The following is a 144,179-nucleotide window of genomic DNA, read 5'->3' as shown; positions in this document are numbered from 1 at the left end:
TTTATGATGAGGTGCTAAACAGCCTCAGGGGAACTCAGATAGGCAGGTCAGCCACTGCAGAAAAGTGACTTAGACTTAAGGAAAATACATGTTTAATTATTACACAGCAACCCTAAATATCTAGTAAGACCAAGTCTTATCCCCACGGAAGCTCTTCCCTCTGCTGCCTCAAGAGGAACCAAACAAGAGAGAACAACTGCTCAGGCTGGCCTTTGGTAATGAATATATATTTGAAAAGAATGGTGTTTTTGTTGTTATTGTTGTTTTTTAAGACTTTTACAATGTGGGTAGCTCAACACTTGTTCCTTGACTTTACAGAAAAAACCCAATCAGTGTAGGTAATTTAATCAGTAGTTCTGGTAGTTACCCCACATAAGAGGGCTGAAGAATCCAGGTTCTAATGTCAGAGGCTAATGGTAGCAACAGTGGCAACAGCAAGAATATTGTAAATGAGTGTATAGCAAGATGTGGACAGGGCAGATTAACCCAGAGCAATGTGTAAACAGGGCAGAGGAATCCACAAGATCTGAACAGGGTGAGTGAACACCACAAGAAAATGTGAATAGGGTAGATGAACTCATAGCAAGATGTGAACACATTAAGTGAACTTGGAGAAAAATGTGAACAGGGTAAATGAATCCACAGCAAGATGTGGACAAAGTAGATGACCCAAGAGCAGGATGTGAAGAAGAGAGATGAACTCAAAGTGAGATGTGAACTACAAAGAAGAATCCAGAATGAGATATTAACAGGGTTGATAGGAATCTAGAGTGAAATGTGAGCAGTTTATATGAACCAAGATCAAGATGTGAAGAAGGTAGATAAATGTGGGAACTAAAAAGGGGGCCAGGGGAAGAGGGGGGAGGGAGGACCCATGTCCTGCCAGAGTCCCACCTATGCTCTGGACAGGCAGACATGGGAGGGTTGCCAGACACTTTCCACTCATCCCTGGGTGGGCATCCAAGCCTCTAATCCACTCAACAGGGGACTGGGGTGGACAAGGGGCAGCCTTGGGGTCCCAGTGGCAGCCACCACACCCTGTAGCCCCAGGGTTATGGGAGAGAGGGATGTGGAAAGAGAGGTTCCCATGCATGCGAGAGTGAGTGCAGCCTTGATGAGCAGAGACTGTCTATGGTTTTAGAGCTTTATTATAGAAAGGCAAGGGGGAAAGAGAGAAAGTAAAAGAGAGAGGCCAGTCATAGCCAAGAGGAGACAAAGGGGGAAAGGAGAGAGAGAGAGAGAGAGAGAGAGAGAGAGAGAGAGAGAGAGAGAGAGAGAGAGAGAGAGAGAGAGAGAGAAGGCTAGAGAGAAAGAGAGAGTAAGAGGGAGAGAATGAGAGGAGAGGAGAGTAAGAGCAAGAGAACAAAGGAGTGAGAGAGGTGAGAGAGCAAGGAGGGGTCTAACAGCCCATTTTAAAGTATGCTGCTATCTTTTCTGTTGCTAAGTAACTGGGGAGGAGTGTAGCCTGAAGGTCAGAAGCTTGGGACATTACCTAGGTGACTTCTAGCCTTGCTTCTCTTGTGGGGGCTGAGGGGGCCGTAACTTAGGCAGGAGCTCTAGTTCCAGGAGCATGAGGGGAACGCCTTCCTTGTCATGTAGGTGAAATATGACCAATCTGGGGTTCAGACCTCAGCTCGACTGGAGACCAGCCTGTCTGTGCATAACCCAGTGCCCCACAGATAAACTCACAGCAAAATGTGTACTGCATAGATGAACCCTCAACAAAATGTGAAAAGAGTACTGTACAGCAATATGTTACCAGGGTAGATGAACTTACCAGCATTATGGGAAGGTAATACAGAGCAAAACAGACCAAAATGTATTTGGTTTTTTATTTTACTTTTTTATTTTTATTTTATTTTATTTTATTTTATTTTATTTTATTTTTTGGAACCTCTGTTTAGTTGTCTAAAAATGAAGGGGAGAGTATCTTATAATTTACAGTGGGTTTGCTCATTTATTATATGGTGATTAAAAGAAACCCCTTATAAGTATTGTGTAGATAATCTTCTAGGTGATTGCAATTAGATCCCATTTGACAATCACGATGAACTGTCCTAGAAATCAAAAAGTCTGTGTTCCTTGGTTACACTGAAGAGTGTAGATTCAACAAAGTAATGAGTACCTGTTTACCACTCTTGAGGTGGGAGAATGTGCAAGAGTGGAGCTCAAGAAACAGCCAGCTTTAATCAGAGCATCAGACAATGTAAACTCTGAAGGCCAGGAAGAGTCACATCAAGACCGATACAATCAAAATGAGAAACTACCTGTGGCCGACAAGCTGCATACAGCAGAAAAACCACATGCAGCAAAACCTTATATTTTCATTGAACCATATAAACAATACCAATGCTCAGCTGTAATGAATAGTCTGATGTAAACTTACTCCTATCGGCTACACTTATGAAGGACACAAAAGCATGATCCAAAAACATTTCCATAGTTTTGAAGAAACAGGTCACAAGGCACTTGCATCCGTACTAAGAGATTTTTTCCATAATAACTCAGAATTCTCCCATGATTCCATTCTTGGACCATGTTCCAATAGGTAGTTATTAAATTTTATCAATCATTAAAGCAACAGTTCCCTTTTAAAACTGTAATTTGTATTAAATACAAAAGATATCGTGAATGAGCCAAGTATAAATGCATCAATGTTTATAATATATGGAAAAAACGGCTACTAACTAGGTATTATATATATATATATATATATGTATATATATACATATACATATACATATACATATACATATACATATACATATACATATACATATACATATACATATACATATACATATACATATACATATACATATACATATACATATACATATACATATACATATACATATACATATACATATACATATACATATAAATATGTATGAGAGAGAGAGAGTGAGTGTGTGTAAGAGTAGAACAAATAAATGAAATACACTAAAGTCTCAAGCAACAGCCAACTTTATTGAGAGTATCATACAATTATGGAATATATATAAATATATATATTTATATATGTGTGGTGTATATCTATATCTATGTCTATGTCTATGTCTATGTCTATGTCTATGTCTATGTCTATGTCTATGTCTATGTCTATGTCTATGTCTATGTCTATGTCTATGTCTATGTCTATGTCTATGTCTATGTCTATCTATCCATACATACATACATACATACATACATACATACATAATGGTTCGAGTTCTCTGGGCTCTATGACACCATCAACATTGGATCCTCACTGAGACTCTTCATGATTTCAAGGCTCTTTCCCACTTTCTCTTCTATTAAATTGAGTGTATTTGGTTTTATGTTGAGGTCCTTGATCTGCTTAGACTTGAGCTTTGTGTAAAGTGACAAATAGGGGTCTGTTTTCATTTTTCTACATACTGCCAGTTAGATCAGCCTCATTTATTGAAGATGCTTTCTTTTTTCCATTGTACATTTTTGGCTTCTTTGTCAAAGATCAATTGTCCATAAGTGTGGGGTTTTTATTTCTGGATCTTCAATTCTATTCCATTGTTCAACTTGTCTGCCTCTGTACCTGTAACATGCCATTTTTATCACTATTGCTCTATACTGTAGCTTGAGGTCTGGTAGTGATTCCCCCCAAAATTCTTTTACTGTTAAGAATGAATTTTTTTTTGCTATCCTGGGTTTTTACTTTTTCCATAAGAAATTGAGAATTGCTCTTTCCATGTCTTTGAAGAATGGTGTTAGAATTTTGATAGGGATTGCACTGAACCTGTAGATTTCTTTTGGTAGGGTGGCCACTTTTACTATGTTAATCCTACCAGTCTATGAGCATAGGAGATCTCTCTATTTTCTGAGGTTTTCTTTGATTTCTTTCTTGAAAGACTTGAAGTTCTTGTCATACAGATCTTACACTTGTTTAGTTAGAATTACCCCACGATATTTTGTTTTATTTGTGACTATCGAGAAGGGTGTTGCTTTCCTATTTTCTTTCTAATCTCGTTTATCATTTGAATAAAGGAAAGATACTGATTTATTTGAGTTAATTTTATATCTAGTCACTTTGCTAAAGTTGTTTTTTCAGTTGTAGATATTCTCTGGTAGAATTTTTTTGGGTTGCTTATGTATACTATCTTATCATCTGCAAATAGTGATACCTTCACCTCTTTGACAAATAGATCAACCTGAAGACCCAGCTATACTAATCCTGGGCATATATCCAAAAGATGTCCCACTATGCCACAAGAACACCTGCTCCACTATGTTTATAGCAACCTTATTTGTAATAGCCGGAAGCTAGAAACAACCCAGATGTCCCAAAATGGAATAATGGATACAGAAAATGTGGTTCATTTACACAATGGAATACTATTCAGCTTTTAAGAACAAGAACATAATGAGTTTTGAAGGCAAATGAATGGAACAAGAAAATATCATCCTGAGTGAGGTATCTCTGACCCAAAATGATATTCAGGGTATGTACTCACTAATAAGAGGATATTAACCAAAGAAGTACAGAATACCCAGGATATGATCCACAGAACTCAAGAAGGTTAACAAGACAAAGGCCCTAAGTGCCAATGCTTCAATACCACTTTGGACTGAGAAGAAAGTAGAGGGCAGAGGAACTTGGTGAGGAACTTGGTGAGAGAGGAAAGGGGAAGGAACAGGAGAAAAGGGGATCATGATCAGGTATTGGTGGCAGGGGTTGGGGGGGTGGAGACCAGAAGTGAATGGAAATATATAACCTGGAGAGGTGGGAAGAGGTGCGACCCTCTAGAATCTACCAGAGACCCAGGAGGTGAAAGAATCCCAAGACTCAAAGGGATAGACCTTAGATGAAATGCCTAATAGTGGGGAGAGGTAACTTGAAGAATTCAATGCCAATAGAAAGATAGAGCATCAAATGGAGGGGTGGGGTTGCCATCCACAGTCAAAAACTCTAACCCAGAACTGTTCCTTTACCTGATCTACAGGGACAAAAATGGAGAAGAGACTTATGGAAAGGAAGTCCAGTGATCAGACCAAAGTGGGACCCAACTCAAGGGGATGCTTCAAGGCCTGACACTATTACTGATGCTATGATGTACTTACATAAAGAAGCCTTGCATTGCTGTCCTCTAAGAGGTCCTCCAACAATCAGCTGGCTGAGATAAAAGCAGTATTCACACCCAACTAATGGACTGAAGTCGGGGTGTGGTTGAATTAGGGAAAAGCTGGAAGAAGTTGATGAGGAGGGTGATCCCATAGGAACACCAGCAGTCATGATAAACCTGGACCCCCAATGACCTCTCAGACACTGACCCACCAACCAAGTAGTACATGAGGCCCCTGATACATATACAACAGAGGCCTGCCTGGTCTGGCCTCAGTGAAAGAAGATACACCTAACTCTTGAACAACTTGAGACCCCAGAGAATGGGGAGGCCTGGTGGTGTGTGTGTGAGGGGGTTGTAGGGTTGTAGGGGTATGGGAACATCCTCTTGGACACAATGGAGAAGTAAAGAGATGAGAAACTGTCAGAGGGCAGAACAGGAGGGGGATAACAACTACACTGTAAAAAAAATGGAGAAGATTAAATAAAATAATAATTAAAAATATAGACAATGGCAGTGTTTAGCAGGACTCTGTATTAAAGAAGTTATTTTCTTTTGATAGAAGGATTCAGTTAGTCCTTGAAATCTCTTCAGCAAGTAAACCTAAATGCAAAAATGATCTTTTTTGCACTTCTAGCTTGAATACACAAGGACCCTCTGTCACGGTCTGAATGTGGTAGCCTCCGAAGACATAGACAGATAAACACACCAAGAAACTATAAAAAATATGTCTGTTAAAACCACAGTATTAAATATGACCTCTAGTTGTAGAATCTATACAGTTATCACACGAGTTATTCAAGCTCATGACAAGCATATGTTCACAATGTCTCACGTGACCAAAAGTTAATAAACATTCGATGGTTAGAGAATAAAGGAAGGCAATGCAAAAACAGGAAATAGAAATGCATATAAATCTGTTCTCTTACTTCATTACTAAATCACACTGGTGACTAAAATAAAAATAAATAAATTCACATTCAAATTATAATATTAAAATTTATAAATTCAAATACATATGTAACAACTGTCAAATTTAGTAATACAAATGATAATTAGACCGGAATTTTCTTAAATTGTTAGATTCTTAATTTATAACTTGAATAGTTCACTTAGCAACCTACCAATTTTATGGACCTTTGTTTTGTGGTTCTTAGAACGGAAAGCAAGCCCTTAAGCATTCTAAGCAAGTGCTCCACTCCTGAGGCAAATCATGACCGCAAAGCATGTTTTGAAAATGTTCCATGAAGATATATTCCTTTCATCCATGAAGATTTGTCCTTAGGTCATTGTTCTTCAAGGAATCAGTTTAAAGCATTCTGTAAATGACTACTAACAATAAACACTTGTCCACTGCAAATGGACTGATACTAAATGTGATCAAAAGCCACAAAAATTGAAGAACTGCATAGAAAGGAATATGAATTGTAGTGAGTTTAAATGAAATGTAAAAAGCCATTAAGTTTAATAACAAAAGAAAGAAAATTGTTGTTGAAGACTCTAAATTATAGATAACAAATATGACTGTCATCTATAAATTAATAATTATGGTATGCTTTGAATATAATCATGGGTCCGAATTTTGTATATTATACATGAGGTGTAAGGTGATGTTAATAATATTTGATCTTTGCGGAAAGACAGTAAATGATAAGGATTCAGTTCTTATAGTTGGATTAGCTGCAGAAAGTTGCTAATCATTCTCCTTATTCTGTTAAGACAAAATATTTGCCCCATTTCTTCCATATGTTTGAAGTTGTGACAATAGCTTTCCTTCCAGAGAACAGAGAGATGTTCTCACCTGAACCACCTCTGCCTATGTTTTGATGTTGTAATTCTGAGCATCTAGAATGTGAGCATACAATATCTGTTCTTCAGAAACCACTAAATCTGCAGCACTTTTTTTTTTATAACAGAAAGGGAATCCAACACAGTGGAATTCTTGGTGATTCTATTCACTTTCTATTATAATCTGTATTTTCCCAACCTCTTATAAGAATCAGAATTCATTTGAGAAATATATAAAGTACTGAGGTAAGGCAAAATTCATTCAAATATATTTAATCTTTCCACAATGGTGCCTTGGAGTCTAGTAGCCTAAGTCATGAATGAATATTTCCATATATTCTCATGAAGACTGAGTAAAACTTAATATTTTGTTTAGTACAAGCTAAGTACATCTCTTATATTATATCCTCCAGCCTTTGTAATGAAATTTACCCTACCTCAGTCTTCCTCCTACTCTTCTTTTTCCTTCTATGTAGTATTAAAAACTGAGCAAAATAGTGGGAGATTTCTTTTGAAATTGTGCATCATATATATGCATTTAAACTTGTAGGTATCCTTTCATGCTTTCTGTTGGAGAGGGTCTTGTGCTGGCTATTCAGATGCTGATTTCTGTGCTTTCAGATCTAATCACAGTCCAGACATGGGCATTGTCATGAATATTGTATAATCTCTGTATCAAGTGTGTAACGAATGCTATTTAATTATCTCTGATTGGTTAATAAAAGGCTGAACAGCCAATGACTGAGCAGAGGAGATAGAAAGGCAGGACTTCCATTTCCAGTGAGGAATCCCAGAGTAAGAAGAGCCAAGGGAAGGGTTTACCATGAGGCAGGTGAGGGTCTAGAAGGGCCATGAGGTAGGTGAGGGTCTATTAGAAGAAAGTTCATGAGGCAAGTAGAGGAAGAAGAAAGCAGACAGCCATGAGGTCGGGCATGAAGAGGAGTCATCAAGGGAATGCTCCAGAAAGACATATATGGAGCAAAGCAAGCCAGGGATAGACTCAGACTGTAAGTACCATGGGACATGTCACTGGGGAAGTAGCTAAATTACATAAGGAGCTAGAAATACCTGCTCAATTATTGTGCTTAAAGCTTGTTGAATAAACTTAATAGTTCTCTGTCCCAATTATTTGGGAGCTAACTGGATTAAACCACCAACCAAAGAGTACACATGACTCCAGCCTCATATATAGCAAAGGATGACCTCGTGGATCATGAATGAGAGGAGAGGCCCTTGGTCTACTGGAGGATCCGTACCCCAGTGTAGGGGAATGCCAGGACAAGGAAGCAGGAGTGGGTGGGTTTTTGAGCAGGGGAAGGAGGGATGAAATAGGGGGATTTTTGGAGGGGAAATGAGGAAAGGGGATAAAATTTGAAATGTAAATGAAGAAAATATCCAATAATTATGTTTAAAACAGAAAGAAAAGCTGCCACCTTTAAAACTCATTCTATAGCTTTCTCTATAAGGAAGTTCATGACACATGATAAATGAAAATTTTTCTGTAGGCCATTTTGAAAGTTCTCAGGATTATTATTTATCAAATTAAATGTCACAATCAAAGACATTCATACTATCAAGCAATAAAACAGAGAAGCAATGAAAGCACTGAAATATTTCTGTGTTAAAATTGTCACATCAAAGTCTATTATAAACTCAAATCCCATAAGGTCACAGTTGCATCATATCAAGCCTGTTTAATGAATAAGAATGAGTGAGAAGCTATTTTTTTCCTTCTGGACAGCTACTTACCTGTCAAATTGGCCATCAGCTAAGGGGAGTCTCTGCCTATGCTTATTCTTTAATTCTTATGTGTAATTCTCTTGGATTATTTGCAGGGCAAAGGTTCTTTTTTATTTCTTTACTTATTAGATTTATAGATGGGATAGAAATTATAGTTACATACAAGATTGAATATTTTTATCATCAAATAATTTGGAAGTATAACAAAAACATCTATTAACTTTATTGGCACATATGATTTGGTTTGATGCTCTTTAAAATATATTTTATTTATGTTCTGAAATTTTCACACATATATAATATATCTTGGTCATATGCACTCCTCAGTCTTTTAAGCAACTCTCCTTATAATCCAACAACAATCTTTCTCCTAAGTGTATATGTCCTTTTTTATTGCATTTTAATTTGGAACCAGTCAGTTTACATTTCTTATATGCCAATGTAAGCTCATGTATGTTTAGTATTAGAGTGCATATTCCAAAAGTTAGCACATAATTGTTAAATTGCTCATTTATTTTCTAAATATTTGTTATTCATAATGTTTTTGAAATTATCAATCTGTTTTACTATAAATGATTACTTTCTGCAAACCACTCTATTTGTGATCCATATTTACCTTAATATACACAAAGCAAAAATAATTGAGCTTTTCTAAAGGCCTACTGGTGTGCTGTAATTGATGTCTTAGCTCTAACACAAAGTAGTAATTTAGCATCATACTATAAATAGAAACAATATTGTGGCTGTCCTTGGATGGCTTTTGTTTTCAAATTCCTTCAGGGTAAAATATGGCATAACCTAATTATAGTGGTGGAGTTTCCACTGTAGGGGAAGCTGTTGTTGTTTCATTTGACAATCAAGTAATTACATTCTCTCCTGGATGGTTTACTAATTAAGTTAGCTAGTAGAATTATTTAAAAGTTAGTGAAGTCCTCACTCCTTGAACCATTCAAGAGTTAGTTACAATAAAATACGACTATGATGTTTTCCCATAAAAATATTCTCTTCTCTACAAAAATGTATAATATATTCGCATGGGCATAGTCTGAACCATTCCAAGACATACACACTGTGGTTAGATGATTATTTTAACTGGTAAAAGAAAAATAAAATAGCATTGATAAATGATCAAAATTAACTTTATGTTTCAGTGTAATGGAGTGAAGGTTTGTTTATATTTGAACACATGCAGTAGTAACCTATCATTCACGGTTGGTGATGTATGACAAAGAATTATTCTTGTGGTTAATTTAGTAGATGAATATAATGTAAATAATTTACATATGCTGATCTGTGAGTATGCTTTGAATGTGTACTGAATTCCTGAATGATTTGCTGCTCTGACTAGTATTGTGATATTTGGGACACTCTAGCTATGATTCCTGATGAAAACGCTACTATATCAGAACTGTAAGACACACTTCAGCTCATTATGATTATAATTCATTACTTATCTGCAAGCATGAGAGCAATAAGAAGGTAAGATAAAAATTGAGAGTGTGGCATTTTCATAATGTTATGAGGAGAGAATTGTGTCTTTTAGGGCCTTCTAGTAGGAGAGCAGAAGGATGGAGATATGTGAGGAAATGTGGTGGCCAGAAGTTCCCATTAAGATCAATTGCCTAAGTCTGCAGAAAGAAAAGATCAGGGCCATGGAGACATGTTAGATGGTTCCAGTGTGAACTCAGGAAAGATGGTGCATGCCATTCTATGACTTGCAAACTGGTCTGTGACTTTGAATGAGTCACTGAGGCTGCCTAAATAGATTGGCAATTTGATAGACACAGAGGTAGCCCAGGGATTTGTTAAGGCATAACCACTTAAAAAGCTTAGCAGCTAAGCAGATTTTTAGGTTGAACCAATGGTCACATCAGCAACTTTGTGGTTTATCATAATGTAAGGGGGAAAAAAGTTCATTAATTATATATTCATGTTAGAACACTAGATTGATGTAATTAAACCTAACTAACAGCAGTCCACAAAGAATGTGGAGATTGAGTCATTCTTTGAACTGAGTATTTAAGCTTGAAACATGAAGCTCTGGATTTATCATTAGTGCAGAGAGGGCTCTGATACTCACAGTCCTTTGCATGATGGTGTCTCTGGCTATGTCTATGTTTAATGTGCCTTTGGCTGATTGCTGCACTGTTTGCATTTAGTCAAGGGGAATTTAACCTGAACTATATATATATATATTGGCAATGTCTGGAGATATTTCATGAACTATGCTTTGATAATTGGACACACTGGTTACTTAAGTTATATGTAATTTAAGAGGATTATTTCTTGTTTCTGATAAGTTTTTTAACTTCAAGATGAAAATATGTCACACTGGCTTGCTGTTGTATGCTGGAAGACATAGAACTGTCGTGGTCAAGAAAGAAGAAGTTTCATCATCTACATTGAGCTCCGAGGACTTAAAGATCTATGGTGTAAACAAACTTAGAGTATTTTCTGTTCACCAAATTCTTACAGCTCTTCCAGAAGTAGTGCTTTGGGTCCCATTTTTTCATAGTTATTGAAGGATTATTATATAACAGAAAACTTTTCTCCCAGAAAAGATTGGCTTATTTATTTATTTATTTTTGTGATATATCAGAAAGAAAAGGCAAAACAAATATAACATTTGAAAAAGGAATGGGAAAATGTTCACTGTGGGACAAAACTCTATCCCCCGAAAATATATTTCTCTTGAAATAACTTCCTTTTATTCTTACAAGAGAGTGAATTTGCACTTAGGATACAGGGAAGAAATGTTATTAATACAAAAAACAGAAATAATTTCCATAAATGCTAAATTTGCATCTGAAGAATGTGCACATTCACTAACATGGGCCTTGGAAAAGGAGTTAAATTTATTCAATTTTCAGGTCTATGGCTGACACAAATGAGTATTTGTCCAGATGTACCTTTATATTTTTCACAAAATATGATCAAAATTATTTTGTATATTGGTTTTAAATTTCCTGGTATTAGCAAATAATGTATGCTTACCAGGAGACAAAATTTTTCTTTTCTTTTATTTATTAGGTATTTATTTCATTTACATTTTCAATACTATCCCAAAAGTGCACCACCTGCTCCCCCATTCACTCCTCCACACACCCACTCCCACTTCTTGGACCTGGCATTTCCATGTACTGAGGCAGATAAAATTTGCACGATCAATGGACATCTCTTTCCATTGATGGCCCACTAGGCCATTTTCTGATACATATGCAGCTAGAGATATGAGCGCTGAGGGGTACTGGGTAGTTCATATTGTTGTTCCACCCATAGGGTTGCAGAATCCCTTTAGCTCCTTGGTTACTTTCTCTAGCTCCTCAGTTGGGGATCCTGTGATGCATCCAATAGCTGACTGTGAGCATCCACTTCTGTGTTTGCTAGGCTCCAGCATAGTCTCACAAGAGACAGCTATATCTGGGTCCCATCAGCAAAATCTTGCTAGTATATGCAATGTGTCAGCATTTGGAGGCTGATTATGGGATGGATCCCCAGATATGACAGTCTCTAGATGGTCCATCCTTTCGTCTCAGATCCAAACTGGGTCTCTGTAACTCCTTCCATGGGTGTTTTTTTTTTTTTCCCAATTCTAAGAAGGGCAAAGTGTCCACATTTTGGTCTTCGTTCTTCTTGAGTTTCATGTGCTTAGCAAAATATATCTTATATCTTGGGTATTCTAATTTTCTGAGCTAATATCCACTTATCACTGAGTATATATTGTGTGAGTTCTTTTGTGATTGGGTTACCTCATTCAGGATGATGCCCTCCAAGTCCATCCATTTGCCTAGGAATTTCATAAATTCATTCTTTTTAATCGCTGATTAGTACTCCATTGTGTAAATGTACCATATTTTCTGTATCCATTCCTCTGTTGAGGGGCATCTGGGTTTTTTCCAGCTTCTGGCTATTATAAATAAGGCTGCTATGAATAGAGTAGAGCATGTGTCCTTCTTACCGGTTGGGACATCTTCTGGATTTATGCCAAGGAGAGGTATTGGGGGATTCTCTGGTAGTACTCTGTCCAATTTTCTGAGGAACTGCCAGACTGATTTCCAGAGTGGTTGTACAAGCTTGCAATCCCACCAACAATGAAAGAGTGTTCCTCTTTCTCCACATCATCGCTAGCATCTGCTGTCACCTGAGTTTTTGATCTTAGCCATTCTGACTGGTGTGAGGTGGAATCTCAGGGTTGTTTTGATTTGCATTTCCTTGATAATTAAGGATGTTGTACATTATTTTCAGGTGCTTCTCAGACATTCGGTATTCCTCAGGTGAGAATTTTTGTTTAGCTCTGAGCCCCATTTTTAATGGGGTTATTTGATTTTATGGAGTCCACCTTCTTGAGTTCTTTATATATATATATTGGATATTAGTCCCCTATCTGATTTAGGATAGGTAAAGATCCTTTCCCAATCTGTTGGTGGCCTTTTTGTTTTATTGACGGTGTCTTTTGCCTTGCAGAAGCTTTGCAATTTTATGAAGTCCCATTTGTTGATTCTCGATCTTACAGCACAGGCCATTGCTGTTCTATTCAGGATTTTCCCCTGCACCTATATATTTGAGGCTTTTCGCTACTTTCTCCTCTATATGTTTCAGTGTCTCTGGTTTTATGTGGAGTTCCTTAATCCACTTAGATTTGACCTTAGTACAAGGAGATAGGAATGGATCAATTGGCATTGTTCTACATGCTAAATGCCAGTTGTGCCAGCACCATTTGTTGAAAATGCTGTATTTTTTCCACTGGATTGTTTTAGCTCCTTTGTCAAAGATCAAGTGACCATAGGTGTGTGGGTTCATCTCTGGGTCTTCAATTCTGTTCCATTGGTCTACTTGTCTGTCACTATACAAGTACCATGCAGTTTTTATCACAATTGCTCTGTAGTACAGCTTTAGGTCAGGCATGGTGATTCCACCAGAAGCTCTTTTATCCTTGAGAAGAGTTTTTGCTATCCTAGATTTTTTGTTATTCCAGATGAATTAACAGATTGCTCTTTCTAATTCGTTGAAGAATTGAGTTGGAATTTTGATGGGGATTGGGTTGAATCTGTAGATTGTTTTTGGCAAGATAACCATTTTTACTATATTGATCCTGCCAATCCATGAGCATGGGTGATCTTTCCATCTTCTGAGATCTTCTTTAATTTCTTTCTTCAGAGACTTGAAGTTCTTATCATATAGATCTTTCACTTCCTTAGTTAGAGTCACACCAAGGTATTTTATATTATTGGAGACTATTGAGAAGGGTGTTTTTTCCCTAACTTCTTTCACTTCAGAACTTCAGACCAATTTCCCTTATAAATATTGATGCAAAAATCCTCAATAAAGTTCTCGCTAACAGAATCCAAGATGACATTAAAACCATCATCCATCCTGACCAAGTAGGTTTCATCCCAGGGATGCAGGGATGGTTCAATATATGGAAATCCATCAACATAATCCAGTTTATAAACAAACTCAAAGACAAAAACCACATGATCATCTCGTTAGATGCGGAGAAAGCATTTGACAAGATCCAACACCCATTCATGATAAAAGTCTTGGAAAGATCAGGAATTCAAGGCCCATACCTAAACATGATAAAAACATTCTACAGCAAACCAGTAGCCAACATCAAAGTAAATGTTGAGAAGCTGGAAGAAATCCCACTAAAATCAGGGACTAGACAAGGCTGTCCACTCTCTCCCTACGTATTCAACATTGTACTTGAAGTCCTAGCCACAGCAATTTGACAACAAAAGATCAAGGGGATACAAATTGGAAATGAAGAAGTCAAAATATCCCTTTTTGCAGATGATATGATAGTATATATAAGTGACCCTAAAAATTCCACCAGAGAACTCCTAAGCCTGATAAACAGCTGCAGTGAAGTAGCTGGATATAAACTTAACTCAAACTAGTCAATGGCCTTTCTGTACACAAAGGATAAACAGGCTGAGAAAAAATTTTCATTTTTATCATTTAATACTTACAATCAGTTACAAGTACAAAAACTCTGGTACGTCTATGTTGTCAAATAGCAATAAATTAAAACCACTTTTGAAAGGCACCTTTCTTCATATATTTTTCTTTGAATAAGTTGAGGCTAAAATTTAAGTGAAATTGAAGTGTATTTGAGGTTTTTTCAAGATGGAGATGGATACATTGCTCCTTATTGCCAAAACATACCCTCTTTCCTGTCCATCTGGGCCTCCAGTTTGGCATGGGATTATATGCCAGACATGGTGCTTGTTGATGATATGGGTCCATCTGGGTCTCTTAGTTGGCACTGAATTATATGCCAGACATAATGCTCATTGATGATACGAATTTCCCCTTCCTTGTGAGACTTTCATGAAAAGTTAGGGGAAATTATATTGATAGATATATGCAAAATGCAAATGTGAACCAGATTTCAAATATAGTGCTCAAGATGCATTTAAAATTTCAAATTCTGTGACTGCACGTATGTATGAATTTAAAGATGAAAGTAAAGTAACTGATTGGCAAGGACAGACAGACATCACCTTAATATAGAGAAAATTAAACACAGAAATTTATCTTAATGACTCATTAAGTAATATCAAGAAAAGGGAGAAGAGACATAACAAGCAAGAAAATGAAAAATATAAATGTGTATCAGGGTATAACCTCTCTTTTGAAGATAATGTAAAGTGGACATGTTAGCTAGATTCTAACCAGATTTTTATGCCAGCATATATGTGAAGAAAGATATGGTTGTTGAATTCACTCTGATTTTTCTTTAGAAGTGCCCTTTGATCTTCAAGCTTGAGTTGAACTGATAGATGAGATTGGTTTTATACTAAATATGAAAGGACATTTTCACTAAAATATTTTGGACACAAGAGAATTTTAATCAAATTCTAAAAATAATAGATATACAGGAAGATTGAGATTGAGTTAAGGGTACTAAGGAAGAGGTGTTGAGAAGAAAAATAGCCGAGGATACAGAGTAGGCATATTGGTGACATGCAAATAGCACAGTGAGCTGTCAGGAGTGCATAGCCTCACACCTGAGGGAATGGCTGTGCTGATCATACACATGGATGGACATGTGCAAACAGTTCAGATAGAAGGGGAAAATGAGAAGCCAAAAACAAAATAGGAATCAGTCATCAGTGGGTGCCTTAGGTGGGACTGTAATAAGGACAATACAGCAAATGAGAGCAGAAGCAGCTGTAGGGAAGACGAAATTCAGTACTGGCTTGGCTAAGAAACTGAGTATAGCTCCAGGAATAAAAATTGTGTTGAGTGAATTCTTAAGGAAGTTAAAATAACCCATCCATATAGTTGTTGTATAGAGGGCTCTTCATGTTCTGGGTTGTATTTTCTTTGGATTTGGGTGTGTGTTGAATTGAAATATGCATAATACACAACTACTGGTGATTAGATTTTTAAACGAATGTACCTTCACATTTGTTATGTTTTGAATTTTGGGTCCACATAAAATTCTTATATTGAAATGTAAACACCCATCATGGTGTTATTAAATATTAAATCCTGGGAGAGGTTGAATTTTTCTCATTAAATTTCTTCCCACCTTAATGGGCATAAGTCCCCTATGAAAGAAAGCAAGGGAAAGGTGATAACCTCATTTGAGGAGCACATAAGGACACAGACCTTGATATTTGTCTTAAACTCTCTAGACCTGCTGGAAACAACTACAACTCTCTCTTGTCAATGGTTATTTTATTAATAATATTTGAGTCAAATGAGTTAATGAATAGAAGACTTATACGGCAGTTATGATTGCTGTAGCTGTTGTTATCATAAGTATTTATCACCAAATTCTTTCAGATTGCCCTCTTTAAATGTTAGGAATGATTACTCCAGTATATATCACTCAGTCTCTCCAAATTTATGTGAAAAAAAGTTTCTATGGGTATCATATGGTTCATCATGTCACAACAGCGCCATTCCCATTGATACAGACAACACAGATCCCTTTTGAGAGGGGATCATGCAAACCTTGCAGCTGTTCTCTATTGTGGAGTGTTGTGTTATTATTATAAATAACACAAGAACAAAGCAAGAACCGAGCTATTGGTCATCTAGCAGTTTATTTAATGTAAAATAATGCATCTTAGTTTTGTAAGCATTGAACATTCTGAAGTTCAGTGTTCATACTTCATAGCCAGAGATGGCATATCCAAAGTACACAGAAAATTATTATTTACTTACAACTTTGCAAGTCTATATCAAAGTCCTCAATGAGACATGAAATTCACAAAAGTTAAATACGAGTAAAAATTATGTAAAGTTATTATCATATATTTTAGTGTTGGCCAGCTTAAGGAAATTACCTGGACATATCTATGAGATGAGGAGAATCCATCAGAGTGTTCTTGTCCTCATTTAAAATTCACTCTAGGACAATGGTTTCAATTTCCAAGTAAAAAATGTGAGATTTGTGCTCATGACATACCTTTGGTGAAAGCCACTGAACAGAGCAATACAGGGTTCATAAACCATGGAGAAAACATTACTGTTGTAATTTGAGGGATTCTCCCCATTTTATATTGTATTTTAATTAAACTATTATGAACATTCATATCACATAAATGATAAGCATTATCTCCTTTTTCAGTAATTTTTCAGTAATAATAATTTTTATTATTTTTCCAGGAAAATATTAATTTAATTGCAACAAGAGGATTTAGCAATTGAAAGTGTCTTTGTAAATTATTTTCAAGCCTGCACAGTTTTGTTCACCCTAAGTGATTTTGGGCACTGATGCTAAATTCCAATTGGACAGATACCCATTGATGAACACAGCTCAATACAGAGATGGATGCACTTCTAGTGTCATGGGACAGATGATAAAATTTAACATAAGAACGTATAAGAAAAAAAAAATACTTCAGCTATTAAGTCTTCTTAAATTAACTTTTGGGTTTAAAATTAAGGACCAGAAAAAGAAATATTTTATTTTGTGTTATATCATTGTTTTTAAGAAATGATCTAAGATATCCAGCTATTAGGAGGTGTGGCCTTGTTAGAGTAGGTGTGGCCTTGTTGAAGGAAGTGTGTCATTATGGGGGTTGAGAAGGTCTTGAGAACATCTTCCTAGCCACATAAGAGACAGTCTTTTCTTGACTGCCTTCCAATCAATACGTAGAACTCTCAGTTTCTCTATCTCTATGCCTGCCTGAATGCTACCATGCTTCATGCCAGGATGATAATGGATTGAAACTCAGAACCTGTAAGCTATCCCAATTAAATGTTATTCTTTATAAGATTTGCTTTGGTCATGGTGTCTCTTCACAGCAATAGAAATTCTAACTAGAATAATAGGTGTACTGATATTTTTTATTATAATGCTCATGTTTTAATTTTTATTTATAGCATTTTACTTTTTATATTTATAAAACAAAAATTATATTTATTACAAAGTCATTTTAGTGATGTTATAATATTTTTCCTCAGATATTTGTAGCATTGTAGAACCATTTTAAAATCCAGGAAGTGTGGATGTCTTGCTGTGATGACTTGGCTGTAAGTAATGTTTAATAGAATATACATATGATTTTAGCTTAATTCTTACTGAATTGTACATTATAAAATTATCTCAAAAAGTTTATTAGAAGCATATAATTAGCAGAGGATACACTGATCTTAAAGAGTATAATATATAATATCTGTAATATATAAAGATATTTGAAAAGGATATAAAACAGAAAAAATACAATGGGATGCATGCATGTATAAACTAATAACTGCAAATGAAGAGGAGATATTGATATTGACATAATCACAGGTTCTGGTTTTTATGATCAGAAGGGAGATTAAGTCACTCCTCTAGCTTTTTCATTAACTTTTTGGGTTGCTTTGAAAACAGTACTCAGATTATATTACTTTCTAAAAAATACAGGATTAAAGAAAAGTGAAATGAAGACGAAGGAAGAGGAAATGGTTAAAGAATTGCATTATACTGGCCATCAATTAATATCCAATGTACTTTATGCTTATAAGATTATTTCTAAAAAAGCATAATTATGTTCTTATTTCTGGAGAGAAAAAAAGAGAATTTAACGCTTTTGGATTTTATCTTTCACTCATCAAGGTTTACCTCTGAGATTTGATTAACTTTGCATATCTGAGATACAGCCTTTGAACAGTTCACAAGATCTCTTTCTTCACAGGATGGTTAGGACCATATGGTGTTTAGGGAATATATTAGATGAAGCACTCTTCAGTTGCACCTGCCTGTCTTTTCATAACTCGCTCCAACACAACGTCTGAGCTCAAGGGAGAGATAGGTGTCAATGAACAGAGAAGAGAGTCATATGCACGTCTGGGTCACAAGCTCATGTTATTTTCTTATGCCTTGCATCATCTATTCTGTCTAGTTTTCATATGTGTTTTCTCTTGGACAATGAATTATGCTTCTTTACCTAGAAATTTATGATTCATCGATTCTCTTAGTGTTGTTTTTAAACATAAAACTTGAGGCTTTTCAGTCATCCTGATGATCAGAATCCATGTATCTACTGGGAGCTAGAAACAGATTTAAAGTTAGCAAGCTTGACCTGAATACACAGAATAGGACTCTACATACTGTTTTCCCCAAACTAGAACTCTTTAGAGGTTCAATTCAGTCTCCTAAGTACCCTCATCCATGTAGCATGATTAGGTTGATACAGCACACTTTGAGTAACAGAAAAGCTTTCATCTGTGTCCTGATCTGATGCTGTAGGGTGCATTTTCTTTCCCTACTGCTTTGAATTCTGGCCTATTTTGGATCACACAGTAAGTGTATCAAAAAAGTATTCTGAGAAATGTTATAAGCTATCTAAAAACCTGCATGGAGGAAATGATATAACTCAATCTGGTTACTGGAGTTTGGCTCCCAAAACCTATATTGAGGAAGGAGAGAGTTGACTCCTTAAAGTTTTGTATCGACTCTTTGCCTCTATTTATGTCTGGTTGTCTGTCTGTCTTTCAGTCTGTCTGACTCTCTCTGTCTCTGTCTCTGTCTCTGTCTCTGTCTCTGTCTCTGTCTCTGTCTCTGTCTCAGTCTCTGTCTCTGTCTCTCTCTCTCTCTCTCTCTCTCTCATGTGTGATCAAAACACATAAAACAGATTATTATTAACAACAACGAGAACAGCAAAGGAGATACTCACCAATCATCCCAATCATCATTATCAGGTAATATTAAGTTTATTAAATTTTGTTTTCAAGGAAAACAATATTCTAGTCAATTTAACTACCTACAATCTTTACTAATATATCAGTATTTTTCATATATAGTTTAGTTTCCTTTCTGCTGCTGTGACGAACACCATAACAGAAAGCATTTTAGTGGATGAAAAAATTAATTTGGCTTAGATTTCCGGATCATAACCACATGAAGTACTGCTAACTGCCCTTCTTACTTTACACACAGCAGTTCTTCCAACCAAGGAACTTATTTCACATTCAAGAAGAGCAGCAGGAACCATGGAGTAAATGTTTACTGCACCTCTAGCCAGCTTATGGTCAGATTTTTTCTAAATGGTTCCAAATCACCTGCCTAGTAATGGTTCCAATGAAGGCAGGCTGGGGCCCCTGCACTAATTAGCATTCAATATGATCTGACATAGACTAGCCTACAGTACATAATCTGGGAAATATTTTCTTGATAACCCATTTCCAAGTGACTATTTGCTAATTGTCACTTATTTTCACAGAGATCATTCTTATGGAGCCCTGGATTCTTTCCTTTGTCTTATTCAGGACAACAATAACATTGAATGTTGTCCAGTAATGCCAGTTAATCAGTTAGCAAACTCTTATTTTATTTGTTTAAATCTTGTCATAATGCTTACGTTATACACCTTTCGGTTTATCTTCTAGGACGCTAGAATCATTTCTATTTTCTCTCATGTCACCTTCCTATGCAAATCATACCAACTCACAAACTTGCTATGTAACCCAGAAGAATATTTAATTTTGAATTCCTCTAGATGTTGTATGTTTTAACCTATCACTCTTTATTTCATAACTCCAGTACTGTTATTCTTTTTCCTATATAGTATGAAGTCTTGGCAGTGTTTTGTACTGCTAACTGCCCTCTAATAAAGATGCTAGTTACTATACTTCCTTTAAATGAAGGTCATTTATGACTATCCCTTTCCAGTGTTCTCCTTGGTACCCCAGGATAAGGAATGATCTGGAAAGAATATTTTGGTAGAATGCTTAAACAAAACATTCTTAAACTTCAAGTCACAGTCTATTATAACACTACAAATTATTTGAGGATTTTTTTTCCTTTTCTGTTTGGCAAGGAACTACTAAGATGCCTAACTTGTTTTCTGTAGGCTGCTGTGTTGTAGCTTCAATGGATTTCTCTCACATAGTATGAAGACTGACTATAATTGTGGAAAGAATATTGAGTGTTTAAGGATAGGAGTGGGTGGCTCAAGTTCAATATTTTAGTGTCAACTGATGTGTGATTTTAGACTGCCACTCAAGTCTGATGTATGCTAGTCCTGGTGTTGAGAGTTTGCCTTGTTACTTACCCTAAAGCATGTTTCTGAGAGCTTCTTTTGGCCAGAAAGTATTACCTCAAATGAGTTCTCCTCCTCCAAAGGTTAGTACATATTGAAAGGTTGGTCATAGGCACCAGGCATGCATGATGTATGTAGACATTCATACCAGCAAAACACCCACATCCATAAAATATTTTTAAAATATTTTTTAAAAACTGTTCACAGACCTTTGGGATTACTTCAACTGCTGCCTATTTTGAAAAGTCACTCAACTCTGTAATTCTTAGGATTGAAAGGCATGCCTGCCTTATTTCAGAGCCTTCATTTTCTCATTCCTCTCCTCCTCTGACAAGTTTATTTCCAAGATCCTTCCCTTCCAAAAGACTATAGGCATAGATCTCCACCTCAGAGTTTTTTCCCAGGCAAGCAAAAAAGTAAACTATTAAGCCTTGTAATTTACTTTCTTGCTTAAGACCTTCCAGACCTAGTGACATAATTGTTTCATATTCCCTACTCTATATACAGTAATCATTTTCCCTTTCCAACAGCTATTTAGAATAATCTCTCCTAATAAAATACAGAATGTTCTCCCTTTTGAATCATTCTGGATACATAAAAGGCTGTTTTGGCAGCTCCAGTGACAGAATACAGGCTATTCTAGGGACAGTGTCTTTCCCCTTAAAGTCTTTGTATGATCTTTTAATGGATAAATTTATCTCTCTCTGGTGAAGAAGCATCATTATTGCTTTTCTTCTTGGCATATATGGTTCAAGATTCTAAACTCTGTACACACAATGTTCTTATACTAATTATAAAAGCTATACTCTTTTCTAACTAAAATTAAGAATATGTAGTGACACTGTGGCATAGAAGGAGTGTTTCAAATTGACAGTTGATTTGTCTAAGCTTGCAATATTCCTTGTTTTCCAGTTTTAAAAAAATATTTTAAAAATATTTTATAGGTACAGGCATTTGCTGGTATGAATGTCTACATACATTATGCATGCCTGATGCATGTGGAAGCCAATAGAGCACATTAGATCCCCTATAATTGGAGTTATAAACAGATGAGATGTGGTATGGTTGCCAGTTATTGAACCCAGGTTGCTGAGAGACCAGTCAGTTGTTAACCACTGAGTCGTCTCTCCAGCCCCATGCTTGTAATTTTCAGTTTGAAGCCTTCTATCATCACTAACAAAGAAAAAAATGCCACTCAGAGTTCATATAGTCATTGTTCCTATGTTTGTAAATATATAATCACAACATACCCCCCCCCAGTCTTCTCTTCTACCTGCAACACATCTAATTAAACCAGATGAGGTAGGGAGCAGGGGAAGTTTTATTAACTTTGTTGCCATGGGATGCCAGAGTTTAATTCTATTCAAGATTCAGAAATCGATGCTTAATTTTGTGAGACTAGTCAGTAACATAGGTTGAAGTATTATCCCTGACTCTTGGAAGCCACAACTCTTTGGTTGCTCTGGCTGGGCCAGAGCCCTGCAGATCCCCCTGCAGATCCAGGTTTGCATACTTGCAGGGGCAGATGAGATGAGAGAGGAAAGTAGATCCTAAAGAGTGGGAAGGTACCCAGGTGTGTACTTCCAAGCTGACCATTTTATGGAGTAGAAGGAGTACCTCTTGGTGCTTACTACTTAATTGTTTTTCTGGATGGGCAGAGCCTGGAAAGAGTGAAGAGTGCCCAGTTTTTCCTATTGGTTGAAGATTCACCTTCAGGTTGTAGTTCTAGCTATCTTCTTAGAATTTTTGACACATATTCAGTGTTATGTGATGCCTTATATCTTTGAATCAGCATCACAGTTCGTAGTTCTGAGTCTTAAAATTAATTGTCCATTGTTTCACTTCCTGTATACTTTGTATTATTATATATAATACATATATTCTGCCAAGCCATGCCACACTTTCCAAGGTAAATGAACTCTTTTTTTTTTAATAAATATGATACTTAAGCCAAGAAGTTTCTTTCACCTATACATCTTTCATCTATACATGCTCATTTTTTGGTAAATTTGTTACATAAGCAAAAATGAGTTATAGGAAATCAGATTATAGCCATTCATAGTCAGCACTGGCCATGAGAATTTTAATAGGGACCATGAAAAGGATTAAAAGATGACTGCTGGAAGAGTCAGGGAAACAACACAGTCTATACTTGATTTTCTAGTCATTCTGATGATTATGATGTTTAGACTGTAGAAATACTGTAAGTACAAGATGGCTTCTTATCTTTATTTCATGGTTTCTATAATTTGTCCATTACATAATTAACCTTGATTTTCAGAATATCTTACCTATTTAAAGCATAAAAACCTCTCAGCATCAACTTTTGATTCTGTCATCATTATCAATTTAAATACCCACTTTACAGTTCTTGCTCTGGATAAATCATCCATTAGTGTATAACCTGAAGCTTCTCAAAATCGTCAATCCTAAAAGAAAAACAAAGATATGTAACAATCAGAAACCCTGAACATCTGATCTCCAGTCATGTACTTTGTATAATAGGAATCTTACTCAAATCGCTTTCATCTCTTATCACAGCATTTTAAAAAGACAATGATGGTCTGGTAGATTTTATATAACAGTAGGAAGGATGTAACAAAATTTCTAGAAGTCTTCATTCATGCCCAAGGCATTTCATTCAATATAAAGGAGAGTTAGGAATGTTAAGTCATATTAACAATAAAATTTTTGAAAAGAACACAATATTAAGAAACAAGCCTTATTAAAAAAATTGTTCTTTAAATTTTTTGTTTGATGTATTTTTCAGGCCTAAAAATTTTATTATTGGCTTGTGATCTCCCAATAGGCTCTGCCAGAGCCTGACAAATACAGAGGTTATATGCTCATTGAACACAGGGTCCCCAACAGAGGAGTTAGAGAAAGGAATGAAGGAGCCAAAGAAATTTTGCAGCACCATAGGAGGAACAACAATATCAACCAACCAGAGCCCCAAAGCATCCAGGGACTAAACCACGAACCTAAGGGTACACATGGAGGGACCCATGGATCTAGACATATATGTAGCAGAGCATGACCTTGTCAGGTATCATTGGTATGGGTGGCCCTTGGTCCTGTTTAGGCTTAATGCCCCAGTGTAGGGGGAAAGTGAGGGCAGGGAGGTGGTGAGTGGGTGGGTGGGTGGGGGAACACCCTCATAGAAGCAGGGGCAGAAGAAATGGGATAGGAGGTTTCCAGAGGAAAAGCTGGAAATGAGATAACATTTGAAATGTAAATAAAGGAAATATCCAACAACAACAACAACAAAAAATCTTAAAAAAGAAAAAAGAAAAAGAAAGAAAGAACTGATTGGAACTTTAATCTTTTTTTATTAAAAAATTAATAATCCCAGCAGTATGAGTAGGAGAAATGAATGAAAATGCCCTCATTGCTGATTCTATATTCTATACTCATTTAGAATCAAACAGGAAAGAGATAGAATGTTTAAAAAGTGTAGGGCTGGGCACCTATTTGCTCTGACTATTTGCCTTAGAAGTCAAATATTTCAGCTTCTAGACAAATATACTTCTGCTTGAATTGAGGTCAAATGAGTGTGTAAGTTTTCTTTGCCACCCCTTGGGGAAGCAGATCAAAACTTCTACCCAGCTCTTCTGTGATGAGACTAGAGCTTTGGCATGATTGAAAACTTGAGGAGCAATGCCTGTTTTGTGGTTTCAAAGGCCTCTTTGCCTTGTTTGCGTTCACCACAATGTGGGATCAGATCAGATGAAGACCAGGGTAATATTCCTAGTAGATGGCACTTTAGATGTTTGTGCTACAGGTAGAAGCAGCAGGTATAAAAAAATATCACTCAATGAGTAGTCTTGTGGAAAAGGCAACAGAAGTAAGAAAAAAAGGTAAAACTGTACTATATGTGCCAGGATATATTGTGAAATATTGTGAAGTAGTCGAACAGGGTTTTCCTGTAAGGTCAGAAAATCATGTTCTAACCCATTCCTCTAAGAAGAGAAAGAAAATAAAACATTGGAAGAGGTTAATGTATTGATTTTTGCATGCAAATAATTCAAGGAGAAACATTCACCCAAGTTAAAAAAGTTAATTATAAAAATATCTGAATTATTCTAAGATTATGATAGCAAAGAGTAGCCTGTACATTCTTTGCCTGGAGGAGAATGGAAAAGGAATCAGCTACAAAGGACATCTAGGTTTCCTTTGCTCTTCAGAATAAAAGGTGCCATTCTGCAACCTTGAAAAATGACTTTACTGGTTAGTTCCTATTGTTGTTCCACCTATAGGGTTGCAGATCCCTTTAGCTCCTTGGGTACATTCTCTAGATCCTACATTGGGGACTCTGTGATCCATCCAATAGCTGACTGTGAGCATCCACTTCTGTGTTTGCTAGGCCCAAGAATAGCCCCACAAGAGACAGCTATATCAGGGTCCTTTCAACAAAATATTGCTAGTGTATGCAATGATGTCAATGTTTGGAGGCTGATTATGGGACTTGTGTCTCTAGCTGCATATGTATTAGAAGATGGCCTAGTTGGCCATCATTGGAAAGAGAGGCCCATTGGTCTTGCAAACTTCATATGCCTCAGTACAGGGGAACGCCAGGGCCAAGAAGTGGGAGTGGATAGGTAGAGGAGTGGGGGGAGCGTGGGCATGGTGGACTTTCGGGATAGCATTGGAAATGTAAATGAAGAAAATACCTAATTAAAAAAATAATAATAAAAGAAAAATAACTTTACAAATTCAGACTGTGTTGCTTTTATATCGGCTAATATTTCTCAGTCTTAGGGGATTTTTCCTGTGAAATTATGGATGTAGATTTTAAATGATGGTCATATTTCATAGTAAACATTCACTTATTTTCTGTTGTTTGCTCCAAAGTTCTTCGGTATCCTTGGATAGCCAGTGTCCTCATCCTGCCCCTCACCCCATCTTCCTCTACCAGACTGACTCTCTTATGACTAAATTCAATCCAATTTATAAAATTTACTTTTCAATCTCCTTTGAAAGCATTCTTACCACCTTGGTTGATTCTCTTTTATTCTCTATAATAATACTAAGCTGTGTTATATTATTAAACCAGCTTTTCCTCATTATCTAACTGGTGCACCCAAATCTTGTGTGTATACAAACTTCTCAAAATAGCTTCTCTGTTCAAAATGGCACAGGTGGGAGATACATTCAACGGATGGAGCAACTGGTTAATTACCATGAAACATAGTGTTGTATGTTTAGAGATTTAGAAAGCCATTGGAGAGACAAGTAAGTGTGCCTGAAGGAGTAAGCATGAAAAGAATCTGGTCATGAAGAGTAAACTGAGGGAGAAATAGATGTTCCCCAAAGGCATAAGGTTGCTAATTGAAGCTTCCAGAACAAGGAGTCAGTTACTTCCCTGTGGACTTTTTGGTCAAATAGGCCCCAGGGGACCAGCAAAGATGAAAGCTGTTGCTACTGCTGTTGGTCTCATTACAGAACTGTTAAGATCCTACTGCTGAAGATGATTTACAGGTTGGTTGCAGGTCTTGGAGTGTCTTACCTGGGAACTTGCTCCTATAGTGGTAGATGTTATTGCTTAGCATGCTGAAGAGAATTAATCTCAACAGTCCAACTCAGCTGTGGATCATGCCTGATTCATGATGGAAGTGCCAGGTAAGATGTGCCAACTAGTAGTATAGTGGAATGGGTGATCTGGATAGACAACCCTCTGATTCAACATAAAGCCCACTCTAGGGTTTATCCCTCCTGTTAGGAATTTAGATAAATATCTGTAACTGGGGAAGTAATAGTGTCCACTGGGAAGGCAACATTGTTTACTTACTATTTTTGGATGATAACCCTACTTAATTTCATTTCTAAGTTTTCGTGTACATACCAGTGTCACCTCAGAACAACTGATGAAACTCCTTAGAGCATCTGACTGTAACACAGTTTCCTAATCCTTAGCCAGAAAGTGACATCTACATTTGCTCCCTACTCAGGATACTTTGTGGAAGCATGGGTCAAGAAGGAAAGAGTATAAAAGCCAGAACTACAAGTGCGGTTTCTTCCTTAAGTTGCAACATTCTCTTCCAATTGAAATGTTTGCCCTAGAAATGGAGGGGAAACCTCACCAGCCCCAGATGGCAAGAAAATGTCAGATATTTGGAAAAAAAGAAACTTGGAAGATACTTTGAGGGTACCACCAGTGGTACAAAAAAAGGAAGGAAACTGATGCTGAGCACTCAAAGAACTGAGAAAAACAGACTTTTAACTGTGGAGTTTCCTGCAAGTTGTGTAGAGAAGTCCAGGGTTGAAGGTTTTCAAGTCATACCCCTTGTTAGGGCAGAGTTTCTGGTGGTGCAGTTGCTTTGAATTATTCCTGTTGCTTGTAAATAGCGACCCACGAAAACTCCTCTTAGTAACCTAGCACCCAAAATCCTCATTGGTTCAACACGTTGAACACTGGTACAACTGCTTCTTTGGTCTTTTGTAGGTTTCTTTTGTGTGTGAGTAGAATTGTGTGTTAGATCTATGTGGGATAAGTCTGTCCCTCAACACACAAAGATCTGGCAACACAGGCTTACATGCAGGAGTCATTTAACTTATTTGACATTTAAAACGTTAGAAAAGTATTCTGTATATAGTATTATTGTATATATGTACATATGCATTTATGAATGTATGTATGTATGTATGCATGTATGTACCTATGTATCACTCCAAACTGAAACATATGTCTCAGGAGAGATTCACTATCCTTGGTAAGTTGTGAGCTGTGTGTGTGTGTGTGTGTGTTTGTGTGTTTGTACTTTAAGTATAAAGTAGATTTAAACATCTATCTTAATGGAAGGGGAATTATTGTCAATAAGCGTTCAATTCTTCAGCAACTGTAAAAGGTATGCCATTTAACATGTTTTCTCTGGAAGACATCTATTTTCAGTATGTTTGAATGAAATGTGGTTTCTTGAGATTCTCTTTTTTCCTTCTGTGTTTGTGTTGATTTCACCAATTCAAGGGATTTTCTGACAATTCAAAGTTATGCCCTCTTATGCCCTATCACCTTATTACCAAAACTGTGGGTTGATAAGACGACTGTCTTTCTGAATTCTAATAAAGGGTGGTAAATCATTGTGTTCTGGATAAGCTTTTCCCAACTTACAGATAGACTTCAATGCAAATTTCTCAGCCTGATCCCTTTTCTACATGGGAAGTCAATGCAGTCAACATCAGTGCTCATGAAATGCTACTGTTCCTTAGAACAATGGTAGTACCTGCCTTATAAGGTAGCAAAGAGCACCATCTGCTATCATTTCAGACCCAAGTTATTTTATTCTTTTTGACCCACTCATTTGTTCTTTTAAGAGTTATCAGATTCGTGTACTGTGCTGTGGCCAGGGTGTTTCTAGGCCATCCTGTAAAACCAGACACAGGAGAGTTTCCAGAATGTTAAGAAACAGAAGTGTGACTGCTGCCAACTGCCATATGCAGGAGAGATACCCTACAAAACACTCTGGGATGTAGGAAGGATGGCTAACTCCACTGTAGTCTAAAGGAGATTCTGTGATGATCTTCCAAGAACTTCCCTTATGCATGAGCTCCTCATTCTTCTTCCTGCTGGGCTGAGCCCTTTAGCTCTCTTCAGGAGTCCACATCTACTTGTTCATTCATCCTGCTCCCTATGGAAGGCAGCTGTTCAGAGGTCAGCAATGACATAATTCCAGTCTTATAGGAGGCCATCTGTGAATCTCATTTCTGGTTTCAGAATGCTAAAACTACTATTCTAGGTGCTGTTTAAGTTATATTAGAGAATCCCTTTTCCTTTTGCAAGAATTATTTATTTAATTTTGCACATGCATTGTGTCTAAAATCCATACACAAAACACGTGCTTAAAATAAATCTAATTATAGATGAAGTCCTTCCTACACTAGGCTTAAAGTAGAGAAAGGACACATGTCATTTAAGGGTGATTCCAGCAATGAGAAGGGACTACTGTATTTTGTGAAGTATTGGGTTTGAGAAGAAGTTTAAGATTAAGCTTTCAAGACCACAGTATGCTTGCATATGATGTGTAGCAAAGCTTGGGGGTAGGTAGTTCCATAGTAAGGAGACAGCCTGAGTGTCCAAATATAGAATGATGTCTTTGTTGAAGACAAATAATTCTCACTGGGATATTTCTAGAGTCTTTATACAATGGATGCATTTCTTTAGGGAGATAATTGTTGCAATCATATTGAGAGAAGACTAAAGGCAGAGAGATCTATGATGAAATGTCAGCTAGAAAGCTTTACTGTCAGACTACAGTGAAAAAAGCCAAAATGAAAGAAATATCTGCAGGATTTGATGAATACTAATTCATCAATTATCTATTAAAGGAGGCAAGAGAGGGCTGCCAAAGTAATGGAAATCTCAGTCATACCATTAGAGACTTTATTGTCAACGATGATCCATGCAGGATCAAGTACAATGATTATGACTATACTCACACATAATCACATTTTATAAAACAACCCAAGGCTAGCAATGTGAAAGCAGCAAAATTCAAAAAATTGTGAAAATGAAATAAGATAATTTATGCAAAGCCCTTAGGACAGTGCTTGGCATATAGTAAACACCCCATTCATTTATTGGAGAACTAAACAGAACTAAGTTACATTGATTTAGAAATGGTCAGGCCACATGCTCCTAATCACCCCTCATATCTGGAACAATGTAAAAATATGTAATACCTTACCAGAGGATATGCTCAATTTTAAAATTAAAGTCCAAGTAAAAATTCTTAAAAGTGATCTTGTATTTTATTTTTAAACAATTGTTACTTACACTCTTTTACAGGGTCATGTACCATGCATGGAAAATCAATAGCATGAAGCAAGTAATTTAGCAGGCAGTAAGTCAAGGACAGCCTCTAATTCTCCTCTGAAGTGTGTCTGGTGCTCCAGAGCCACTCCAACATAAAGTGCAGCCTTCATTTATAGTAAGCTAAAAATATGTGAAGTTTTAAAGTGTCATTAGCAAACTTGGGTTGTCAATATTTGATGTTGCCTTTTAACAATAACAGCTGGATTTCCCTAGCTATATCTTATGTACCAAGGACCAGGTAAAACACTTGATAACCATGTCTCTGACCCCATTAGTACCCCTACAAGATTCTTATTTTTGCCTTTAGCATCACACCCAAGCTTGGGAAGGTTAGTATCTCATGGAAGCTTAGGAAATTTAGTATCTTGCCAAAGCATTGGCTCCAGGTTGTACATATAAAATGTTACTGGATGGACTATTAGAAGCTCTAGAGCCTAAACTTGACTAAATAAGAATCTCTTCAAAAATCACCCTGCCAGTCCAAGATGGATAATGAATGAAAAATATATGTGTGCATTTTGTTTAATGAGTCACTGAATTTCACTTATGATTCATAAAAACAACAGCAATAAAATGTTGGTGAGGTAAACCTAGCAAGTGTTTAGTTCTTATAATCAACACTTCACGCTGAAGGATGATGACCATGTATAGTATGGTAGATATCTACATTTCTTGGTAAAGACTAAAAACAACAGCAAGATAATAATTAAACTTGCCTTTGAAGGAAATTAAACAGAAGAAGGCTAAATAGGACAAGAGAGAAATCATTAATGAACAGATGATTCACGATCTATTATTATAGGTGTGTCTTATCTTTTTTGTGTTTGTTTTAAAGAATTTGATACTTGCATTCCATTGTATGTCAGATTTTCAGTGTGTTGTTTTATATATCCCTCTCTCAGATCTAGAATATGATAGGACTGTCCCTCATACTTAGTTGCTCAGAACAGGGATATACAACTTTTCTTCTAGGGCTCTCTTCTCTCCTCATACTGAAACTACTTTTCAAACAAGCAAGTACAAATAAAATGAACAGAGAATGAATGCTGATTTTCAGCTTCCATGTCCTTTTGGTTTGTTAAGTCTAATAAAAGTTCATAGCTATGATGTGCTTATTTAACATGCAAGGGCAAGATCAGTGGTAATTAAAGTTTATGAGAAAAAATAATATGGTCTAAAATATATAGTAGAAACTTAAAAATGTTTGTCTAAGGTAACAGTAACATTTATCAATATAATATTGGAAATTGACTTATTTGTTAGTCAGAAAATTATTTACAAAGTGGAAAATGTATGTGGATTTTATGATTACATTTTAGCCTGTCTTTAGAACACAGTCTTATAATGTGAGCAGTTGAGCAGTGGTATTCAGTGATTTTTTATTATTATTCCATCAAGCCTGTGCATATTAATAACTTTTTTAAATAACTGAGGAAAAGTCACATTAGGGTCCAGGAGAACACAGTCATTTATGAGAGATGCTCAGAGTACTTTGCCATTTTTCACATACACTGTTATGTTCATGTCACATAATGAGGCTAGACTGCTGTAGTGTTCTGAAATTAATCACATTGTCATTAGTTATATCTTAAGCTAAAATTGGATTATTTCTGGTGAACTTGGACTGACTGCAAAGACTACATGGCATCCATTATCACTGATATTCAAATATGGGCTTGAGTTAAACTCAGAATTCTCTGTTCAAAACAAATAAACATAAATGAAAGGAAATATGTCATTACATTTCATGCATCCCGTTCTAACCTTACAAAGGAGCTAGTGCAGCAATGCTCTTTATCTAACATTTCACAGAATAAAATAAATGTTGCTACTAAAGATCTCAAAATGACAGTTGCCTCTCTGATCCATTTGCAAAATATGAAATTTAGACCTGAATGTCACTATTCCCTTCAAAACTTCACTAAGCATAATTTTAATATTGATTCTTGCACATATCTTATGTATTTTCGATTGTTCATTGGTTCCATGACAGGTTGTACTACACATCACTTATATCTTTCATCTTGATTTTTTGATATACATTTTAATATATTTTATTACATTGCCTGCCTTCTTATGGCAGGGTTGTAAATGCATTTTATATGTTAGAGAAAAAATTATAGAAGTAATGTACCAGGAGAAACAAAGTATGAAAAAACAAAAATGTTGCAAATACCCAATTTATGACCAGATACTCAAGCAAACGCTGACACCATTGCATACACCAGCAAGATTTTGCTGAAAGGACCCTGATATAGCTGTCTCTTGTGAGGCTTTCCCCGGGGCCTGGCAAGCACAGAAGTGGATGCTCACAGTCAGCTATTGGATGGAACACAGGGCCCCCAATGGAGGATCTAGAGAAAGTACCCAAGGAGCTAAAGGGGTCTGCAACCCTATAGGTGGAACAACAATATGAACTAACCAGTACCCTCCCCCACCCCCCACCCCCGCCGGGAGTTCATGTCTCTAGCTGCATATGTATCAGAAGATGACCTAGTTGGCCATCATAGGAAAGACAGGATCCTTGGTCTTGCAAACTTTATATGCCTCAGTACAGGGAAAAGCCAGGGCCAAGAAGTGGGAGTGGGTGCGTAGGGGGGTGGGGGGAGGGTCTGGGGGACTTTTGGGATAGGATTTGAAATGTAAATGAAGAAAATACCTAATTAAAAATAAATTAAAAATGGAAAACTTTAAATATGATACAGCAAGGTGATTTTAGAATGGCGGAAACTTATAGTTTGTCTTGTCAGTATTATATTACTGTGAAGAGACACCATGGCTACAGCAACTCTTGCAATTCTTTTTTTTTAAATTTAATTTAATTTAATTTAAAATTTTTACATATTCACTTTATATCCCCTCACTGATAACCTTCAGGTCATCCATTCCCAGAATCCTTTTCCATCCTCCTCCCCTTCTCTTCTGAACAGGTGGGGAAACCCCTGGATATCACCCCCACCATGGCATTTCAAATCTCTGCAAGGGAAGGTGTTTCCTCTCCCAATGAATGGAAGCCAGGCTAGTAGACTATATCCTAGGCACAGGCAAGAGCTTTGGGATAACCCCTACTCCAGTTCTTCAAGACCCAAATAAGGTCAAGTTGTCCACCTGCCTCATATGCTTGGGGAGACTAAGTACAGCCTAGATATGTTATTTTGTTGGTGGTTCAGACCCCTGAGGTTCCAGGTTAGTTGACTCTGTTGGTCTTCCTGTGGAGTTATCAGCTTCCAGACCCACAATCTTTCCCTCTATTCTTCTGTAAGTATCCCCAAGCTCCATCCTTTGTTTGGCTGTGGGTGTCTGCATCTGTCAGAGTCAGCTGGAACACAGCAACTCTTCTAAAAGATAGCATTTAATTGTTGCTTGCTTACAGTTCAGAGCTTAGGCCATTATCACCATGATGGGGAGCATGGCAGCAGGCAGGCAGACATGATACTGGAGAAATAGCAGAGAGTTCTATGTCCATATCCACAGGCAGCAAGAAGAAAGAGCTAAACCTAGCTTGGGTGTCTGAAACCACAAAGTCCATTCCCAGTGACACTTCCTCCAACAAGACAACACCTCCTAATCCTTTCAAAGAATCCCACTCTTTCTTGATCAAATATTCAAACCTATGAGTCCATGAAAGCCATGCTCATTCAAATCACTGTAAAGTTATATTGATATAAAGCTTAGAACTACTTTCAATGTCTTGGAAATTCCCACTACAAATCTGTGATAAAGAACAGAAGCTATTGCTTCCTTTGTTACTCCAAACTCTTTACTGATTAATACTTTTGAAACAATGTAGCTTGTTTAAAGTTGTGCAGTTGGGGAGTAATGTGAAGATGGGGAGGAGTGCTCAGATTTCTGGGATTATTGTTTTCGTTTGAAACTGCACTAAAGATCTGTTCTCAGTTACTAAAAATATAAAGCAAAACACATGTACCAAAGAATCTAAACCTTGGCTCACTGCCCCACCCACGGAATTTATTTGAATGCCTTGAAAGATGAGAGTAAGCAAGTCACTTTCTTCACTAATTCATTTCTGTCCTGTGTCAATCTATCCGTGTTTTGAAATGCCTCTATTTCTGTTTGTTCGACCATTGTAATCACAATGCTTTGCATAATTTAAAGTAGAATCATGACTGGTAGATGACTATTTGAGCATGCATATTTTTGTTTATTTTAAGCAGCCCATTAATGAATACTATGTGGAAATAAACTGATTATATCATATCATGGATGAGGGTTGAGATATTCACCAATCTATAGGAAAAAATAAGATCTCAGGAAACAGTTTAATGTCATTTAAAAGAATACAGCTTTTAGAGTCTCTTCTAGGACCTATGATTTATCTGGCTCTACAGGTTTTTTTTTTGTTGTTGTTTGTTTGTTTGTTTGTTTGTTCTTTGTTTTGTTTTTGCCTAATTAACCATTTCAAGCATGAGTTCCATCTCGTGCAGAAAGCTTTAAATCCAATAAGAAAGTAGTTGGTTACCCTCATAACACTCATACCATTATTACATCAGTGCATATATATTCCAGGACCACTTTTTATAATAGCTCATGAGTTTCATAGTTTTCCTAGTTTGTTATGAATGATGGTTGATTATTGTACTCCCGTGTAATATAAATAGAATCTTCTACCACTGTCAACTAACCTGAAGAAGATTTCATCTGAGTATAAACCTTATTTCTCCATGTGCTATGATTCATATATGTGATGTGTTCAGAAATGGGGTCTTGATAACAAATTTTGTAGTTTAAACAAGATCCATAGCAATATCCAGTAATATTTAGGTAGACAGTGTATAGCAACTCATTGAACATCACCTAGAAAAGTGCTATTCTGTTCCTGGCTCTGGACTTTTTATTTGATGAGCCTTTGGTGCCTGGGAAGGCAGTATCCCCATAAGGGCCAGTTTTCTTCACTCATATTTCAAAATATTCTGCAAGAATATTTTCTATTTATTATTTCCAAAGACATTAAAGTTAGTTATTTCTAACCACAGTCCTCATCTTCTATGATGCCTTCCATGTTCCATTTAACCCTTCATGTTTTATTTATTCATACTTTCACTTACATCCCCTCTACATATGATTCCCCCCTTGTTTTGAAAGCTATAGTGTAACTTCTTTTATAAACTTTGTAAGCAGTGCAATTTTAACACAGCTATCTAGAGACTCAAACATAGCATCTGTATATGAAAAGGAATATGTAGACTTTGTGTTTCAGGATTATCTCAGTCAGAATGACGATTTTCAGCCTAACCAGGAGCACTAACCTGCTAAATTCAGTATTCCTTATGGCTGAATATTTCCTTGTGTATATGTAAAACATTTGTACTACACAATCATTAGTTGATAGACATCTAGAATGCTTACATTCCTTGGTATTGGGAATATAGCAGAAACATACCTGAATGAGCAAAAATCTCTGTAGCAGGACAAATTCTTGTGGAAATATTCCCCGAAGTGACAGTATTTGAATCATATGATAAGCCTATTTTTAGCTTTTGAATAGCCTCCATAGTAAGTAATAGTGGCAGATACAGTTTGCACTCTCATTAGCAGTGAATTAGGGTTCTCCTTTCCCCACATCCAAATCAGCATTCGTTGTCATTAGATTTTTGTTTGTGAATCTTAGAGCTTCTAACTGGGGTAAGATAAAATTTCACAGTAGTTTCAATTTGCATTTCTCTGATAACTAAGAATGTTAAGCACTTGTAGTGTGAGCGTAGCCTTTAACAGCTGAACTGGAAACCAGGTTGATGTCCATGATCAGTGCTTCCACACGAAACGATATTGAAAGTCCAAGATTCAAGCTTGCAAAGGGCCTTTGCTGGTTGCTTGACAGGCTGACCCAGAAAAGAGATAAAGACGCCAGGAAGGAAAAAATGGATCAGGAATGATGGTCAGGGGAATCTTGCAGCTCTGACTGACTCAAAATCACATTCCTCTTTATTTATTCAAGTTTCACTGAACAAAGACAGACTAGTGATTATCTAAGAAGTAAAGATTATATCTTTTTTCTCTGGACATGTGTTTGATTTCTCATTATGTTTCCAGGATTACAAGTTCAGTCACAATTAGAAAGTACAAATAGAACAGATTGTATTTTTATTATTAGCCTATAACTCCAATTCAAAGACTCTAAAGAATGTCTCCGCTAAAGCAAACACATTTATTACATGACAGTCTGTTTTTAGGCTGGCAGTATTTACATTTTTAAAGCACTCCAAAGGAATAAAATATCTGAACTGGTCTTTTATGAATAGAAAATACTAATAACTAACTCATATTATTGTATCAATTCAACATCTATGCTATTAAGTAGGAAAAGTTTATTTTAGTCCATTTATCTAATTTACTAAATTCTATTCCTCCAGATATATGCCTGTAGGATTCCCTAAGGCTAAACTACATTTTAAGAGACATCTTAGCAAGTTGTAACAAGAGCTTTTACTTTGCTACTAATTCTCTTGGCCAGCCAAAGTTAGCCTGCTTATCTCTGCAACAATGATTGTTTGAATTTGCACAGGGGTAGATATCCCAAGAATATTCCTGGTTCGTGGCCTCGTTTATAAATTCCTAGTTTTATGCTTATTTATCACAATCTTCAGGGCATAAGGAAGACTTCAAATAGGACAAGATAAAATATTTCCTTAGAAGCAGAAAGGATAATAAGTTTAAGACTTTTATAAAAAAGAATCAGACATAATTTTCTAAGGAAAAGATACAAAATGAATTAAATGCAGAAAGGCCCCAAGAATGCAATACATAGAGACCAAAATGTAAAAAGTGAGAGACAGAATTGCAGTGACTGCAACATTCAGCTCAGCTTTGCTGGAATGGGGCCCAACAGCAGTACTGGCTTCATGACTTTTGCCATTTCCAGTAGATACAGTAGTTCCATATACTGCCGGTGGCTGCTATGAGTAAGAAAGCTTCTTTTGCAGTGGTTTCAATGACTGCAGACTTATAACTGAGGAGAGACATTGAATGTATCTGTGAAAAATATGCCACTACAAAAAATTGTCTAGAAAAGAAGCTATGGAAGGGAATCTTTAAAAATTATGATAAAGATGTCGAAGTGTAGTTCTTCACTGTTGATGGCTTTGGTGGTGTTTTTTTTTTTTTGAGGGGGGGACTCAATTTTCTTCAAGTGCTGGTCACTTGGAGTTTGACCTTACTCCATTGAGTATATGAACAACACTATTTGGACTTGATGCTTTTTTTCTTTACATTTTGTTGTTGTTGTTGTTGTTGTTATTGACAGTTTGAGAGGACAAGAGTAATAAGGTGGAACTTAGTGGATAGGCAAGTGAACATGACGGGGATATATCGTATCAAATTCCCAAATGATTAATAAAAGTATTATGTTCTGGAGAAGAATGTTACATAATTTAAAAAAAAATATTTATTAGCCATTTGTAATTTTATGGAAGCTCTTAAGTTTGAGGAAGTCCCATGTGTTAACTGTTGAACTTAATGCCTTCTTTATCAAAATCCTGTTAAAATAATCTGTTCCAGGTTTTTTCTTATCTATCAGATTCATGATATAAGATCATGTATGAAGACATCCTTGATCCTGTTAAATTTTGTAAAAAAATGAGATAAAACAATATACTTTCATCTTTTCATTTTTCTATGAATACTTATACTATTTGTCCGGCACTATTTATTGAAGATGCTATCTTTTACCTAATATGTATTTTTGGCCTCATTGCCATAAATAGGGTTGATATGAGCAAACATATGGGTACTAATTCTATTGTATTGGTCAATATATCTGATTTATGCAATACCATGCTAGTTTTAATCACTATTGCTCTTTAGTATAACTTTAAGTGAATTGTAAATTGATGATAATTCAAATCATTCAGAGTGTGATGGCACAGAAGGACCATTATTGCACATTTTTCACACTTGTGGATACTAGATTTTAGTGTGTGTGTGTGTGTGTGTGTGTGTGTGTTGTATTTGGAATAAGCTTATGGACTAGGAATTATGAAGAGTGAATGGAGGAGACATTTCAAGGGAAGAGAGATAGAATACAATGCAATATCATAGTTGCAGGTAGGATACCATTGTAGATCAAAGGGTTTGTGGATGTCTTGATGTTACATTTCTTTACTGGCAATATGCCAGCATGTTACAGTACCAAACGTGCTAGAATGGATAAAAACGTTGTGTAGGAACTAGCACAACTTCCAGATATCAGTTAGTTGTATAGGTATTGTCTTCTGCACTGAGACCATGCTATCAGTTTCTGGGAGCAATCTATTGACTTTAACAAATTACATCTTGTCAGAGTTGGGTTACCTCATTAAATACAATCTTTTTTAGGTTTATGATTTCCCTGAAATTCTTATTTATTGATATTTATTTTCAGTGAAGTAGTATTCCCTTGTGTGTGTGTGTGTATGTGTGTGTGTGTGTGTGTGTGTGGAGAGAGAGAGAGAGAGAGAGAGAGAGAGAGAGAGAGAGAGAGAGAGAGAGAGAGAGAGAAAGAGAGAGAGAGAAGTTTTCATTATTTATTCATTAGTTGAAGAATACTTAGGTTGTTTGCATTTTTTATATATTGTGACTGTAGCAACTGTAATTACTACTAATGAAGTTTCTATGATGTAAGATGTCAAGTCCTTTGAGAAAACATTAAGAAGTGGTATATCTGGGCCATATTACATGGAATTATTTTCTGAGAATTCTTTGTATGGATTTCCTAAATGGCTGTGTTAGTATATATTTCTACCAACAGTGAACAAATGTTACCCTTTTCCCATAGTCTCACCAGTATTTGTGAACTGTTTTGTTAATCTTAACAATTCTGAATAGTGATTTATTAAAAAAAAAAACGTATAGCTGATTTAATTTACATTTCTCTAATTTGATAAGGGTGATTAACACTTCTTGAAATGTTTATTAGCCATTTTCATTTCTTCTATTGGGAACCCTCTATTTAGATTTCTAGCTTGGTTTTAATTGTGTCACTTGTTTCCTTGGGTCTTATCAGTTTTAACACCACCATAGATGGCAAAGATTCTCTCCAATACTGTCAGTTTTGTCTTCACTTAATTACTTCATTAGTTATACAGATTGTTTGCATAATTTTTCTAACCTTCTATTAATAAGCTTAATTTCTCCTCCTGCCCACTACCCAGGATTCTTAGTGACAGAGAAAAATTATTAGGATATGGGGGAAGTTGACCTGTTTGGCAATCGTACATTTAGGGGCATGCTTGGTCTTTTCCAGCAGTTCAGTCCCATAGCAAAGACCAAATATAAACTCAGCAGCTGTACACCAGTCCTCTCAGCAGGAAGACACGAGGCATGAGTCAGCAGGTGTAATTCAATCCAGAAGAAACCACCAGGCTCACCAACCATCCTGAAGCAAGACCATCAAGCCAACATGGTGCCACAGAAATCTCACAAGCAGTTATCTGGTGAGTTTCTGTCATTGGCAGTGTTATCTATCAGAAGTGGAACTCAACAATGCTATTTAAGGCAAACCAATGCATGCATGCTGATATTGATGAACAACAAAGTGGAACAAAGCAAGCCAATGCTCTCTCTTCCACTGTCTGTATCATTGCATTTATCCTCCTTTCTCAGGAATCCCTTCATGTGTCTGCTACAGCAAAGCATCCTTTCACCTGTGTCGGCTTCACAGAAACATCCCTTCCTGCGTCTGCTTTAGCAAGACATCGTTTCACCCTCTGTGACTCAGCAAAAGCCCATTTGACCTAACTCACCTTCCAAAGGAACTAGAAGTTTCCAATTCCACTTTAGATTTCTGGGGTTCCACGTAATGATTGTTGACATTAATTCCTTGGCAAAGGCAGTCTTACTCAGAAAATCATTCCCTACACTTAAATCTTGTTGGATACTACTTAAGTTTTCTTCTAGAATTTTCAGCCTCTCAGATTGCATGTTAGGGTCTTCTATCAATTCAACATTAATTTCTTTCAGGGTGATAGACTCAGGTCTAATTTTATTCTTCTATGTAGACACCCATTTGCCCCAACAATAGAAAAAATTCCAAAATGCATATGGATCTTGAAAAGGCCCCAGAGAGCTAAAGAAATCCTGAATAAAATGAACTGTGCCAAAGGGATTACAGAAGCATAGTAATCAAGAATATGGTTCCAACATTAAAAAAAAAAAAGGCATGAAATGCAACTGAATAAAGGCCTCAACCTGACCAAATGCAATTACAGCTATATGATGCCAAAAACACACACTGAAGAATAGATTGCATCTTCAAGAAATGGTATTGGAAAACTGGAACATAAGAATTACTTTCTCTTGTGTGCATGAGTGTTTTACCAGCATGTATATTTGTGTCCAATTTCTGTGCTGTGTGCCAAGAGAAGTCAGAAAAAGGTATCAGAACTTTTGGAATTGGAGTTATCAATAGTGGAGTGAGCCACTCTGTGTGTGTGTGTGTGTGTGTGTGCGCGCGCGCACGCACACACCATAAATCAAACCTGGCTCATCTACCAGAGCAGCAAGATCTCTTACCTGCTGAGCTACCTCTCCTGAAATTCAAACTTGTAAGCCATATACTTTTGATAATCTAGATTTTTTCTATGTCTGTTATAATGTCTTCCTTTTCATTATATTTTGTTTTTACTAACTTGCTTCCCTCTTTGATCTGACTAAAGTTTTGTCATGTTGTTAGTCTTTCCAAAGAAGTAATCTTTTGTTTTTCTTATATTCTTTTGAGTCAGTCACTTTTATTATATGATCAAAAAGTTTTTGTTGATTCTTTGTGAATTTCATACTATGCACCCAAATCCCATTCAACCCCCTCCCTTATTACAAAACCTCCATCTGCTGCCCCATAAAAAAACACCAAAAACCAGAAAAGGAAAAAAATAAACAAGCAAAACTAAAACAAAACATCTTGCTGTGGAAACTACTACGTCATTGTGCTAAAGAGTATACCATTTTGCCCAAGCATCTTTACTTGAAAATCTTCATTGCAGTGAATCATTGGTCTGATTAAAGGCCTCTAGAGGACTTTTGCGACACTACCAATACTGGATTCTCACATGGTCTCTTCTCTGATATTCTGTTGATGCCCTGTGTCTGAGAGATCCTGTAGCTTTGTTTATATGGAACAGACCCTTTTATGTTCTCTAGTAATTCATAAATGGGGTATATGTTGAGGAGGACCGATTCACAGACCTGAATCTGGAGCTGGATGGTAGCAGAGTTGGTTAGGTAGCCAGCTCTTCTGCATCCTTGACACCAGGACCAACTCCTTACACCTATTTTAGTGCTAATGTTGACTTTCAAATCATATCTACACTTTGGGGTTTGTTTGTTCTTGCTTCTCCTTGGCCTTCATTTTATCCCTGCTTCATTCATTTTGTTGTTTCTCAGATAATGTGGACATTCTATTTTCTAAACTACAAAGTGACAAAATTTATCAATATTCAGTCAGAAAGTAGATAAAATAGAAATAGGAGCTAGAAAGTGAATTTTGCCAGGCAGTGTCAAAATGGTTGATTACTAAGCAACTAATAAAAACCAGTCACATGCCTACAGGAAATGATTAAAACGATCTGTTTTTCCACAGTTTATAGGTTTTTTATTGGTTTAAATTTTGTGTAATCACAAGAAAAATAATATTAAGGACAGAACATACTGTAATCTAAACTGAGCAGAGAGATGGAGGCATTTGGGAATATGGCAATGTTGAAAAAATCATAAGAAAAGCTTCAAAATTAAGTGTTTTTTTATAAAATATTTTATTTATATATATTTGTATTTATATATATTTTAATATTTTTTATTACGTATTTTCCTCAATTACATTTCCAATGCTATCCCAAAAGGCCCCCATACCCTCCCCCCCACTCCCCTACCCACCCATTCCCACTTTTTGGCCCTGGCTTTCCCCTGTCCTGGGGCATATAAAGTTTGCATGTCCAATGGGCCTCTCTCCAGTGATGGCCGACTAGGTCATCTTTTGATACATATGCAGCTAGAGTCAAGAGCTCCGGGGTACTGGTTAGTTCATAATGTTGTTGAACCTACAGGGTTGCAGATCTCTTTAGCTCCTTGGATACTTTCTCTAGCTCCTCCATTGGGGGTCCTGTGATCCATCCAATAGCTGACTGTGAGCATCCACTTATGTGTTTCCTAGGCCCCTGCCTAGTCTCACAAGAGATAGCTATATCTGGGTCTTTTCAGCAAACTCTTGCTAGTGTATGCAATGGTGTTATCATTTGGAGGCTGATTATGGGATGGATCCCTGGATATGGCAGTCTCTAGATGGTCCATCCTTTTGTCTCAGCTCCAAACTTTGTCTCTGTAACTCCTTCCATGGGTGATTGTTCCCAATTCTAAGAAGGGGCAAAGTGTCCACACTTTGGTCTTCGTTCTTCTTCAGTTTCATGTGTTTTGCAAGTTGTATCTTATATCTTGTGTATTCTAAGTTAATATCCACTTACCAGTGAGTACATATCATTTGAGTTCTTTTGTGATTGTGTTACCTCACTCAGGATGATGCACTCCAGTTCTAATCATTTGCATAGGAATTTTATAAATTCATTCCTTTTAATAGCTGAGTAGTACTCCATTGTGTAAATTTACCACATTTTTTGTATCCATTCCTCTGTTGAGGGGCATTTGGGTTCTTTCCAGCTTCTGACTGACAATATATTTTCTAAATACAAGGGAAAAAATGGAAACATGTTTAGTGAACAAAATGAGGATTGCATCATGGGTGTGTACTTTCCAGACTGTTGTAGTCTACAATCATCCAGTTACATCAGATTAGATAGGATTCTTTTTGAAAAGGTGAGGAGTATCTTTTCAATGTGAACAAGCAATGGAATACCATTTCTCTGATCATAGAGATCTGATCATCCTTGCACAATTTCCTACCTTTTCAATTTTCTGAAAACCAGAATGTACAATAAAGTTGGTAGCTTAAGATGACAGTGAACTGCTTTAGTCTATCATTTAGTAACCCAGAAATATGACCAATCTAAAAGAGATTTTCATTTTTTGTCTTAGAAGATAATTTTATTGTGTAAAAATTTTAAGCTTCCAATGTGACATTTTTAACTATTCATAGCATAGGTTTCCTAGTTAGTGAAATATGTTGACCTCAGCTAATAGATATAGTTGTTATTTGGTAAGAATGAGCAGCATGCATTTAATGAGTATTTGTTTATATAATGGATCATTGATTCTTAAACGTAAGGCAGGTAACATTTTATAAATGAGCAAACATTACATATATGCAATCAATCCTATTATTGCTTCCAATATTTCTTTGTGGGGCAAAGACAAGCTCTGGTCTTCTTCTGTGCTTTAGTGATTCTTAAAGTTGAAGTATTGGCTTCCTTTAGTAACTGATTATTTCATCTAATTTAGCCAGTGGGAACCACATATTATGTTACAGCTTGCTAGTTTACATAATTGGAATATAAAACACATCCAGGATAGTAACAGCCTATTGGCTTTTAATCATGCCTTGAAATTTGGTAATTGTATGTCTGGATGACATGGTGCTTACCCATACTGGCCCTGTGCTTGCTGCTTCAGGCTTTGTGAGCTCATCCGTGTCCTGCGTTAACTGATGCTGTGGACCACATTCTCCTAGTGTCCTCCATCATCTCTGACTTCTACAGTCTTTTCTTCCTCTCTTTCTCAGGGTTCTCAATTCTCTAAGGTGGAAAGACTTTGTAGAAAGTTCCCAGTTAGATTTATTCTCCAAATTTCGTCTACCTATGGGTATTTTAGCTTAGTGTTTTTGTGAGAGTCATAACAGTGCAAGCAGGTGTTATCTCTGACTCTTTGATCTGCTCCTTGGACTGTTTTCCTCTTGTTGTGCTGCCCATTTCGGCCTCAATATGAGGGCTTTAGTCTAGTCTTATTGTATACTGTTTTGTTCTGTTTGGCTATAGTCTTTTAAAGGCCTTCAGTTTTTCTGAAGAGGGGACCAAAGAGGAGGGCATCTTTGGGAGAGTGAAGGTTGGGAGGATTGGAATGAAGTGAATGGTGTATAGAATTCATTTCATGAAAGAAAAACCTATTTTCAATAAAATGAATTATTTAATTTTTAAAAGTAAAAGAAATTTTTTAGCAATGAAGATGCTTATTTCCCATTTGTAGTCTGTTTATCAGTGGAGGAGCTCTCACAATTCTCTTGAGATTACTAAAACTGAGAAGCATGAAACTATGACCGGATGGGATATTGTTAGAGAAGGACTTCACAATTACTACTCTGAAACAAACCGGATGGTACACTGAGTGCCTGAGAGTGGAGTTCAGTTCTTTGGCCTCAGAGTCAGTACTGCATCTGCTACACAGAAGGTTTCATTTTGGGGTCATTCCTCTGCTTAGCACTGATCATAATTATAGTTTGTTATATTTGGTATGGCAATAAATTAATTTGTTAACAATTATTTTTCTTCGTGAAATTATTTTTAAAGGAGGATTTTCAAGTTAAAATAATTCTTTCAAAATCAATTCTGCACAGTTACAAACACTGACAGTAAAAGAAAATGACTGAAAAATTGCAAAGTCCTTATTTTAGAGAATTCATTTTTCTCCTCATGGAAACCTGTGGTCTTTAATGAATCTTGTTCTTGTTTCTTTGCCACTTGGGAAATGACATTCTCTGAAGCCTGTATAATAACTGGGCAATTTGTTTCCATTTTCCATGGTAAGCATGAAGAAATGCTAATCTGTTTTACGTTCTAGGTCCGTATCCTATATTTAATAATAAACTATCCAGTAGCAAGGCTGAGAAGTGCCCTAATTATTTCCATTTATTCTTAGTACTTTCTCCACTAACTAGAAATAAGAAAATGTGGTTTTAATATGAACTAACAGTACCTCCCAGAGCTTGTGTCTCTAGTTGCATATGTAGCAGAGAATAGCCTAGTAGGCCATCAATGGGAGGAGAGGCCCTTGGTATCTGCCCCAGTACAGAGGAATGCTGTGACCAGGAAGTGGGAGTGGGTGGGTTAGGAAGCAAGGAGGGGGGAGGGCATAGGGAACTTTTGGGAAGGAAACTAGGGAAGGGGATAGTGTTTGAAATATAAATGAAGAAAATATCTAATTAAAAAATGTGGTTTTATAGATCAACCTTTCTATTCACAACATTAATACTGTTATTAATGCTGTGTTTTCTTCCACCTCACTATTAAAATATAAATGTGCCTCTCTGTTTATTTTATAGTAAACCTTTTAGAATACAAATCACATTCCCCCATTCTCTGTGAAGTAGATTTAAAACTAATTCCCTGAAATGACCACTTCTCCTCTCCATCCTGGAAAACATGATTAAATTCTTACAAGAGGAGTTAATTTATTACTCAACTAAAGTTCAAAGAGAAACAAACAAATAAATTATAATGATTGTATTTTCGTGTATACTCTGTGTTACGGCAAACATTATTATTCCCTATACTGTGACTAATTCTAGGCTAATTACTGCATAAGTTAATGAACAGTGTGCCCTGACTAATAGCACATAACAGAGAAAAGGAATTGAACAAGAGCAAGATAGGGCTGATAGAAAGTTGGGATATACATGACAAATCTACAATAACATTTTTTTAACAATTGTATCTCCTCAAATGTATTTGTCATTTTTAATAATAATTAATAAGATAGAAAATATTTAACAAAGTCAGATTTGACAATTTATATAACAGAGTTTCAAAATATTTTTACTATTTGTTCATTTATTCTCCCCATTCATATCAGAGACAAATGAGTAGTAATAATATATGCAACATTGTAGATCAGATATTATAGTAGAAAAATAGAGCAGCTCTGAAGGAAGATTTAGTTTTTCATCTCTTTTTTCATATACTTGTATTAAAGGTCTCTTAAAAATAAGATGAGGGTTTCACTGCAGTTGAGAAAGTGAGTATCAGGCACTGAGGGAACCTTGCACTTTGTAAAATATCCCATTTAGAAAACTCTTCTTTTCTATTGAATTTGGACTGGGAAGTCACAATGGCAGGTTTCACTCATTCTGAAATGGTATAGGAAACTCTGATGTTACATCTGCTCTCAAATTACTGTATTTGAAGTTCAAGTTGAAATAAATGATATCAAAAGAGCTTCAACCTTGGGAAAAGATGGGAAGTAGGCTAAGAAAACTCTGGGTTTCACTAATATGTACAGATCTATGAAGCAATCATCTTTTCTTTGCACCTCTAGTTTATATTTCTAATTTTCGGCATTCTTTGGGAATCTGTGGCTAAAGGAGGGATATAGTTTGGGAGGATTTCCAGTCTAATATATGATTTTTAACAGTGCACCTGGGGTCTGTCCACATAACTATATCAAATTCAATGCACATGGTGTAAACTAGAGAATGGTACATTATACATGAGAAGTATCCTAAGAGATGAAACGTTAATGCTCTGGAAAGTACTTCCTAGAGAGTGTGTTGGGTTCTTTTTCAGCTGGCTGCACATGAAGTCAACAGCACATGAGTGACACATTATGTATTACAAACAACTCATCCATTGGTCAGATGTGGTTTCTGGATATGCGAGTATAGATAAGACATTTTCTGTGTGTACCTGGATAGTAAAGCTGTCAGAGTGAGAAAAGGCAGAATAGGAGTGAGAATAGGTTTCTATTCAGAAAAAATATCACAGGATGCTTAAAAAGATTTAATGGGGTCAACTTAGAACAAAGTTCATTTGATTCCCTCAAGAAAAACTGTATTTAAGAAGAACATATTTTTCTTCGTTGTTGACATTTTATACATCTATGGGTGGTAGAATTGGTATTAAAATTTGCCACCACAAATTATACTTGAACCTAGCTATGATGAAGATACCACAATGGTGGTATCTTCTATTTCATCATCAGATAGCATTCAGTGGGCATTGCTTCCATTGGAAGTTCAGTTTTCTTTTCCAGTACAAATGTTTCAATAATGCTTTTGCTGTTGTAGAGCTGATTTTTTTTTTCAAGACACTCAGCTTTTTGTGTACATAGACAAAAACTGTATTTAAGAATACAAAATGTGTTCTTCATTTAACTCAATGAGCCTATAAGAAGGTACCCTGTCTTCTTAAAAGAATTGAGTATGACAAAACACAACAATTTATCTTTAGTTTTGTAGTTATTAGCTTGCTCATGTCCCTTACCAGTCAATCATTGCAGTTGACTTTATATAATCAATCGTCCTTTGATAATTGCAGTTAATCCTAGAGACTCTAGAATATCCATCTCATACAAGAAAAATAAGTCCTCTGTTTTCTCCTTCATGATCCATATAATGACATTGATATAATAAATACAAAAGATCAATTTTGCAGAATTGATAGACAGTTCAAAATTTTCTGTTGTATTATGATTTGTATTGCAAGGCAACTGTGACAGACACTTTTCTTTATTTTAGCCCAAGAAAAATCCTGCAGGTGATACTCTTTTTTAATTGAATACTAAAAACATATTTGATAAATCTACAGCTATGCATCACTTGCATGAGGTTGACTTATGGATTTTCCAGAAGACCTGTCTTTTTATAACAGCAAGAATTCAAATTACTGCTCAGTTTAGTTTTGAGAGATTCCTTCTGGTGTCTGAATGGGTCCAACTGGCGAAGTCAAGGAAGGTATGGTAAGGAACAGACTCATCACATCAAATTCCTTAGTTCACTAACACTTATTCTTGCATACTTGGAATATTTCTTTTTTTAAATTTTTTTTAACAAAAGGCATAGACCTTAAGAAATACAGGATCTGTGATGGTTTCATCCAGTTTAATCTCTTTTATCCAGAAAAGGTAGAATTTCCAACAATTAACCATAAAAATTCCCTGATCCTGTTGGAATTATATTTTAATTTGACTGTCCTAGGTTGTACTTTATCTCACAACTTTGTTTGTGTTTCTTATTCAACAGTTCATGTATACATATCAGTGAACTTTCTCTAACCTTTAAATGGTACATTAAACCATGAGTTCTCTCTATGAGAATTTCCCACACAATCTTAGTCTATTTATTTGTTCCAGATCCCTCCTACTGATGTGACTGGTTAAATCCTCCATTAGACTTTTTCTTTTATTGTTATTGAATTTAGCACAAGAATAACTTCATTACAATAAGACATCTAATTTACTAATGAAAATACTATTCTGAAGCAGCAAAATTAAATCATTGCCCAATAGTACAACTAATATTGAGAAGCAGAAGATGACAGTTATTCTGCCCTATTATGAAACAACTCTTTCCACAACTCCTCTATGTGCCTCAGTAACTCTTCTGGTGTAGTAACTGTTCCAGGTTGTTGTAGTTGCTTTGTTTGTTACTTTAAAAAGAATAGCCAACAAAAAACAGCATGAAAATAAAGGTTCAGTCCACGATGGACAGGGAACCATAGCACTATTATTTATTACGGTTTGAACAAGAGGAGCCTCTGTATGCTATGTCTGAATACATAGTCTCTAGTTGATGGAATCATTTGGAAAGATTTAGAAGGTATAGTCTTGAGAGTAGAAATCTCACTTTTAGTGGACTTTGATATTTCAAAATACTGGTGGCATACCTGTTGTTTTCTTGTCATCTTGATTGTGGATTGTGGCTTATGCTAATACCTGTTTCTTTCACCATTCCTCTACTCTGCCACCGTGGACACTAACTCTCTGAAATTCTAATGTCATACTTCTATAAATTGCCTTAATCTAGGTCACAAAGGCAACATCTGAGTAACAGAAAGGAGAGATCTATTCTGGTTTTCAATTTTTTTCTTTTCTTTTCTTTCTTTCTTTGTGTGTGTGTGTGTGTGTGTGTGTGTGTGTGTGTGTGTGTGTGTGTGCCTGTGCATGTGTTTGTGTGTGTGTGTCCTAGAACCCCAATCATGGACAGGTGTGACCCACATTTAAGGTAAGGTTTTTCTTTAATCTGTTAATCTAGTCCCAATGCTATCTAATACATGTGCCTAGAGTTTTGTATCCTATGTGGTTCGAGAACATGTGAAATTGACAATATTCACCCTGACTCAGAACAGTGAATAAAACAGCATCAATATGAAGCTTATACTCTACTAAATAGAAATACAGTAAACAAACATTTGTGTTTTCAGTATCTACAAATGAACAGTGATTGTTTTGGTAGACACTGAAACAAGTAAAGTCCACATGAGCATCCCTAGCAGAGCATCTGAAGATGCCTTAACTACACTAAATCACTAAAAAAAACCTAGTTGCTAAGATGTTTTAATTACTAAAATGGTTACAATAATAGAAAGCACTTATTAAATGGTTAGAATATAGCAGATAATTTTCATACTTTATGAATTTTAGGAGAGTGGTGTTTGTAAAATTTATGGTGAGGTTAATAAAACTAAAAAAAGTCTCAGGCTAAATTATTAGTAAATGCCAGAAACAGGATTTAAACTTGGGAAACCTGATTTTTACATTTATAATTATTACTATCACAATTTAAATCAATTTTAAAATATTGTATGCATTCTCAATTTCCAAAAGCAACATCTGTAACTGAGTAAAAATATATTTGACTGTACTATATATTAACACAAAATCCTACTATATTTAGAGAAATCAAGGGAGTAAAAACAATAATCACAACTTTTCATGGTGTAAAATGACTGTTCGTGGATCAAAAATGTACAATTTTACAAATAGATCATATGAAAAGAATATTTCTTTTTCTTCAATAAAAATTTTTAAGTGTTTGTAATGACTTCATCAGACTCCTGTCTCATACCGTTCATAATGAAATCAAGGTGGTCATCTTGGTAGAGGAGACAGAAAGAATTTAACAGTGCTAGATGACTAGAAGAGAGCTCTTCTGGACAAAGGAGGGCAGCTGCACATACAAACAAAGCCACTGCAACAGCTTATGCACAACCAATCTAATCCTATGTCTATGAAGAGATAGGAATTAGACACAAAATTTCTCTGTAAGACATGGAGTTGTTGGCAAATATTAGCTTTTGGAAGAGGGAGAGGCAGTTGTGTCTATGTGCAGGCCTTGGTAAGATGATCACTCTTAAGTAGAAGACTAGACTTTGAAAAATATTTAGTCAGCATAAAATTAGTCTTGAGAGATTAAAAGAAAAACAACACAAAGTTAAGTGGGTTGGTAAGAGAGTGAATTGGAGAAGTGTTGGATAAGTAGGTAAATATGATAAGAAGATATTGTATAAAACTCTTTGAGAACCAATAACATTTTTAAAAAATAATTTTTAAATTTCTGAAACTTCATCCATTAATCTTGAAAACTACAGTGCATGTGTTGTGTATTTGTTCAACTATGTATAAATGTAATTGTTTGTTCATTTATAGATAGGATCATATTTTGAAGTTCTTGCTACCTGGAAATTCACAAAGATCCACTTGTTTCTACCTCCCAAGTGTTGGAATTATAGACATGTGCCAGCTCATGCACCCCAAAATGAAATAGTTTATTTTGGAATACTTTGTATGTTTGATACAAACATGGTCAATGAAAATGCTTAACAGAAACTGTACTTAATACTGAACTTGCTAGTGAGCTCTAGCAGTGCCCATCCTTCATAAAATGTCTACATACTTTTAGCCCTTAAAAGGTTAGTTAGAAGATTTTCTAGTATTGAGCCTGAAACAGAAAATCTCCATTTTACTCTAAGGATTAGAAGACACACCAAGTACAGAAGAATAAATATAAAATAAACTGAAACCCCAATATACATTATTTTAATAAATTGGTAGAAACCTGGAAAAAGGCCCTTTAATATAACAAAAACAAATTACACAAAGTTTAACAAAATGTATAACTTTATTTTATTTTTCGTTCCTTTGTTTGTTTCTTAAATGTTTAACTTTAATTGTGATTTTTAAAAATTATATCTTTTTTTTCTGTGGTTTTCAGGTGCAATTGTTGACTTCAATATGATCATAATTTTTCTGATGTCTTCCTGATATAATTCTTGTTGTTGTTTTAATCTGAATTTCTATGAACTGTCTCTGAAACATAAACCACCTGAACACTTCTTTTATTTTTTTATTGGATGTCTAATAATTTTACTTAATAATTCTTAAAATAGAATCAAAGACAGAAAACATTTCAAATGAAATAGGTTTTCCTTACCCTTCCAGTGTTAATGTTTTATGAACATCATACTACAACTGTTTTTCTCATTAAAGGAATAGTTTCTTCTGTATGGATAAATTTCAAACAATATGTTAAAATAAACAATTTAATAAATTATTATTTTATGCATCATTTCTCTGATATCATTTATATAATTTAGTATTAGAACTAAGTGTCTACTATATTAAAGGAAGATTACAAAACACCATCATACATAAATATATAATAAAAACTGTAAACCTGTAAATCTATCAATAAATTAAAATTTAAAAAGGAGTTTGATTCTATATATTATATTATTTATCATATTATTAGATCAACAAGAGAAAGTTTATATAGTTGTCTGGATAAATTTAATATTTAACAATAATTCTTAAATTGAAAATTCTTTTTATTCTAGGAATGAAAAATGACTGTTCACATTACAAAATATAAATTGCTATTACATTTAACACACAAACATCCAGAGCAATTTAAATCCTATAAAATCTATAAAAAAAAAAAAAAAAAAACCCTTAGGAAACCATGAGAATAAGAGAAGAAAGGGAAAATGACTTGAATACTTCCTTAGAAAATATCCTCAAGGCTGCTTTAAGCCTTTTTTCACATGGTTCAGTGTTAAGGACATATCCATTTCACATGGGAACAAGACAAATTCACCAATGGCACCATTATTTTTTAAAAATCATTGTACACTATCCTCAAACACCGTAGAAACCGAATACCATCCTCATGCCCACTTTTAACTTAGGAATGTAAGTTAAACTTGAAAATGTAGTATGAATATTTTTTGGCATGCACATAAAAATATGCAGAAAATAATGGAGGGAGTTCTCTTTCTCAAACACTAAAATTTCATAAGCTCTATTAATAAGGGAATATAGGAAAAACTGTGAGTATCAGAATAGGTAGGCACATGTGTGATGTGTTTAACAGGGAGGGCATAATTACTTAGTTAATGAAACTCCAACTGGTGTTTTACATGAGCAGGATGACCAAGTGGATTAATCCATAAGAGGCAGTGTAATAAGAGTCTAATAAAATGCATTCCTACATCATGTTTTATTCCAAAATAAATCCCTGATGGATTAAAGACTTACGGTTATTTTCATTATATTTAATCTTTAATCCTTAGAAATTTATTTTCTAATACTGAGTGTTGGTAAGGGCATGTCAATCAAGTGGGAATTCATTCAAGAAAGCAAATTTACAATATGGACTCTGAGTTTTAAGAACATAAAAATAAATAAATAAATAACAAAAACAAAACAAAACACAACAAAAATGAGTCTCTTTCATCATCTGGGTTAGATATGACCTGAAAGCATCTTTCCTGTAGTCCCAGAAGGTACTAAACGAGCAGTCAAAGGAGTGAAGCAACCACTAGTCCTACCAGCTGTGGCACCGTTGAGACACAAGACAACTCTTATAAAGGAAAGCATTTAATTGGTTATTTTTCAGTTTTAGAGGGTTGGTTCAGTATTATTATGGCAGGGAGAATGGTGGCAGGGAGGTGTGGTGCCAGCGTAAAGAGGTGCTTCATCCTGATCTGCAAGGAGAGAGAGAAATGAGAGAGTCAGAGGCTGGCATGGGCTTTGGAAATCGTATTCCTCCAACCCTGTGATGGACTTTCTCTCCAGCAAGGCCACACATACATGATCCTGTGGGGGAAATTCTCATTCAAACAACCACAAAGCAATAGTGGCACTCTTAAATCTGAAGTAGCCAACAGTAGTATAATTGGACTTAAGGCCCATGTACCAGGAGAGAAATCAGATCTGAGATTTGAAGTCTCCTTAACTTTTCTGGGTTAGGAAGTTTATGGTTTTTCAGGAGGGCACCTGCAACCATTTTACTAAATAGGCATAATCCCTAGCTTCAGTCTAAATACTTGTTTTTAGATACAGAGGTAAGTGTGTAAGTAAACCTCTTACCCATCATCAAGGAAACTTCCCTCACAGTGGATATAGACTACCACAAAACAGAAAAATATTTTCCATCCCTCTTTGATCATAACAACTGGTCAGATCAATGAAAAACTTATCCTGAGATACTCAGAGCCAGTGAATATAACAACATAACTTCTACATCCAAGGCTCATGGAACATCACAGAAAAAGAAGCAAAAGAGCCTGTAAGGAAGTCTGTTCATTGAAAACACAGGGAAGCTACATGCTACTACCATAGAGCTGCATCTGAATACAACAAAATCTGAATACAATAACACTAGTAGAGATGATTTCTTGGCAGGGGAACTTTAATGAGGTTCCACTCCAGGACTAAGTACTGGAGACAACTAACGATCTTTGAGAAAAAGAGAATTATTCTCTTCAAGATAAGCTCCGCAGCTGGTTCTCTAATTTCAAGTAGCCTGAAATATTGTAAGTCATACTTAACAGACACATAGGCTCTATTTACATAAATGTGTGTGTGTGTATGTGTGTGTATGGAGTAGTAGTAATAGTGGTGGTGGTGGTGGTGGTGGTAGTAGTAGTACTAGTAGCAATTCAAGAAAAAGATCCAATGAGTTTGGAAGGGAATGAGTAGAGTACAGGAAATGTATGAAAGAGAGTAAATGTAAGAAAAATGATATAATCAGATTGTAATTAAGGATCAAATTGAGATTCAGCTCAAGGGGAGTCCCCAAGCCTTGACACTATTACTGAGGCTATAGTGAGCTCACAAAAGGGAGCTTATCATGAGTGCCCTCCAAAAGACCCAACCAATGCAGATATTTACACCCAACCAATGGACAGAAGCTTCTGACCCCTGTGTTTGAATTAGGGAAAAACTGGAAGAAGCTGATGAGGAGGGCAACCCTATAGGAAGACCAGCAGTCTTAACTGACCTGGACCCTCATGATCTCTTAGACATTGAGCCACCAACCAAGCAGCATACACCAGCAGATATGAGGCCCTGACACACATACAGCAGAGGACTGACTGATCTGGCTTCATTGAGAAAATATGCACCTAACCTTCAAGAGACTTGAGGAGTGGGGAAGTCTGATGGGGTGGGGTACATCCTCTTGGTGAAAGGGGTGAGGAGGAGGTATGAGACATGGAACAATCAGAGGGTGGACCGGAAGTGGGATAAAGTCTAGACTATTAAAAAAAGATTATAGAATAAAGAAAATATTAAATTAAGCATGACTATTTAATTTTGAAAAATGTTCAGTTAAAACGAAAATATAAACAATTTTTTAATATATGGCAATTTTTATCAGTATATCAGTATAATAGCCTAGTCTTGCAAACATTGAAGGCAATTATCATCAAGAGACTTGATAAATTTAAGATTTAAGCTGTACCACCAAGCATTTCACAGCTTTATATAAAACTCAGTATTGTACTGTATGATGTACAAGTAGTGTGATGTTCAGTAGATACAGTAGGTAGACTTTATTGATCTTAGTGAACACATCTAACCCTAACCAAGTGCACTAGTTCAGTCACAATGATTAACTGAAGCAGTTCAATTATCTTAAGGTGGGACTTAGTTTTCCAGAATCCCTCTGAGTTATGCTAACTTATCCTTCTCACGATCAAACCCATATAAAGTGTTATAGGGGTCACACAATAAAGTGGTACAGACAGTGACTTAAAAAGGCACTAGAATGGTATGTACTGTTTGTCTCAATATAAGAAAATGATTTTCAGTCTGTGGGTTGTGACACATTTGCGGCTGTAATAACCCTTTCACAACAGTCAAATATCAGATATGTATATCACAAATCATATTAGTAGATTTAGTAAATTAGAGCTATGAAATAGCAACAAAATCATTTTAGGGTTGGGGGAAACTACAACATGAAGAACTGTATATAAGGATCACAGCATTAGAAAAATTGGTTCACTGTTATAGGACATCACCTAAAGATGGTTGAATGTACCTCAAAATAAAGGATCACAACAAAGTTATTTGGTGGAAGAGAGGTATATCTTATTCAAGCAAGTTATGGGTAACCCCCCCCAACACACACACACCAAATAAAATAGCAAGTGTTTGAGCTGATACACAATCATTTGAAAAGAGATAAAAGCACATATTTAAAAGACATTGTGCAGGGTCCCAGATGGAGGAGTTGGAGGAGCGACTGAAGGAGCCACGGTGGTTTGCAGCTCCATGGAGGGAGCAACAGTGTCAACAGGCCAGACCCTGCCGGAGCTTCCCGGGACTGGACCACCTACCAAAAAATACACATGGAGGGACACAGGGCTCTAGCCACATATGAGCAGAGAATGGCCTTATTGGACACCAGTGGGAGGAGTTGGCCCTTGGGCCTGAGTGGGTTCAATGCCCCAGTGTAGGAGAGTATCAGGGCAGGAAAACAGGAGTGGGTGAATGGGTGGGGGAGCACCCTCACAGAGGCAGGGGAAAGAGGAATGGAATAGAGGGTTTCTGAAGGGCAGACCTGGAATGGGGAAACATTTGAAATGTAAATAAAGAATGTTTTAAAACCAATCCAATGTTTTAAAAAAAGAAAGAAAAGCCATGGCTATGACTTTGTGAAATATTTTGGATAAGATCTCGTGCATGAATGGCTTGAATAGTCCAGCATTTATATTGACTTTGTCAGGCTATGTTGACAACACTTCTGTGAATATATAATTGTAAAATTCTTCTCTCTCTAACTATAAAAAGGAAGGATGGATATGGGGGGGTAGATTAAAAAGATGGATGGAAAATATTCAGAGATGTGTACTCAAAACACCCCCTTTCATGTTTAAATTTCATGTTTTTATTTTTAAGGCCATCTCAAAAAGCATTAGCCTGGGATACTTATAGCAAGGGCCTTTTGCCAGACATTTGCATTGTTAATGATGTGGCCAGCAGGGTGGTTAAAGATTTGAGTTGTATGGAGTCAGCTAGTAATCCCAGGGGACTTAAAATTAACTGTATGATATATTTTAATATATGAATTCTTCTAAATGTGTTTTTAAAGTTCATTTGAATTGAATGTCCTTTTGTCTAATTTCTTAATGTGATTCATAAAGTATAGGGGAAAGTTTTGGTTTTGGACTTACCAGGATTTTTTTTAAACTCATACACTGAAATTTGCTGGATATTTCATGCTAAACTTTTAACCTTTTTCACACTGAATCAACCTCATCTTCATAATGAAAACATCAATGTCTCCATTTCACAGTTATTATGGAAACTAGGTAATGGTTCATGGAATATGCCAGATATGTGGTTGCCAAGTAAGAGGAGGTCTGGGGGTGCATTTTTATGACTTTTATTATGATCATCTTGAAGATAAAGAGATCATATAGAGATGGAAAGTGTACTGAGAACTGCAAAATTACAGCACAGTTTGTTATCTATTTAACAGGAAAAAGAACAGCCCTGAATGGAGGCAATAAATCGTATGAGTTATTTATAACCAGAAAAGAAGCTATCCTTCCTGGACATAGGGAGAAAGGAGAAGAAAGGACAACTCATATTATTCAGGAAGAAGATAAAATTTACAATCCTTAGGAAGCTCAGAAAGCTACAGGATTCACAGGATCTTTCTCCAAGCTTTTAAAGCAATTAATCATTTCTGGAAAAAAGGAGCCTTTTCAAGGTTAACAAGGAGCTCTGGCAATGCTACCTTAGTGGTTCCTTCATCATATTAGGTTGAGACTTTTGGTAATACAGATGCCTTGAATGCACCATTCTCCTGTCAGTAACCCCAGTATACTCACTGGAGCACCCTACTAGAGTTTTTTGCAATTGTTTCTGGTTTGTCCTTGGTGATTTTTATCAGGATTGAAAAGATCTTTGTTTATATATATTGGATATTAGTCCCCTATCTGATTTATGATAGGTAAAGACCCTTTCCCAAGCTTTTGGTGGTCTTTTTGTCTTATTGACGGTGTCTTTTGCCTTACAGAAGCTTTGCAACTTTATGAGGTCCCATTTGTCGATTCTTCATCTTACAGCACAAGCCATTGTTGTTCTATTCAGGAATTTTCCCCCTGTACCCATATCTTTGAAGCTTTTCTCTACTTTCTCCTCTATAAGTTTCAGTGTCTCTGGTTTTATGTGGAGTTCCTTAATCCACTTAGATTTGACCTTAGTACAAGAAGGTAGGAATGAATCAATTCGCATTCTTCTACATGATAACCTCCAGTTGTGCCAGCACCATTTGTTGAAAATGCTGTCTTTTTTCCACTGGATGGTTTTAACTCCCTTGTCAAAGATCAAGTGACCATAGGTGTGTGGGTTCATCTCTGGATCTTCAATTCTTTTCGATTGGTCTACTTGTCTGTCGCTATACCAGTACCATGCAGTTTTTATCACAATTGCTCTGTAATACAGCTTTAGGTCAGGCATGGTGTTTCCACCAAAGGTTCTTTTATCCTTGAGAAAAGTTTTTGCTATCAAGGCCCATACCTAAACATGAAAAAAGCAATCTACAGCAAACCAGTATCCAACATCAAAGTAAATGGTGAGAAACTGGAAGCAATCCCACTAAAATCAGGGACTAGACAAGGCTGCCCACTCTCTCCCTACCTATTCAACATTGTACTTGAAGTCCTAGCCAGAGCAATTCGACAACAAAAGGAGATCAAGGGAATTTTTGTTATTCCAGATGAATCTGCCAATTGCCCTTTCTAATTCGTTGAAGAATTGAGTAGAAATTTTGATGGGGATTGCATTGAATCTATAGATTGCTTTTGGCAAGATAGCCATTATTACAATGTTGATCCTGCCAATCCATGAGCATGGGAGATCTTTCTATCTTCTGAGATCTTCTTTAATTTCTTCAGAGACTTGAAGTTCTTATCATACAGTTCTTTCACTTCCTAAGTTAGAGTCATGCCAAGGTATTTTATATTATTTGTGACTATTGAGAACGGTGCTGTTTCCCTAATTTCATTCTCAGCCTGTTTATCCCTTGTGTATAGAAAGGCCATTGACTTGTTTGAGTTAATTTTATATCCAGCTACTTGATTGAAGCTGTTTATCAGGCTTAGGTGTTCTCTGGTGGAATTTTTAGGATCACTTATATATACTATTATATCATCTGCAAAAAGTGATATCTTGAATTCTGCCTTTCCAATTTGTATCCCCTTAATCTCCTTTTGTTGTCCAATTGCTCTGGCTAGGACTTCAAGTACAATGTTGAATAGGTAGGGAGAAAGTGGACAGTGTTGTCTAGTCCCTGATTTTAGGGGGATTGCTTCCAGCTTCTCACAATTTACTTTGAGTTGGCTACTGGTTTGCTGTAGATTTATTTTTTCATGTTTAGGTATGGGCCTTGAATTCTTGATCTTTCTAAGACTTTTATCATGAATGGGTGTTGGATTTTGTCAAATGCTTTCTCCGCATCTAAGGAGATGATCATGTGGTTTTTGTCTTTGAGTTTGTTTATATACTGGATTATGTTGATGGATTTCTGTATATTGAACCATCTCTGCATCCCTGGGATGAAACCTACTTGGTCAGGATGGATGATTGTTTTGATGTGTTCTTGGATTCGGTTAGCGAGAACTTTACTGAGGATTTTTGCATTGATATTCATAAGGGAAATTGTCTGAAGTTCTCTATCTTTGTTGGGTCTTTTTGTGGTTTAGGTATCAGAGTAATTGTGGCTTCATAGAATGAGTTGGGTAGAGTACGTTCTGTTTCCATTTTGTAGAATAGTTTGTGAAGAACTAGGCGGTTCCTCAGAAAACTGAACAGAGTACTATGGAGGATCCCGCAATACCTCTCCTGAGCAAATATCCAGAAGATGTTCCAATGAGTATGAAGGACACATGCTCTACTATGTTCATAGCAGCCTTATTTATAATAGCCAGAAGCTGGAAATAACTCAGATGCCCCTCAACAGAGGAATGGATACAGAAAATGTGGTACATTTACACAATGGAGTACTACTCAGCTATTAAAAAGAATGAATTTATGAAATTCCTAGGCAAATGGATGGACCTGAAGGGAATCATCCTGAGTGAAGTAACCCAATCACAAAGGAACTCACGCAATATGTACTCACTGATAAGTGAATATTAGCCCAGAAACTTAGGATACCCAAGATATAAGATACAATTTGCTAAACACATGAAACTCAAGAAGAACGAAGACCAAAGTGTGGACACTTTGCCCCTTCATATAATTGGGAACAAAACACCCATGGAAGGAGTTCCAAAGACAAAGTTTGGAGCTGTGACGAAAGGATGGACCATCTAGAGACTGCCATATCTGGGGATCCATCCCATAATCAGCCTCCAAAAGCTGACACCATTGCATACACTAGCAAGATTTTGCTGAAAGGACCCAGATATAGCTGTCTCTTGTGAGACTAGGCCGGGGCCTAGCAAACACAGAAGTGGATGCTCACAGTCAGCTATTGGATGGATCACAGGACCCCCAATGGAGGAGCTAGAGAAAGTACCCAAGGAGCTAAAGGAATCTGAAATCCTACAGGTGGAACATCAATATGAACTAACCAGTACCCCCTCCCCCCCTGGAGCTCTCTATCTGCATATGAATCAGAAGATGGCCTAGTGGTCCATCAGTGGAAAGAGAGGCCCATTCGTCCTGCAAACTTTATATGTCTCAGTACAGGGGAACAACAGTCCCAAGAATTGTGAGTGGGTGGGTAGGGGAGTGGGTGGGGGAGCATGTGGGGGACTTATGGGATAGCATTGGAAATGTAAATGAAATAAATACCCAATTAAAAAAAAAAAAGAAAATATCTTTGTTCCTTTGGTCCTTTCTCTAGTTCCTCCATTGATAACCTTATGCTCAGTCCAATAGTTGGCTGAAAGTGTCCACCTCTCTATTTGTCAGGCTCTGGCAGAGCCTCTCAGGAGACAGCTATATCAGGCTCTTGTCAGCAAGCACTTGTTGGCATACACAATATTGTCTGAGTTTGGTGACTGTATATGGGATGGATCCCCAGATGCTTGCAGGCCTTTATGAGGGACAACAATATGAACCAACCAGTAACCCCAGAGCTCCCTGGGACTAAGCCATCGAAGAGTAAACATGGAGGAACCCACGGCTCCAGTTGCATATGTAGCAGAGGATGGCCTTGTTGGATGTGAAGGGGAGGAGAGACCCTTGGTCCCCTTAAGGCTCTTTGCTGCCCTGTAGAGGAATGCCAGGGAGGGAAGCAGGAGTGGGTGGGTGAGTGGGTGTGTGAGCAGGGGGAGGGTGAATGGGATAAGTGGTTTTCAGAGGGGAAGTCAGGAAAGTGGATAGCATTTGAAATGTAAGTAAAGAAAATATCTAATAAAAAAATAAAAGAAAGAAAGAAAATATCTTTGTTCATATCTGCCCAAGTACATAATGAAATTCAGGAGCATATTCTAACATAAAACTATTATTAACTAATGTATTCAATTACAAATTCATTATCATAATTGGCATCACAGTCATCAAAGGCTTCTGAACCTCTAAACATTAACTGTAGCAAGTAAGTAAAAAACTCCTTAAAATTATACTGCATGAGTGAGGCGGGAATAGGTGGGTGGGTGGGGGAGCACCCTCATAGAAGCAGGAGGAGGGGGAATAGAATCGGTGGTTTTCAGAGGGACAACTGTGAAAGGGGATAATATTTGAAATATAAATAAATAAAATAAGCAATAATTTTTTTTAAAAAATTGTACTGCATGTAGCACTGTTATAATCTCTCCTCTCACATTTTCTTTTATGTATGTAACATAAAACACAGAAAATGTTTATTATCAAAGGTACTTATTCGAGAATGACATAGCATTCTGCCTGTACAGGAAAACACTGCTACCAAATTAAGAAGACATTCTCAGACCATCTGGAATATTAGTGAGGCGTGAGTACATACATACACAGAGTTCACTTTTAATAAGTAGTATCATATAATCTTGCTTTGATTTTACCTTTGTGTCTTTCTTTCCAGTAAATATATCTTGTTTTCATGTCCCTGTAACTTTCAAAATACTACATGTTATACTATTCTGTTCAATATGGTGACAGACAGGAATAGCAACTGTGAATACCATTAGAAAGAAGCTGGAATCCAGAAACTTCTAAAAGCTATTCTAATTTTATTTTATAAAACAGAACAAGATATTCTGTTTACATTTTTCACCTGATTCTAAACTCATGATATCAGTCCATTTTGAGGCCGTGGAAAACCATGGTTTCTAAAATGTTATGTGAACTTTGAAAATGCTGACTAATACTAGAATCATTTATCTTCACATACTAGAAACCCTTGACTGGAGAAGGCATTGTTTTATTTTCCTGATATAGTAAAGGAAGCTAATGTGTTTCTGGCTGTAGCTATTGCTATTAATTCTCCAACCTTTATGACCATGAACCACTGCCCTCAAATTTTTTCTCCCCATTTTCATCAATATAGCTATATATAATCTTGCTTTTGCAATGAGAAAACACAGACCAACGGTGCATTACTATTGTCAGGCTTATGCAAAATTAAACATTACCTGTTGACTTGAAGAGATCTTTATGCCAGCTCTGAATGAATACTATTTTTTTCAGTGGAACTCATTAATTTGGCTATTTAAAGACCATCAGAAAACAATAGTACTAGCACAAGTTTTCTTTTAATAACTAATTAATATTAACAATACTTCGGCTCTTTAATATTAAAAGTCTCTAAAACATATTTAAAATGTCTTTTTGAGCTAGATTCTATAGCTCCATCTATAGAGCACTGGCCCTGCATGCACAAAGCTATGGGGTAAATATGCAGTCCTCAAAATCACCAGGCATGTTGTCATGTTGCTGCTCATAGATCTCTATACTTTCAAGGTTCTCATTCTCAATCAATTTAAGTAAAGCCACACAAACTGCAAAGTAGCAAGGCAGTTGTACTAAAAACAAACGAACAAATAAACAACTAAGGGGTAGTACAGACAAGAATGAAATCACTGTCAAGACTGACAGAGGGTCAGGTGAATATGAAAGTCCCCAAGGACTTTGGTTATAACTGGGGGCTTTCAGGAAAAGAAATTTTGGTGCTTAAAAACATAGTGCTTATGATTCTCTATTTTCATTGAGTAGGTTAGATGATGTGAGCGTTTGCTCAGTGCATGTCTGGCTCTAATGTACCTAATTTTGATCGTGAGCACATCCACTTATATATAGGTTTAAGTCTTTATAAATCTGGTCATGGTATTACAAAACGTCTGAAACATGTTAAAATTTCTTTTTCTTTTCTTTTTTTTTTTTTTTTTTTTTGGTTTTTCTAGACAGGGTTTCTCTGTGTAGCCCTGGCTGTCCTGGCACTCACTTTGTAGACCAGGCTGGCCTCGAACTCAGAAATCCGCCTGCCTCTGCCTCCCGAGTGCTGGGATTAAAGGCGTGCGCCACCACGCCCGGCTAAAATTTCTTTTTAACGAGTTCTACTTATCTAAGTTTTTGAGGTTAAAATTCAGATAGCATGGCATATGCTCTGTCAAGGCCCTTGTGGGTGATAGATAGTGATGGAGAAAGTACCTGTGGGTAAAGGAACTGTGTCTCAGTAAAGAAAACAGTAGGAGAAGAGAGCAGATGCACACCCAGACTTTGTAACTGGAGTGTTAGAAGAAACATATTTATCAGTTTTAAGGATATCCATACATAACTTCCCTTTTAGCCTCTCAAAGGTTCTATCATAACCTAGATAGATAATCATCAGTTTCAAGCCACAAGCACATAGCTCTTAAGTGAGATGGAGCCTCAGAAACACCTTAAAAATGGCTATGGAGCTTAGAGGTTACACCACCCAGGGGCTGGCCCTATATCCATGCACATAAAGGAGGCACAAATTAGTCTCAAATGTGGTACTCTATGCTTGACTCATATTTAATTGTAAACCAATGTTTTGATGACGTCTCAATTTCTAAATTGTGCGTGTGTGTGTGTGTGTGTGTGTGTGTGCGCGCGTGTGTGCGTGCGTGGATGTATGTGTATGTACATGCATGTATACCCATGGCATGATCCATGTGTAGATATCAGCAGAAAAGAGTTTGTTCTCTGCTTCAACCATGTGGTTTCTGAGTCATAAACTCAGATCAAGGGCATGATGGAATTTCTGATCCAATTTTCTGGACCCAATTTCCCTTGGGAAATACCAATATGAGATTACCCATGCCTTTTTTTTTTTTACAAATTCTTGGAAAAACTATATATACTGTTTAAATCAGGCCTCACTTCCTATAATGCTTGAGGGCTAGTGGCTATATTTTTTTTTTGCAGTCAGGCTATTCATACTTTCTGGGAAATATACTAAAGTTTTACAGTTACTTCCTGTCTGTATCTTAGGCATCTCCATTTCCATTTTAAGTCATATTACCATACCATATAAGTTAAAGTCCATTGAATCTAGTGAAGAAAATAGGAGAATAAAATATTTCCAATAGAAATTGTGTCTTATTTGTGTACATCACAAAAAAAAAAACCTCCACCTAATCTAAAACTTAAAGGAAATTTCTTGACTCCCTGTGTCTCTTTCTCACTATTTCTATTCCTTTTTTTCATATTTTCTTCCCTTTCTTTCCCTCAATATGTTTCTTTTTTAATTTTATTTTCTTCCTCTTTAAGCATGCAAAAACACACACATGTGTGTTTACACACACAACATAAAGCCTGTGTGTGCGTGTTCATAGACATCTCATCCTACACACAGGCTATTTCCTTTCTTTCCTCTTTACATTCACAAATAGGGTGACACATTTTCAATAGACTTTTGTGCTAAATATCAATAAGTCAGTTATGATTATCTTCATTCTTTAGGAAATTAATACTTTTGCTTCTTAGAAAGTTACATATAAAAACCTTACATATTAGGCTCAGAAACAGTGCTGTGAAGAAGTGGCTGTGTTCAGATCACTTGCTGATCTCCCAAAAGCCTGGAATTCAGTCCTCTGAACTCATGTCACACAGCTCTCAAACACCTGTAATGCCCTTTCCTGGCATCTGTGGACCTGCATACATGTGGAAAATTCTTTTGGCTTGTAATAGTAGATATTCCTTAGAGAACCTTTAGTTAATTCCTGGTAAGTTCTGAAATTTAGCTATTCCATTTGTCCCTTGAGAATTATTTAGTGAAGCTAATATAATGGTATGGCAGACCTTTAGATCAAGGCCCATACTTTTCAATCCCTAGGGTCTGATGAACTACATTTCTAAAGGTTTTCTTACACATATGAAAGCCCCTTTTCTCCCTGCTCCCTCTCTCTTCTCCTCTTCCTGTGCTCTCTTAAGCAACATATGGTATTTCTTTTTGAGCTACACATACTCCTATTTTTGCCTTAAGGAAGACTTGTCAATCTATTTATAGAAAGCAGGGATTTTTTTTTTCCTTTTGCTCTTGTTCCCTTCTCAAGTGATACAAAACTCCCAAAATAGTTAGGTTAAAAATCTGTTGCTTAAATTTTAGAAACTGTGATGATTAAATAATCAGTTGTGATGATTAAGTAATGTCAGCCCTTTCCTGCCTTCCACTCTATCTGATGTGAGCTTTCAAATCTGTTGTGAAGCTTGTGAGTTTGCAGGATGTCTCCCTCATGGGTGTTAGGTACTTAGATGAACAATGCTCTGAAAGAAAATGTGAGAACAAAATCTTCCATCTTATCTTTCTGCAAAGGTGCTACATCAGGAACTGTAAAATAGGGTACTGAGAGAATGTGCTGCCAGCACAAGCTTTTCTGCAGCATCCAAGGCTGTCCAAATCCTAAATGATAGTCACTGACCTCAGTCTGCCCTTGAGAATCCTGAGCAAAAAGATAGAGCTGCAGTGAGAGCCCTGGCAGTGACCAGAGCCAAGTTTAAAATGAAGAATGCTGCTGTTCCCATCTCTTCCAATTCCAGCTTACAGAATTTCCAAGAGGCAGCACTGGCCTTCTAAGGCATTACTAGCATTTTGATCTCATGCTGCTTGCATACTGGGACTTCCACATTGCAGATGATGAAAAGGCTAGTGGAGTTCATAAAACTTTTTGAACAGCAGTGTAATGCTATCCCAGTGAGCCAGTCCTTACCAGCACTTGGTGAGTTTGACCAGTTTAAGGAGTTGTTCCTGGCTCATGTTCATGATGGTGGACCAGTGGGTATCATTTTGGTAGAAAGCAAATATACTTTTTTGGTTTTTTTTGTTTTTGTTTGTTTTGTTTTGTTTTGTTTTGTTTTTTTGAGACAGGGTTTTTCTATGTAGTCCTGGCTGTCCTGGCACTCACTCTGTAGACCAGGCTGACCTCCAACTCAAAAATCCTCCTGCCTCTGCCTCTCAAGTGCTGGGATTAAAGGTGTGTGCCACCACTCTGAAAATATACTTTTAATATATTATTTTGAAAATAGAATCAAGACACCAATAACCAATAATTCAAGGAATCAGGCTAACCTCCACATGCAATTTAGGTAAAACCAAACAAACTAACTAACAAACAAAAATCTCTTTTAAAATGTGTCTATACAATTAAATTTACATGAAATATTCTTTAAAAGGGTTAAACCAGCTCTTTTGGTTTTATTCTTAAGTGACAAATTAGGTGATTGGAAATGACTATGTAAGGTATACATATAGACCTGGGAATCTACATTTTAAGTAGTAAGACAGGAACTGATCAAGGTGTATATTATAGAGTGAACTCCTCAAAACTATAGTTAGTTGTTTATGGATTCAAGTATTATTGTTCAATATGTGCGAGAGCAGCATAAATTACTCTAGTGTGCAGACAGTATGAAACCACCAATTTACTTCCCCTCACCACAGCATTAAATGTCAAGGTGTCAACTTTTCCCTTCAGGTTTCATTGGCAAACATAAATTATTGCTAATAGAGTGCACCAGTGAAATTTCTGAATAACAGATGACTTTGGAAAGCGTCACTTCCAGAAGGAGCTATAGGACACTTGAGATAATTTATGATACAAATATTTTCAAAAGCTCATCTGCTCAGAAGGTTGATTTCTAAATGTAAAATAAATAACCGACGAAGTTCTGCAAACTCATCTCATATCTTGCAATTTCTGTCAAATACATCCTGTAGGAAGTCACAGGTCTGACACTGCAAATCCAAAGTCCAAAGATTTCCAGAGTGTGTGGAGGGAGACTCAGCTGCTTAGGAATCTGACCTCTCTAGGTTTATGGATTCCAATGTTATCATTCCATGTAATATTCAATATTTGCTTCACATTCTTCTATATACAGAGCTAGGGTAAAATAGAATTCCTTATATCTTGAGAGTATTTTCTTACCATTGTGTTCTCTCTTTAATTTGAAGAGTTCACAGAGGACATGAATATAGGCAGAGAAAATCAATTTGAAATTTGGCATAGATATAAGTGCGTTTATGACCCAGATATGTGGAGTATACATTAAATAAAAGTAGCCTGGAGTCTTGTCAGTGAGTTTATATTCAGATAAATGTATCAAGTAAATTAAAAATATTTCATCATCCTAAGTCTTGCAATTAGGTTATCAACCAATCAGTGTATCACTAATCTCTTTCACCAGAGTAGATTTATTTAAGAGCATTTTACACTTCTCTCTTCAAAGGCCATGGGAATGTGTTCTGCCATGCACTAGGCTCTGAGTTTGACTCACAGGACTATAAAAAAAAATCATCTTTTCTCAAACGTTTTTCTGTTCTACTCTCGAGAACTCAGCATCTCAGTTTTGCCACTCACAAGCTATGTAATATTATCTAAGTGTCCTGGTCTTTAGAACTGTTTTATATGTTGTTTTTCCAAGTGATAAAGCAACTAAAAACCACCCTAAAGCACAATTTTGAGCTGTAAAATAAGTTGTGGGTTTTAATCTGATCAGTAGAAGTTAATCACTCTAGAAAGTGTGCCATATCCATCTGTTTTCCTTAGTAGGGACCCATTATATTTGGCCATTTGATTCTACCAGCTTCCAAATCCTCTTCCTTGTGGAGGTTCATCTGACCTTGGCTTATTACTAGGTGAATTTTCTGATGTCATTCCAGACTCTGATTTTAGTCTTTTTATTATCACTCTGATTTTACTAATCCCAAACCCAGTGAGATATTTTGTTGAAATAAATTAGAAATGCATCCCTGATGCTTCCTAGGCTTAAGAGAATGCACTGCTCTGCATCTGGGTCTCCTTTGTTGTTTTTCATTGGACCTGACTTACTCTGTAACCTCAGAGATTGTACATGCATGAGGGCTAAACCCTTTTCACCTCCTCCTCACTTCCACACTCCTTAGGATAAACTTTACTTGGCTACAGTTTTCATATGTCTGCTCTCATAGAAGTCATTTGTTCTTACATGTTTTCCTCCTCTAAGTCTAGTTATGGATGATTGTGAACTGCCATTATAGTTGATGGAAATTGAGCAGGGTTCCTCTGGAAATGTTGCCAGTGCTCTTAACCACTGAGCCATCTCTCCACCCCAACAACTATATATCTTGAGAACAATCACCTGTTTAGCACAATGTAGGAGGGAGAGATCTGAATTTACTACCTAAACATGACTAAAGAAGTAAAAATGGGAATGTGAAGGCTGATGGGATATCACAAGACCAAAAAGCCTCAGATACTGCTAAAACCTACTGCATCAAGAAGATCCAGAAACCCAAACCATTAGATGGCTAATGGTCCTCAAAAAAAAAAAAAACCCAAAAAAACAAAACAAAAAAAAAAACAAACAAAACAACAACAAAAAAACAAAAACAAAAACAAACAAACAAACAAAAAAACCACAATGAAATCCAGGGCAATATGACACCTCCAAAGCACAGTCCTGGATATCTTAATGCAACTCAAACATAAGACATAGAGGACTTTTAAAGAGAAAATGAAAAATCCCTCAAGGACATAAACGGAAATACAGTCAAACAGAGGTCTTTAAAGAGGAAACAAATACATTCCTTAAATATATACAGGAAGATACAACTAATAAGGTTAATGAAATAAGTGAAACTGCAAGATCTGAAAATGGAAATAGGAACAATAAAGAAAACATAAACTGAAGAAATCTGGGAGATAGAAACCTAGGAAAGAGAACAGGAGCAACAGACACAATCATCACCAACAGAACAGATAAAAGAAAGAATATCAGGCATATAAGAAACAATAAAAGAAATTGATACAATGGTCAAAGAAAATGTTAAATCTGAAATATTCCTGACACAAAACATCAGAGAAATCTGGCATACCATGAAAAGACATAATCTAAGAATAATAGGAATAGAAGGTTAAGAGTCCCAGCTCCAAGACCCAGAAAATATTCTCAACAGAATCATAGAAGAAAAATGTACAATCCTAAACAAAGAGAAGCCTATAAACATACAAGAAGCTTGTATAAAACGAATTAGACTGGACCAGAAAAAAATCCTCCTGGCACATAATAACCAAAGCACAAAATCTTCAGAAGAATGGAAGAATATTAAAAGCTGCAAGAGAAAATGCCAGGTAATATACAAAGGCAGTCCTACGAGAATAACAACCCATTTTTCAACAGAGTCTCTAAAAGGTAGAAGCACCTGGTCAGATAGTGTAGAAACTCTAAAAAAACAACAGGTGCCAAAGGAGACTACTGTACCTAACAAAACTTTCAATTACCATTGATGAACAAAGCAAGATATTTCAAGAGAAATCCAAATTCAAATCTATTCATAAATCCAGTCCTACAGAATTTTTTAATTTATTTTTTCTTTTCTTATACTCCAGATTTTATTCCCTCCCAGTTCACCCACCGACTGTTCCACATCCCATACTTCATCCCTGTCTCCCCAACTCTGTCTTCATAAGAATGTCCCTACACTGCCACACACCACCAGACCTCTAAACTCCCTAGGGCCTCCAGTCTCTTGAGAATTAGGTGCATCTTCTCTGAACCCAGACCCAGTGGTCCTCTGCTGTATATTTGTTGGGGACCTCATATAAGCTTGTGTATGCCGTTGAATTGGTGATCCAGTGTCTGAGATATCTTGGGTGTCCAGTTTAATTGAGACTGCTGGTCCTTCTTCAGGGTCATCTTCCTTCTAAGTTACTTCCAGCTTTTCCTTAATTCAAACACAGAGGTCAGCAACTCTGTCCACTGGCTGGGTGCAAATATCTGCATCTGACTATTTCAGCTGCTTATTGTGTCTTTTAGAGGGCAGTCAAACACTTTTTGTGAGTGCTCCATAGCCTCCTTATAATGTCAGGCCTTGGGACCTCCCTTTGAGGTGGATATCACTTTGGGCCTATCACTGGACCTTCTTTTCCTCAGGCTGTTTTCCATTTTCATCCCTGCAGTTCTTTTAGACAGAAACAAGTATGGGACACAATGGAATATTGCTCAGCTATTAAGAATGAGGACATCCTTAGTTTTGCAGGCAAATGGATGGAACTGGAAATTATCATCCTGTGTGAGGTAACTCAGACCCAAAAGGACATGCATGGTATGTACTCTCTAATAAGTGGATACTAGCCAATAAATAAATAAATAAATAAATACAAGTAAAGAATACCCATGATACTGTCTACAGAACTCACAAAGGTCAACCAAGCTGAGTTACCCAACTACCCAAGTGAGGATGTCTCAGTCCAACTTGGAAGGGAGAAGAAAGCAATCATAAGGCAGATGGGAAGGAGGAATATGGGAGGGAAATGGGACAGGGGGGAGGGAGAGGGGAACAGGATTGGGTATGAGGGAAACAAAACAACTGAAGGCGTGAGTGCCAGCAGAAAGAGTAGAAACAGGCAACCTCAGAAGGTAAGAGATTGGGGAGACCCTCCAGAATGTGGCAGAGACCTGGGAGGTGAGAGACTTCCAGGACTCAAATGGAGGGACCCTAGATGAAATGCCCTACAGTGAGGCGAGGGAACATATAAAGCCCACCTCCAGCCGAAAGACAAGGCATTGAGAGAAGAATACAGTTGCTATCCTACAAAAATTAGAAGGAACACTACAACCCAAAGTAGATAACTAAGTCCAAGAAAACACAGGGAATACATAATTTCATACCATCAAATACAAGAAACACACACTAACAATACCAACATCAAAATAACATGAAATAACAACCTCTGGTCATTATATCTCTCAAGATCAATGGACTCAATTCTTCAATAAAAAGACACAGACTATCAGAATAAATGTGAAAAAAAATATTGATCATTTGGCTGCATACAACAAACACACCTCAACTATAAAGATAGATATTACCTCAGAGTAAATGGTTAGTGAAAGTTTTTCAGGCCAATGGACCCAACAAGCATGCTGAAGTAGCTATTCTAATATTGAATAAAATGGACTTTCAACCAAAATTAATCAAAAGAAACAGGGAAGAACACTTCCTATTCATCAAAGAAAAAAAAATCAACCAGGATATCTCACTTCTGAACATCTATGCCCCCAATACAAGGGCACCCATATTTGTAAAAGAAACATTGCTAAAGGTTTAATAGCACATTCTGAACCTACCCTTCTTCAACATCAGACTCTAACCAACTGACAGAACATCCAGATAAAAACTAAACAGAGAAATAGCAAAGCTATCAGACATTATAAATCAAATGGACCTAACAGACACCTATAGAATATTTCACACACACATACAAACACACACACAGCCGGGCGGTGGTGGTGCACGCCTTTAATCCCAGCACTTGGGAGGCAGAGGCAGGCGGATTTCTGAGTTCGAGGCCAGCCTGGTCTACAAAGTGAGTTCCAGGACAGCCAGGGCTATACAGAGAAACCCTGTCTCGAAAAACCAAAAAAAAAAAAAAAAAAAAAAAAACAAACAAACACACACACAGGAATATATTCCTTCCTTTGAGTACCATGTGGATTCTTCTCCAATACTGACATATAATTGGTCAAAAAACAAGCCTTAAGAGATGCAAGAAAATTGAAATAAGACCTCCTATTGTAACAGATGACCATGGATTAATGTTAGACATTAAAACCAATAGAAATACTGAAAAGCCTACACACTCATAGAAATTGAACAAGATTCTGCTCAATGAACTCTGGGTCAGGGAAGAAAAAAGAGAGAAATTAAAGACGTTATAGAATTCAATGAAAGTGAAGGCACAATGTAACTAAATTTTAGGAAACAATGGAAACAATTTTAAGATGTCATTGTACTAAGTAGCTCCATAAAGAAATTAGAAAGTTCTTATATTAACCATCTAAAAGTACACCTAAATGTTCTAGAAAAAAGAAAAAGAAGAAGAAGAAGAAGAAGAAGAAGAAGAAGAAGAAGAAGAAGAAGAAGAAGAAGAAGAAGAGGAAGAGGAAGAGGAAGAGGAAGAGGAAGAGGAAGAGGAAGAGGAAGAGGAAGAGGAAGAGGAAGAGGAAGAGGAAGAGGAAGAGGAAGAAGAAAGAAAGCAAGCAAGCATAACAAAGAGGAGTAGAAGGCAGGAATTAATCAAAATTAGGGTTAAAAATCAATCAGTTAGAAACAAAGAAAACAATATAAAAGAATCAAGAAAACTAAGACAAGAGCTGATTCTTTGAGAAAATCAACAAGAAAGACAATCCCTTCAGCCAAACTGACAAAAAGACGAAGAAAAAGTATCAATTTCTAGACTTTAAAGAAGATCTATTACTAATACTCACCACACTATTCCACAAACTAGAAACAGAAAGAACACTGCCAAGCTCATTCTATGAGACCATAGTCACCCTGATACCTACACCTCAGAAAGACCCAACAAAGAAAGAGAACGTCAGTCTGATTTCTCTTATAAGCATTGATGCAAAAATCCTCAATAAACTACAAGCAGATTGAAACCAGGCACACATTAAATACATTATCTATAAAGATCAAGTTGTCTTCATTCCAAGGATGCATGGATGATTTATATATTAAAATCCATCAAAATATTCGACCATATAAACAAACTGAAAGAAAAATCACATAAATATTTCATTACACTCCAAAAAAAGTCTTTGAAAAAACTCTAAAAGCTAATTTGCCTGAAAAACTCATGATTTTCTTGTTCTTAACAGCTGAATAGTATTCCACTGTGTAAATGAAGTACGTTTTCTTAAACCATTTTTCTGTTGTGGGACATCTGGGTTGTTTCCAGCTTCTGGCTGTCACAAATAAGGCTGGAACTAGGTCTGAGGTAACCAAGACCCAAAAGGACATGCATGGTGTGTACTCACTAACAATTAGACAAAAAAGTTCAGAATACCCAGGATATAATCCACAGAACTCAAGATAGCTAACAAGTGAGGATGCCTCAATCCCAGGTGGGAAGAAGAAGAAAGCAATCACAGGAGGGGTAGGGAGAGGGACCTGGGTGGGAAAGGAGACAGATAAGGAAGAGGGGAACATGATCAGGTATTGTGTGTTGGGGGAACAGTACTGAAGTCCTGAGGCCCAGCAGAAAGAATGGAAACAGGCAACCTTGAGAGGTAGGAGGTGTGGAGACCCTCTAGAATGTATCAGAGTCCTGGGAGGTAAGAGACTCTCAGGTTTCAAAGGGAGGGACCTTAGATTAAATACCCTACAGTGGGCAGAGGGAACTTGTAGAGTTCACCTCCAGTTGAAAGACAGGGCATCAAGTAGAGGGATGGGCTTGCCATTCCATGGTCAAAAACTCTGATCCAGAATTGTTCATGTTTTAAAGAACTGCAGGGACAAAATTGGAGATGATCCTGAGGAAAAAAAGGTCCAGGGGCAGTCCCAATTTGGGACCCAACTCAAGAGAAGGTCCAAGACCTGACACTAATACTGATGCTATAGTGTGCTTACAAACAGGGGCCTATCATGACTGCCTTCTGAAAGGTTCAACAAGCAGCTGAAAATGTCAAATGCAGATATTTATATCCAACCAATGGACAGAAGCTGGTGACTCCTGTGGTTGAAATAGGGAAAAGTTGGAAATACCTGAGAAGTCTAACCTTAGAGGAAGGCCAGCAGTCTCAACTAACTTGGACCCCTGGGATCTCTTAGACACTGAGCCGCAAAGCAGGCAGCATACACCAACTGATATGAGGCCCACAACACATATACAGAAGAGAACTGCCTGGTCTGGACTCAGAGAAGATGCATCTAACCCTCAAAGGAATTGAGGTCACAGGAAGTAGGGAGATCTGGTGGAGTGTGTGTGTGTGGAGCATCCTCTTTGATATGGGAGGGGAGGAGGTATGGGATGTGGAACAGTAGGAAGGAGGACACAGAGGGGGATAACGTCTGGACTGTAAAAAAGATTAATAAATTAAGAAATTCTAAAAACCCCTCATGTTATTAGACAAATCGGGAATACAAGGTACATACCTAAACATTATCAAAGCATTACACATTAAGCAAACAGCCAATATCAAAGTAAATGGAGAGTAACATAAACCTTTAGCACTAAAATCAGGGATAAGACAAGAATGCCCACTCTCTCCCTATCCATTCAATATAGCACTTGAAGTTCTAACCATAGCAACAAAGAGTGTTCAAGTGGATACAAATTGGAAAGGAAAAAGTCAAAGTATCATTATTTCAGATGATATGATAATAAATGTAACTGACCCCCAAAATTGTGCCAAAGAATTCATACAGCTGATATACATCTTCTGCTGAGTGGCTGGATATAAAATTAACTCAACAAAAGCAGTAGCCTTCCTCTATTCAAGTGATAATAGGCCAAGTGTGAAATTAGGGAAACAATACCCTTTAAAGTAGCCACAAATAGTATGAAGTACCTTGGTGTAACTCTAACCAAGCAAGTGAAGGATTTGTATGACAAGAGCCTCAAGTCACTGAAGAAACAAATTTAAAAAGGTATCAGAAGATGGAAAGATCTCTAATTCTCATCAATAGGTAAGATTAACATAGTGAAAATGGCCATCTTACAAAAGAAATCTAGAGATTCAATACAATTCTCATTCAAATTTCAACCCATTACTTAAGTATCTTAAAAGAGCAATTCTCTGCTTTATATGGAAAAAAATATCCAGGATAGCAGAACAATTCTGAAAAATAAAAGAATATTGGGAAGAATCAACATCCCTGACCTCAAGCTGTACTACAGAGCACTAGTGATAAAAACTACATGGTATTGGTATAGAGACAGATATGTTGATCAATCGAATTGAGTCTAAGACCCAGAAATAAACCCACACATCTATGGACACTTGATTTTTGATAAGCCAAAGCTACTCTGAGGTTCCATCTTACACTCATCAGAATGGGTAAGATCAAAACTCAAGAGAGCACATTCTGGCAAGGATATGGAGCAAGTCAAACACTCCTTATTGTTGGTGGGATTGTAATATTGTACAATAACTTTGGAAACCAACTTTGCAGATTCTCATAAAACTAGGAATAGTTCTACCTCAAGATCCCCCTATACCACTCCTGGGAATATACCCAAAAGATGCTCCACCATCCTACAAAGACAACTATGTTTATAGCAGCTTTTTTTTTTCTTTTTTTTTTCTTTTATATATATATATACATATATATATATTATTATTACATATTTTCCTCAATTACATTTCCAATGCTGTCCCAAAAGTCCCCCACACCCTTCGCCCCACTTCCCTACCCACCCATTCCCATTTTTTTTTTTTTTTTGGCCCTACCGTTCCCCTGTACTGGGGCATATAAAGTTTGCATGTCCAATGGGCCTCTCTTTCCAGTGATGGCCGACTAGGCCATCTTTTGATACATATACAGCTAGAGTCAAGAGCTCCGGGGTACTGGTTAGTTCATAATGTTGCACCTACAGGGTTGCAGATCTCTTTAGTTCCTTGGATACTTTCTCTAGCTCCTCCATTGGGGGCCCTGTGATCCATCCAATAGCTGACTGTGAGCATCCACTTATGTTGTTTGCTAGGCCCCTGGCCGCAGCTTTATTCATAATGGCCAGAAAGTGGAAACTACCTAGATGTCTCTCAACTGAAGAATGGATAAAGAAAATTCATTTACACAATGGAATGCTATTCAGCTATTTAAAACCAAGACATCTTGAATTGTGCAGGCAAATGGATGGTTCTTAACAATATCATCCTGAGTAAGGTAATCTAGTCCCAAAAGGACATGCATGGTATCATATATCAATTATTAATGGATATTAGGAATAAAATACAGGATACCCATGCTATAGTCCACAGACCCAAAGAAGCTAAACAATCAGGAATATACCAGCGAAGATGATTGAATCTCACATAGAAGGGGGAATAAAATATTCTTAAGAGGCATGTGGAGGAAGCAAATGGGAGGAAGGAGAAGAGAAATAGGAGGAGAATGGTGTGTTCAATAATATATGTGGGGAAGGACAGGAGAGATGGTTAGATGACCATGAATATGAATGGAGATCTGCAACTGACTGGGGTGAGGAAGCCTGCATCAGAGGACATGTACAGCAATAACCAGAGACCTATGATGAGGGTGGCACCAAAGAATCAATTATGGTGACTTTATTTGTGACTCTAGGTATTGATGATCTAGAACCTGAAGAAACTTCTCCTGTAGCCAGGCAGGAACCACAGGGAAGCAATAGAGACACCATCCATTCACAAAATATTCAACCCAAAATTTATCCTTCCTAAAAGAAATGCAGGCATGGGGCCTGGGGCAGAGACTGAGGGAATGGCCAAACAATAACTAGACCAACTTGAGACCCATCCCATTAGTAAGCACCAATCCCTAACACTATTGATGCTACTCTGTTGTGATTGCAGACAGGAATATGTTGTTCTCTGAGAGGCTCCACAAAGCAGCTCACTCAGACACATATAAGTCACCCATAGCTAAAGAGTGGATGGAGCATGGCGTCTTTTATGAAAGAATAGTACAAAAGATTCCTGGCCCAGAAGAGGATAGGAACTTTTCAGGACAACCAACATTGTCAATTAGCCCCGACTCTTGGGGCACTCAGCGTCTGAACCCCCAACAAAAGAGCATACATGGGCTAGACCTAGGCTTCCTTGCACACATGTAGCAGTTGTCCAGCTTGGTCTTCATGTAGATTCTGAGCAATTGGAATGTGGGCTATCCCCAAAGCTGTTGCCTGTGTGTGGGATACATTCTTCTACCTGGGCTCCCATGTCTGGCCTCAATGAAGCACTTAGCCTAGCAGAGAATTGAAGTGCCCGGGGTCGGGGGGATACCCAGGGAGGGCAACCTGCTCAGAGGAGAAAGGAAGGAGGATGAAGAAAGGATTGTGGGAGGAGGTGGCAAGGAGGGGGGCAGTGAGTGGTGTGTAAGTAAGTAAAAAAAACCTAAAAATATATATAATTTTAACATACATTCATGTAGTGAATAACATATATTCATACATACAAAAGAGAAGAGATCATTGGAAATATTCATTCTTTTATATATACTTATCATTTGTTTATGCACTTATTTTTTCCAATCAATCCATGTTAAAGTGAATAAATTCACTGGTAATGCTATTATGGTTCGTTAATATTCTATACTAATGCTCAGATTACATGATAGGTTGAAGAGAACATTTTGTAATTATTGCAACATTTTTTGAACTATAGCATTTTCCTTTTAGCTATCAAAACAGGTAAATATATTTATGACTTTATTGGACAATGAAAATAGATTAGATACTATCTGGTTTACAGTTGCTCGTGTTTATACAATTTATGTATATACTTTCCTAATAAGAAATTATGTTTTGAAGATCAGTTTCAGTGACCCACTGAAAATATGAGAGGTATTTTAATTAACAACACTTTGTGTCTATTGAAGTTGATTTAATACACTATGAGATTTGTTAAAAATTACTTCAGGCTAAAATTCATCTATTTCTATTGATTATTGTATTAATACCTGAAGGTTGATTGAATTTGTTCTTCTTATTTTAAGTGTATACATTTACAATAAATAAACATAAAAGCCTAGTAATGCAGTTATATATCTCTGCATATTAAACATTATTTTTTAAATGTAGTCATAAAGTTTTCTGCACACTCTGTTTTCTGCTTAGCCAGAGAGTGAACACACACACACACACACACACACACAAACACAGACACACAGACACATACACACACACAGACATAGACACATACACACACATGCATATATATACATATATATACACACACATACATACATATACATATATACACATATATTTATGTATATATTATTTATATATGTATATTTATGTTTATTAAATGCATACATATTTCTATATATCAAAATTTTCTTTCTTTGATTCATTTATTTACTCTCCTCCAAGTCCCCATCTCTAAACCTCCTCCCCACTTCTCTGAGAATTGAAAGGGACTCCCTCACTATCACCCCATTCTGGAACATCACTGAAGAATTAGGTGCATCTTTTCCAATTAAGGCCCTAGAGGGTGGACTATATTTTTAAACTTATAAAATGTGAAATGGGCTTTGGAATCTTCTGGAGCCAGAATTACAACCCTAGTTAGAGACCTGAAAGTTGAGCACTTGAATAGAGTGTCCCCACGACTGAAGAGACACAATCATCCTTTAACTAACCCACAATCTGGCAAGATGGAAACAACAATCTAAAATCTAAACAGCTACCTATCAAAGTTGAGACCAGGCATTAATACCAAGAAGCACCATAAACATCCTAAATCCAGATGCCCATGTGTCATCACGAAAGTACACACAACATGAATATCCAATACAATATGTCTCACCAGAACCCCAATGCAGTATTCCCTAAAGCAGCAATTCCCTCCATTGCAATACTTCCAGAAACTAGTACTGTGGGAAAAGCAGATTAGCTGAAGCATAAAACAAGAGCTTCAAGTAGCACTTTTAAAGGTGTTCAAGAAGCCTCTATATAAATGCAGGAATTAAGACCATAAAACCACAAGCTGTTCAATGAAATAATGGGAAAATACAGAAAATAGAAGTTAATAAAGAGATGGAGTCTCTGAAGAAAAGATAACTTGAAATGAAAGAAACACTGCAAGCCAAAAAGGTTTGAAAGAATCAAAAAAAAAGAAAAGAAAAAAGAAAAGAGAAGAGAGAAGAGAAGAGAAGAAAAGAAAAGAAAAGAAAAGAAAAGAAAAGAAAAGAAAAGAAAAGAAAAGAAAAGAAAAAAAAGAAAAGGCCAAGAACAAACAGTCATAAAATTTGGGTACATGAAAACAAATAAACAAACAACAAACAAATAAACAAACAACATAAAACAATCCTTTTTCATATGGATAATAGGTGTAGAAAGAGAAACCCATGCCAAAGAAACAGAGAGTATTTTCAACAAGCATAGAAAAATCTAAAGACAGAGAAGTCTATGAAGCAAAATTATCCCTCAAAATTTAAAGAGAAAGAAACATGTTTTATGATTAAAAGCCTAGGCATTTTTGTCCATTAAGACATCTCTACAGGAAGCACTAAAAGGAATATTTTAGTACAAAGGGAAGATTAAACACAAACACAGTAAACAGTTCCATAACAGCCAAAAGAGGTCTTAGAGAACAATAACACATCAAAACAACAGAAAATAATAAACAGATTTCAAATATAATCTAAATATTATTAACTCAAGTCTCAAAAAACAAACAAACAAACAAACAAAAAAACAACAACCAAGCCAGACAACAAAAACAACAAAATCCCACAGACTTATTAGCATTATGGATGAGAAAACAATCTATTTTTGAACTTCTTCCCAGATACACACAGTGGCTAGGACATATACAACATTAGGCTTAAAGGATGGAACAGGCATTCTGATATGTGTACACAGACAAAGGAAAAAAAAAACAGCACAAAAAATCAGTAAGCTAAAGATTTGGTTCTTTGAAAATTAACAAGAGGAGTAGCATTTATCCATATTAACAAAAGAAAGAAGATCCAAACTAATAAAATTAAAGAGTTGGAAAGAGAGATCTTTTCCTAATACACAGTTCTAAGTGACATATCTACAGTACAGCTCCTGCACGTAGTATTGCAGAAGATGGGAGGGAGGATATAAGAAACAGAGTAATGGAGTTTGCTGTGAGGTTCAGTCTCTTAGAAATGTCATAGCTATACCTAATGAAGTCTTACTAACATGGCTGGAAGAAGGATAAAAAACAATAGACATGCTAATATAGACAGGGCAAAGCTGACAAAACCTCAACCCTACCCAAAGCCTTACATGCAACTAAGGAATACTGAAAGCAGGAGAAATGGACCTTCCTGGACAATAGCACACCAAGTGGGTATGTATTTAAAGAGCTGTCTATAGCAGCAGTGAGAGGTCTATGAGGTGATAACATGAAGTTGGTTGGGGGAAAGGTGGGTGAGGCTCTGAGGGTAGCTGGAGGATAAGGATAAATGCAGTCAAAATATATTCTATGCAGTTCCCAAAGCCTAAATAAAATATTTTTTAAGAAGTGGTCATTTCCAGAAGCTGTCTGCCTCTGTGGTCCTCTGAACAAAGAATTCTCACCTGAAGAATACCAAATGGCAGAGAAGCACCTGAAAAAATGTTCAACATCCTTAATCATCAGGGAAATGCAAATCAAAACAACCCTGAGATTCCACCTCACACCAGTCAGAATGGCTAAGATCTAAAATTCAGATGACAGCAGATGCTGGCGAGGATGTGGAGAAAGAGGAACACTCCTCCATTGTTGGTGGGATTGCAAGCTGGTACAACCACTCTGGAAATCAGTCTGGCGGTTCCTCAGAAAATTGGACATAGTACTACTGGAGGATCCAGCAATACCTCTCCTGGGCATATATCCAGAAGATGTCCCAACCGGTAAGAAGGACACATGCTCCACTATGTTCATAGCAGCCCTATTTATAATAGCCAGAAGCTGGAAAGAACCCAGATGTCCCTCAACAGAGGAATGGATACAGAAATTATGGTACATTTACACAATGGAGTACTACTCAGCTATGAAAAAGAATGAATTTATGAAATTCCTAGCCAAATGGATGGACCTGGAGGGCATCATCTTGAGTGAGGTAACACAATCACAAAGGAATTCACACAATATGTATTCACTGATAAGTGGATATTAGCCCAAAACTTAGGATACCCAAGATATAAGATACAATTTGCTAAACGCATGAAACTCAAGAAGAATGAAGACCAAAATGTGAACACTGTGCCCTTCTTAGAATTGGGAACAAAACACCCATGGAAGGAGTTATAGAGACAAAGTTTGGAGCTGTGATGAAAGGATGGACCATCTAGAGACTGCTGTATCCAGGGATCCATCCCATAATCAGCCTCTAAACGCTGACACCATTGCATACACTAGCAAGATTTTGCTGAAAGGACCCAAAGATAGCTGTCTCTTGTGAGACTATGCAGGGGCCAAGCAAACAGAGGAGTGGATGCTCACAGTCAGCTATTGGATGTATCACAGGGCTCCCAATGGAGAAGCTAGAGAAAGTACCCAAGGAGCTAAAGGGATCTGCAACCCTATAGTTGGAACAACATGATGAACTAACCAGTACCCCGGAGCTCTTTTCTCTAGCTGCATATGTATCGAAAGATGGCCTAGTCGGTCATCACTGGAAAGAGAGGCCCATTGGACTTGCAAACTTTATATGCCCCAATATAGGGGAATGCCAGGGCCAAAAGAATGGGAATGGGTGGGTAGGGAAGTGGGGGGCACTATGGGGGACTTTTGGGGTAACATTGGAAATGTAATTGAGGAAAATATGTAATAAAAATATTAAAAAAAGAAAGATATGTTTTTCATATTAAGCTTTATTCATTTGATAATTGTGGAAAAAATTAATAAATCACATATGATTTACTGGAAAAAAAAGAAGTGGTCATTTATTTTGTTTTTTACATTTCTAAAGATATTCACTAAACACCTCTTATAGTCAAAAATATAATTGGATATAACTTTATAGCCAATAGAAGGACTACAATTAAACATAGTAGTATGCTTCTGTAGATTAAACCCCGAAGGGAGTAAGATTGTAGTAATCAGTAAGCTTTGAAGGCAACCTGAGGGCAGAATGGAGATAAGCCATGCAGTGTTCTTTCATCACACTCCAGGTTGTTGAAATAGGACCTGACAATATTGTTTGCACAGTGTTCTGGATTATTATAGAAAGCATAGAATAGTGTGTATAGATCAATAGCCATTAATCTGTACAAATACTGGGAAAATATGCATGTCTGATCTTCAAGCATAATAATCTATTGACATACTTACATAATATACAAGATATAATACTGTCAGTTACTAAAATTTGTTTCACATTTGTATCCTTTTAGCTAGACAAAAATTAACTAGTATTGTAGAGCAGATAATAAAAACATAAATGTACCATTAACTGGCTTAAATAAAAAATCAGAAAACGTGGGTCTGAAGAGGAACACTCACCTAGTAAGAGCATGTATATACTTCTCTAGCATAGGACCTAAATTAATTTCCCTCTACTCACATCAGGCTAATAAGTGCCTGAAACTGTAGAATCAGAAGAATATGACACCACTGGTCTTCTAGAGCAGCTGCACTCACATGTTTAAACCCACACACAGATGCATACATACATGTGCATAATTAAAAATAATTTTTGAAGGGGCCATGGATGTTAAAAATGTATTACCAAGGATATGTTGTTCAGTATAACTTAAAATTTGGATGCTAGCTCATGACTTTAAAGATATGGATAAGAGCAGTTTGAAGGAGTGACATAAAACATAATTTAATATCTAGAGTATTCACATTATTATTGCAGACTTGGCCAGATTTAAAAAGAATATGAGCAAAAGTGGGGAAGTAATATTTTGTTAAACATAGGAAGACACACTTATATCAGTATTGTTAAATAATAATGCATTTTGTTCTTTGTGAAGAACAGGGGTTTCTATTTATGGGCAGTCTCAAGGAAAGCTTGGGGTTTTCATAGGTGATTTATTAAGACATGACTTCATCTGGGTTGATTAGATTAACACTATTTCCTTGTGACATAGGTGTGCATTTGAATATTACTTCTGCCTGTATATTTCAGAACATGTAGCTATACTTTATCCAGAGTTTAACATGCAGTATTATTTGCATTAGGAATAAATGCCTTGATTTCAGAACAGCATGCAATTGTAAATGACAAAGCATTATCTAGGGTCAACATTCTTTCCTATGCCATTATCTCTTAAATGGATATATGAAAATAAAAATGCTTCAAAGATAAATAAAACAACATTTTCTAGGATAATTTTATCCTCTACTTATTTATGTTTGTCTGCTCAAATCCATTAAGGATATAATTTTCCTCTGGCACACTGCTTATTTGATGAGTTTAATAAAGAGGCAGCTCCTTGGTAGTAAAAGAGGCTTTGATCAAACAATCTGCACAAAACAGCCTGGAAAAGGAAAGTCTTCAAAACCAAGAGGTAAACCCCATCAAGCTTCTACTGGAAAATATCCTATCGAGAGAAAGAAGATTGTGGCCATTTATTGTAGCAATCATAAAATGCTGTAAAGACGGGAAAGTTATCGGTCCATTTTAATCAGGTTACTCAAACAGAACAGCTGCAAGCAGAGATTGCTGTTTAGGCTGAAAATGGGAAAGACTCTCTTATAAAGTACAATGCTGCGGGGTCATATGTGAAAAATAGGACCTTTCTCTGCTTTTCTTCATAACAAAGCATAAAAGCATGTTTGAACCAGTTCAGAGCCTAACTGGGTATTGACGAACATCACATATAATGGCCCAAATGTACTTGCAAGGACAAAGGTTAGTAAAAGAAATCAATTTCACCTCAAAATTTTACCCCTTTCATGCATTTATTTTCTTTGAATTATGATTCCTACATTAAGATGATGAATACTAGAAGCCTGAATGAGAGTTCATGAAAACCTCTAAAACACCAACCTGTACTTTCTAAGTTGCCTATAAACAAAAGCTATTTAGGAAACATTGGTTAGTGTTTATTCATATAAATACAGAACTGCGTAATATTCTTCCATTTTCTTTCAGGAATAGGAAACGTGAATTATACAATACTGATTTTTTTTTCCTTTGAAAGGAGTACTCAAGAAAACCAGAATAAGGTATGAGGATTACTCCGTCATGATTTAATTAGCATCACTAACGAACTGTCCTGCTACCAGTAGTTCTCCTTTACTAGAGTTGGATAATGCCTAGGCTTAACTGTGGAGGAGTTCTCAAAGTTGAAATAAAAGGCATTTCATTCACCTTCTAATCTATGTGATGCCTGGGGAAAAAAATCACATTAACAGCTGGTAGGCTGTCCTGGTGCTCATAAATATCCTGCTAACCCTCCTTTTGTTCCAGGGGGACTTTCGGGCTTCAGCCACACTCAGAGATGGGGAATTTCCAAAACATAGTAGCTTTGCCTCAAAGTTTTGCTTCATGGTCAAGAAACTGTTGGCTGGCAGCATTTGGGAGCCTTTCCTGTACATCACTAGATTCCAACTCTGACTATCGAATTTTCAGGGGTGGTCAGGGTTGACAATTTTTTCAATACTATCTTTTCATTTTATTTTCCCATTGACCATAACTCTTTGAGGAGTTCAAGCTTAAACAGCAAACATTAAAGGCAATTTTAAATAGTATTAGTATGTTACACTGAACTAGAATTACTGAGCTTTTTTAAAAGCTCCTGTATGGAGAATGCCAGTCACATGAGAGAAGACGCATACTAAGATGGTCTGGGTCAATAAGCATACACCCTATTCTGAAGTGCAGAGACAAGGATGCTGCTCAGTGTTAAGGGAAAGCAGGTGTGTACACAGTTGGCAGAAGCAGGCCCTCATCTTTTACACATATTTGCAACTAAGAAAAATCTTTTCCTTCCTCATTAAGATGCTTCTAGTCCTGTCTCATTGCACACCTGAGTATTAGCATTACCCTTTATGAGGGTGGGTGAGGAGGGTAGGGGTATTAGAGAGCACCTTCTTGGAGGCAAAAGGGAACAGGATTAGATGAAGAGGGGGAACAAGAAGGGGCGATATTTGGAATGTAAATAAATAAATCAATTTTTTTTTTTTTTGGTTTTTCGAGACAGGGTTTCTCTGTGTAGCCCTGGCTGTCCTGGCACTCACTTTGTAAACCAGGGTGGCCTCGAACTCAGAAATCTGCCTGCCTCTGCCTCCCGAGTGCTGGGATTAAAGGCATGCGCCACCACGCCCGGCTCCCACTGAACATAAATCAATTTTTAAAACAGAGTTAGCACTTTATTATTTTACAAGAGTAATACATTAAATTTACCCTTTCTTAAAAATGACTGGTGTGACACACCAGACTAAAGGAATGTGGCAAGTGAAGAACATATAAGTTCACAAACATCTGCTAAATACACTGTTGAAGTGGCTGAGAATCATGACATTCTTAATGAATCAAGTGAGAAGGCAGGCAGGAAGAGAAAACTTTAAAATGGTACAAAAATATTATTAATAACTGAAGAGAAACTCAAAATACCAGTATAAATATAATCTTTATAATATATAGGCATTTACAATAATAGATATATACCACAATGGTTTTTAATATATAATATTTAGTCATGGACAGATTAAATTACATGAACAAATAGAACAGAAGAGAAGATGCTGGCTGGTGCTGAGATAACATAATACTCCATAGATGTACCGTCAAGGATTGTGGGAAAGAACCCAGAATATCTTTAGGTTCTATATCTGAAGAACATAGGACAGGTTTTATAAATGCTTAGAACCAAAAATTTTGAATTCAGCATTATATAATTAGGTTTGACTTATTCTCTTAGACAGGATTAAAAATATTTTTTCCTATCTTATGCCAAGTAAAGATGTAAAAACAAAACAAATACCTTACACAGAGCTAAGCTTCTGTCTCAGTGGTTTCTAAAATCAATACATTGGAAACTGTACACTGCACACACTCAAGCAAAAACATGCATGCATGTACACACACACACATACACGCACACATTCATACATTATGCAGGGACACTGATGTCTATTAGGGCCATCAAGTGCACTATCTGTCTATACTTATGTAATTTTGGTACAAAAATAAAGCTTGTAGCTCAAAAGATTCATTCTGTCATAAGCCAATCCAGGCTGGCAGGCTTGAAAATCAATTACTATCTGCCCATAATAGGTAGAAATTTAAAGACATTGTAGAATAGGGAGATGCCCTAAATCTTGAATTAATATTTAATATTAAGGCATGCTGATGTAGACATTCTGGTTATGATTCTTAGCATTAAATTTTTTTCTAAGCATGTGACAATGTTGTTAAGTAAATGGTATGAAATCAATAACAGCAACAGCACATGGTAGAGACAGCATCATGAGCAGAATTGCTAGTACATGCGAATGTTCTCATTACTCAGTATCACACAATCATCTATTACTTGTGAGTATCCTTTGTGATTTTCCCATTGAAAGGACAGATTTGTGCTTCTTTTCCTCGTGGTTGGAATCCAAGGTGTCTTTGTCATTATAACAGATCTCCTTATCAATTGAACCAACACCTAGAGGTTGGCATTGAGAAAAATTTTAAATGATGTTTTAAAATGTATGTGTGTCAGAAGTGGATGCTCACAGTCAGCTATTGGATGGATCACAGGGCCCCCAATGGAGGAGCTAGAGAAAGTACCCAAGGAGCTAAAGGGATCTGCAACCCTATAGGTGGAACAACATTATGAACTAACCAGTACCCCGGAGCTCTTGACTCTAGCTGCATATGCATCAAAAGATGGCCTAGTCAGCCATCACTGGAAAGAGAGGCCCATTGGACTTGCAAACTTTATATGCCCCAGTACAGTGGAACACCAGGGCCAAAAAGTGGGAGTGGGTGGGTAGGGGAGTGGGAGGGAGGGTATGGGGGACTTTTGGGATAGCATTGGAAATGTAAATGAGGAAAATACCTAATAAAATATTTTAAAGATGTGTGCATATATATACCTTATGAATAATCTTTGCATATAAGATTTATCTCAAATAATTGTATCAGTTTCATGATTATTATGTAGATAGAAGGATGAAAATAAAGAAAAAGGGAAGAAAGGAACCAAGTAAATAAATAAATAAATACTTTCATGGTTTTAATTCTAGAGTAACTATTTGAACTGACTGTGAGATGATATGACTGAGAAATCGTGAGTGGCAAAATTTGTATAGCCTAACAAAGTTTATGAAAAGAATATGTCTGACCAAGTTATCTGTGGAGTTTATCATGTCCTTTAAGCATATGCTAAGGAGTGATATAATTGGGTCATATGGTAAATTATTTTTAGGTATTTTCCATGTAGAATTTCCCAGATTGATTTCTAGAGTGACCCTACTGATTTTCTTTCCATCAGAAGTGAATAGCATTCCTTTCTTCACAGACCACTACACTCACATTTCCAAAATCAACATCATTTCTTACTCTATTCTAAATCTTATCCAAGTACCCACAGATAGGTGCAAATATCATCCCACATCAAAGAATTCTCTTGTTGCAACTAATGGAGTCTATCACCGAAAATCACAATGGATACAATGCAGAGATCAGCAGGTTGTGGGGATCCCAGACCCAAAGAACACATCTATGCCCCAGCTACTGAATACCTATGGAACATCAAAGATGAAGGGGAGAAAGATAGTGTGAACCAGAAGAGCAGGAATTAAACTGTAAAAGAGTGACTACTAGAAATGGCTTCATAAACAAGACCAGAAAATGGCAATATCAACTGAAATGCTAAAATGGAAAAGAGGAAATTTTTGTGTGGACCTACCCCTCAAAAAAAGAACTACAGGCAACTAATGACTACAGGGAGGAAAATTATCTTCTCCCAGGTATAAGTCACCTTATTGGTTGTACAATGATGCCTTAAAACCATTTACACACCAACAATTAAAAAACAAAAGACTTACCAGATTGTATACACATGTGTCTATATGACACATGAACTTTACATAATGACAAAAAAATATATGGGCTATCAACTTGAGAGTGTGAGGACATAAGAATTCAATGGAGGGTGTCTGCGAGAGCCTGGAAGGATGAGGAAATTATGTAATTCTATTGAAATTAAAATATATATTAAAACTTCAATTATATTTTAAAGGAAGATTTAGGATTTGCAATGAATTTAACCACTCATTTAGATGAGTTAATTATGCATAGTAAAAGTCCTTTTAATACAGAATGCACTTGCCTAGATTTGAAAGCTAGTATCTTACTTCTCCTTTTATTGCAACAAAACAAAAGGTGTCCTCTGCCCAGAGAAGTTTTTTTCTGCCTTCTTTGTCACAATCCACACAGAATACCACAAGGTTAAGAGCTCAGACTGAGACCTTTTATTCCATTCTGCAAACGGTTTTTATGATTCAGTGCTAAGTTCCCCTGTTCCTTTATCCCTGTACTCTTTGCACAGTGTGTCACATGCAGTAAGCATTAAACAGAAGTAAGTATTTTGAACACAACAGTAATTTATATAATATTGTGTTTTGAGCTTAACGAGACTACATTTAAACCACAGTTTTCCTTCATCGAGAAAAAGGTCTCATGTTTACTGAAAATAAGACATTTCGGGAGTTGGATCTCTCAAGGTTTCTAAAGTGCCCAGACATTCTGCCTCTCATCCTTCCTGGAACTTCAGTTCTCACTCCTATAGAAATCCCTAGGGTGACAAGTAGATGAAGTTATCTGTATGAATTGCATTGGATGACATTGTGTTCTGCTAGATGCTCAACCTATTAGAGGGGAGACCCTGGTCCAGCCTGTTTCTCTGACTGCCCTCTCCAGACATGGGTGTCTAGCTGATACAATCTTTTGGTTAAATCTGAGTGTGGTCTGGCTTTTCAGATCTCTGAAAAGCTTGTGTTTATCAAATTAAATTAAAAAGCCATAATTGAATTCTGCAACATATATATTTTTTAGATTTTAAAAATGTATTTAATTACTTTACATCCCAATATCAGCCACTGCTCTCGTCCCAGTACCCCCTTGTAAGATCCTTCCTGCTTTCTCCCTCCTCTTCTCCTCTGAAAAGGGGACACCCAAAGTATCATGCCTCACCCCAACCCCACACTCCCCCACTTACCACATACTAACATATCTCCCAAACCCCACTCCCTTATCCCTCTAACTTCCCACATCAAGTTATTGACAAGACTAGGTGTAACCTCTTCCACTAAGGCCAGACAAAGGGGCCAAGTTAGGACAACAGAATTCACAGGCAGGGAACAGTCTCGGGAATAGCTCTGATTCCAGTTGTTCAGGCCCTTGCATGAAGATCAAGCTGCACCTCTGCCACATACGTGCAGCGGCCAAGGTTCAGAACTTAGTTGCTCTTTAGTCTCTGGAAGTTCTCAAATGTCCAGTTTAGTTGACTCTGTTGGTCTTCCTGTGGAGTCCCTGAACTCCCCAGTTCCCTCAATCTTCTTCCCTCTAAATCGTCCACAAGACTCCCTGAACTCTATTTAATGTTTGGCTGAATCTGTTTTTTATTGACTGCCGGTGTAGTTCCTCGGAGGACATTTATGCTAGGCTCCTGTTAGCAAACATAACAATATCACTAATGGTGTCAGGAAATGGTTCTTGTCTATGGGAAAGGTCTTAATTTGGGCCAGTTGGTTGGCCATCTCCTCCATCTCTATTCTATATTTGTCCCTGTATATCGTGTAGGCAGGACAGAATACCAATGGTTCAGGCTTTATAATCAAAAATTCAATTAATAGATGAGACCTCATGAAACTGGAAATCTTCTATAAGTCAAATGGCACCATCAATAGGACAAAACGACAGCCTACAGGTTGGGAAAATATTGTCACCAACCCTAGGACAGAGGGATTGTGATGGTTTGTATATCCTTGGACCAGAGAGTGGCACCATCTGAAGGTGTGGCCTTGTTGCAATTGGTGTGACCTGGTTGGAATGGGTGTGTCACTGTGGGTGTGCATATAAGATACTCACCCTAGTTGCCTGGAAGTCAGTCTTCCACTAGCAGCCTTTGGATGAAGACATAGAACTCCCAGCTCCTCCTGCGCCATGCCTGCCTGGATACTGCCATGCTCCCACCTTGATGATAATGGACTGAACCTGTAAGCCAGCCCTAATTAAATGTTGTTTTTTATAAGACTTGCCTTGGTCATGGTGTCTGTTCACAGCAGTAAAACCCTAACTAATACAGAAGTTGGTACTGGGAGTGGGGTATTGCTGTGATAGGCCTGACCACGTTTTCATTTGAAAGAATGTGGACTTTGGGACTTTGTATTTGGAAAGCAATGGAATGCTTTAAATGGGGCTTAATGGGTCATCCTAGTAGGAATATGAAAGACTTAGCTGCTGGGAGTAATTTGAACTGTGTTGACCTGGCCTAAGAGATTTCAAAGGAGAAGAATTTCAGAATGTGGCATAAAGACTGTTTTTATTTTATTTTGGTGAAGAAGGTGGCTACTTTTTGCCCTTGTATGAAAAGTTTGCCTGAGGCTAAGGTGAAGAGACTTGGATTAATTGCATTGACAAAAGAAATTTCAAAAAAGCCCAGCAGAGACTTTGTTCTCTGGTTAAGTCTTATGAAGAGAAGTTTGAACAAGCATAGCAAGCATAGAAAGGAAAAATATAAAACATATGGTTCAAGTATTAAAGGAGTACCAGGAAGTGAAATGGAGCAAAATCTTGTGTTCTAGGAGATAACAGATTAAGGGAGTGGGACCTTGGGGCAAGATTCTATGAAGCTTAATTAGATCCAGGCATGATGGTACACACCTTTAATCCCATGAGACAGGCATGCTGATGTCTGCATTCAAGGTCAATTTACAGAGCAAGAACCAGGATAGCCAAGCTTAGGCAGTGAAGAATTTAGAAAACATAAAGCTAGTGATAATGTAATAGTACAAGGGGATCATGTTCTAGTTCCTGTAAGCAGCAGAACTTGGCAGCTTCAGCCATGTGGCTCTGGCTCTAGAGTTAAGAATGGAAGGAACTACTGGGAAAATTGATGCTGGTTAACTGGAGCAAAGGAATTAGCAGTGATTAAGAAGAGACCAGCATAACTGAGGTGAAATCTTCTGGAAATTGTTTTCTGGGAGCACAAATAAGCTGTGATACCCAGAGATACCCAAGGTTGTACCTCATGCTGCGGCTGGACTTGGTAATGTGTAAGAGTCACCCAGGTGGTAATGCTTGTGAAGGAATGAAGGGATCATGGAGAGAAGCTGAGGCTTACCACTGTGAGAGGCCAGGGAAGGCCATTGGAGAAGGTGAAGCCTCAGCTGTAGTTGATGGCCCAGGATTGAAGGGGTCATGCAAAGGATTTGAGGCTTGGCACCCTGAAGAGAGCCTATGAGAGGCTATTGGTGAAGCCTAGTTGGAGTGGAACACCCCAGTGTATTGGAGATGTCAGTACCATGGGATGATCACCAAGAACAGCAGCAGTAGTGGAGTGGATCAACCTGAGTATAGAGTGCTACAGAGGACAGAGATGGAGAAGTGATGTCAGCCCTTAGGAGGAGTCTAAAAGATCAAGTGGAATCCCAGATACTGAATGAAGAAGCTGTAACATTGAAATTGCCTTGGAGACTCAAAGATGTTAAAGATGCCAGAGCCATGGGATACATACTGAGGAAAGCTGCTAACAGGGAGTGGAACCAGCCCAGGAGAAAGCAGTTTGTTGCAGTCAACAAAGATGAAAAAGGAGTAGAGATCTGAAGACCACTTTGACATCAGCCATGGAGATGCAGAGTTTGGAGTTTGCCCAGCTGGTTTCCTGCCTTGCTTTGGGGATTACAGTTAATTTAGTTGAATGAATCTCAGAAGAGACCTTGAACTTTGGACTTTTGACATTGTTGCAACTGCTATAGACTATGAGGACTTTGAAAGTTGGACTAAATGCATTTTGCATTATGCTATGTTTAAGTATGGCCCCCATAGACTCATGTTTTTGAACAAGTCTATGGGGACCAGGGAGTGGAATGTGATGGTTTGTATATCCTTGGACCAGGGAGTGGCACTATCTGGAGGTGTGGCCTTGTTGCAATTGGTGTGACCTGGTTGGAATGGGTGTGTCACTGTGGGTGTGGGTATAAGATCCTCACCCTAGTTGCCTGGAAGTCAGTCTTCCACTAGCAGCCTTTGGATGAAGACATAGAACTCCCAGCTCCTCCTGCGCCATGCCTGCCTGGATACTGCCATGCTCCCACCTTGATGATAATGGACTGAACCTGTAAGCCAGCCCTAATTAAATGTTGTTTTTTATAAGACTTGCCTTGGTCATGGTGTCTGTTCACAGCAGTAAAACCCTAACTAATACAGGGATCAACTCAAGAAGTAAGACACCAACTATTCAAATAACCCAATTAAAAATGGGGTACAGATCTAAACAGAGAATTTTCAACTGATGAATCTCAAATGGCCCAGAATCACCTAAAGGAATATTCAAAGTCCTTAGTCATCAGGAAATACAAATCTAAGTGACTCTGAAATTCCACCTTTTACCCATCAGAATGGTTAAGATTAAAAATAATCTCAATGGACAGCACATGCTGGTGAGGATGCAGAGCAAGGGGAACACTCCATCACTGCTGTTCGGTGTGCAAATTTGTTCAGCCATTCTGGGAATCAATCTGGCTGTTGCCGAGAGAATTTTGCATAGACCTACCTCAAGACAGAGCTATGCCACTTCTGGGCATATACCTAAAAGATGCTCCATTATCCCAAAAGGACACTTGAGCAACTATATTCCTAGCAGCTTTATCCATAACAGCCAAAAAATGGAAACAACTGAGCAGTCACTCAACTGTAAAAAGGGTAAAGGAAACATGATGCACTTATAGAATGGAATGCTACTCAGCTATTAAAATCAAGGACACCTGCTCAAGTGAGAACACCTCAGTTCCACTTGGAAGAGAGAAGAAAGCAATCACAAGTGGGGAGGGAGGGAAGGACCTGGGATGGAAAGTGGACAGTGTGGGGGTGGGAGAGAGTGAAACCTGATCTGGTATTGGTTGAGGGAAAAGGAATGAAGCCCTGAGGGCCAGCAGAGAGAAAGTAAACAGGCACTCTCAGGAAATAGGAGGTTGGGGAACCCCCACCCCCTGAATGCACCAGATACCTGGGAGGTAAGAGACTCCAGGAGTCAAAGGAAGGGACCTTAAATGAAATGACAGACAGTAGGAAGAGGGAACTTATAGTCATTCTCCAGCAGGAAGACAGGACATCAAGTGTGGGATGGTTTTGCTATCCCACAATCACATCTCTGACCCATAATTGTTCCTGTCAGAAAGAATTACATGGATGGAAATGAAGAGGAGTCTAAGGAAAAGAAGGTCCAACAAAAGGGCCAAAGTGGGATCCATCTCAATGGGAGGTCCCAAGGCCTAACACTATTACTGAGGCTATGGATAGCTCACAAAAAGGAATGTATCATGATTGCCCTCCCAGCAAGCAACTGAAAGAGTCAGATGCACATATTTGCACCTAACCAATGGACAGAAGCAGCTGATCCCTGTTGATGAATTAGAAAAGGATGAAATAAGCTGAGGAGAAGGGCAATCTTGTAGGAGGACCAGCCGTCTCAATTAATCTGGACCCCGGAGATCTCTCAAACACTGGACCACCAAACAGACAGCATACACCAACTGATAGGAGGCCCCTAACACACATACAGAAGACTTTCAGGTCTGTTTTCACTGAGATATGATACACCTAACCCTCAAGAAACTGGAGGTCCCAGGGAGTTTAGAGGTCAGGTGGGGTTGGGGGTGGGGGCAGCCACATGAAGAAGGGGTGTAGTGGGGAGGAGGTGTGGGTTGTAGAGCAGAAGGAGGGTGGATGGGGGCCAGGAATGGAATATGGAGTATTAAAAATAAATCAATAATAAAATTTTAAAAAAAGACAAAAACAAACGAACAAAAAAACAACAAGGACATCATGATGCAAGCAAATGGATAGAAATATAAAATATCCTGCCTGAGATAACACAGACCCCCAAAACACATTGTTTTTACTCAATAATAAGTGGGTATTAGGACAAGAGAGCTCAAGGAAAGATAGTGGAATCTTTCTCAGAAGGGAAAACAAAATAGATATGCAGAGTGGATGGTGGGAGGTAACTAGGTGGGCAAGGAGATGGGCAAAGGAGCAGAGAAGTGGTTGGTAGGTCAGGTGTAGGGACAGCAGGGGAGAAAGAATGGAAATAGTCAATGGGGATATAGGGGTCATCTCTCGGATGTGTTAGAGACCTAGGATGGGGTGGGGTAGACCTCAGGATATCTATGGGTGGCAACTGTAGCTGAGACTCCTAGCAAAGAGGGATATGATTCCTCAGGTAAACATTTCCTGTAGCCAGGCAGGACTACCAGCGGAGGGATAAAGACCAACCCACCCACAAAATCTTCCACCTACAAGCAACATAACAATTTTTTTCTTAAAAAAAATAGCATTTTGTAAGCAATAGCCACCTCTATTTGTTAATTTGATCATTCCAGAAAATCTATCAATTTTAATCAGAATAATAAGTGAATATTTTAGATTCTCTATTCGTTTCCAATAACAGAATATTCATAATGTTAACTCATGGTTGTATATTTTTGTTTCTAGTTCACAAAATCTTTCATGATATTAAATCTACTCTGACCTCTCCTGTAAGACATGAAAAGCTTATGTGATGAGGTGCTAAATACTGAACTAATTCAGACAACACTGCAAGTTGCTATTAACATCAGAGAGCTATAGTAGCTTAATAATTTACAAATAATTAATACTAACCTTCAACCACTTGGCATTTACCAACACAGCAAGCTACTCAAATTATGTAGCTAAGAACAGCTGGTAATTGATAATATCTACCTCCAACCCCAAGAAATTGTAATCTCAGCTAGAAGTCTTCAGATAAGGTCAGGGGGAAAAAAAAAAGAAAGAAAGAGAGAAAGAAGTTCCTCTCAGCCTTTGTATAAACTGTCCTTCAGGCCAAACAGAAAATCAAAATTGCTAAAAATAAAGATTGAAATCACCCATCACCCTACCATTTTGAATCCTAGTATTTTCAATAACAGGACCGAATAAGTGGCAAACCTAGAAAAGATTACAAGATATACAATATTTAATTTTCCTAGAATAGTCTTCATAGTCTTTGTTTTTATTTTAGGACAAAAACATTTACAAATGACAGGAATATTAGCATTTTCATACCAATCCAACAAATCCATAGATTTTCATGAGAATGAATTTATAATTAATAACTGTTAATATTTAAAATGTGATTATTTAAATATTTAAGCTATTTAAAGTATTTTTATTAGATGCTTTCTTCATTTTCATTTCAAATGCTATCTCCTTTCCTAGTTTACCCTCTTAAAAATCTCCTATACTCTCTCACCTCCCCCTGCTCCCCAACCCACCCATTACCAGTTCCTGGCCCTGGCATTCCCCTATACTGGGGCATAAAATCTTCACAAGACTAAGAGCCTCTCCTCCCATTGGTGGGCGACTAGGCCATCTCTAGCTGCATATGTAGCAAAGAGTGGTCTTCATAGTTTTCAATGCCATAATTGGTACATAATTCATCCCTCAATAAAGCTTCGTGACAGTAGCAAGTAATATTTAAGTTATATATATTTTATATTGTGGTTTTCCTTCCAAGTCTGAAATGAGTCAGCTTAATAATTTGACAAATATAGTTCGGCTTGTTGCCATTCAAGTTAAAAAATGCCCATGTGTGATAGAGGAAGGTATGGGCAATTGAGGGCTAATATCATTGTCTTCAGCACCACGTCTTCTATTATAACAAGATAACTAATTTACAAGTTATGACGCTTATACTCCTTTCCTCGGCAAAATGCAACCAATGGTAGCTCCTCTTGTAAGACATAAAATTATTGTTGGTTCAGTATGGCATTCAGTTCTCTGGCTTGTCCTTTAATGTGGTCTACAAATTATCAGAAGACCTTAGGAAGGGTAACATCTCCTTGTCAGTTCAACCCAGTTAGAATGGAGATCCTGTATGAAGTTCAGGATTCTTTTTTTTTGTTTTGTTTTGTTTTGGTTTGTTTTTTGTTTGTTTGTTTGTTTGTTTTGTTTTGTTTTGTTTTTCGAAACAGGGTTTCTCTGTATAGCCCTGGCTGTCCTGGAACTCACGTTGTAGACCAGGCTGGCCTCGAACTCAGAAATCTGCCTGCCTCTGCCTCCGGAGTGCTGGGATTAAAAGCGTGTGACACCACGCCCAGCTGAAGTTCAGGATTCTTAATCTCTGTGTCAGTTCCAGTTTTGCTGGTGTTTCTAGATCACAGACAACACTGAGGAAAAAGATTCTTCATGGTTCCTTTTTATCACTCAACATAAAGATACGAAGTTATGTTTGAGATGCATAATTTTAGATTTTCTTTTAAAAAAATTTAAAAGATGTGTAAATAATGTATTATGGCAAAGTCTAAAGTAAAATAACTCTCCTCACCTCTGGGAATTCTGACACAGTCTATTGTTGACTTTATTAAAACGTACAGAGCTCTGCAAACAAGTCCAGAGCACAACAGAGGGAAACAGAGTGTGGAATTATCAAAGAGGATGGAGCTGTAAGAAAAAGTTGAAACAGTCAAGTTCTGTGAGGGTCAAAAGTGTTGAGACTCATTCCCCACCACACCGCTGAAATGTCAACCTTGTAATTTTAAAGACCCACAGGCACAATTTAACATTATTTCTCCTTAAAAGGATAAGAGGCAGGCCCCACAGTATTTGGAAAAGGTGCCAAGAGAAATGGGTCCATGGCCATAAATTGTAGTCTTCAAAGTTGGAGAAGTGAGAAGTATAAACAAAGTTGTCTCCTTCTCAAAGCTGAGATTCTCACCTGGTCAGCAATAAGAAAGAATAAAATGTACCCAATCATGTTTGTGAATAAGAAAAGTGTCTCTTCTACCAGGAAGGAGTACAAGGTGCAGGAGAGAAGTGCATCCACACCAATGCATGCTATTAGCGAAGTGAAGCCTGTGCTCCACTTCTGATCCTCAGAACTATAAAGTGTTTGTGCTATTTTAGTCGTTAAAATTATGAAATATGGCACTATGGAAAAATGATGATGGAAATTTGGTGCAAGGGCCATCTATTCCCTTGTATTGTCTCATATCTCTGTTTACAGATCATCTGGTAAATTAACTTTATTTCTCAGTTTTTGCCAAGGAAAAAGATATTCTGCAGTCACATGTGTTCCCAATATAAGAAACAAAGAAATACACATTTTTTTTGTTGTTGTTGTGAAGCTGTAAGGAGCCTGAGAGTTCATTCAATGATCTAAATATAATATTTCCCATCATCTATTGAATGGCTATTGTGAGTGAAGCAGTAAACTGTGCACATTACAATATTTAAGTTTTTGTTTTATGTTCCTGGCAACCCTGAAAGGAGTGGACATTGATTCTCCACTGTCATATATACAGAAGCACAGAGATGCTAGGTAGAGGGTAACAGTGTTATTACAGCCTGGGTTGATTTTACTATGTCCTAAATTCAAGATTTATGGAAAGCAGTATATTTACTTTCAAATACAAATATGAGACTAAATCAAAAAAGATTAATTATAAGGGGTCACACTGATAGGAAGTCATTCAAAGGATGTCTCCAGATCAGATGCTTAAGTTTCTAGTGAAACTCATTTACATTGAACCATAGTAACAGACACCAGCCCAACCCAATATACCAGGTAATCATCAGAACCCATGGTGGTGATGAAGAAAAAAAATTGGCAGGTCTCTTATATTTGCAGAGCAAGGTAAAGAAGCTTTGAAAGCTGAAGGAGAATGCTGTGACCTTAGGGAACGGCACTACAGCCATCATTCAGTTCTGTTATTAAAGCCTCAATGTGCACTGGGAAACAATTTCTGAAATGATTCAGATAACTGCTTTGTGGTGATCTAAGACACTTGAACTGGAGATTATTTGTGAAACAATGCATGGTTCTGCTGTGTATTTATTTTTCCTCACTGTAAAAAAAAATGCATAAAAAAACATGTGCTAGCGACAGAAGAGCAGAGCAGCTAGCAGCATGCTAAAGTAACTTTTTAAATTTCCCCACACGTCTAAGTAACAGGATAGAATGAGATCCAGCATCTTCTGCAGAACACGCCTGCCCTGCTTGCCCACCCCACTCCAGTTTTTCTTAAGCCCTTCATCTGAGTGTCCTGGAGATAAAAGGGGTTGGTTATCTCAGTAGATAAAAGATGCCACTGGAGAAAAGCTTAAATAAAGATTTAGAGATGGACAAAACTGTGTGGATTGGCAAAGGGACACCTTGACAGAAGGAGGCATTATAAAAAGTGTCAATGAATCTTGTGCCTAACTGAAAAGAGAAGAGAAGAGAAATAAAAAGGAGAAGGAAGGATTCAGGCTATTGTGTTTGCTTACAGAAAAGCCCTAAGGCTACTTCATTGGAAGCAAGTGCTTTCACATTACTGTTGGAAACACTCTCACTCTCACTTAACACATTGAGGTATTTTGCATCTTGTCCTCTGCAACGTTTTACATAAAAAATACAAAACTTAGTTATAAACAATTATTAGCTCTGCTGGCTAAGTTCTTCCACATTATAATCTAATATGTTTTCCAATTGTCATGTCTTGTGTTTTAAAGACTGTCAGGTGGGATTTTTCAAAGATTCAAAAAAACTGAAAAATATGAAGTTTTCATTTAATATTGTGCCAGAATACAGCTTCTCGCTTATCTATAGTGCTCTGGTTGCAGAAAGCACTTAAACCCAGGAGGGATGAGGAAGCACACAAAAAGGAGTAGGCCATCTAGGCCATCTTTGCTGTTTAGTCCTAAGGAAATTGTCCTTCATATCCAAATTTTTATATTATATAGCATTCAAATGCATATGTTTATTTTGTTCCCAGGATTTAAGAAAATGAGGAATAAAATGATTACATCGTAAGATGAGATTTTAATTTGGAAACATGCACTATACCACCTCTAAGAACCAATTGTTTTGGTATACCTATGAATGCAAGGATATTTACTGCACTTGATCCTACTGTGTCATTTTTAATGTGACAGTTTTAACAAACACACTTTCATTTCCAGGATGAAATGGATGGTCCCGTAGTTCTTTGTGTAGGGCTGAGGCCCTTTGTCCTCCCCTCTGTCGCTTTATTATGTCTATTGTTTGGTTCATGTTTAGGCAAGATTTTGGGTGAGATTCCATGAGCATTCCTTCTTATATTTCTTGAAGAAAAAAAAATTCACATCGCCAACTCCTCATGCCTCTGTCTCTTAACATCCTTCCAGTCCTTCTGATGCAATAAACCCTAAGCCTTCTAGTGTGTGAGTTATATTGTATATGTATACATTGTGACTGGGCAACATAGACAATTGATTCGGTGTAGTTTTCTATAATGGTCTCCATCAGTTATGCTCCATCTATAATCATGTCTGAATGTATATACAAGTCATATGCAATGTTAATTTGTCATGAAAATATAAATCGGTTAATAAAGCTTGATACGTCCAAATTCCACCCATTTTACAGACAAAGACACTAAATTTGAGGGCAATAAATGAGCATGGTTGGATTGTGAGACTACAGCATGTGAACCCAGGTCTCCTGCTCTGTAAAGAGAATGACTCTGCAGGTTTGCTACTTATGCCAAAAGGAACTTTCCATAAACTTACACTAAAACCTTGATCAAGTGGCTGTTGTTTTTATCCATTTTTTTTTTACTAACTCTATTCAAGTGTCATATTAAAACAACAAACTCAGGCCAAACAGGACAAATATAAAATTCTCCTCTTTGTTCATAGAACCCCACACGCTTGTTGTGTATATGCAAACCAAGATTGGCTTCTTTTGGAAGGAAAATATTGCCCTCCATAACACTCAGGTACAGATTGTATCCAAACGCTTGATGCAAAAATATGTGGGACACTATGGATGAAGCCTGGCTTAGAAAGAGACACTAGAGTCTGGGAATCATCACAAAGTGCCACAGAATTGTTAGTCAATTGTAGATTTCTTCCCTTGACTTAGATAGCACATCGTCTCCCTGCACTGCTCCTGCAGCTGAGGCTGACTATGCCCTCATAACCAAGATGTTTAATATTACTGCTAATAGGCTCATTGCAGACGCTTTCATTACTTTATTTTGGTGTTTTTTTTATATCTTATTTATTCAGGATTTAGAGAAGATAATTTGGAGTTTAAAGCGTATTTGAATAAGTTTAGCAGACAGCTCTTTAGAATACTTGGCTTGCAAAGCTAGCATTATGGCACAGAGGGTAGCAGCACTTGGTGTACAGGCTGGCCACCGGAGCTGCATCTTTAGAACTCAGAGAAAAGTAGCTACTGAAAGTTTTCCTTCTGATTTCTATACATATGTTTTGGTATGTGTACCAGATATACACATTCCTGCTCCTCTGATTTCTTGACAGCAGTCAATGACAGTTTAGTGAAGATCTATACTTCTGAAATTTTATATCACCTTTTCAAAATAATTAGAACTGTTTGTTCTCAAACCAAAAAGACTGTAAAAACTTGGTTGCACCAATATATGTCAAAAGCCAATACTCATCCAATTGCCTAGTGCTTATGGTCATGGTAGGCAGAAAAATCTGTCTAACTTGGTTATGTTGAGTAAAAGACCATCAACACATTTCTATACATATGTTTTGGTATGTGTACCAGATATACACAACAGACACATACAAATATATACATACAGAGAGAGAGAGAGAGAGAGAGAGAGAGAGAGAGAGAGAGAGAGAGAGAGAGAGAGAGAGAAGGAAAGACAGAAGGAAAGGGAGACAGAGACACCAAAGGGGAGACATAGATAATGACAGAGACAGAGTCAGAGAGAGACAGTGGGTGAGAGTGAGATAGACCTAGGCAGACAGAGACACACAAAGAGATATAGATCCACACATATTAAAAATACATTTTAAAAACAAATTCAATTATTAAAATCAATTCCCCTCATTAATGCTTAACATTTGTCTTGGCTTTTCGCACACTAAAGGTAAACACGATTTCTAACAATGTTGCTTCCACTTTTCATTGCTGAAAATTATGTATGAACAGCATATCTAAGTTTCTGATATGGATAAGAATTTTAATTATTTCTGGAAAATAACAACTAGGTTGATACTGCATTGTCAGGTTTCGACTGTTTATCAAACATGATAAATGTGTTGATGGTCTTTTACTCAACATAACCAAGTTAGACAGATTTTTCTGCCTACCATGACCATAAGCACTAGGCAATTGGATGAGTATTGGCTTTTGACATATATTGGTGCAACCAAGTTTTTACAGTCTTTTTGGTTTGAGAACAAACAGTTCTAATTATTTTGAAAAGGTGATATAAAATTTCAGAAGTATAGATCTTCACTAAACTGTCATTGACTGCTGTCAAGAAATCAGAGGAGCAGGAAGAATGGGCTTCAGAGAAGAGTTATGCCCCCTCCACCACTTGCTCAGCTTGGGGTCACTCTAGGTATCCTCAACCCCTTTGCTGACACATGAAGTCTTCCCAACACTAGGTGCATTCTCTGCCACTATGACCAACATAGTTGAGCAAAGGTCTTTGCGAGATGGTGAAGCAGCTTTTGGATATATGTCCAGGAATGGTATACCTGGGTCTTGAGGTAGAATTATTCCTATATTTCTAAGAAGCAGACAAATTGATTTTCAAACTAGTTGTACAAATTTGCAACCCCACCAGCAATAGAGGAGTGTTGCCTTGCTCCTTGCTAGCATGGACTATCACATGAGTTTTTTATCTTAGTCATTCTGATGGGTGTAAGCTGGAACCTCAGAGTGGTTTTAATTTGCATTTCCCTTATGAGAAAGACTGTGAACATTACTTTTTTTATTGGATATTTTATTAATTAACACTTCAAATTTTATCCCCTTTCCCTGTTTCACCTCTGCAAACTCCCTATCCCCTCCATCTCCCACTGCTTCTAGGAGGGTGTTCCCCCACCTAAACACCTACTCCTGCGTGCCTATACTGGCACTCTCCTATACTAGGGCAACTCGCCTTCTTCACAAGACAAAGGCCATCTCCTCCCATTGATGGCCAACAAGGCCACCATCTTCTACATATGTGTCTGGAGCCATTGGTCTCTCCATGTGTACTCCTTGGTTGGTAGCTTAGTCCCTGGGAGCTCGGGGGGGGGGGGTGTCGATATTGTTCTTCCTCCTATGGGGCTGCAAACCCTTTCACTTCCTTCAGTCTTTTCTCTAACTCCTCCAATGGGCATGCTCAGTCCAATGGTAGGCTGTAAGCATTCACCTCTGTATTTGTCAGGCTCTGATGGAGCCTCTAAGGAGACAGTTATATCAGTTTCCTGTCAGCATGCACTTCTTGGCATTCACAATACTGTCTTCATTTGGTGACTGTATATAGGATGGATCCACAGGAGGGGCAGTCTCTCCATGGCCTTTCCTTTAGTATCTGTTCCACATTTTGTCTTCCTATTTGCTCCCATGAATATTTTGTTCTGACTTCTAAGAAGAACAAAAGCACCCACACTTTGGTCTTCCTTCTTATTGAGCCTCATGTGGTCTATGAATTATATCTTGGGTATTCTGAGGTTTTGGGCTAATATGCACTTTTCAGTGAGTGTATACAATGTGTGTTCTTTTGTGACTGGTTCCCTCACTCAGGATGATATTTTCTAGTGCCATTCATTTGCCTAAGAATGCCAAGAATTCATTATTTTAAATTGCTGAGTAGTATTCTGTTGTGTGAATGTACCACATTTTCTGTATCCATTCCTTTGTTGAGGGGCATCTGGGTTCTTTCAAGCTTCTGGCTATTATAAATAAGGCTTCTCTGAACATGCTGTAGCATGCGTCCTTATTACATGTTGGAGCATATTTTAGTTATATGCCAAAGAGTTGTATAGCTGGGTCCTCAGATATGATACTCAGTTTTCTGAGGAACTGCCAGACTGATTTCCAGAGCAGAGTGTTCCTCTTTCTCTACATCCTTGCCAGCTTCTGCTGTCACTTGAGTTTTTGATCTTAGCTATTTTGAGTGGTGTGAGATGCAATCTCAGGGTTGCTTTGATTTGCATTTCCCTGATGACTAGGGATTTGAACATTTCTTTAGGTACTTCTCAGCCATTTTACATTTTTCAGTTGAAAATTCTATTTATAGCTCTATAACCCATTTTTAATAGGGTTATTTGATTCTCAGAAATGTAATTTCTTAGTTCTTTGTATATATTGACAATTATCCCTCTATTGGATAATTGATAATAGTACTACCGGAGGATCCAGCAGTACCTCTCCTGGGCATATATCCAGAAGATGTCCCAACCGGTAAGAAGGACACATGCTCCACTATGTTCATAGCAGCCCTATTTATAATAGCCAGAAGCTGGAAAGAACCCAGATGTCCCTCAACAGAGGAATGGATACAGAAATTATGGTACATTTACACAATGGAGTACTACTCAGCTATTAAAAAGAATGAATTTATGAAATTCCTAGCCAAATGGATGGACCTGGAGGGCATCATCTTGAGTGAGGTAACACAATCAGAAAGGAACTCACACAATATGTATTCACTGATAAGTGGATATTAGCCCAAAACTTAGGATACCCAAGATATAAGATACAATTTGCTAAACGCATGAAACTCAAGAAGAATGAAAACCAAAATGTGGACAATATGCCCCTTCTTAGAATTGGGAACAAAACACCCATGAAAGGAGTTACAGAGACAAAGTTTCGAGCTGTGATGAAAGGATGGACTTATCTATTCTGTATTTTTTATTTTTCCATATGAAGTTGAAAATTTATTTGTCATGGTCTATCATAAAAACTTGTGTTGGAATTTTGATGAAGCATGCATTGAATCTGTAGATTGCTTTTGGTAAAAAGGCTATTTTCAGTATTTTAGTCCCACCTTTACATAAGCACTGGAGATCTTTCCATCTTCTAATATCTTCTTCTATTTCTTTCTTCAGGGACTTGAAGTTCTTATCATACAAATCTTTCACTTGTTTGGTTAGAGTTACGCTGAGGTATTTTATACTATTTGTGACTATCTTAAAGGATGTTGTTTCCTTAATTTCTTTCTCAGCCCATTTATCCTTTGTATAAAGGAGCACCACTGATTTCTTTGAGTTACTTTTCTATCCAGCCACTTTTCTGAAGGTGTAAGTCAGCTGTAGGAGTAGAATTAATGGGGGAGGGATGTTTATATATACTATCACATCTTCTACAAATAGTGATATTTTTACTTCTTTTCTGATTTATATTCGCTTGAACAACTTGAGATGCCTAATTTCTCTGGCTAAATGTTTAAGTAATATATTGAATAGAGAGGTAGAGAATGAGCAGCCTTGAGTTATGCCTAATTTTAATTAAAATGCATTAGTTTATCTTAATTTAGCTTAATGTTGGCTTTTGCCTTATTGATATTGCTTTGATTATGCTTAGATATGTCTTTTACCCCTGATCTCTTGAACCCTTTTAACATGAAGGATTGTTGGATTATTTTTCAAATGCTTTATTGGCATCTAATTAGATGATTAAGACTTTTTTCAATGTGTTTATATGTTGGATTATGTTGACAGATTTTTGTTTATTGATCTATCCCTGAAAACCTGGGATGAATCCTACTTGATTATGATGGACCATGTTTTTTGGGTGTTTTTTGTTTGTTTGCTTGTTTTCTGTTCTTAGATGTGAGGAGTGGGTGTGGCAGCAGTCCCAAGATGGCTCCCGGTACTGCTGCTAAGTCTTATGACTTGCATCTGACTTCCTCATACACCTGAAAATAAGCCACTACCATCGTGAGAACTGCACAGGTGTACCATGATGCTGGTGGTATAAACAAGTCCATATTTGGTGGAGTGGTGCCCCTGCCGCCCTGATTGGCTGAAGTCGAAGTCGCATGCCTGGTGTGAGTGGATGGGGGCTGAGAGTATACAAGAGTGAGAGGCCCAGGGTTGAGGGAGAGAGATGAATGGGGAGAAAGATGAAGAGGGAGAGAGATGAAGACTGAAGCTTGCTGAATAAACTGCTGTTAGAAAAACTGGTGGTCGTGTTGTTCTTGCTGGTCGAGAGCAGACAGGACACTTAGATTCTGTTTGTATTTTACTAAGTATTTTTTACATCAATGTTCCTAAGAGAAATAAGTCTGAAATTGTCCTTCTTTGTGTGGTTTAGGTATCAGAATAATTGTGGCTTTTTAGAATTTGTTTTTGAGAGTTCTTTCTTATTTTGTGGAAAAAGATTGAGGAGTATTGGTATTATCTCTTTTAAAATCTACTAGAATTCTGCATTATAACCATCTGGCCCTGTGCTTTTTTTGGTTGAGATACTTGTAATTACTGCTTCTATTTCTTTAGTGTATATAGGGATGTTTCAATAGTTTGCCTGATTTTGATTTAACTTTGTTGGGTGGTATCTGTCTAATTCATTGTGCATTTCATTAAGATCATCCATTTTTGTGGAGTGTAGACTTTTCCAGATACCTAATGATTAATTTGATTTCCTCAGTTTTGGTTGTTATGTCTTCCTTTTCATTTCTAATTGTATTTATTTGGATACTGTCTCTCTGTTTTTTTGTTTAATTTGTTGATTTTTTTTCAAAGAAACAACTCTTGATTCTTTATATTGTTAACTTTGCTTCAAAGTGATTGATTTTACTCTTTTTTTTTTCTCTGTTCTTTGGTATGTTTGCTTTATTATTCATAGAGCTTTTAGGTTTACTTTTGAATTGCTGGTATGAGGACTTTCTAATTTCTTTATGAAGGCACTTGGTGTGCTATGTACTTTCTTATTAGCACAGTTTTCATTGCATCACATAAATCTTGTTATGTTGTACCTTCCTTTTTATTGAATTCTAGAAAGTCTTTTATTTCTTCATTTCTTCCTTAACTCTGAGACAATTGAGTAGAGAGTTGTTCAGTTTCCAAGAGTGTGTATGGTTTCCAGTGTTTCTGTTATTGGAGAAGTCCATCTTTAATCCATGGTTGTCTGATACAATGCATTATTTCAGTTTTCTTATAACTGTTAATGCTTACTTTGTGACCAACAATATGGAACAATTGAGAGAAGAATACATGAGATGGTGAGAAAAGGTATATTCTTTTGGGTTTGGGCTAAATAGTCTATAGATATTTAGGTCCATTTGATTTATAATGTCTGATAGTTTTGTAATTTCACTGTTTAGTTTTTGTTTGGATGATCTGTCAGTTGGTGAAAGTGGAGTGTTGAAGTCTTCCACTATTAGTGTATGGAGTTTAATATGCAATTTAAGCTTTAGCAGTATTTCTTTTACAAATGTGGGTGCCATTTTGTTTGGGGTATAGATGTTCAGAATTGTGATTGCCTCTTGGTAAATATTTCCTTTGATGATATGTCTTTCTCTGTGTCTTTTGAATAATTAATATTTTGCTTAATTAATTAATATTTTGTTAGAATGGCTACTCCAGCTTGCTTCATGGGCCTGTTTGCCTATAAGACATTTTTTCAGCCCTTTATTTTTAGGTAGTGTCTATCTTTATTATTGAGGTATGTTTCTTATATGAAGCAGAAGGATGGATCCTTCTTTTGTATCCATTCTGTTTATGTCTTTTTACTGGGGAATTGAGTCCATTGATTTTGCAAGAAATTAATATCCAGTGGTTGTTATCTTATGTTATCTTAATGTTGGTGCTGTTAGTGTGTGAGTGTGTATGTGTGTGTGTTTCTTGTATTTGCTGCTATCAAATTACTTATTCCCTGTGTTTTCTTGGATTTCATTATCCTCCTTGAGTTGGAGTGTTCCTTCTACTTTTCTGTAGGTCTTGATTTGTGTATTTCTTTTGGAATATCTTTTTTTTCTTCATTAATGGTGATTGAGAGTTCTGCTGTGTATAGTAGTCTAGGTTTGCAACTTTTTCTGGAGGTCACAAGATATCTCTGTCCAGGCCCTTCTAGCTTTTAGAGCTTCTAATGGGAATTTCAATAGGTCTGCCTTTGTGTGTTACCTGACTTTGTTCTCTTACTGCTTTTAATATTTTTTTTCCTTTTTTTCTGTACATGTTTTTGTTTTGAATATTATTGTATTGAGAGGACATTCTTTTCTGATCCAGTCTAATTGGTATTTTTGAGCTTCTTGTATGTTTATAGACATCTCTCAATATAGGTTTTGAAAGCTTTCTTCTATGATTTTGCTGAAGATATTTTCTAGCCCCTTGAACTAGGAATATTCACCTTCTTTTATTCCTACTATTGGTAGGTTAGGTCTTTTCATGGCATTCCAATTTTCCTGGATATGTTGTTTCAGAAATTTTTTATATTTAACATTTTCTTTGACTGACATATCAATTTCCTCTATTTTATACTCTATGCCTGAGACTTTCTCTTCCATGTCCTATATTCTGTGGGTGATGCTTGCTACTGTTCCTATTATCTTCCCAAGGTTTTGCATCTCCAGGATGTTTTCAATTTTCTGTTCTGTTTGTTTTGTTTTGGTTTGGTTTGGTTTGGTTTGGTTTGGTGTTTGTCTGTTTTGTTTTGTTTTCTTTTTGTTTGTTTTTTTCTTTCTTTTTTGCTTATATTTCCACTTAAGTCTTGTACAGTTTTACTTATTTGTTTCACCTTATTAATTGTGTTTTCCTGTATGTCAGTAAGAGATTTATATATTTTTCCTCTTTAAAGACCTGTTGGGGATTGATTTTAATCCTATTAATTAATCTGACTCTGCCCCCCCCCCCACCAATTCAGGAATCTGCATATCCAAACACTGAAGGTCATTGTCCACAATTGGGTTTTGATGGATCGTTAAGGAGCCAACAACCAATGGGTAGAAAGGTAGACTGAGGCAGGACTTTGAGATTTTCGTGGGCTAGGAACCAAGAGAGAGGGAAGAAGCAGAGATCACATGACACCAGTGAAAGAAGAAAGACCAGACCTAAAACCCATGTGAGATTAGGGGAAACTAACCACATGGTCACTTTCCTAACTGTGTTTGGGGTAACAGAGGTGAAATATAGATTTTGAAAGATGTTCACTCAGGATTATCAAAGAGCAATGTTTGCTAGACAGGGAATGGACGACAGGGAAGGATTAAAAATACCCAGCCATTAAGCTAATCAAGGCATACTAAAATTAACTGGCCTTTGTGTGTGTGTGTGTGTGTGTGTGTGTGTGTGTGTGTGTGTGTTTGTGTGTGTGTGCATGCACATGTGTGTTTCATTCACAAATCCAGATAGCTTTTGGGCAGGTCCATGAGTGCAATCTGTGAGAGCACAAAGTGGTTAATAAACTATGACAACGAAAACCTCTTTGATTGTATTTTCCTGTATTTCTTTAACGAATTTATTCATTTCCTCTTTAAAGACCTCAGTCATCTTTATAAGATTGTAGTTAAGGTAATTTTTTTGTGCTTAGGGTGTGTTAGTATACCCAGGGCTTGCTGAAGTAGTACAGCTATGATGTGAAGGTGTCATATATGCCTGACTTTTGTTGACTATGTTCTTTTCAAGGCCTTTAACCTTCTGGATATCTTTGGTTCTTTGATGTTTCTGTTGTAGTAGGTATTGGGTGGGGATAGTTTACCTGGATGGTTGTAGTGTGGCCGACCACTGGTGGATATTCTTGACCTGTAAGGTTCTGGGTCTGTAAGTCTTTCTGTATGGTTCAGGATCTATAGGTCTGATGAAGTTGGACAGACAGGAAGCAGGACAATGGATATCTGCCTGAGGTAAGAGGTAGCTCAGAGAAGCTTGGCATGCCAAGTGCACTCAGCAAACATAGAATATGGCTGGGGAAAGAAAGCTAACCTGTATGGTTCAGGCTCAGCAGGTATGGTGAAAATGGCTGGAAAGGTGGCAGGAGAATTGAGGTCACCCTGTGATATCAGACTGCTCAGGGCAACTTGCTTGCTCCAAAAGTATCTGTAAGCAGTGAAGATAGATGTGGAAAGGCAAACTTACCTGTATGGTTCAGGATCACCAAGTATGCTAGAGATGGCTAGAGAGCAGGGGTTGGGAGAGCTCCTTGCTTTTAAATTACATGAGTCAAATTAATTTCCTCATAAAATTAATTCGTTTTAATTAAATTTATTTTACTTGTGCTCTAAAGGATGCACATTAATACCTGATGTCTTCCTTTTCTTTATTCAGTGTCTTATGAAGATTTGTAATTATGTCACCTACTGTCTATATGCTTTGATGAAAATGATTTCACATCTATCTTCTGTGTTTACAAATTATTCTAAGCTGATTATAGCTTTATGTACTCTGCAAGAATTGGTTTAGAGATGTACTTAGGATCTACTGAGAGTCAATGAACTGAAGTAAACATTTGATGGTTTCAGAGAGATTTGATCTACTATTGATTTAAATTTGCAAGATCTCAGACTTGAACAAGTGGAACATCCATACTCTTAAAAGAAGTCGATTTAGAAGAAAGTAAAGCAGACATCAACAAAGTGAGCTGCATGCATTTGAGTGAGCAGAGAGTTCTTAAAGTCAGTAGAGTTCCAGCTTCAAATATTCTTTTATTGGCAATATAGTTTCTGAATTATATGGTAAATAGAGAACACCTACAATGCCACTATAACAGTGATGCCTGGTATCCTAACTTACAACTCATATGTTAAAATAAAAGACTTAACACATGAAACTCTAGAAGGAAGACCAAAGTATGGATACTTCTATCCTTCTTAGAAGGGGGAAGAAAATACCCATGGAAGGAGTTACAGAGACAAAGTTCAGAGCAGACCTGAAGGAATGTTCATCCAGAGACTGCCCCACCTGGGGATGCATCCCATAAACAACCACCAAACTCAGACACTATGGCAAATGCCAACAAAAGCTTGATGACAGGAGCCTGATATAGCTGTCTCCCGAGAGGCCCTGCTAATGCCTGACGAATATAGAAGTGGATGCCCACAGCCATCCATTAGACAGAGAACAGGGTCCCCAATGAAAGAGTTAGAGAAAGTACCCAAGGAGCTGAAGGGTTTGGCAGCCTCCTAGGAGGAACAACAATATGAACTAATCAGTAACCTCAGAGCTCCCTGGGATTAAACCACCAATCAAAGAGTATACCTGGTGGGACTTGTGGCTCTAGCTGCATGTGTAGCAGAGGACGGCCTAGACAATGGGAGGATCGGCTCTTGGTCCTGTGAAGTTTCTATGCCCCAGAAAAGGGGAATGCCTGGGCTGGATGCAGGGTGAGCAGGGGCAGTCGGGAGAGAATAGGGGCTTTTCTGAAGGGAAACTAAGGAAGGGATAACATTTGAAACATAAATAAAGAAAATATCTATTAAAAAAGAAGAAAAACTTAAATTTGGTTTCATTTTGATTTAAACTATATTATTCCACTTTATAATGTAGTTTATATGTTAAAATAAAAATTTCTGTAAATTTTGATATTCCAGAGAGAGAGAGAGAAAAGGTAATTTATACCAGAAGACCTATATTCTTATAATTGTTATTTAATGATAATAAACTACTTCTAGGATTAAGTAACAATATCATCATCATTAATTTATGACATACATGTTGTGATACTCAAAGTTTACTGGAAATATTTGCAATGAGAATCATATTTCATTGCATATTAAACTATAATTTGTAGTTATTTGGGGCTTGTGATTTCTTTTTAAAACATCATACTATTTGAAGTTACATAGCAAATTGCTGGTCTGAGGAAATGGGCATTACAAAGTCAATATGAGGGTGCAAACAGTTGCTTTTCTGACTCTAACATATTTTACAATGGAATGCAACACATTAATACATTTTGTAATGAAATGAAACATTTTTACAATATTTCAATATATCGGAACTGACAAGAACATTATGCAAAGGAGTCTAACCTCGCAGGAAATATCCCCAGTAAGTGAAAGAGGGGATTGCATGAAAACAAAAGCTTTTGGGAAAAACAATAGCATCATTGGGATGAAGAAACTTTCTACAGAATATGAGAATCTGTGGCAATTACACATTCAATAGGGAAAAGGTGTTTTTAGTTCTTAATGGCTGGAAACTTGTTATGGAGACTAGGCTGGTCTTGAACGCACTGAGATCTTCTTTTGTCTTTCGTCCCAGTGCTTGGATTCAAGGTACACACTACTACATTTAGCTTTGAATTATTTTTGAATGAAATTAAGCTGAGAGAATTTTAAACATACTTTTCTGGTGGTGTTCACAGATAGATGGAATTGTGTTAGCACTTTAAAAACTAGTACCCTTTTTCATTTTATTTTTCTTAATTTGCATAGGGCATAGGTTCTTGACATAAACTTTACTAAATACACAATAATGAAATAAATTTAACATGTATAACCATAAAATACTTTGTGATATTTGTTAACATTTTCACAATATCATCTCACATATGTATGTAAAAACAAGCACATACAAGCAACTTGAATGCATTCTAAGATATATAGTAAGAACTCTAAGTAGCCTGTGACTTGTGAAATATTTCAATACATTGATTCCTAGACCATTAGGAGTGAGCTGTGCATTTCAAAATTGTATTTTTTCTGTACTCTATTTAAATTTATTCTTGCACTTAATTGCTATCAACTATCTTGAGGAGTAGCTAACAGAAACACAGGAATGTTATAGTGTTTGGTGGTGGGTAATAAGGGACTGAGCTAAGATCTGAGTTCTCCTACATGGATATTTTTCAACCAGCAACATGATCTGTAGAGGTGTGTAGAGCTTGAGTTTGTACCTGAGTTTTTAGCCTGTCTTGAAAAGGTTAATAGCCATATGCTATTGTATACGTATGAAAATTACCAGGCTATCCAGCTAAACAGGTTGAATTCTGATTGCTGTAGACTGGTAGAGAGGTGGCTTGTAAGTCCAGGAATGCTTCTTTAATCTGGAGAGTTTATAAAATGTCTAGGGACAAGCAAGGGCATCCTATAAATGGTCTTAGCATCTCTGGCTGTGCTTGCAATCAAAGAAAGAACTTCAAATGTCCAGCTTAGCCCCTTAATAGTAGATAGATACCTGCTAGGACTAAGATGAAAGTTCCCATGAGTATGTTTGAAACTTGAAACTCCTAATAAGAAAAAAAGTAGTTTATTCATATTTATTGATGGTTAATGAAATTTTCTTTTTAATTCAAAAATTAAAGTTCTTTCTTTAAAGATTAAAGTTTTTGCTTGTTTATTTGTAATGTTGTTGAAATTTTTCTCACTAAATTTTCCATTGTAAAACACACTGGAGTTCACAGAAAGATTTGATACTGTGTCACTATTTACTTTAAGATTTTAAATTTAGTTTTTAGGCCATTTCAAGCCTTAGAGTCCCATTTTTGCCTTTTGTTTGCTTTAAAGTATCTCTTTTTTTTAATTATTAAGATCTTTATTAAATAAATGATAAAAAGAAACATGTTCTATTCATAAATAATTAGAACAGAGATTTCTATTTTAATGAGGCCTCTGAAGATATACACACTTCTAAACAGAAGTGACTAATAGAGAAAACCTATAAAGGGAAATTATGTATGTAAATTTCTCCAAATCTTAAAATGTCTGGTAAATCTTGATTTGTTCTGGTTGTTTCTTTCAAGTCTAAGATATCCTAGATATCTCTAAACTTAGAATGAATTCAGAACACATTGCAAATGCACTTCACTTTTGAAGTAGATGAAAATCAGCACTAATGAAGATCAAGACAAATTTAATAAGAGTGAAGTTTAAAATTTATAATGATAAGCAACCGTGGATGATCAAATAGATAAATACCAAGAATTGAATTCATATAAAGAAGTTGCCATTCATCCAATAAGTGAAGATATTCCTCCCACATAGAAGAAGTTGGTACTCTAACCCTGAGAGTGGTTCTCCTACAGGGAAGATGGTTCTCCAAGAATGAGAGTGAGCTTGCCACAATGAAAGTAGTCCTCCTCTAGGAGTGAGAGTGATCCCCCCACAGTGAGGGTGGCACTCACTGAGTAAAGGTGATGCTTATATGGTGACTGTGGAGCTTATAGAGTCAAGGTGTTATTCCCACAGTGATGGCAGTATTACCACAGTAATAGTGATGCTCCCTTAGTGATAGTGATGGAGGTGCATACACACTGATAGTATTGATTAGTCACTGAGGGTGGTATTTCAATGTTAATGACACTTGAGCCTTTGGGAAACACTTTTCATTTATACTGATAGCATTGTAATTTATCTCATGCAAAGGCAAGTCGGAGTGACATCTGCTTCTTTTTCTGAGTTATCTATGAACTCTGCCTGGTCTTCTACCACGTGCTGTCTCATACTGTAGTCTTCATGATGTCCTTGAATCAAGAGACCTTTTTTTTTTTTCATTAATAAGTGATAATTTTGTGCATCTTGCTATACAAAGACCCCAGAACACTATATCACCCCTACTATTCAACATCCTTACTGTATAAGAATGTCTCTAAGGCCTCCTGAAACTTTCTTGTGTTACCTTTTACACTAAAGCTGACATTTATTTTTTAATATGTTATGTGACATAAGACTGAGATTTCTTCATTTCTAAAAGAATGTCAAATTGCTCAGATATTTCTTAAAAAAAAAGAACATTTTTTTCATACTTAACTAGACCACCACTGTCATCTCTGAAGTTGCCAGCCCTAAAAATAGCCTCAGACTGTCACCTTCAAATATTCTCACTGTGTAATCCCTTACACATTGTATCGAGTTGTTCAGGGACACGGATAACATTCACAGGAAAGGACAGTTTGTCATCTGTGATATTAAGCTGTGAAAGGCTGTGCTTCTATTATGAGTGTTCTCTTTTTAGTCTCTTTTTTTTTCCCCCGCACCAGTATTTGCTGAGGTAGCCAGCTGCTCTAAAAGCCTATGGAGAGAACCATGGTAGATGGAACAGGAAACCTCTCACCGGGAAGCCACCTGAGTGAGCTTGGAAGCTGTTGCTGCTCCCCACAGCTGACAGCTGGACTGTGGCTCATGATACACCATGAGCCAGTGCTACCCAGTGAGGCTGCTGGAGTTGCTAACAGAGACAATATGAGATGATAAATGCTTGATGCTTTAGCTCTAAGTCTGGAGATAAATTGTTAAGCAGAATATATGGGAAGTATAATCACCAAATAAATCTCTATATATGTTTTTTTATGTATTCACTTCTGTTTCTTTATTTTTTCTTTATGTACAACCACAACATGAATAATTATCATAGTATTAAAATAAATCTCTGTATCTCTTAGTGCAAGTATTCCAAGCTGTTCTCTAAGATTGGCATTGTTGTTCTTCATTGTCTAATTTTTATGACAAAATTAGAATCACCCTATCAATTTCCATGCAATTATTAAAATGTATACATATATGCATACATACACACACATAATGTGCAGATTAATATGTATATTAATCAGGCATAACTGGTATCTTTAAAATATTGACCATCCTAAGTAATAAAAAAATCTCAACTAATTCCAATCTCAAAACATTTCAATCATAGAAGCTTTGCTGTGTACTGGAGAAACCTTACACAGATTCCACTGAGCTCCAAGATTTAGGAATTGTGAAAAGTGAACTGCTTTGCTTATTGTACTCACTGGTGCATGGGAAGTCAGTGTGTTGCTACCTTACTAATGTCAGCTAAGTCTAAGATTTTCTTGCAAGATTCTTTGCTTTCTCTGTATGAATAATGATATCCACAAAACTGACAATTTTATTACTGCCTTTTAAATTTTACCTTTTGTGATGGTTTGTATATCCCTGGACCAGGGAGTGGCACCATCTGAAGGTGTGGCCTTGTTGGAATAGGTGTGACCTGGTTGGAATGGGTGTGTCACTGTGGGTGTGGGTATAAAATCCTCACCCTAATTGCCTGGAAGTCAGTCTTCCACTAACAGCATTTGGATGAAGACATAGAACTCTCAGCTCCTCCTGCACCATGCCTGCCTGGATACTGCCATGCTCCCACCTTGATGATAATAGACTGAACCTCTGAACCTGTAAGCCAGCCCCAATTAAATGTTGCTTTTTATAAGACTTGCCTTGGTCCTGGTGTCTGTTCACAGCAGTAAAACCCTAACTAAGACAAATTGGTACTGGGAGTGGGGTATTGCTGTGATAGGCCTGACCATGCTTTTATTTGAAAGAATGTGGATTTGGGGACTTTGGATTTGGAAAGCAGTGGAATGCTTTAAATGGGGCTTAATGGGTCATCCTAGTAGGAATATGGAAGACTTTGTTGCTGGGAGTAATTTGAACTGTGTTGACCTGGCCCAAGAGATTTCAAAGGAGAAGAATTTCAAAATGTGGCATAAAGACTGGTTTTGTGGTATTTTGGTGAAGAATGTGGCTACTTTTTGCCCTTGTCTGAAAAGTTTGCCTGAGGCTAAGGTGAAGAGACTTGGATTAATTGCATTGACAAAAGAAGTTTCAAAAAAGCCCAGCAGAGACTTTGTTCTCTGGTTAAGTCTTATGAAGAAAAGTTTGAACAAGCATAGCAAGCTTAGAAAGGAACAGAGACTTTGTTCTCTGGTTAAGTCTTATGAAGGAAAGTTTGAACAAGCATAGCAAGCTTAGAAAGGAAAACTATAAAATATATGGTTTGAGTATTAAAGGAGTACCAGGAAGTGAAATGGAGCAAAATCTTGTGTTCTAGGAGATAAAGATTAAGGGAGTGGGACCTTGGGGCAAGATCCTACCCAGCTAAATTAGATCCAGGCATGGTGGTACACACCTTTAATCCCATGAGACAAGCATGCTGATCTCTACATTCAAGCTCAATCTACAGAGCAAGATCCAGGATAGCCAAGCTTAGGCAGTGAAGGATTTAGAAAACATAAAGCTAGTGATAATGTAATAATACAAGGGGATCATGTTCTAGTTCCTGTAAGCAGCAGAACTTGGCAGCTTCAGCCATGTGCCTCTGACTCTAGAGTTAAGAATGGAAGGAACTACTGGGAAAATTGATGCTGGTTAGCTGGAGCTAAGGAATTAGCTGTGATTAAGAAGAGACCAGCATCGTTGAGGTGAAATCTTCTGGAAATTGTTTTCTGGGAGCACAAAGAAGCTGTGTTCCAGAGATACCCAAGGTTGTACCTCATGCTGTGGCTGGACTTGGTAATGTGTAAGAGTCACTCAGGTGGTACTGCTTGTGAAGGAATGAAGGGATCATGGAGAGAAGCTGAGGCTTAGCACTGTGAGAGGCCAGGGAAGCCGATTGGAGAAGGTGAAGCCTCAGCTGTAGTTGATGGCCCAGGATTGAAGGGGTCATGCAAAGGATTTGAGGCTTGGCACCCTGAAGAGAGCCTATGAGAGGCTATTGGTGAAGCCTAGCTGGAGTGGAACACCCCAGTGTATTGGAGATGTCAGTACCATGGGATGATCACCAAGAACAGCAGCCGTAATGGATTGGATCAACCTGAGCATAGAGTGCTACAGAAGACATAGATGGAGAAGTGATGCCAGTCCTTAGGAGGAGTCCAAAAGATCAAGTGGAATCCCAGACACTGAAAGAAGAAGCTGAAACATTGAAATTGCCTTGGAGACTCAAAGATGTTAAAGATGCCAGAGCCATGGGATACATGCTGAGGAAAGCTGCTAACAGGGAGTGGAACCAGCCCAGGAGGAAGCAGTTTGTTGCAGTCAAAAAAAGATGAAAAAGGAGTGGAGATCTGAAGACCACTTTGACATCAGCCATGGAGATGCAGAGTTTGGAGTTTGCCCAACTTGTTTCCTGCCTTGCTTTGGGGATTACAGTTAATTAAGTTGAATGAATCTCAGAAGAGACCTTGAACTTTGGACTTTTAACATTGTTGCAACTGCTATAGACTATGAGAACTTTGAAAGTTGCACTAAATGCATTTTGCATTATGCTATGTTTAAGTATGGCCCCCACAGACTCATGTTTTTGAACAAGTCTATGGGGACCAGGGAGTGGAATGTGATGGTTTGTATATCCCTGGACCAGGGAGTGGCACCATCTGAAGGTGTGGCCTTGTTGGAATAGGTGTGACCTGGTTGGAATGGGTGTGTCACTGTGGGTGTGGGTATAAAATCCTCACCCTAGTTGCCTGGAAGTCAGTCTTCCACTAACAGCATTTGGATGAAGACATAGAACTCTCAGCTCCTCCTGCACCATGCCTGCCTGGATACTGCCATGCTCCCACCTTGATGATAATAGACTGAACCTCTGAACCTGTAAGCCAGCCCCAATTAAATGTTGCTTTTTATAAGACTTGCCTTGGTCCTGGTGTCTGTTCACAGCAGTAAAACCCTAACTAAGACACCTTTTTATTTCTTCAAGCCACTGCAGACCTTTGGTTCTTTGTGAACATACATGGATTGCTGCACATTCATTCATTTCCACCGATTATGTTTTCAGGCTCAAAAGGACACTTTTCAATCACCAACAAGTAGGATCTGTGATAGAGCATTTTACCATAGACATTCTTTGACAGATTACAGACATTTCTACTTTATTATTATAGTGGCTTTGGCTCTTAAATGCATGATCAATCTTGTCAAGTAATTTTGTGTATCTTTAAATGTCATGTCTTCCCCTCCTTCCTGTTTCTACAGATAGATTTCAATGGTTGAATTGTTGAAGAAAACAGAACTGTTGAAGGTTTTAATTGAAAAATCATTTAATATACAGCTAAGTTAATATCCTACAATGGGATTTCTGTAAGTCCCAGAACTCTGTTCTAGTGATTTCATCATGCAACCCTCCCAGACAGTGGACCACACTTTCAGAACGTTTACTCTTATTTTGTTTGTTTTTTTGCATCTCTGTTCTGGAATTTCTTGTCCATTTTCTACACAATGTCTGACAAATTTTATGTCTCAGAACACAAAAGCCATTTAAAATGTTTTATCAGTGGTTCTTCCCTTTTTTGTCAGAAAAAGTGCTTAATAAGACACAGTTGGTTTTATTTTAATTTAGGTAGTAGTCTAATATTGTAGGCAGCTAGACTTAGGGCTTCTTTTTGGGAGGATTTTCTAAAAAAAAAATATTAGATTCAATATGTTTAGTAAATAGAACTATTTGAGTTGTATTTCTTTTCTTTTAGGTTTAAGAACCTTTCTCCGTTTTGAAATTTACACCTTCAATGGCTTTCTATGCTTCTGTTGACCTAGTCTTGTCTATAATATCTGTAGTGATCTTATCAGTCTTACTCATTACTCATAACTTCTTGTTATGAGTAATAATTTCTTGTTGGCCTGATTACTCCTGTGATATTTACATCCTTTCTATGAATCAATTTAATGTTTTTAACACATTGTTGCATATATTCTGATACATTATATGAAGATTATCCAGTACAAAATATCCTTTACTCTCTTTCATAATTTGAAACAGAAATATATCCAACAGGATCTGGTCCTGGAGCACTTGGTCCCCAGCTGGTAGCACTCTTATGGGACCTAATGAAGAAAGCAAATCAATGGCAACAACTGTTAAATTAGGAATAAATATTTTACCTACTTTTAACTCACAATCACTTCCTTCTGTTTACACTTTACTACGAAAGGTCTCAGCTCCCTTAATTTTTATCATGTCATGTTGACATACCTTCTGCTTCCCTGATGTGGTGGACTCTGGTCTCTGGAACTATAAATTGAAATATAATTTTTTTTCTCTAAGGTGGCTTCATTTTTTTTATTTTACCAGAGAAACATAAAAATGAACAAGACAGTTCTTGTGTGGTTCTTTAAACTCTATGTTCTTTAAATTCTGCGTTCTTTAAAGTGAGAGCTATCTGGAATTATATTGTTTAATTCTCAAATCATTGGAAATTATCTTTTATTGAGTTGATAGTATTTGGTACCGATTAAAATTATCTGAAAAAAATTTAGTTACGATATGTTTACATCCCAACCTAAAATTTGAATAACTGTACCACATAGATTACAAATAACATGTATTGTGTTATTTTGAATAAGGCATTATTGAATATCCTCAGCTACAATTTATGAGCTTTGTTATTATATTCTAAAACCTTTTATGAGCTCTCCTTTCTTCTGCTTCTTCTAGCAGTAGTATCTGTATGTTAATTTCCCTTTTTCTTTCTCTTTGTACCAATTTTATGTTGAATATCCACAAAGCTGAAACATACAAAATGTTGTATTTAAAACTGTTCTTTCCCACAAAATTGCAACATAAAAAATTCTGTATTTAAAACTGTTGTTTCTAATAGAAAAGTACCCCTGTGATTGCAAAGTCATTATTTATATCATTTTATTTTTAAGATTTTTTCATTTAAAGTCTACCATCATGTTTCATAGTTTCTGCTGCTGAGTATTATCAAATAAGTAATTGTATTTACTTTAGAATCAATAGTATATTGCTTTCCAACATCATATTGTGACTTCATATTGTGATTACATTTACTTGATATGGACTCATACAAGTAGACTCTATTCCCTTCTGTGCTTCCCCAAAACTGTGTTTGCTTGCTGTTTTGGAATTCTTTTACTTAAAATATACAGGATACCATTTTTTGATTTATTAAAAATCTAAAAAAATGCTTAACTTTATATTGTTCTTTAATGTATATATAAGCATACCTTTTAAAGTAATTATACAAACCAATGAGTGCAACATGATGTACAGGTATAATGAATTAATTAATATAGTTAATATAGTCAAACAAATTAACACAATCCATCATTTCCCACGGGCTGATGTTATTCATATGAGAGGATGATGTACAATGAAATAGCATGCTTCAATAGATAGGATTTGTGAATATTCCTCATGGTCAACATCAGATCTCTATACTCAGGTATTGTACAAGGGTATATAGCTTTATATTGTGTACATGTAGGCAGGAAATTGAGAAAAAAATAATATTTGAAGACTAAGCATATAGAATAGAGGTTTAGGCCATCAAGGTCAGACATTTAAACTGCTTCCTTCTGAAGTGGATTTCCTCCAGAACATTTATAGTATCAGCTCAAACAGAGAAGAAACAAATGGTAATAAATTTTTAATGCCCTTATTTATTTATTTTACCATGAAAACAAATTTGAATTAATCTATTGTGGTTACAACAACAATTTGTTGGCTCTCCATACTCTCTCTGTTCTCCAAATCAGACAGGTAGGATTACGGCCAAGCAACTGTTGCTATGAAACAAGACTCTAAAATTACAGGCCTGAGATTTATTTAGAATATAAGAGATTACTGCTGTCCTCTGCTTGCAAGAAAGGGTGGGGGGAGCAAATTGTTTTGGTAAAGAAAATAAGGCTCCTAATTGACAAAGTTTTAGAACTGATTAGGTTCATGTCAAAGTGACTCAAGCTATACTTGTTTCAAAGGAAGAGTTCTCTATTGTGAAAAAGGCTCATAAGATTCAGTTGCAAGTTTCTTTCTTGATTAGTGATCAATCGGGGAAGACTCAGACAATTGTGATAGGGTGCCATCTCTGGTCTGGCAGTGCTGGGTTCTATACAAAAGCAAGCTGAGCAAGCCATAAGGAACAACACAGAAATAAGGATCCTTCTGGTCTCTGCATCATCTCTTGCATCCATGATTCTGCCCTGTTTGTGTGCCTGTCCTGGCTTCCTTCATTATGGACAACCATGGATATATAAATGGATATATAAACAAATAAACTCTTCCCTTCCCAACTTGCCCTTTGGCCATGTTATTTCATCACAGCAATAGAAAGCCAAACTAAGATAGTTTCCGGCCTTATTATTTTTAAAAATTTAATCTCTTGATTCTGCAGCATTATTATTATCCACATGTTTATGATGAAATATAAACATCCAATCACGTTTGATCTTCTAAACTTGTTCTTTATCCCAAGTTCTGTGTACCCATCCCTAAAAGGAAGTATTTATATAGTGGTAGTTTTTCTCTAGTTGTAAGATGATTTACTCTGAGCCGGGCGTGGTGGCGCACGCCTTTAATCCCAGCACTCGGGAGACAGAGGCAGGCGGATTTCTGAGTTCGAGGCCAGCCTGGTCTACAAAGTGAGTTCCAGGACAGCCAGAGCTATACAGAGAAACCCTGTCTCGAAAAAAAAAAAAAAAAAAAAAAAAAGATGATTTACTCCTATTTTGGAAAAGATAAGAAATATTTTAAGTTTGATTAAACTACAATCAGTTGTCATAGAAAAGATTTTTCTCTTACCATATTCTTCAAGTTTATAGCCAAATAAATGTAACATTTAGAAAAGGTGTTGTAGTACCGATTAAATCATCTAAACACTATGGATTTGATGAGTTTTTTATCAGAATTCAGAGGGCTCAGCCTCTTTTTCCATGTAAATAATCACACAACAGAAACCAAAGACTAAGAAGAAAGATATAGCCACTGTAGCTTCCACTCACTTGGGAGGTGAGACGCTGGGAATATGAATATCTTGCCATCTCTGGTGTTAATCTCACCAAACACCTCAGCCTTCTATTAGTTGTCTACATTTGTTAAATCCAAAGGAAAAATAGATAAGGAATGAATCAAGTTGACAGTATCTTGAGAGGATAGGATCCCATGTTTTTATATCATGAAGGCATCTTATGGGAAATACAATAGATATTTTATCTTAACTGCTTACAAACTTACCAGACCCAAAATTCTCTGATTCTGTGAAAAGAGAATATTACCACACTTTGTCAAGAAAAGTCACATATCACACGTTGAACATAGACATGAATGAATAGTTTAGGTATAGAAATTGATATGCATATCCTAGGCATCAAATTCAGTTTCTATTCCTTCACACTGAAGGTTAAGTGAATCTCTACTATCAGAGAAGCATAAACTTTATCTGGCCTAGCCTGTATAGAGCATATATGTTATTGTGGAGCAAGCTCTGTAACTTGTTAGCTTATTAGGGTTCTACATTTTCCTTATCTCAGAAAAGTGAGTCCAGTATCTGTACCATCTGGGCAGATGAAAGGAGACCCAGGGCTGGATGCCAATAGCATCCTGATGATACATTATAAAACATCTCACTTGTTCCCTGTAAGCCTTCACTGCGAGACTTAACAGACAAGACCATATGTCATTAAGAACTGCAACAGTGAGTCCAAAGTCTGCAAAAACAAATAGAAATGGTGCTGTTTACTCATGGTTTGTGTTTCAAATCTACAGTCTACCAGTACTAGGTGTAACTGAAACAAAATGCTTTTATCTATCTTTGTTCACATCATTTGAACATTTTGACTGTCAGTCAATAGTAATGCAGTTGAGATATTCAAAGCTGCCTTCTGTCATAAATTAAAATGTTCCATTAACTAAACAAATTCTCCATGGCATAAATCAACCCACACTAAGTAAATCACAGTTAGTGGAAACCAAATTGTAATTCCACAAAAGTGATTAAGTGCTGGCAGGATACAGTGAGATATATCATCTTCAGAGGAGAGAATGATTATTCAATATCTGTAAATTGTATTTCAGACTAATTCCCAGCAAGTTAGCCATCTTCATTGAGAAATATTAAAGGAAAACTATATGTCACATAAAAATTTTACATTGTCATATTTTGAAATGCTCTGTCATTGCTTCTCATTAGAACATGCTTTGAAATATGGCTGATAGCTGACTTTAGAAATTTGAAAATGTTTAATGAATAAGATATTTGTCAACAACCCTCTTCCGGTCAGAAAAGCACCAGGGCAGCTGGGGCGCAGGGTCCACTGACACTCGCCAGCTACCCACAACACCCGCCACAGGATCTTAAGACTTCTGGTGAGTGGAGCACAGCTTCTGCTCCAATCCAATTGCGTAGGACCTGAGACTGCATTAGTTAGGGAAGCAGAAACCAGCCTGAGTAGGGCCACAGGCCTCATCCGGCCAGATCAGCGCCAGGGTAGCGGGAGCACAGGGTTGCCTGACACCCGCCAGCTACCCACAACCCCCACCACAGGATTTTGGGACTGCTGGTGAGTGGAACACAGCTTCTGCTCCAGTCCAATCACGCAGGACCTGAGACTGCTCTGGTTGGGGAGAGAGAAATCCGGCCTACATAGGGTCACAACCCTCTTCCGGTCAGAAAAGCACCAGGGCAGCTGGGGCGCAGGGTCCACTGACACTCGCCAGTTACCCACAACACCCGCCACAGGATCTTAAGACTTCTGGTGAGTGGAGCACAGCTTCTGCTCCAATCCAATTGCACGGGACCTGAGACTGCATTAGTTAGGGAAGCAGAAACCGGCCTGATTAGGGCCACAGGCCTCATCCAGCCAGATCAGCGCCAGGGTAGCGGGAGCGCAGGGTTGCCTGACACCCGCCAGCTACCCACGACCCCCGCCGCAGGATTTTGGGACTGCTGGTGAGTGGAACACAGCTTCTGCTCCAATCTTTAAACAGTGACAACGATAACAACTAACCCCAGAGATTACCAGATGGCGAAAGGTAAACTTAATAATCTTACTAACAGAAACCAAGACCACTCACCATCATCAGAACCCAGCACCCCCACTTCGCCCAGTCCAGGGCACCCCAACACACCAGAAAAGCTAGACACAGATCTAAAAGCATATCTCCTGGTGATGATAGAGGACTTCAAGAAGGACTTTAATAACACACTTAAAGAAATGCAGGAGAACACTGCTAAACAGGCAGAAGACAATAAAGAGGAAGCACAAAAATCCCTTAAAGAATTGCAGGAGAACACTGCTAAAGAGTTACAAATCCTTAAAGAAAAACAGGATAACCTAATCAAACAGGTAGAAGTCCTTAATGAAAAACAGGAAAACACATCCAAACAGATGATGGAAATGAACAAAACCATACTAGACCTAAAAAGGGAAGTAGACACAATAAAGAAAACCCAAAATGAGGCAACACTGGAGATAGAAACCCTAGGAAAGAAATCTGGAACCATAGATACGAGCATCAGCAACAGAATACAAGAGATGGAAGAGAGAATCTCAGGTGCAGAAGATTCCATAGAGAACATCGGCACAACAATCAAGGAAAATGTAAAATGCAAAAAGATCCTAACTCAAAACATCCAAGAAATACAGGACACAATGAGAAGACCAAACCTACGGATAATAGGAGTGGATGAGAATGAAGATTTTCAACTCAAAGGACCAGCAAACATCTTCAACAAAATTATAGAAGAAAACTTCCCAAATCTAAAGAAAGAGATGCCCATGAACATACAAGAAGCCTACAGAACTCCAAATAGACTGGACCAGAAAAGAAATACCTCCCGACACATAATAATCAGAACAACAAATGCTCTAAATAAAGATAGAATACTAAAAGCAGTAAGAGAAAAAGGCCAAGTAACATATAAAGGCAAGCCTATCAGAATTACACCAGATTTTTCACCAGAGACTATGAAAGCCAGAAGATCCTGGACCGATGTTATACAGACACTAAAAGAACACAAATTCCAGCCCAGGCTACTATACCCAGCCAAACTCTCAATTAACATAGATGGAGAAACCAAAGTATTCCACGACAAAACCAAATTCACACATTATCTCTCCACGAATCCAGCCCTTCAAAGGATAATAACAGAAAAAAACCAATACAAGGACAGGAACCACGCCCTAGAAACAACAAGAAGGTAATCCCTCAACAAACCTAAAAGAAGACAGCCACAAGCACAAAATGCCAACTTTAACAACAATAATAACAGGAAACAACAATTACTTTGCCTTAATATCTCTTAATATCAATGGACTCAACTCCCCGATAAAAAGACATAGACTAACAAACTGGCTACACAAACAAGACCCAACATTTTGCTGCTTACAGGAAACTCATCTCAGAGAAAAGGATAGACACTACCTCAGAATGAAAGGATGGAAAACAATTTTCCAAGCAAATGGCATGAAGAAACAAGCTGGAGTAGCCATTCTAATATCTGATAAGATTGACTTCCAACCCAACGTCATTAAAAAAGACAGGGAGGGACACTTCATACTCATCAAAGGTAAAATCCTCCAAGAGGAACTATGAATCCTGAATATCTATGCTCCAAATACAAAGGCAGCCACATTCATTAAAGAAACTTTAGTAAATCTCAAAGCACACATTGTACCTCATACAATAATAGTGGGAGACTTCAACACACCACTTTCACCAATGGACAGATCATGGAAACAGAAACTAAACAGGGACACAGTGAAACTAACAGAAATTATGAATCAAATGGATCTGGCAGATATCTACAGAACATTCTATCCTAAAACAAAAGGATATACCTTCTTCTCAGCACCTCATGGTACCTTCTCCAAAATTGACCACATAATTGGTCACAAAGCAGGCCTCAACAGATACAAAAATATTGAAATTGTCCCATGCATCCTATCAGATCACCATGGACTAAGGCTGATCGTCAATAACAAAATAAATAATAGAAAGCCAACCTTCACGTGGAAACTGAACAACACTCTTCTCAATGATACCTTGGTCAAGGAAGGAATAAAGAAAGAAATTAAGGACTTTTTAGAGTTCAATGAAAATGAAGCCACAACATACCCAAACTTATGGGACGCAATGAAAGCATTTCTAAGAGGAAAACTCATAGCTCTGAGTGCCTCCAAAAGGAAACTAGAGAGAGCACACATTAGCAGCTTGACAACACACCTAAAAGCACTAGAACAAAAGGAAGCAAATTCACCCAAGAGGAGTAGACAGCAGGAAATAATCAAACTCAGGGGTGAAATCAACCAAGTGGAAACAAGAAAAACTATTCAAAGAATCATCCAATCAAGGAGCTGGTTCTTTGAGAAAATCAACAAGATAGATAAACCCTTAGCCAGACTCACTAGAGGGCACAGGGAAAGCATCCTAATTAACAAAATCAGAAATGAAAAAGGAGACATAACAACAGATCCTGAAGACATCCAAAACACCATCAGATCCTTCTACCAAAGGCTATACTCAACAAAACTGGAGAACCTGGATGAAATGGAGAAGTTTCTAGACAGATACCAGGTACCAAAGTTGAATCAAGATCAGGTTAATGATCTAAACAGCCCTATATCCCCCAAAGAAATAGAAGCAGTCATTAATAGTCTCCCAACTAAAAAAAGCCCAGGACCAGATGGGTTTAATGCAGAGTTCTATCAGACCTTCAAAGAAGATCTAATCCCAGTTCTTCACAAACTATTCCACAAAATAGAAACAGAAGGTACTCTACCCAACTCATTCTATGAAGCCACAATTACTCTGATACCTAAACCACAAAAAGACCCAACAAAGATAGAAAACTTCAGACCAATATCCCTTATGAATATTGATGCAAAAATCCTCAATAAAGTTCTTGCTAACCGAATCCAAGAACACATCAAAACAATCATCCATCCTGACCAAGTAGGTTTCATCCCAGGGATGCAGGGATGGTTCAATATACGGAAATCCATCAACGTAATCCAGTATATAAACAAACTCAAAGACAAAAACCACTTGGTCATCTCCTTAGATGCGGAAAAAGCATTTGACAAGATCCAACACCCATTCATGATAAAAGTCTTGGAAAGATCAGGAATTCAAGGCCCATACCTAAACATGATAAAAGCAATCTACAGCAAACCAGTAGCCAACATCAAAGTAAATGGTGAGAAGCTTGAAGCAATCCCTCTAAAATCAGGGACTAGACAAGGCTGTCCACTTTCTCCATACCTATTCAACATTGTACTTGAAGTCCTAGCCAGAGCAATTCGACAACAAAAGGAGATCAAAGTGATACAAATTGGAAAAGATGAAGTCAAAATATCACTCTTTGCAGATGATATGATAGTATATATAAGTGACCCTAAAAATTCCACCAGAGAACTCCTAAGCCTGATAAACAGCTTCGGTGAAGTAGCTGGATATAAAATTAACTCAAACAAATCAATGGCCTTTCTCTACACAAAGAATAAACAGGCTGAGAAAGAAATTAGGGAAACAACACCCTTCTCAATAGTCACAAATAATATTAAATATCTTGGCGTGACTCTAACTAAGGAAGTGAAAGATCTGTATAATAAAAACTTCAAGTCTCTGAAGAAAGAAATTATAGAAGATCTCAGAAGATGGAAAGATCTCCCATGCTCATGGATTGGCAGGATCAACATTGTAAAAATGGCTATCTTGCCAAAAGCAATCTACAGATTCACTGCAATCCCCATCAAAATTCCAAATCAATTCTTCAACGAATTAGAAAGTCCAATCTGCAAATTCATCTGGAATAACAAAAAACCTAGGATAGCAAAAACTCTTCTCAAGGATAAAAGAACCTCTGGAGGAATCACCATGCCGGACCCAAAGCTCTACTACAGAGCATTTGTGATAAAAACTGCATGGTACTGGTATAGTGACAGACAAATAGACCAATGGAATAGAATTGAAGACCCAGAAATGAACCCACACACCTACGGTCACTTGATCTTCGACAAGGGAGCTAAAAACATCCAGTGGAAGAAAGACAGCATTTTCAACAAATGGTGCTGGCACAACTGGTTGTTAACATGTAGAAGAATGCGAATCGATCCATTCCTATCTCCTTGTACTAAGGTCAAGTCTAAGTAGATCAAGGAACTTCACATAAAACCAGAGACACTGAAACTTATAGAGGAGAAAGTGGGGAAAAGCCTTGAAGATATGGGCACAGGGGAAAAATTCCTGAATAGAACAGTAATGGCTTGTGCTGTAAGATCGAGAATTGACAAGTGGGACCTCATGAAACTACAAAGCTTCTGCAAGCCTAAAGACACCATCAAAGACAAAAAAACCACCAACAGATTGGGAAAGGATCTTCACCTATCCTAAATCAGATAAGGGACTAATATCCAATATATATAAAGAACTCAAGAAGGTGGACTCCAGAAAGTCAAATAACCCCATTAAAAAATGGGGCTCAGAACTGAACAAAGAATTCTCACCTGAGGAATACCGAATGGCAGAGAAACACCTGAAAAAATGTTCAACATCCTTAATCATCAGGGAAATGCAAATCAAAACAACCCTGAGATTCCACCTCACACCAATCAGAATGGCTAAGATCAAAAATTCAGGTGACAGCAGATGCTGGCGAGGATGTGGAGAAAGAGGAACACTCCTCCATTGTTGGTGGGATTGCAACCTTGTACAACCACTCTGGAAATCAGTCTGGCAGTTCCTCAGAAAATTGGACATAGTACTACCGGAGGATCCAGCAATACCTCTCCTGGGCATATATCCAGAAGATTTCCCAACCGGTAAAAAAGACACATGCTCCACTATGTTCATAGCAGCCCTATTTATAATAGCCAGAAGCTGGAAAGAACCCAGATGTCCCTCAACAGAGGAATGGATACAGAAATTATGGTACATTTACACAATGGAGTACTACTCAGCTATTAAAAAGAATGAATTTATGAAATTCCTAGCCAAATGGATGGACCTGGAGGGCATCATCTTGAGTGAAGTAACACAATCACAAAAGAACTCACACAATATGTATTCACTGATAAGTGGATATTAGCCCAAAACTTAGGATACCCAAGATATAAGATACAATTTGATAAATGCATGAAACTCAAGAAGAATGAAGACCAAAGTGTGGACATTGTGCACCTTCTTAGAATTGGGAACAAAACACCCAGGGAAGGAGTTACAGAGACAAAGTTCGTAGCTGTGATGAAAGGATGGACCGTTTAGAGACTGCTGTATCCAGGGATCCGTCCCATAATCATCTTCTAAACGCTTACACCATTGCATACACTAGCAAGATTTTGCTGAAAGGACCCAAATATAGCTGTCTCTTGTGAGAAGATGCCGGGGCCTAGCAAACACAGGAGTGGATGTTCACAGTCAGCTATTGGATGTATCACAGGGCTCCCAATGGAGAAGCTAGAGAAAGTATCCAAGGAACTAAAGGGATCTGCAACCCTATTGTTGGAACAACATGATGTACTAACCAGAACCCCGGAGCTCTTGTCTCTAGATGCATATGTATCGAAAGATGGCCTAGTCGGCCATCAATGGAAAGAGAGGCCCATTGGACTTGCAAACTTTATATGCCCCAATATAGGGGAATGCCAGGGCCAAAAGAATGGGAATGGGTGGGTAGGGAAGTGGGGGGCACTATGGGGGACTTTTGGGATAGCATTGGAAATGTAATTGAGGAAAATATGTAATAAAAATATTAAAAATCAAAAAAAAAAAGAAAAAAAAAAAGAAAAAAAAAAGAAAAAAAAAAGAAAAAAAAAAAAGATATTTGTCTGAAGATGGAAATAGCTTCCAGTCAATAGAATTCAACATTTTAACTGTAGACTTTATTCTCTCTGAAATGACCACTAATAACTTCTTTCAGTTTTTTCCTTTTTAAGTTTCACTTTTTGTCATTTGAATGAAGCATGAGAACTTTCAGACTTGTATGAGTTTATATTGAACATACTTTAAGAAATATTGAAGCTGGGCGTGGTGGCACACGCCTTTAATCCCAACACTCTGAGGCAGAGGCAGGCGGATTTCTGAGTTCGAGGCCAGCCTGGTCTACAAAGTGAGTTCCAGGACAGCCAGGGCTATACAAAGAAACCCTGTCTCAAAAAACCAAAAAAAAAAAAAAAAAAAAAGAAAGAAATATTGAAATTGAAAACATTTCTACACATATCACATTGTTATAATATATACATACATCTACATAACAAATTCAGAAAATAATAATAAAATATTTTTGTATTACAAATCTACAAGAATTTAATTCTGGTGCCTGTGGTCTGCCCAATCACCTAATCCTACTTCATCAACATTGATCATCTATATTGCCAACATCTTACCCTCTGTAATGCTTTGCATATTCTTGGACCAGGGAGTGGCACCATCTGGAGGTGTGGCCTTGATGGAATACGTGTAACCTGGTTGGAATAAGCTTATCACTGTGGGTGTGGGCTTAAGATCCTCACCCTACTTGCCTGGAAGTCAGTCTTCTACAAGCAGCCTTTGGATGAAGACACAGAACTCTCAGCTCTGCCTGTGCCATCCCTGCCTGGATGCTGCCATGCTCCCATCTTGATGATGATGGACTGAACCTCTGAACCTGTAAGCCAGCCCCAATTAAATGTTATTTTTTTATAAGACTTGCCTTGGTCATGGTGTCTGTTCACAGCAATAAAACCCTAACTAAGACACCATCTATTCATAGTAAAAGCATTAATCTGAGATTTCAAACCAGGTGTGTGAAAGTACTTGATATCTCAATAGTTCTAAAGCAGTTCAACCCAAATAAAAGAAATTAGAGAAATCTTTGTAGTTGTTCTAAGAGCTTTCATATTTTGTTCCCCCCTTTATACTCACCCTTTCCAGCTTTCATTTTTGGTTCTTTCATTCAGTCAGTACTATTTTTCTTCAAATTCATTAACTTGCTCCTCATTAACTGCACCCAGTCCAACCAATATTTAAGCCTCTATTTTCAAAAAGGTAATATATATATATATATATATATATATATATATATATATATATATATATATACTGCTATATGGTTTATACTATACCTTAACTTTCTCTGTATAACATCAACCTTCTCCCTAAACCCTTTCCAGACTAATTTTTTTTTGCTGTTTGTCTTTTTTTATTAGATATTTTCTTCATTTACATTTCAAATACTATCAGAAAGTACCCTTCCCCCACTCTGCTCCCCAACCCACCCACTCCTGCTTCCTGGCCCTGGCATTCCCCTGTACTGGGGCATATAATCTTCGCAAGACCAAGGGCCTCTCCTCCCATTGATGGCCTACTAGGCCAACCTCTGCTAGTCTAAATTTTAACCTTTGTTTTATGGGCAATTTCATTATAGACATATACACAGAGAGAGGGAGAAAGACAGAGGATAGTTGATAGATTAGAGAGAGAGAGAGAGAGAGAGAGAGAGAGAGAGAGAGAAACTCAGAAATATTTCTATTTATACCAATTCATGTTGTTTGATGATTGTCAATTTCCTCTGTTGGTACATTAATTCTATTAGACATGTTTATTCATTCACAATGTAGAAGAGAACTTACTAGTAATATTACAGTAAAAAAAGTTTATTTAACAAATATTAATCATCTCTAAAATTAACTTGTTTTTCTCATGAAGTTATTCTGGCTACAGACTTGTCCTCAAAAGTATTATCTAATTTTTTTAAATATGTAAACTGTGAATCTGAAGATAAACATGACTCTATCTGGGAGCCTTACACAAAATCTTCAGTTTCATTCATAGAGTTTGGGCCAGCAGGATCATGCAGCAGGATTACCTCAATATAAGCTGAGCAGCTCATAATCCTCATGAGTCTTCTCTCATGACTTGAAAGCATAGATATTCTTTGTTCATTAATTGTTGTTACGTGTGTGTGTGTGTGTGTGTGAGAGAGAGAGAGAGAGAGAGAGAGAGAGCACAAATATAATTTGGTAAGACTGCATAATGATACTTATATATACATGTTTTTGAACTGACAATTGTTATTAGATAACCAGTTTGTGTACTCTACTCTGGGGAAGACTGTATCTCTTCTTTTTTGCATTCCTTGGGTATCTATAAGTCTTTGTGTAAAGTTTAGGCTTATTTGTGTAGATGAAGTCTTAAACCTCATGTGAGTAGGATTTTAGAGAGATTACTTATTAATGAAGTGAGCATGAAAATACTATTACTCATAGTATGTAAACATTATTGACTACCATGCTGTCAAATCACATTTCCTAATCTATCAAAGTACGACAGACTTGAAGAGCTGAAAGAATAAGAATTTCCTTATGTGATGGTTTTCTAGCATTTGAAGGAAATGGGAAGAATGAATGCAGAGAGTAGCCCAAATTAGGAAACAGAAACACTACATCAGAACTATGGTGATTACAAATATGGATTTCAACCCGCAAATTATTGTATTATATGCTTGTGTGTGTGTGTGTGTGTGTGTGTGTGTGTGTGTGTGTGTGTGTGTGTGTAGCAGAGCTGGACTGGACCCTTTATACTCATTGGCTGGTGCAGTCTCTATGAACCCTCCTGGGCCCAGGTTCTTTGACACTGTTGGTCTTATTGTGTTGTCCTTGACTGGTCTGACTTGGTCAATTCTATCCCAAACTCTTCTATAAGACTCTCTAAGCTTTTCTAGATGTTTGACTGTTGGTTTCTGCATCTGTTTCCATCTGATTGAACTTCTCAGCAGACAGTTATGCTAGGCTCCTGTCTGAAAGCATAACAGAGTATCATTAATAGTGTCAGGGGTTAGCTCTCTCACATGGGATATGTATCAAGTTGGGACAGTTATTGGTTGGCTGTTCCCCCAGTCTCTGCTCCGTCTTTATCCCTGAATATCTTGTAGATAGAACAAATTTTAGACTGAAGGTTTTGTGAGTCAAAACCCTCTTTCCTCTGGAAGTCCTGTCTGGCTACAGGGTTGGCCACTTCAGTTACTCTACCTCTCATTGGTAGGAATCTCATCTAGAGTCACATTCATAGACTCCCTGTAGCCTAACCTGTGTGAGGCCTCCAGCTAGTCCCAGAGATGCATGCTCCCCGTTTCCATTCTCACTCACAGCTCACTTCCACCCCTCTCCTCACATCGGATCACCATACCCATTCTCCTTTCTTCCTCGCCTTAATTTCCATCCAGTTCCTCTTTCAGTCTCTCTCTCTCTCTCTCTCTCTCTCTCTCTCTCTCTCTCTCTCTCTCTCTCTCTCTCTCTCTCTCTCTCCGATAAAACTCAGTTTCCCTTTCTGAGGGATATTCATGGACCCTCACTTGTAACCTTATTATCCAGTTTCTTTGGGTCTGTTGATGGTAGAATGGCTATCCTGCACTTTATGGCTAACTTCCATTTATAAATGACCACATACTTTATCTATCTTTCTAGGTCTGATTCCTTCCTTGAGGATGATATTCTCAAGTTCCATCCATTTGACTTCATATTTCATGATATAATTGCTTTTAATATAGCTGAATCACTTGCCACTCATTATGAAGGGGGTAGGGAATTAATCTAGACAAAAAAAAAAAAAAAAGACACATACCTGATGCCCTCCTTGTTTTTATGTCACCTTTTATGTCCTGGTATTATATTTTCTGTCATTTAGTGTTTTGTATTTTCTAAAACGTATGTTTCATTTGTAATACAATAGAAGTTAGGAAGTTAGGAAGAAACCATGGAGATAGGAGTTTTTAAGAAGAAAAGAGAGAATACAAAAAGAGCATTACAAGGGGTTAAAAAGGAATAACACAACAGAAAATGTTAAATTGTTGAATTGTAACAGAGCTGGGAAGTTTAGAAAATGAAGAGAATAATGGGAAAGTTAACTATCACTAAAGATCTTTAGAAAAGTAATATGCAAACCTGGTTTAGATGCCCCTTAAAATATACATTTGCACATTTGTAAAAGAGATCAATTGGAGTTACTCTACAACAAATGAAAATATGCTTACTAGACACCACAGGTAAAGAAATAAAAAGCATACTTCCTTCAAGAAATGGGTTTCCTCTTTTACAATTGATTACCCCATGATGAATTTCCATGGACTCCAAGACATTATAGGTATTTGGCAATTCTCTTGGTTAGCTCCCAGAGCTTGATGAAGTTACCACAGACTTGAGTTTTAGAAAATGGATATATCAAGTTGACAGAGTTCTAGAAGCTTCTTCTTTAATGGTAATTCTCATAGTGCTAGAAGAACCTGTGCACACTATTAGAGAATAATAGTATTCAGCAGTCATGTTTCCTGTGAGCAACAATAATGACTCACCTGGTAAAATATGCCTACTGGTGAAATAGAGTCACAGATATCAAGAGAATAACTAAGCATTTTTAAAAATTTTATTGACAGCCTTCCCCATAACACAAATTCCACATCTGTTACCCTTATTAGGTCTCAAACCTATAGCTAGAAAAATCATAGCCCAGAAAGTATAACTTACTATTATTATTCTACTAAATGAATATATTATTGATCCAGCTGTAAATAATGTATTGTTACAACCATAGACCAATATGTCCCTCAGTCATTGTTAAAGAAGCTTCCATTTGTGGTTGATGGAGATTGAACTCACAAGTGGTCAAGGTGAGCATAAGAAGCTGTGGAATGCCCAGCTCTAAATAGAATACCTGTATTACACCCTCTCTCACTAAATACTCAGGGATCATTGAGAAAGGGAGCAAAAAGAATATTATAGCCAAAACTTTGGAGACTTGAAGACTACAAGTAGATTGTCCTTCCAGTGTTAAAGGAGGCCGTGCACATATGAACTTACAGTGGTTGTAGCACTAAGCTCAAGACCTGTAAAATCTCAAGTAAGAAACAAATCCCAGCATGCAGATGAGACATGGGTATGATTTCAAACCTGTGGCTGAGTAATTATTGACAACTGAGAACTGCTGGGAGAGAGAAAGTCAGTTTTCATTAAGGACCTCTGTGGGTGACCATACTTTAGTGGAATGCCACTCATATGGGCAGCAAAAACTGGTCATTTAAAAATGATAACAAGCCAGGCAGTGGTGGCGCATGCCTGTAATCCCAGCACTTGGGAGGCGAAGGCAGGCGATTTCTGAGTTCTAGGCCACCCTGATCTACAGAGTGAGATTCAGGACAGCCAGGGCTACGCAGAGAAATCCTATCTCGAAAAAACAACACCACCACTGACAAAAAGATAACAAAAAGAGGTCACAAAGTTAGATGGGTAAGGGAGGATAAACCTTGGAGGATTGGTGGGAGGTGGATAACTAGAATCAAACCACTGTACAAAATCCTGAAAGAACTAATAAAAATAAATATATGTATGTTTACACTAAAAAAAAATAAACAAAACCCACTCTCATCACCCTGTACAAATAAACAACATCAAAGTATGGCCCAGGGATAGGAGAAAATATTTGTAATTATATATCTAATTAAAGGCTACCTTCCAAAATACATTAAGAAATCAAATAATCCAACTTCAAAAACATCAATTAACTTCATTAAAATAAGCCTAAGAACACTAATATGTATTTCTACAAATTCATTCAAAACATTATTGAACCATATTTTGAAAAATGTATGGGTAAACCAGTTAGAACATAATTTGGACTTGTACAAATATCCATTACTGTTTTGTTAATACATCCTAAAAGACCTTGAGACTCTATGATTGACAAGACAAGAACACCTTTTTATTTTTTGAAAAATGTGGGTTATTTATAGAGAAAAACCTCTAACTATTATAGTACAATTGAATAAAATGTGTAACAAAAGGAAGAGATCATTGTCATGACAGCACAGAGAAAGGGATTTTAGTCCTTATAAAAGTCTCTTCACAAAACATCACCTTCCATTGAGAAGAAAAAAAAAAAAGATGAATAGACATTTCCAGAAGGACTAGTGGCCTAGAGTCATAATATCTCAGATCTCTTGTATATTAGGAAGCATTATATATTCTTGGGTGTGTTTGAGCTTAATGCATGAAGGAGACCAAAAATGCTATGATAGAAGACAGCAGTACAGAATCCAGAAGTAGAAACAGAGTTCACGATAAGTAAGTCATAGAAATGATATGGTATAAGTCTTAAACTGTATTAGAATCACCTTGGAATGTTTCATGACATTCTATTGTAAAAATTTCTCTGTCCTTTCTGATACTGCAATTCAAATACATAGATCATCTGAGCTCCATAATTTTGTCAAGTGGATTGTAGATCAGTGATTCTTAAAAGTCTTCATCCATCAGTGTCTGGAAAATGTGTTATACTATAGATTTTAGCACAGTCTCTCTTTATGATTCAGTATCCCTTAGTGACTAGGAACTGGAATTTCACAATAAGCATTACCTCATTAGGTGTGGTTGAATCAGACCTAGTTTTGAGAACCTCAACCATGAAACCTTGATTTACTACTGATTTGTAACATGGGAGGCTACTTCCTTCACTCCCACTTTTATGCACAAAAAGAGATGTCAAAATGTGCAGTTAAAGCATTTTCCAAGTTTCTTTGTTAGAAAATGTCAGTGTGATATTATACCTGGACATGACTCTTAAGTGAAAATAGCAATGTTTATGAATATTGTGTAGAATAATATGCAGAAATGCTCAATACACTCTCAAGTTAAGACACAATGCCTGTGTCCTGCAAGTTGCCAAACTATACATTTACAAAACGAAAGAGAATGACCCGAGTGGAACAAATGAACTCGATACTTTTAGAAGTAGCTCTGCAGTGTCTGTTCTTATGTTTAGACTTATAACTATAGATTTTTGTCTCCTATTCTTGTGTTAGGCAGTCAAAAGCAGTGTTTGATAACTGCACCCTTGCATGTTTCTTTGTCTGAAATGTTAGAAGGATTTTTTTTTTCAAACACAGTGGACCTTGGATTTAGGAAAGTGAGAATTGGTCTCCTAGGTTCCTTATAAGAGATAAAATATTGGTGGAAAAACATAACCAGCTCACATTCTATAATCATTATAGAAAATGCAATAGAAAAAAAGGAGCAAGACCAGCCTTCAAAATGTTACCTATTGATAAAAAGCAAAAGTGTGTATGTGTGTGTGTGCACTAAATGGAAGGGGATAAATAAATACTAACATAAGTGCTTTGTTCAGACCCCACCTCGAATGAAATGACATATTATATGAATGTGTCAACTGGATATGTTTATAGTGTGAAGTTATTATTCTACTCTCTCTAGTTCTAGTTAAAAATAAAATAAAACAAAATAACTCTTCCACATTTTCTGGGATTGCAATGCATGGAACTAAAAAAGGAAATAGCCATTATCACCCTAACAAAAAGCACATAGCCAGTGTTTATTAAAACTATATTACCAATAGCTTTCAAAATAATTCATTCTTAATCATGTATTGGTGTAGAAATATAATCATTCAGAATTTTGGTAACTGTTTTAGAGGGCATTCTTTTTATCTCATTAGAAAAGATAGGAAGGAAGGAATATAATTAAATAGTATAGAAAAGTGACACTCAGAATGCAGCAGAATTCAAGAAAACTAATGTACTCTTTACCCTATCCCACTTAAGTTCCCCCTCTCTCCTTACTGATACAAGCACATAATGAGTTTTATTTCCTATATAGACTGCATTTTGTGAATATTTGTTTTTAATGTATGTATGTATGTATTATGTATGTATGTATGTATTGTTCATTCATAGGTATCCAATCCAGAGCCCTGGAAATACATGTACATGCTAGGTACTCTACAAATGAGATGCATTCTAGGCCTTTGAGGATTAAGTTTCACTTAGCACAGAGTGGCTACTCTAACTATATGATCTAGAAATTAAATAGAGTCTTGAACTGACTCTTAAGGCTAATTGCATTTGCAAAAGGAACTTCCCAGATGTCATCGCCTTTTTACACTTGGGAAAACTTGTTTTGAGAGATGGATAGAGTATGTGAAGTTTGTGGCTGGTTCTCACAAGCTAAAGAAGCCATGAATAACCAGACAAAGACATGGAAAGAAACACAAAGGCTGTCAGACTATAAGTTCCCTAGAAAATTACAGCTTCAAGAACAAGGGGTATGTATATAGACTAAATCAATATAAATTAAGAGGAGTTACTATTGGCAACCATTTCTAGGAGAAATGAGCCAAATATAGTAATGAAGATTAAAATAAAGTATGTTTGTTGAAATACTGTTCAAAGTCATGTACCATCTCTCTATGCCTATAGGGGATAGATTTCATAGATTTCCATTATCACAAATGAAGTGACCTATAGAAATAAACCCACTGCTTAATTTTACCCAAATGTATTAGTAGTCACATAATAGAATTTTGGCCTGATTTCTGGTGTCTGATTTATCAAGGGCAACGATTTGTCTTCCTTTTAACAACACACACCACAATACTTGAAATATCGGGCAATACTTTCTTGAGCAGGTTTCACACTAAATGTCTCTGAAACTGTGGTATTCAGAGGAAAGAGTGAGAATGCTTAGCAGTTCAACTCATATGCTACCTGTGATTTAGATCTTAGCGTGCTTGGCTGCTACTAGATTTTACAGTATTTGCATCATAAATACTAAGCATCATTCAGAATAACTCCTTCTGTGGTCCTGTACTCATTTCTCTAACGTTGCTTAGTATTTGCCGCAGACTGTTACAAGAAATAGCTATTAGTGAATGTCTTTATCATTCATCACAAAGCAGCTGTAAGGAACATGATGCAGTGCATTTGTCATACAAGATCCTAGTTAAAACATTGTCTTACAATTTTGTTTATGGAATGAACTTTTTTCTTACTGAAATGATATACTTTATTCACAATAAAGCCACATTTAACGGTTTCCAAGGAAATAAAACTAAATAGCTTGTAGAGTTTCTTTTAGAGACTGATTCTACAGTAGAATGGGTCTACATCCACCAAGAATAGATTCCAGGGGTCAGTTCAACGAGAGGATGCATTCTCTAGGTTGCTTCCAAACAAAATGGATTCTACAGAGCTGGTTCTACAAGAGAATGGGTTCTAGAGACTTATTTCATAAGAGAATGGACTCTAGAAGATGATTCTACAAGGGGATAAATTCTAAGCCCTGCTTCCACACTGAATGAATCAAAGGGTCTGGTTCTACATTAATATGGATTCTACAGACTAGTTCTATACTAGAATGCCTTCTAGAAGCTGGTCTCACAGTTGAATACTGATCTTGGAGTGAAGGCTTTGTTTTTACTTACCCATGAACATGTAGACTCAAATTCTTTCCAATCATACTTTCTCTCCTCAAGTTCAAGAATTTGGGTCTAGAAAGTTTACTTCAGATGTTAACAAATCAATTTATTATTGAGAGCAACCACTTACATCACTTTATTATTTTAAAATTTGAATTTAAGTAGGAGGTAAGCAGTAGCTCATGCCTTTAATTCCACCATTAGAGGCAAGTGTATCTCGGGGAGTCCCAGGTCAGACAGGACTACACAGTGAGGGCTATGTCTCAACATAACAAGAAAATAAACAACCCCCCCCCACACATTTGTAATTAGGAGGTAAGCATTATTTAAATTCAGCCATTTACTTGGATTGTATATATTATATCTACAGTTTGGAGGCCCCCACACAGCTTTTTACCCTGTTTCAGACTGCTCAGACTAGCTTATTGCTCTCTGTGTAACTTACTTATTGCTATAGCCTTATCAGCTTGGAATGGATTTTATAGGATTACATGACTGTCTTTTACATATCAAAAGCTAGCTCTCTGGAACAAAATGAAAATATTGGGCTAATAGATCCACCCTTCCTTTTTCCCTCTCTGGCCAGGTAAGTTCATGGACTTAGACTTTGTTTTGGCCCCTTGCTAATTTATTGCCTACTTATAAACAGTTGTGTGCCAATAAGATTAAAATTTCACAGCAACACTGAGTTGATCGTTTCTACTAATCTAATAATGTATCTCGCAAGGTGATGGAACAAGTGAAATAATCATTTCCAGTAAGAAACCATTTTTTTCTATACATGTGAGATGCATTTAAAGTTAACTACTGAAAGGATGAAGCATTTCGCTTTCTAAATGTTTCATGTGCATTTCCAGCTGTAGTTTACAATAATTATTTTACTTTGTCTATATATATATATGCATATATATGTATATATAAGTTAGAATAACAAAATGATTTTGCTCGATTATAGTATAACTATAGTATAGTATAACTATGTACCATGTATACAATTATCTAGTATTATGTAAAAATCTAGCATGTATACAAAGCAGAACACATACTTTAGTTTGTGCAAAGATTGAGAATATTAGAAACATGACATAAAGACACCAACCAACTGCACATGAACAAGGAAACTTATTATATGCTGGCTGCCCTTCAGAGGACACTATAGGACTGCTGGAACAGAAAAGATATTTGTTGTCTTACCAGCACTGGACACTGCATACTAAAATACTGACCTGTCAGAACTTATGATTGTTGTGGCATAACCAATAGTCTCTTGATTTGATATGAGACCTGATCTACAGAATCAGATTCAGTTAGGTACTATAGACAGGATAAAATGTCACAGATGAGTTGGTAAGAGGCTCTATGACGGGAGCTATTAATGAGTGTATCATCAAACTACCTTGTAAATATATATGTTTTAGTGTAATATCTTAATTCTTTGAGAGTCATGCATGCATACAATGTAGTTTGATTATATTTAATGCTATCCTATTCCCACTATAATTATTTTGCCCAGAAAAGTTTGCTTTTAGGATTGGTCAGAGAGAACTTTTATTTTTCAGTAGGCAACAGTCAGTGAAGAGTTCATCATAACTATTCAAATGGGTGGATATAAGTGACTATATATGCTCATATCTAAAGAGTACGTCTTTATCAACTCTCCTTCAAGTCTCAGACAACATCACAGAAAAGGGGCAAAAAGAATGTCAGAGCTGGAGGGTGGCCAGCAGTGGTAAAAAAATGTCAGAGGTAGAGGGTGGCCAGCAGTGGTAAAAACATTGCCTTGTGAATGTGATGGATGTGGTTATAGCATATATGAACTTGCAGAAAATATGGCTACCCACACAAGACCTGAACATTATCAAACCAATCAAAGTTTTGTCAAGATGGAGGAGGAATTCACAAGAAGCAAATTCCATGAGGACAAAAGAATCATTCTTCTAGACTTGGCCATTGGGACTTTTCATACTCCAGAGAATGGAACTAGAATCACACAATTAAAGGCAGGACTAATTGCACATAGTGGGGAAGAAAAGAAGGAGGAGAGGAGGAGGAGGAGGAGGAGGAAGAGACACAAGCATATCTAATGGAAATAGCAGAAGTCATAAAGCCAACACAGCTGCTTGGCCAAGATCCGGCAACTCTTACACAAATAATGCAATTGCCATGATTCAGACTTCTGATTTGGTCTTTATTTCATATGTTGCATGATTGGGGAGGGTACTAGCTAGTTTTGTGTCAACTTGACACAGCTGGAGTTATCACAGAAAAAAGGAGCTTCAGTTGTGGAAATGCCTCCATGAGATCCAACTGTAATGCTTTTTCTCAATTAGTGGTCAAGGGGGAAAGGCCCCTTGTGGGTGGTGCCATCTCTGGGCTGGTAATCTTGGTTTTATAAGAGAGCAGGCTGAGCAAGCCAGAGGAAGCAAGCCAGTAAGGAGCATCCCTCCATGGCCTCTGCATCGCCTCCTGCTTCCTGACCTGTTTGAGTTCCAGTCATGGCATCCTCAGTGATGAACAGCAGTATGGAAGTGTGAGCCTATGAATAAACCCTTTCCTCCCCAACTTGTTTCTTGGTCATGATGTATGTGCAGGAATAGAAACCCTGACTAAGACAAATTGGTACCAGCATAGTGGGGTATTCCTGTGACACCTGACCATGTTTTGGGTAGGACTATGGAAGGACTTTGTAACTTTGGGCCAGAAGATCCATTTGGTGTTAAGACCTCTGTCAAAGTTGTGTAGGAGCTTGGAAGATAATGTTGAGAACAGTGCAGAAGATGGAGGTCTGGCTTGTGAAATTTCAGAGGGAAGATTAAAGACTTATTTTCAGGGCCGCTGCTAGGATGATTGTGAAGATTCTGTGGTTCTGGTTAGCTGGGGCTGAAGAATCAGCTGTGATTAACAAGATACCAGAACTACTAAAGCAAAAACTTTGCATTACTGGTACTATTGATGCTGGTAAGCTAGAGCTAAGAAATTTACAGTGATTAAGAAGAGACCAGCAACCCAGTAGCAGCATGACAACACAACTAAAGCTCTAGAACAAAAGGAAGCAAATTCATCCAAGAGGAGTAGACAGCAAGAAATAATCAAACTCAGGGGTGAAATCAACCAAGTGGAAACTGGAAGAACTATTCAAAGAATCAACCAAGCAAGAAGCTGGTTCTTTAATAAAATCAACATGATAGATAAACCCTTAGCTGTACTCACTAGAGGGCACAGGGACAGCATCCTAATTAACAAAATCAGAAATGAAATGGGAGACATAACAACAGATCCTGAAGAAATCGAAAACACCATTAGATCCTTCTACAAAAGCCTATACACAACAAAACAGGAGAACCTGGATGAAATGGACATGTTTCTAGACAGATACCAGGTACCAAAGTTAAATCAGGATCAGGTTAATGATCTAAACATTCCTATATCCCCTAAAGAAATAGAAACAGTCATTAATAGTCTCCCAACCAAAAAAAGCCCAGGACCAGATGGGTTTAGTGCAGAGTTCTATCAGATCTTCAAAGAAGATCAAATTCCAGTTCTTCACAAACTATTCCACAAAATAGAAGCAGAAAGTACTCTACCCAACTCATTATATGAAGCCGCAATTACTCTGATACCTAAACCACAAAAAGACTCAACAAAGATAGAGAACTGCAAGACAATTTCCCTTATGAATATCAATGTAGAAATACTCAATAAAATTCTTGTTAACTCAATCTAAGAACACATCAAAACAATCATACATCCTGAACAAGTAGTTTTCATTCCAGGGATGCAGGGATGGTTTAATATAAGGAAATACTTAAACGTAATCCATTATATACAGAAACTCAAAGAAAAAAACCACCTGATCATCCCATTAGATGTGCAGAAAGGATTCGACAATATCCAACACCCATTCATGATAAAAATCTTAGAAAGATCAGGAATTCAAGGCCCATACCTAAACATGATAAAAGAAATCTACAGCAAACCAGTAGTCAACATCAAAGTAAATGGTGAGAAGCTGGAAGCAATCACACTAAAATCAGGGACTAGACAAGGCTGCCCACTCTCTGCCTACCTATTCAACATTGTACTTGAATTCCTAGCCAGAGCAATTAGACAACAAAAGGAGATAAAGGGGATACAGATTGGAAAGGAAGAAATCAAAATATCACTTTTTGCAGATGATATGATAGTATATATAAGTGACCCTAAAAATTCCACCGGAGAACTCCTAAAGATGATAAACAGCTTCAATGAAGTAGCTGCATATAAAATTAACTCAAACAACTCAATGGCCTTTCTGTATACAAAGGATAAACAGACTGAGAAAGAAATTAGGTAAACAACATCCTTCTCAATAGTCACTAATAACATAAAATACCTTGGCATGACTCTAATTAAGGAAGTGAATGATCTCTATGATAAGAACTTCAAGTCTCTGAAAAAAGGAAATTAAAGAAGATCTCAGAAGATGAAAAGATCTCCCATGCTCATGGATTGGCAGGATCATACAGTAAAAATGGCTATCTTGCCAAAAGCAATCTACAGATTCAATGCAATCCCCATCAAAATTCCAAATCAATTCATCAACAAATTAGAAAGAGCAATCTGCAAATTCATCTGGAATAACAAAAAACCCTAGGATAGCAAATCCTCTGCTCAAGGATAAAAAAACCTCTGGTGAAATCACCATAACTGACCTAAAGCTGTACTACAGAGCAATTGTGATAAGAACTGCATGGTACTGGTATAGAGACAGACAAGTAGACCAATGGAATAGAATTGAAGGCCTAGAAATCAACCCACACACCTATGGTCACATGATCTTTGACAAGGGAGCAAAAACCATCCAGTGGAACAAAGACAGCATTTTCAACAAATGGTGCTGGCACAACTGGCTGTTATCATGTAGAAGAATGCAAATTGATCCAATCCTATCTCCTTATACGAAGGTCAAATCTAAGTGGATTAAGGAACTCAACATAAAACCAGAAACACAGCACGCAGGACCTGAGACTGCATTAGTTAGGGAAGCAGAAACCAGCCTGAGTAGGACCACAGGCCTCATCCACCGGATCAGCACCTGGGTGGCTAGAGCGCAGGGTCGGCTGACACCCGCCAGCTACCCACGACCCCCGCCACAGGATTTTGAGACTGCTGATGAGTGGAACACAGCTTCTGCTCCAGTCCAATCACGCGGGACCTGAGACTGCTTTGGTTGGGGAGGGAGAAATCCAGCCTACATAGGGCCACAAGCCTCTTCTGGTCAGAAAAGCACCAGGGTAGCTAGGGCACAGGGTCTGCTGACACTCGCCAGCTACCCACAACACCCGCCACAGGATCTTAAGACTTCTGGAGAGTGGAACACAGCTTCTGCTCCAATCCAATTGTGTGCGGGACCTGAGACTGCATTAGTTAGGGAAGCAGAAAACCGGCCTGAGTAGGACCACAGGCCTCTTCCAGCTGGACCAGCACTGGGGTACTGCCAGCTACCCACGACCCCCGCCACAGGATTTTGAGACTGCTGGTGAGTGGAACACATCTTCTGCTCCAATCTTTAAACAGTGACAACGACAACAACTAACCCCAGAGATTACCAGATGGCGAAAGGTAAACGTAATAATCTTACTAACAGAAACCAAGACCACTCACCATCATCAGAACCCAGCACTCCCACTTCGCCCAGTCCAGAGCACCCCAACACACCGGAAAAGCTAGACACGGATCTAAAAGCATATCTCCTAATGATGGCAGAGGACTTCAAGAAGGACTTTAATAACGCACTTAAAGAAATACAAAGGAACACTGGTAAACAGGTAGAAGACAATAAAGAGGAAGCACAAAAATCCCTTAAAGAATTGCAGGAGAACACTGCTAAAGAGTTACAAATCCTTAAAGAAAAACAGGATAACCTAATCAAACAGGTAGAAGTCCTTAATGAAAAACAGGAAAACACATCCAAACAGATGATGGAAATGAACAAAACCATACTAGACCTAAAAAGGGAAGTAGACACAATAAAGAAAACCCAAAATGAGGCAACACTGGAGATAGAAACCCTAGGAAAGAAATCTGGAACCATAGATACGAGCATCAGCAACAGAATACAAGAGATGGAAGAGAGAATCTCAGGTGCAGAAGATTCCATAGAGAACATCAGCACAACAATCAAGGAAAATGTAAAATGCAAAAAGATCCTAACTCAAAACATCCAAGAATTACAGGACACAATGAGAAGACCAAACCTACGGATAATAGGAGTGGATGAGAATGAAGATTTTCAGCTCAAAGGACCAGCAAACATCTTCAACAAAATTATAGAAGAAAACTTCCCAAATCTAAAGAAAGAGATGCCCATGAACATACAAGAAGCCTACAGAACTCCAAATAGACTGGACCAGAAAAGAAATACCTCCCGACACATAATAATCAGAACAACAAATGCACTAAATAAAGATAGAATACTAAAAGCAGTAAGAGAAAAAGGCCAAGTAACATATAAAGGCAAGCCTATCAGAATTACACCAGATTTTTCACCAGAGACTATGAAAGCCAGAAGATCCTGGACCGATGTTATACAGACACTAAAAGAACACAAATTCCAGCCCAGGCTACTATACCCAGCCAAACGCTCAATTAATATAGATGGAGAAACCAAAGTATTCCACGACAAAACCAAATTCACACATTATCTCTCCACGAATCCAGCCCTTCAAAGGATAATAACAGAAAAAAACCAATACAAGGACAGGAGCCACGCCCTAGAAACAACAAGAAGGTAATCCCTCAACAAACCTAAAAGAAGACAGCCACAAGAACAGAATGCCAACTTTAACAACAAAAATAACAGGAAACAACAATTACTTTTCCTTAATATCTCTTAATATCAATGGACTCAACTCCCCGATAAAAAGACATAGACTAACAAACTGGCTACACAAACAAGACCCAACATTTTGCTGCTTACAGGAAACTCATCTCAG

This window comes from Mus caroli, unplaced genomic scaffold (genome assembly GCF_978045245.1).
Source record: "Mus caroli unplaced genomic scaffold, Mus_caroli_1 scaffold_6, whole genome shotgun sequence".
Lineage (NCBI taxonomy): Eukaryota > Metazoa > Chordata > Mammalia > Rodentia > Muridae > Mus > Mus caroli.
The sequence above is the reverse complement of the archived record's forward strand: the minus strand, read 5'-3'. Positions refer to the sequence as shown.